At 43.3% G+C, this 144,179-nt stretch overlaps 5 protein-coding genes and 2 pseudogenes across 10 annotated transcripts; 5 read left to right on the top strand and 2 right to left on the bottom strand.

Moving 5' to 3' along the window:
• Positions 1-1,692: 1,692 nt before the first annotated feature.
• LOC307091420 (high affinity immunoglobulin gamma Fc receptor I-like) lies at positions 1,693-5,848 on the top strand. Its single transcript, XM_079758389.1, has 6 exons — positions 1,693-1,810; positions 2,099-2,143; positions 2,466-2,702; positions 3,058-3,327; positions 4,774-4,916; positions 5,099-5,848. The coding sequence occupies exons 1-5, from the start codon at positions 1,804-1,806 to the stop codon at positions 4,866-4,868; spliced, it is 654 nt and encodes a 217-aa protein (XP_079614515.1). The 5' UTR covers positions 1,693-1,803; the 3' UTR covers positions 4,869-4,916; positions 5,099-5,848.
• A 21,133-nt stretch (positions 5,849-26,981) lies between these two features.
• Positions 26,982-37,717, bottom strand: LOC307091027 (butyrophilin subfamily 1 member A1-like). 3 transcript variants are annotated; one of them, XM_079757858.1, is made up of 6 exons: positions 37,646-37,717; positions 36,482-36,607; positions 35,962-36,285; positions 34,701-34,985; positions 30,318-30,420; positions 26,982-30,227 (listed from the first exon to the last, which is right to left on the bottom strand). In XM_079757858.1, the coding sequence occupies exons 2-6, from the start codon at positions 36,519-36,521 to the stop codon at positions 30,209-30,211; spliced, it is 771 nt and encodes a 256-aa protein (XP_079613984.1). In that variant the 5' UTR covers positions 36,522-36,607; positions 37,646-37,717; the 3' UTR covers positions 26,982-30,208. The 3 variants fall into 3 exon arrangements, with proteins under 3 accessions (XP_079613984.1, XP_079613985.1, XP_079613986.1); XM_079757859.1 differs by having other exon boundaries at positions 36,482-36,641; positions 37,646-37,711; XM_079757860.1 differs by having other exon boundaries at positions 36,482-36,589; positions 37,646-37,682.
• An 18,489-nt stretch (positions 37,718-56,206) lies between these two features.
• Positions 56,207-60,310, top strand: LOC307091028 (high affinity immunoglobulin gamma Fc receptor I-like). Of its 2 annotated transcripts, XR_013812703.1 has the most exons (7): positions 56,207-56,263; positions 56,583-56,627; positions 56,853-57,092; positions 57,290-57,553; positions 58,890-59,031; positions 59,211-59,279; positions 59,526-60,310. XR_013812703.1 is itself a non-coding variant. In XM_079757861.1 (6 exons), exons 1-6 carry the CDS (start codon positions 56,257-56,259, stop codon positions 59,215-59,217), a joined length of 705 nt encoding a protein of 234 aa, XP_079613987.1. In that variant the 5' UTR covers positions 56,207-56,256; the 3' UTR covers positions 59,218-60,310. The 2 variants fall into 2 exon arrangements, 1 of the variants encoding a protein (XP_079613987.1); XM_079757861.1 differs by having other exon boundaries at positions 59,211-60,310.
• Positions 59,562-68,228, top strand: LOC307091327 (L-amino-acid oxidase-like; annotated as a pseudogene). Its single transcript has 7 exons — positions 59,562-59,625; positions 64,190-64,437; positions 64,661-64,773; positions 64,903-65,104; positions 65,201-65,269; positions 65,461-65,597; positions 67,303-68,228. The product of its transcript is annotated as an L-amino-acid oxidase-like (transcript).
• A 3,611-nt stretch (positions 68,229-71,839) lies between these two features.
• Positions 71,840-93,058, bottom strand: LOC307091024 (60 kDa lysophospholipase-like). Its single transcript, XM_079757856.1, is given in 18 exon segments — positions 71,840-71,985; positions 72,333-72,430; positions 73,016-73,102; positions 73,601-73,618; positions 73,620-73,675; positions 73,679-73,762; positions 74,598-74,693; positions 75,646-75,706; positions 78,552-78,610; positions 78,842-78,955; positions 79,144-79,329; positions 81,984-82,093; positions 82,213-82,339; positions 82,924-83,007; positions 84,338-84,463; positions 84,763-84,874; positions 86,087-86,216; positions 92,820-93,058. Coding segments are annotated over 18 exon segments (1,758 nt in total). The 5' UTR covers positions 92,989-93,058; the 3' UTR covers positions 71,840-71,944.
• On the top strand, positions 91,943-110,387 carry LOC307091025 (L-amino-acid oxidase-like; annotated as a pseudogene). The gene is made up of 8 exons (XR_013812836.1): positions 91,943-91,956; positions 105,395-105,439; positions 106,752-106,981; positions 107,203-107,315; positions 107,447-107,648; positions 107,841-107,909; positions 108,143-108,279; positions 109,197-110,387. The product of XR_013812836.1 is annotated as an L-amino-acid oxidase-like (transcript).
• A 13,292-nt stretch (positions 110,388-123,679) lies between these two features.
• On the top strand, positions 123,680-143,473 carry LOC307091026 (L-amino-acid oxidase-like). The gene is given in 9 exon segments (XM_079757857.1): positions 123,680-123,704; positions 133,961-134,005; positions 136,454-136,683; positions 138,405-138,517; positions 138,787-138,982; positions 139,139-139,207; positions 139,514-139,650; positions 142,073-142,856; positions 142,858-143,473. Coding segments are annotated over 8 exon segments (1,617 nt in total). The 5' UTR covers positions 123,680-123,704; positions 133,961-133,986; the 3' UTR covers positions 142,927-143,473.
• Positions 143,474-144,179: the final 706 nt, after the last annotated feature.

The following is a 144,179-nucleotide window of genomic DNA, read 5'->3' as shown; positions in this document are numbered from 1 at the left end:
GGGGACGCGTCCCCGGCGTAATCGACGCCTATGTGCAAGTATTACAATCAGGTTAACGCCAACCCTTTAACCCCACACAATGTCTCTGCCGTAAAGGTCCTAGGAGGGCGCCAAAGGTCCAACTTGCGCGATTGTCCAAACCTCCCAGGATCCCTTGTGGCACACTGAACAGGGCGACCACGCCCACGGTCGCTACAATATATATACATAAAATAAATATTTGATTATAGTCTGATGGGATAAAAGAGTGTCTGAATCAGAGTGTGCTCCAGCAGCTAACCATGTCAAGTTTTGCACCATCCAGCCCTCACGTACACAGACCTCTCACCACAAGCTCAACACACACACAGTCTCACACCCACACACACCAACTGCTGTCTGCACTGTTGTTTTTAATTCCAAAAAAATAGATGCTGCGTTGTCAACCGTCCATGTTAGTGTCACTGAAAGCAGAACAACCAATGGCCGAGAAAACGTATTTATTGCACCGCCATCTCTACTCAGTCACCTGATGCAGAATTACTTAAATCCATCCAAAAATTATCATCTAAAAGATCTATCATCCAAATAAGACATAATTCTGTTTATCCCATGTATCCAGCAACAGTTACATCATGTGGGAGAGAGGCAAGATATATCATGTCATTAATTATTTTGAGTAAAGGAGGATGTGGTAAAGAGAGAATCTACTGAGAAAAAATAATGATGAAGAGTGAGTCTTTCCTCTCTTATCAGCTCTATAGTATAAACTCCAACTCTGGCATCTGGATAAATGAGTCCTGCAGGGCTGATCACCATAGTCCAGCCAAAACATGGACCTGAAGTCCATCAATACATTAGATACCATGACATTTATTCAGAACCCAATCAATACATTCTAAATCAATCAATACATTTAGAAGTCAGTAAATAGATTCTAAATCAATACATTTAGAAATCACTCAATGCAAATATAAAAAAGAATATTAAACACATAAAACACACAGAAATGTACGGAACCCATAAAGGGACATGGGCAAAATTGTTAGCGTTTCTCTTGAGCACGAGAAATTATCTGGTGCGTACGAGAAAGTATCTGGTGCGCACGAGAAAGTATCTCGTGGGCACGAGAAAATATCGAACGCATATCATTGGCAGTGTGTGTGTGTGTGTGCGTGTGTGTGAGTCTTTCTGTCTGTGTGTGTGTGTGTGTGTGTGTGTGTGGGTGTGTGTGTGTGTGTGTGCCAGTGACACCTCCAGTGATATGCGTACGATACTTTCTCGTGCTCACGAGATACTTTCTCGTGGGCACGACATATTTTCTCGTGCGCACAAGATACTTTCTCGTGCTCACCAGATACTTTCTCGTGCTCACGAGATACTTTCTCGTGCGCACCAGATGCTTTCTCGTGCTCACGAGAAACGTTAAAAAGATTTTTTTACCCCATGTCCCTTTACGGGTTCCGTAGAAATGCAATACATGTATAGAAAAATATACCCTTTACATGCACAAGTTGATCCAGGGTATGTCTTTCACATGAAATAATCTATATTGAAAAGTTGACATGTTGCACATTTATATTGAAATACATATACTTTTTTACTGATAAAAAATTGCACAAAGTTGGATTGATAACATGTTACAAACAATTTGATTAACATCACAACTACAGAACTACTTGTGGGCGAACAGGCAGGAGGAACTGAACACCAGACAACACACATCCTTCTGTCACTGCATGTGTGAGAGCTCACAAGAATCAGTCTGTCTGAGAACCAGTCGGTGTTATGAATCTATCGCTCAGTAGCATGTTATGAAGTCCAATGTTCTGTAAGTAGGATGTTATTAATCTATCCGTGCAATATTTAAAAATTCAATTTAATCTACAGTATCTCAACATTTCTATACTTAATATACATATATATATATATATATATATATATATATATATATATATATATATATATATATATATATACATTCTCTTTGGGTCACTTAATAGTAATGTATTTTTTATTTTATTTTTGATATATATCTTAACTATTTTACACATTCCTACTAATCATCAAGCAGGGCTGGATGATGTGATCATGAATTAACATTCATGGTGCTTTTCAGGGCTGACTTTAATCCTGGTCCTGCTGCACCTCACCCGGGGAAACAGTGAGTTTATACCATCTTACATGTATTGAATGACTGACTTCTAATTGTATTGATTGATTCTAAGGTTTATTTTGTTTTATAAATGTATTGATTAATCTATAATGTTTTCATTGACTTGTGTCTGCATGAATTTATTGTATTTAATATGTATCGATAGATTGATTTAGAAATGAATTGAAGGTTTTGATTGACTGATTTGTAAATGGATTGATTAATTTCTAATGTATTGATTGAGTTCTAAATGTATTGACTGAATACTTATGCATTGGTTGACCTATTTCTAAATGTATTGACTGAATTCTAATCTATTGGTTGACTACAGGTCCATGTTTCGGCCGGTCTCTGGGGATCAGCCCATGCAGAACTCAGTTCTTCAGGTTGGAGAGTTTGAAGTTATACTGCGGAGCTGATGAGCGTATAATGACTACCTCTACATCAGCTTGCTCTAAGAAGGGCCATGAATGTAATATTCCACTGGCAGGAGAACGACACACTGGCGCTTACTGGTGTGACTCTAACTCTGGAGAACGAGGGGAAGCGGTCAACATCACAGTGACTGGTATGTGCGTCTCTTTGTCACCAGTTGGTTCTCTCACTACATTATTCACAAATTATAAGGAAGTTTATCTGGCATGTGTTTAGTATAGAGCAAGTTTTATATATGAGCATATTTGTTGCAATGGATAACAACACATTCATTCTATTCAAATGACACATCTGTTTTTATGATTAAAGTTGGTCTTCATTTTCACACACACACACACACACACACACACACACACACACACACACACACACACACACACACACACACACACACACACAAACATACATGTCAATGATCCCTATGGACAAAGTCACCCCCTTTTTCACCTGGCATTTATTGTTCATCAACCTGTGTTGTGTTTCTACAGGAGGGTCTGTGATCCTAGAGAGTCCTGTCCACCCTGTACAAGAAGGAAGTCCTGTTACACTTCGCTGCCTGTCCTGCAAGAACTGCATTAAGGAGCTGGTTGTTGTGATCCCAATAAATCAGTCCTGTACCTTCTCCAGAGATGGGCAGCTCATTGGGGACGGTTTGACGGGAGGGATGAGTTTTGCTGCTGTCAACAGATCTCATGAAGGCCTCTACAAGTGTACCTTCTCTGGTGTTGAGTCTCCAGGGAGCTGGCTGGCTGTCAGAGGTGAGCTATCTGTTTGGTCTCCACATGGCAAAGTTCTACAGTCACATTAAAGGGGGACTGTCATGACGTCTGGGGCTAGCTAGCCTATATGCCATTGGTTATTATTTATCATGTAGCCTAATAACGGCTTAGTATTAGTTTAATATTAGCTTGCTTCAAATCAGTAGCCTGCTGTTGCAATATTAGACTACCATACACTGTATTTATCCTTTACCTTAACAACAAAGGCCTTATCATTTGAAAGTGTAGCCTATTGTTTGCTCTTGCTTTGGGTTGTCTCTGTTTCTTTTAGCAACGATAACGGAGGTAGTTAAGAATGGGGTTTCATCTTGTGAGTTTAAACGTTTGCGCTCAACTTTCTTAGAAAATAAGTTAGTCAGAACCTGACTTCCTTAATTTTGTCTTCTTTCCCTGTCTTTCTTCACCTTTCTCTTCTGAGAGCCAGACTTCAATTTATTTAAATTTGACTTTGACATATTGCCGCGTCTCCATCCAGATAATAAAATCGCACCGTAAGCAAGGTGAGATTCGCGGTGAAATCAGCGGTGTGGACTGAACCATTTCACACTTTTTGAAAGTGATGTTATCAGAGTAGTCACAGCAGTCTTTAATTTTAACAATAATACACCAATTTATTAAATTAATACTCCAAGCTTGCATTTAGATCTATATTCATCATGACATTTATTTTTGTTATTAAACAATTTGAACAACAATCAAAAAAGACTTAAAATTAGCGTCTGCTAAATGCCCTAAATGTAAAAAATGTAAATGTAAAATTAAAATAATAAAATAAAAATAAAATAAAAAATAAAAATCTAAACTTCGCATGGGCCCCCCTCTGCCTTGAGCCCCCCCAAGCCTGTCCCCCTTACACCCCCAGTCCGTCGGCCCTGCCGGCATCCATACGACTTTTGAATGGTTGAACCCCTGTTTGAACTGTCTCCTCTCTTTTTTTACACCTGGAATCTTTTTTAACTATGATTGATTGCTCCTCTACTTGGTACTATTTACTATTTATTCATCAGGCTTAGCAAAGATTTTTTATCATATGTCTAGTGTGGGCTGATGTTGTGTGTGTGTGTGTGTGTGTGTGTGTGTGTGTGTGTGTGTGTGTGTGTGGGGGGGGGGGTATATGAGTGTGTGTGTGTGTGTGTGTGTGTGTGTGTGTGTGTGTGTGTGTGTGTGTGTGGGGGGGGTGTATGAGTGTGTGTGTGTGTGTGTGTGTGTGTGTGGGGGGGGGTATATGAGTGTGTGTGTGTGTGTGTGTGTGTGTGTGTTTGTTTATTGTTTATTGTATGTACTGTTGGGTATGGACACACCCTGCTGCTCCTCCACATGTGAAGTATCTAATGGAAGAAAAAAGTTCTTTGAATTGAATTGAATGCTGAAAAGCACAGCAGGCTCGCTTGTCTTTCTTCTTATTATGTGGTCTCCTTTCCTCAGCAACCTCCTTCCCTCCCACCCCCGCCCCCGCCCCCCCCCCCCCACCCCTCATCATCTCCTCCCATTGGCCTCTGCTGGACCGCCCCTCCTCCTGATGGTTCTTCTGGGCGTGGGAGGATGCTGCTGGAGAAGAAGACGCAAAGGTAACCAATAAGTCTTCGTCCTCCACCTCCTCCTAATTCTCTCTAAATCAATTACACCTTCTCCTCCTCTACAACAACTCGGACTCATCCCCAGCAGAGTAACTTCTCCTCCTCCTCCTCCTCCTCCTCCTCCTCCTTCTTTCTAATATAACAAAAGAAAGATTTAATTCTTTATGTTTCAGAAGCTGAAGAAGCTGCCTTGGAGGATGTGATTTATGCGGATGTAGTGCAAAATAAAATGGAGAACAAAGGTCAGGAAACAAATACACACAAAGTGTAATTTTACAACAGGTTGTATTCCATTTCACCTTTCAGCACAATGTGTGAAAGGTGAAATGTTAATGTTGGGGATTTTGCATAATGCTTTTCATTTTACTTCAAAAAGGAAAGAATGCTACGTTCTACGTCATATTACAATTATTAGGAATAATGTTTTTTGTGTTTGTTTAATGAGAAGAAACGTTCTGATGAATGGTTTGTTTATTTGTAGCTTAACCACAAATATGTGTTGCTAGTTCCAACAGATCGTTGCAGTCTGTTGCAGACACAAAATGTGAACAACTGTGGCTTCCTAATAAGAATTTTAAAAGATGATGAGATCAGTCCGTCCACATGCTTGAACACATTCAAAATCACTTGTGTATTGTGTTTGATTCTTACCATATACAGCTTTTAGTTTGGATCTTAGTGTAAATCATGGGGTTGAAGATCCGCTTGAGTTCACTGTGGTACCTGTGGTGCCGTTTGCCATTTGCCTGTGGTAACTACTGCTGGACACATGAGATAAACATATAATGTTGTCATCAGAAATAGAGATAAGAGATGTATCTAGTTTAGTTTGATGTGTTTTAGTTAGTCATCAGTTGTCTGACTACTAGGCGGATGGTTGAACTGTAAAATAAAGAAGACATTTTGTCAGATGTGGGTTGTTCTGCTTTCTACGTCAGTGGTTCTCAACCTTTCTGGGGCTGCTGAGGCCGAACATGACCCCAACAAGGCACACCAACTTTAAGTTTTAGGAAATGATTATTAAGATGCACACAAACACATTATTACTAGGATATCCTATCAGCAATATTTGCAATATTTCACCCAAAGCAGATTATCAATAACAAGTAAAATTCTTAGACTCTCTTAGAAACTGCATATTGCAGGCAATTTAATATTTGTCAAAATATGCATTTGAGAGGCACAATGTGATCAGGGTGTGAAATGTTAATGGAGGTGATTCTGCGGAGTGCTTGACATTTCGAAAACTAGCAGGCCACAGCGGTCTGTGCTCAAACTTCCCCTATTGTCCTATCAATCATTTTTGCACATTGTGGTCATCAACTGTCGAGCGTTCTCTTGTCAGTGCGATTTATTCATTTTTACACAGAGCGAGATAGGTCAGACTGCGAGACTTCAAGCAGTTACGGACAAAGTCTGCGACCCCAGCCCATCAGATTACCAGATCCAACTCTCTACAGTCTCCTGGGGTAAAAACCTGTCAAATGAAGTTCAAACAGAGGCAAAGTATATATTCAAAAAGGATGGAATGCTACGTTCTACGTAATGTTAACGTTATTAGGAATAATGTTTTTTGTGTTTGTTTAATGAGAAGAAATGTTCTGATGAATGGTTTGTTTATTTGTAGCTTAACCGCAAATATGTGTTGCTAGTTCCAACAGATTGTTGCAGTCTGTGGCAGACACAAAATGTGAACAACTGTGGCTTCCTGATAAGAATTTTAAAAGATGATAAGATCAGTCCGTCCACATGCTTAATCACTTGTGTATTTTGCTTGATTCTTACCATATACAGCTTTTAGTTTGGACCTTTAGTGTACACATGGGGTTGAAGATCCGCTTGAGTTCACTATGGTACCTGTGGTGCCGTTTGCCATTTGCCTGTGGTAACTACTGCTGGGCACATGAGATAAACATATAATGTTGTCATCAGAAATAGAGATAAGAGATGTATGTAGTTTAGTTTGATGTGTTTTAGCTAGCCTTTAGTTAGTCTTTTAGTTACTTTTAGTTTTTTTTGCAGAGTACTTGACATTTTCAAAACTAGCAGATCATCAACTGTCGAATGTTCTCGTTTCAGGGCGATCCATTTATTTTTATAAAGTGTTAAATAGATCTGACCGCGAGACTACATGCAGTTCACATAAAAAAGTCAAGTAAGTAGAACTCATACAGGCTCATAGAAATGGCATACTGAACAAAAACAAAGCATGAACTTGCATTTTGTGGAATAATGAATTAATAATGAATCAAATTCAGAACATTTAGTCCAAATTATATTGTGAATGCTTTAAGTAAAACAATAAATAGGCTTAAAGTATACATTAGGTTTCACTAGCTCACCATGTGAAATATGGATTGCATTTCACAGTCCACCAGCGTACATTTTCTGACTGGATATGAGTCACTGCTCCATTTGAGAAACACATGTAGGGTGCCCTGTATAGCGTCTATCACAGACAGGTTGGTGGCCTACTTAGTGTCTAAAACGGAAGTCCAGACAGCATGTGGGGAGGTGTGGATGGTGAGAAAGCAATAGTCTGTATGTGGTTACCTGCCGGTGCGCCTGCTTCTACACGTACCGACAACAGCAACTAGGGTGTCTCATCAAGAACTCACCACGGTGTTCCAGTTGAGCTGTGGTGACTGCGTATCTGTAGGGAGTCCGTATTCAAACAGACACTGTATTGGGTAGCTAATGTACTTTAAATATCTGTAGATACCATGTTAGGTATCTAATGTACTCTCAGTATCAGCACAGACACTGTATTGGGTAACTGATGTACTATAAATACCAGTAGATAGTGTATTAGGTATCTAATGTAGTGTGAGTATCAGTAAAGATACTGTATTGGATATCTGTAATGGTTAAATAAATGATGTCATTAGTATGGTTAGGAAGGCTGAACCTACCTACTATCCGTTGTCATTATCTAACTGAAATGGTAACAGAGTCATATTTTGGAAAACTGAAACTGTGAACCGAAAACCCCATCCTCAACACTGCCTTCACCAGAAAAACCACAGAAAATGGTCCATTCAGTGCCACCGGGGACAGGGTAGAAGTATTCAATAGTACAGCCAGTGACAGCGTGGAAGTCATCAACAGTACCACCACGGACATGTTGGAAGTCTTCAATAGTACAGGCAGGGGAGTCTTCTTTAGACATTTCGTCTCTTCTTGTGATTTATTTGATCAGTCCCGCAGAAACAACAGTAATGTTATTCACTGTTCCCATACCTGAGCTCTACCTACCTCCACTTCCTATAACTACACCAACAAGTTGTTACATACCACTTGTCACATTTACATAGGCTTAGAATGCATTGACACATTGAAAAAGAAGAGTATACTTTTTCAACACTTCTTAGTGCCACTGTTATTACTACATCTTCCATTTGACTTCACCACTGAAAAGATCTTACCATTTTGGACATTGTGGAAGTCACAGAAATTGAAATGATGGCCATAGGCCGTAAACAAGTGCATAAATGCATATGTATGCGAAAACTTGGGGGCTAGGGGATTCTGTGGTAATATATACTTAAAATTTTTAATATATAAATATTATTTTTTAGTTTTGTCTTCTGATTGGTACACCCAAATTCCTACGGCTACAAAGTCAAGTTCTGCAACACATTTATTGCAGAAGGTGCTGCAAAAGTCAAGGTGTGATGTTCCGCTCTTTGTTAGGTGGGGGGAGCACACAGTGGTCTGTCCTCAAACTTGACCCCAACAAGACATTCCAGGCACACCAACTTTAAGTTGTAGGGCATCATTAATAAGATGCACACAAATACATTATTACTAGGATATCCTATCAGCAATATTTGCAATATTTCACCCATAGCCGATTATCTTGTATTATAATACAAGTCAAATTCACAGTTGTCACAGTTGTCTGTGCTCAAACTGTCCCTTTTTGTCTTATCTATCATTTTTACACATTGTGGCCATCAACTGTTGAATGTTCTCGTTTCAGGGCGTTCCATTTATTTTTATAAAGTGTTAAATAGGTCCGACCGCGAAACTACATGCAGCTCACATAAAAAAGTGAAGTAAGTAGAACTCATACAGGCTCATAGAAACGGCATACTGAACAAAAACAAAGCATCAACTTCCATTTTGTGGAATAATGAATTAATAATTAGGCAATTTTAAACATTAAGTCCAAATGATATTGTCAATACTTTAAGTAAAACAATAAATATACCTAAAGTATACATTAGATTTCACTAGCTCACCATGTTAAATATGAATTGCATTTCATGTTCCAACAGCCTACATTTTTTCACGGGTTAAGAGCCACTGTTCTTTTTGAGAAACACATTTAGGGAGGCCTGTATAGCGTCTATTACGGACAAGTCGGATGGCCTACTTAGTGTCTAAAACGGAACTAGAGACAGCTTTTGGGGAGAGGTATGTGGATGGTGAGAAAGCAGTGGTTTGTATGTGGTTACCTGCCTGTGCGCCTGCTTCTGCACGTACCGACAACAGCAACCAGGGTGTCTCATCAACAGCTTACCACAATGTTCCAGTTGAGCTGTGGTGACTTCTTAGTGTCTGTAGTGTGAATCTGTATTCGTACAGACACTGTATTGGGTAACTCATTTACTATAAATATCAGTTGATACAGTATTAGGTATCTAATGTACTGTCAGTATCAGTACAGATACCTCATTGGGTATCCGTAAGGTCTAAATCAATGATGTCATTAGTATGGTTAGGCTTAACCTACCAACTATCTGTTGTCATTTTCTAACTGTAATGGTAACAGAGTCATATTTTGGAAAACTGAAAGCTTTGAAAACGACATCCTCAACACTGCCTTCACCAGAGAAAACCTTGGAAAATGCTCCAGTCAGTGCCAGAAGATACAAGGTGTAAGTCTCCAATAGTACCACCAGGGACATGGTGGAAGTCTTCGTTAGCAGTCAGAACCAGACGGGACAAGGTAGAAGTCTTTTTTAGCCATTTCGTCTCTTTTTGAGATTTATCACATGAAGAAACAACAGTAACAGTTATTCAATGGCTCAGACCTGAGCTCCACTCCCTATAATTACACCAACAAGTTGTCACATAACACTTGTCACATATACATAGGCTTATAATGCCACTGTTATTACTACATCTTCCACTTGACATTCACCACTGAAAATATATCACCATTATGGACATTGTGGTAGGCACAGAAATTGAAATGATAAACAAGTGCATATATGCTTATATATACGACAACTGGGGGAGTTTTGTCTTCTAATTAGTACACCCAAATTCCTACGGCAGGTGTGCTGTTCCTCTCTTTTTAGTTATGCGGGGAGCACATGTTAAACGTTAATAAGTAAAAAAGATTCTACAAGCTCTCTTTTCTTTTTTATTCATGTCACATGTCAAATTGACCCACACATGAGTGTCAATATTTGATTAATTTATCTTCATGGTCTCTGAGTATGAATCTTGTTATAAGAGGAAGTGTGATTGGAATTCCGGACCACGTCAATCATTTCATGTCTAAACTGAGTAGAATAAAGAGTCATCCAAACTTATAACAATTATGGTCATATATTTAGGTAATAAAGGTACAATAACATACAACAATCACGCAACAAACAATAAAACAAAAATATAACAAACATCAAATCAAACATAAAAATCGGAGGCCTCAGATGGGAGTTCCCCCTGCGTCTCTCCAAGAGCTCCGTTGTGATAGAATTCCGTTGTACCTGAATAGTTTAACCAAAAACAAAACATACCCTAAAAGGGAGGAAGAGAGGAACTGCTATTTAAAAGCTTTTTTCTGTCGTCAAACAGTTGGAGTGAGGGCTCTCACATTGAAGGTAGGAACCAACGGCGTAGGAACCGGGGGGGACGGAGGGGACGTGTCCCCTCCAATATTGGAGACAGGCGCATCTGTCCAACCTAAAAATTATACCGGGGGGAGAAAAATATTTTATTTTATTTTGAAAGCGCAACACAGCGTCTTGTCACCGCTTCTTATTCTAAAAAACTGGATGATTGAGCGTGCAATTAAAGAATTGATTTGATATTTATCAGTTCATTACTGCCATTCAAAATGTGTTTTCCTTTACATTTACAAGTGTATCTTTTTAGTAGAATAAAATATATTTGTGAATTTTTTCAGTGTAGTTAATTTATGACATATTTCTGTTCAAACCATTAACGGATCTGTCAGGTTTCCGATATGTGTCCCCCCCAATGTTAAACTCATTCCTACGTCCCTGGTAGGAACCCTTGTCTTGTGCTTACACTGCTCAACGTGCCATGTAAAAAATAAAATATAGGCTATCAGTGTTCAAGTGGAGGCTGCACTCTTTCAGCTCAATTCAGGAAATTTGAAGTGAATCACTGTGTCTTAGCTCCACAGTATCTACCCCCGAGACAGAATCCATGGCCCTTTGGAAACCAAGTGAGAACACACTGGATCATTTGCTCCAACTCAAGAAAATAAAAATATTTCAATGAATGTATTCTACGAGAACGTTGGTCTGCTGTGTATAAGGCAGGGCGTATATTCTCGTGAGGTCATGCTGAAAAATTAAAATTTACATTTAGGTCATTTAGCAGACGCTTTTATCGAAAGCGACTTACAATCAGAACATTTGTCAGAGGAAAGCGAAACACTATATCGCTGTAGTGTATATATCACTGACCTAATTGGTCACATGTGATTTTTCAGGTAGGATGTGAACTAGGATAGCGCAGAGTCAGCAATGCCAATTTCGGCGAGAGTGGCGAAATAGGAGAGATAGTTCCAGTGTTTCAGTTCCAGTGTTTCAGAAGGGAATGAAAGAAGAGATTCCGGTCTTTAGTTCCGGATGTTGAGGGGGACAAGGAGCAGCTTGATTCTGGCAATCTTGAAGGATGGAATAAGAAAGGGCAGGTCCCACTATAACGAGGAGAAGACTGGTATTACTGGGCATCTCCTAGCATAATCAGTAGAAGACGGGTTGCAATGGGAAGCTATCAGTGTCAATAGTTTTATTCAACAATCATTTATGTATGATTGTAACGGGTTCGATGAATGAGAGCAGGCGGGGTTGTCGTTCTCTCCGCAGGAGATCGGTTTATTTTGCGATAACAAACTGAACAGAAATCTCAAAAGGTAACAAAAAGGTCCATTTAGCCGTCTCTCGGTGAATCTGGCTCAGCGTCACGCTCGCTCCGGACCTCCCTGGTCCGTTCGCTCCCGGGTCTCCTACTATAACAGAAAACAGGCACATAAGTACAGCCTCCCTGATTGACCTGAGTGCAGACACCTGCTCGTCACCAGGTTCAATCCCCCCCCCCGGCCAATCCCGTGCGCTCCCAACCTGTCCATACTCCCCCTGCAGGCCAGACGTCGCACGTCCCCCCACAATGATATTCATATGGAACATTCAAAAACATCTTAAGGCTCTGGCTTGATTGGTTGTGCTCAGGGTAATTCTGGCCAATGGAAAGTTTAAGTGTTTGAATGTGCAGCAGTAGTTGTGGTGTTGCTGGCCTGTGTGTCCTGGCCACGGGGAGCTACGGAGGACCTCCGCAGTTTCAAGGATCAGCTCAGTGGCTGTCTGGAGGACAAGGACTACCAGGAGCTTCTGGACATCAGTATCCATGGCCTCCCCCCTGCCCAGACCCCTCGGCACGTGGCGGTCGTGGGCGCCGGTATGGCCGGCCTGACCGCTGCCAAACTGCTGCAGGACGCGGGACACCAGGTAACCGGTCTCAGGGTTTTCTTCTCTTGTGCCACTGCAGCCTTTATCACTTCATACTGGCTACACGTTTCATTCACAAATTTGTTTTTGTGAATGACACGTCGCTAGCTAGAGACCTACAGACATCAGACAGGGGGCTGGTATGCTGAACTGGGAGCCATGAGGATTCAAAGCTTCCATCAGTAAGTTAGCCGGTCCTACTTGCCTCTCTCTCTCTCTCTCTCTCTCTCTCTCTCTCTCTCTCTCTCTCTCTCTCTCTCTCTCTCTCTCTCTCTCTCACTCTCTCTAGGATTGTGCTGTACTACGCCCATGTGCTTGGCGTGGCATTGAGTCAGTTTGTGATGTATGACCCCAACACCTTTTACCTGGTCAACGGGCAGCGTGTGAAGACCGACGCAGCGCAGCGAAACCCAGAGAACTATATACAATATGCACACTGAAGGCATGATGCCACCATAGGTTTGCAGAGAACTATATACAATATGCACACTGAAGGCATGATGCCACCATAGGTTTGCAGAGAACTATATACAATCTACACTTGAAAGGGGTGGGGTGGTGGTGTGGGGTTGTGAGGGCCGCTGTAACCCAGTGTCCATCCTCACGGGGGGGTGGGGGACAGAGAGAGTGAGAGACAGAGAGACAGAGAGAGTGTTAGAAATTAGACGTGTTCGCACTGTAACGACTGCCAACTAGGGCTGGGCGATATGACCAAAATATCATATCCCGATATGGGTCATTCATATCCCGATAACGATATATATCACGATATAGCACATTTTCTGTAAATTCAATGAAAAATAAATAGTTTACATAAAATGACCACATGTAAAGGCCTATTTCGTATTACATTTTGAATTATATACTCTATTTTTCTCCTTTTATTTAGAAACTTTGTGCAAATTATGCATGCAACAAAATATAAAATATGAATGTATAAATATAAAAAGGTAAATAGAAAACACTTTTTTGGTTGGTTTTCAAAAATATTAAAACGAACCATACCAATAGTCTTTAACAGTAGAACTTTGTATTGTAGCGGCAAACAAAAATGAATACAGGCCTAACATAAATATTGGTATATAAAATATGAAATGTAAACACTTTCAAGTTTAAACTATAGCAGCAAAATAAGGCTCACAATATAAATATATAGAATATAACAAGTAAACAAAACACTCTTATACTTATAGTTGACGTCATATAGGAATCAATGTCATGTGAATATAACGTGCCAAATTTAACTTTGGCCACATTATGTCTATCATGTTTCTGGTCAAGTGGAGTGTCTTGATGTTAATAAGGGCAGATGATCATTCGCACAGCAGACCTGGGTTCAAGTCCCACCAACAACAGTCTCTTCAAACTTATTGGATTTTTTCAACTGATGTCTCGTGAATTGTAAACTCAATTATGACCTCTCACCAATTCCTTGATGGTCTCTGTGGCGCAGGTGATAGAGCTGTTACCTATCTGTTCTGGAGACATGTGTTCGATTCCTGCCTTGACAGGTTTTGTGGGAATGAATGTATGGTGAACGGATGATTGCGAATAACTGTCTGTGTGAAGTGATTGCTGTGAATGACTTAATTCACATTAATCAATTTGGCCAGACGGTAATTCGGAATGAATGGGTGAGTGGGATTGACAGTATGGGAGAATGGGTGTCCTACAGACAGTCATTCGAAATGAATGTGTGAGAGTATGGATCCCTTCACTAGACAGATGTTCCCACCAACCACCGTGGAAGAAATAGAATACATTTCCCCAGAACAGATAGGAAACAGCTCCCCTGCCGAGGCACCTCTTAGGCAAAGGTTCTAAAGTTAAAAAGTCATCTCCCTATTTCTCTCCCAGAAGTTTCAAGGAGACTGTGATGGCTGGGACTTGAACCCATGTCACCAGATCTCGGTTGAGGTTTGGTCTGCATCGACTACCTCCGGTACACCACCGAGACACACAGAGGAAGGTGCTCGGAAGCTATTCTTATAGTTGACCTCATATAGGAATCAATGTCATGTGAATATAACGTGTCAAATATAACTTCGACCAGTATCCCACTTGCATGTCTTTGGTCAAGTGGGGTGTCTTGATGTTAATAAGGGCAGATGATCATAAGCACTGCAGACCTGAGTTCAAGTCCAACCAAAAACACTCTCTTCAAACCTATTGGATGTTTTGAACCGATGTCTCGTGATTTGTAAAGTCAATTATAACCTCTCACCAAATCGTTGCTGGTGGCGCATGTGATAGAGCTGTTACCTATCTGTTCTGGAGACATGTGTTAGATGTGTTAGTTTTGTGGGATGGTGAACGGATGATTGGGAATAACTGTCTGTGTGAAATGATTGTGGTGAATGACTTGTTATGTGCAGATCTGCTCCATGTTTTGCAGAGCTCCTCCTTCAGCCCCTCCTTCTCCTCGTTACCTGGCACCTAAAGCCTGGGAGGCTTCACTCACTCGGTGGCCAGCCAGGGCTAGCAGCAAGGTCCCCATTCACCAGTTTGATTAACCTTTGTTACAATAAACCCAGTTTTCTTAGATTCAATCCTTGTTTGTCTGCTTCATGTTACTTCCCTCGAGCCGGGTCGTAACATATTGGGGGCTCATCCGGGATAAATCTGGATGAGTTTTGCAGAGTTAATTTTTTTTCTATTTTTCCCCTAGACAGAGTAACCTGGTATGCTTTGGTGGTGTTTGGCAGTGTGGCTGTGAGCAGCTTCTATTCATGGTGAGCATGGTGAGTATTGAATCTGAGTGCTATGATTTTAAGTTGTGAGTGATCTCCCTGGTTAGTTAGGGAGTGTGCCGGCTGGGCAGAGCAATATATCCTTCCATCGGTGCACTATTTGTTATTTTGCCTTTTCTATTTTCGAGGTAATCCTGACAGTTAGGGTTAGTTTAAAGTTAGGCAGGTGCCAGGGGGCTTGCTTAGATGATCATTTGCACTCGGAGGCTTGCTCACTGTGCTCAGCAGTGATTGATTTGTAAAGTTATTTGAGTTAGTGATTGCTTATGGGGACAGTTGTGGTAACTTGTCCAGGGTCCTAACTTTGTTTTTGTACAGCTTCGGGATTTGTCAAGTGGTGGTGTGTAGCTTGACTTTGTCGGCTAGTTCTCCCGGAGGTTGATGTTGCCTTAGTCTTGATTACCAGCAGGGTCCATTTTGGTAGTCCATTTAGGAGTTGCTTTGTCAGCTCACTAAAGAACAGCTCCTTAGCCTTGCCAGTCATTATGACATTGAGATTGCCAGTGCTGATAAACGTCTTAAAGATAATTTAAGAGAAGCACCTAAGGCTAGCCTAGCAGAAGGAGGCGTCCTAAAGACGTCGGCTTTACCAGCATATCAGCATCAACTTGTTCTTCCTCAAATGCCAGATGCTGTGCTGGAGTTCAGGTTGACGGACATCTGGCCGGGAAGATGTCCGTCAACAGGAGCTGACTTTAACATTATTGCTCTCAGCCACTCCCTCTTTTCGCTGATTGGACGCACAAAATTTGGATGGAGAAAACCCACTAACATACCGCAGACCCAGACGTAGTACTGAAGGGAAATTAACAGAGATGGGACAAAGTCACTGTTTGGCAAGTCCCAAGCAAGTCCCAAGTCTTAGCAGTCAAGTCAGAGTCGAGTCCCAAGTCAAGACAGGGAAAGGCAAGGCAAGTCGAGTCCACGTCAAAGTCACACCAAAGTCGAGTCCAAGTCCAAGTCCCAAACTTTTTCAAGTCTTGAACAAGTCATGTATTTTTACTTAATAATGTCATTATTAGGCTATTGATCATAATTTCAACATATCACTCTAATGTACAGTCATTTCTTATCAACACAGTTATAATATGTTCATTGTTTGTCTTCAAATGTGTTATGATATGCGCATGCGCCGAAATCGTATCTTTTTAAAAGTAGCCCAATAGGGTGGGAAAACCACCCAATCTGGCAACACTGCTGAACGTCCTCACCTCCAGCGTCAACGTAAATCAATGAGACCAACTGAAACGAAGCCAATATGAAACTTTAACTGTGATTCTGAAGAAAGCATAAATGATATCAAAATTCAGTTTAGATATTATTGAAGATACGAGTGTGTAGATTTGTTATATCTTTTGAACGAAGGTAAATGGTTGAACAATGATTTAGTTACGATGTCTTAAGTGTCAGAGGCTGGCCAGATGGCTTCAATGGGACCAACTCAAAACGCAGCTGATATGAAACTAAAACTGTTATTCTGAATAAAGTATAAACAATATCGAAATTTCGTTCGTGGATATTATTGAAGTGTAGATGTGTCTTCGCTCGCTGTTTTTTTTTTTCATCTTCACGGAAGTGAATGCGTCTTGGGTGTATAGCCCTCTAGGCGGGAAATAGGTTAGATATCTAAAACTACAGATGTTTTTGACTCAAGACATGTCGAGTCATTACAAGTCAAAGAGGCAAAGTCCGAGTCAAGTCTCAAGTCAATAGCAGTCAAGTCTAAGTCGAGTCGCAAGTCATGCGTAATTTTGTCAAGTCGAGTCTGAAGTCATCAAAATCATGACTCGAGTCCAAGTCATGTGACTCGAGTCCACATCTCTGGAAATTAAAATTTAGCCGAAGTACTTTGGCGGGCGGAGCCAGGCTAGGAGATATTGGGAGTGTGTAAAAAAAAGAACGAAGCACCGAGAACCAGCCTGGCGTGGATTCTACTGTGTGACGAAATGGGGGGGAAATAGTGTTGCCCAATCTGGCAACACTGGTCTCCGCCGACCCCTCTAGGTCAACAACAACCTCCGCTTCCGCATCCAGCAGCCACAACAGGCGGAACCGCCTGTCCGCTGACTCAATCCCCTGAAGAACGGTATGAATAGAAAAGCAGGAGGGGGGTCTATTTTGAGTTTGCATCAGGGGCGATTCTAGGGTCAGAGCTTTAGAGGTGCTGAGCACTCAATGAGCCCCACTGCCACACCACCCACCCTTTTTTCACACAAAAACATAAAATATTTCTATTGAAAAATAACTTCATAATTTTAACATTGGTTCAACTAACTCAAAAGATTTTATGTTTTGGACATTATTTAACAATTTCAAAGACGAACAAATATAATTTTTAGAATAACATTTCTTACTCCCAAGTTTTAGGGGTGCTGAGCCCCTTTTTAGGGGTGCTTCAGCACCCCTAAAAATGGGCTAGCCTCGCCCCTGGTTTGCATGATTATATGATAATGGCTTTCTTTTATTCATCCCATATTGTATTCACCGGAGGAAGATACAAAGTGGAAGTGGTAGTCCACAAGCCGGTGTTCACGAGAGTTTCAACTGCTACTTTGCAAATAAAAGCTTGCAGGAAAATCTGCAGCCCCATCACAGGGGGATGATGTCAAAACTGGTTTATGGATTGGTTAGAAGAAAACGCTACATGGAAGCATGGATCGACTGTGTGTTCGTTTGTGGTTAGTGCATCCCGTGCGCATTGATTGATTGCTTAATGCGCAACAGGTGCGCAAGCCGGCCCATTGCCCCAGAGAGTCTGCTCGGTTGCGCACCACCAGATGCGGCACACGGCGGACTCAAAGTATCGAGACCTAATTGAATGAAGCTGAAGTTATTATTTTGCTTTTTAAAATCGAAAATTTCCTTTGTGTTTTTACCTGTTTGCGACAAAGGACTGAATCTGTGATTTAATAGGATATAGTTCAATTGAAGAAGATTGTCATGTAAGTTAATGTATGCCTAATGCCAGTGAGGTAACACAATGGTGATTGAGCCTATGGCCCACTGATGAAAGCCCTTCCATTTGAAGTTTTATGAATAACCAAGTGTCTTTGAGGTGCAGTGGTAAGACCTGCTGAATTACGTGCTTGGGACCCAGCTTCAAGTCCTGCTTATGACTGTTGTTTTTCAACCACATAGTCATGTGGAATGAAATGTCAAATATTCTTCTGGATATCTCCAGCGCTGTGGCGAGCTCCCGGTCATCAGCCCCATTGCGGATGAAGTACATTGTGATTGATCGATTGCTCTTGGTTGTGAGAGATCCTGGTTCATGTCCCCTGGACATTAGGCTATCTATATTATAAACTATAATTAATTACTATAACTATGATTAAACTATATGAAAAACTATAGATCTAGATCTATAGGATAGAATTGATATAATAGATTTTTTTTTGCGGGGGGGGGGGGGGTGGGGGGTGGATTCGTCAATCATCACTGCGTCACAAACAGGATGATAGAGGCTGAAACCTGTTGGCCCGTGTCAGTCAGGGTCAGGTAGTTTAGGTTTCTGGCTGCTTTACTTTTTTTTTTTGGTGGGTTAAACCTTGTATCAAGGTTTAACTGAGTGAACATCTGTACAAATGTCATGATGTGTTAGGTTTTGGGTCTTTTTCTCTTCTGTCTGGCTATTATTTTGGGTCTCCCGACTCCCATTTAATAAAACCCTCAAAATAAATCTGAGGAACACACAGACACTAAGGTAGTGACACTACCTTAGTGTCACTAGTAGGTCCAGTTTAGTGACACTAGTAGGTCCAGTTTAGTAGGATTTCATAGAACATAATCGGGAAAGATCCAAGATCCATCGTTACCTGTGCTAAAAATAGAAAATAGGAAAACTACCTCCTAAGAACAGCATAAGGGATAGGTGGCAAAATGAAGATATCAAAGTTAAAGGGAACGAAAGAAGGATACAAACACACACACACACACACACACACGCGCGTCCTGTGTGCACAGTGGTAATGTATTGTACCCGACAGAGACTGGTTGGGTGAGGCACACCCATTTCCCATCTCCTAACGCCATAGTCTCCATGTGTCCCAGAAAGAGGTGTTTTAAGACAATTAGACAATTGGAATCAGCGGCTGTGAAGAGCTTGCAGTGTAGTGTTGATCCATTTATCCATCTTTCTATCCACATATAGAAGATACGGATATACGGAGAGAGTCCGCACAACAGGGAGAGTGACACGGAGGGAGTAAGCACCAGACCGGGCGAACGGCGAAGCGACACGGAGGGATTCCGCACCACGCCGGCGATCTAGAGGCTCACGGAGACCCTAGCACGAGTATGCAGACTACTTATTCTGTCGAAATAAACGCCGACTGCGGCTTTAACCCCTGCTTTCCGTGTGATTGCCACAATATCCAACTTGAGAGTGTCAAGTGAAGGGATGGCAATGGAATATCTGATACGGGAGACTCCGGTGAGTCTCCCGTATGACATATCCGCAACACAAGATTGACGACAAAGTTCAACACGAACTTGAAAGCTCCACCGGACCGGTTCACATAAGACCCGGTCAGTTGCGAAGGAAGTGGCGAAGGAAATCACGCGACAAGCAGTGAGGAGCGAGTGAGGACTTCCTCAGGACTTTCCTCAAGCAGTGAGGACTTCCTCAGGACTTTCCACGGGCCTTCAAGGACGCCCATCGCGTTTTACCTGGACGTGTGAGTAGCCGACCGAGTTCTCTTGGCTCGGAGGAGCGAAGAGGACTATTCATCAACAAGCCTGCAACAGGGTTTTCTTTTGTAAAGGATTGTTTTATTTTGTTTCTTTTATATTACTTGTAGTCTGGGATCTGTGGGATCTGTGACTATCTATATTGTTCTCAAATAAGTGAACGTTTAAACTACTTACCCTTTTGTTGGTTGGCTTACTAAATACGTGTAGTGTGCAGGGGCGTAGGAATGAGTTTAACATTGGGGGGGAAACATATCGGAAACCTGACAGATCCGGTATAATTTTTAGGTGGGACAAATGCGCCTGTCTCCGATATTGGAGGGGACACGTCACGTTATATGTTTAGCATAATATAGGAAATCAAAACTAATAATTTAAAAATGGAGGCCCCGCTGTGTTTAGTTTGGGTTTCAAGATTACCAGTACCAGTTAATTAGTGAAATTAAAGCTGCAGTATAGGGCTGCACGATTCAGGGAAAAATGTGAATCACGATTTTTTTGCTTAGAATCGATATCACGATTTTCTGCCAAATAATAATTTTCTGAATTTGGGTTCACCCCGTCTTGGCCCGTAACAGTTATATGGTTAGCATAATATAAGAAATCAAAACTAATAATTTAAGATTGATTGCAGAACCTCTTTATTATAGGGGTAAAAGGGCTACATGTTGTTTTGTTTGTTCGAGCAGTTCGCCGGTGGTGCAGTGGTAAGACATAGTGATTCAAGTGCCTGATACCAGGGCGTCTATGGCGCAGTGGAGAGAGCTCTCGGTTAGGGTTCCCTGCATGTTATGGGTTATATAACATGCAACATAGTTAGTTTTTAATTGAGTTTAAAACGGAGGGGGAGCGTTAACTTCAACTAGACGAACTTCCTAGTAAACGTCCAAAAAAGTTGCAAGACCCTCTTAGTTGTAACACCCCCCCCTGCCCCCCGGAATGGGGGGAAGGAGGGGTTCTGCAGACACGTTGGGGGCCCTTTTGGGGGTACCCCCTTCTTGGTGGCCGTGTGAGCGGGGACTCGAACCTGAGTCTACAGAGTGTTAACCAACAGCCCTTAACCGCTGCACCACCAAGACGCCGACTAGGGTGTTCAAGGTGTTGTGACCAGGTGTTTAGCCTTCATCTCCTCTATTAACCAACACTTTCCAACATAGTTTTGTTACTATGTAAGTGGTATGATCTGCTTACTAAAGAGGGGTAGCATTAACTTCAAATAGTCAAACTTTTTTAGTAAACGTTCAAAAAAGTTGCAAGATCCTCTTAGTTGTAACATGTGAGCGGGGACTCGAACCTGAGTCTACAGAGTGTACATACCCTACTTCTACTTTAATGGATGACCTGTAGAATAGTAGCAGCTGTTATGGAAGCAGCAGATGTCTACACACACACACCTGTAGGGAGGCACCAGCAACACTGTTGAATCTGTTGTCATGGAAACCTCTTTTTCATCAGACATGTATATTGGAGCTTTTCTGTTTAATCCTTTCTGTTTATAGGTTACTAGTCAGAGAAGCAAGTTCCAGTCCCTATGATGTTGATCATCCCATGGCTTTTTTTTTTATGCCATTATGTGAATATAATCCCAAACATAAACTCTGCCCATGCCTGAGTGTTGGTGCTGAAGTGGCAAGATATAATATCAAACATTATTTTAGACTGTTTCAATATGTACATCTATGGCACATGGGAAAAAAACTCAGTTATCAGCATTGAGTTTGTTACACTGAGATTCTTCATTACGAAAATTGAAATGTTTTATAAACAAAATTACTTTCTTTGAATTTTAAATCCATCCTTGAACAATGTCATATAATGTTGCTCAGTGGGCAGTACAATCAGTTATGACCACCAGAGCACCTAGTTGAAGTCACTGCACATTATACTTCTTAAAGGAGTTTAAAACAGAGGGGGAGAGATAACTCTAACTAGACAAACTTTATTGATTACTTTCATTGTTTCATAATATTGTTCAAAAAAGTTGCATAACCCTCTTAGTTGTAACACCCCCCCCAGCCCCCTGGAACGGGGGGGTGGGGGGGTTCTGCAGACACATTGGGGGCCCTTTTGGGGGTACCCCCTTCTTGGTGGCCATGTGAGCGGGGACTCGAACCTGAGTCCACAGAGTGTTAACCAACAGCCCTTAACCGCTGCACCACCAAGAACGCCGACTAGGATGTGCTCGGAAGTTGTACTTGGCTTTGCAATTCACATGATGCAGAAGTAAGAGTTCATCAGTTGGACACCACTGAGACTAATCAATCAATGCCCTTCTTGGTGGCCGTGTGAGCGGGGACTCGAACCTGAGTCCACAGAGTGTTAACCAACAACCCTTAACCGCTGCACCACCAAGAACGCCGACTAAGATGTGCTCGGAAGTTGTACTTGGCTTTGCAATTCACATGATGCAGAAGTAAGAGTTCATCAGTTGGACACCACTGAGACTGATCAATCATCAATCAATCCCCTTCTTGGTGGCCGTGTGAGCGGCGACTCGAACCTGAGTCTACAGAGTGTTAACCAACACCGCTTAACCGCTGCACCACCAAGACACCGACCAGAACATAAAGGTACCACTTGAACCCTGGTTCTGGGCAGGGAACCTGAATAGTGTCAGAGCGGGGACTCGAACCTGCACCTGCAAGAGTATTAACCAACAGCCCTTACCGCCACACCACCAAGACACACATCATGATGTTTTGGAGGTTGTACTTGACTTTACAATTCACACACTAGAAATAAGAGGTATCCATTAAGGTACTTACTCCATCAGGGGACTTAAACCCTGGGTCTAAGCGGTGACCAGAACCTAGGCTCAGCAAGAAAGGATGAGCCAATTCTTAATCCCTGTGAGCTGGGACTCAAACCTGCGTCGACTGAGTTTTGATGATTTGGTTGATGGCGGTTAGACTTGACTTTAATAATCGATTATTTACTGATCAAAGTTGGTTTGATAACATGTTCCCAAACATTTGATTAACATTACACCTAGAGAACTACTTGTGGGCGCACAGAGGCAGGAGGAACTGAACGCTATTTTTACTTACGTTATTTTTACTGTAAGTAGGTGCTACCAAGGAACTGAGTTGAAAATGTTACACTCTTACCGCATATGATAAAAAATACACAGGTATCTGCCATGTTAAGTCATGTTTATTTCAAAGGTGTTACGATGACAAGTTTGGGGATAATTCATCTATACAAAGTATTTTCAATAAAAAACAAATTTACATATTAAAACAACATGCATGGCTACACCATCATAAGTCAATAGGAACAATTGTTTTTTCAGTGCACTGGCCTTTCAATTTCTTCAATTCAACCAGATGTATAATGAAATCTGCCCCTATAATGCAACAGATGTATCCTCTCGGTATAGAAAGACTCATACTCTGCCTATGCATTCGAAATTAAACATTTGAAAACAGGCCATGAAGAAACAAGAACAAGAAACAATGACTTAATAAGTACAAGACACATTGAAAAACGTCAGAATACATTAAACATATATATATATATATATATATATATATATATATATATATATATATATAGTTTAATGTATTCTGACGCTTCATGCGGTACCGAACGGCTACGAAGCTGGATCAAGAGGACGGAGGGGTACAGGTCAGCACCCTTATCTACGCCTTAGGTGGGGAAGCAGAGAACATATTCGGTTCTCTCCATTTTGATGAAGAAGATGACGGAGAGGATTTTGAGGTACTAATGGGCAAACTGGGCAAGCTTACTTTATACCGAAACGGAATGTCATCCACGAGAGGGCTTGCTTTTACCAACGTGTGCAGAGTGCAGGGGAGAAGGCGGAGATTTTCATCCGCCCACTTTATGAACTTTCTGAGCATTGCGAATTCGGAGATACTCGTGAAGAGCACATTAGGGACCGAATTGTGATGGGCATCAGGGACAAAGAACTCTCCCGAAAACTGCAGCTTATCTCAAATCTCACGTTAGAGATGATAGTTCAGGAGGCTCGTCAACAGGAGGAGGTGAAAACTCAGGTTAGCCAGCAAGGTGAGGCCACTGCATGCGCTGTAGAGGCGGTCGCGCGGGGCTTTAGCTAATTCAAAATGGACGAACGGAGATATTACGAAACGGACCAACAACACAGACGCAGCGAACGGGGTAAAACATGTAACAGATGTGGGAAAATGACGCACAAGATTCAAGAACATTGTCCTGCAATTAAGTCCACATGCAACAAGTGCAAGAAGATTGGGCACTGGGAAAGAATGTGCAAAAGTAAAATGGTAGTGAATGAAGTCAGCGAGCATGAAGAAAATGCACTTTCTAGGCTCAGTAAAATGCACATCCTCAAGCAGTGGCGGGCAATGGACAGTAAAGTTGAATATCTGCCACACGCCAGTTAGTTTTAAAATAGACACTGGAGCAGATGTGTGCATTATGAGTGAAGAGACTTTCAAAATCTCAGCCAAGTGACTGAACTACACCCAGCAAACGCCGTGCTGTGTAGTCGAGGCGGGCGATTAAACTGTATTGGCCAATTCACAGCGAACGTTTGGCAAAAGGACAAAAAGTACTCATTCAGAGTCTACGTAGTTGGAGGAGAGAGTGTGAGCAACCTGCTTAGCAGACTGGCGGCACAGACAATGGGGCTCGTGAAGACAATTTGTTAGGTCTGTGGCTCCGGAGGAGAGTTCGGCCTGCTAAAAACACAGCCGGTGCAAATAGCGCTCCAGGAGGATGCCCAACCCTATGATGTCCACACCGCCCGCAGAGTCCCCATTCTCCTCATGAAGTCTGTTAAGCTGGAGCTGGACAGAATGGAGACCAAAGGCGTCATAGAAAAGGTGACGGAGCCCACGGAGTGATGCGCTCCCATGGTGCCCGCTCCCAAGAAATCAGGACAGGTGCGTATCTGCGTTGACCTACGAAAATTAAACAAGGCCATTAAGAGAGAGAGGTTTGTTTTGCCGACAACAGATGAGATCACAGCTGAGCTGAGTGGGTCCACGGTGTTCTCCTCAGACGCAGCAGCAGGGTTCTGGCAGATACCGCTAGACAAGGATAGTCAGAGACTGACAACCTTTATCACACCATTTGCCAGGTACTGTTTCAAACGACTCCCAATTGGGATATCTAGCGCACCCGAAAATTTCTCCGCTATAAACGACCTGACTCCACCCACTACTGTCCACGAGCTGAAGAGAGTTCTCAGGATGGTGAATTATTTAGGTAAATACATTCCGAACCTAGCTGCTGTGGAGCAGCCCATGTACGAACTGCTGAAGTCCAAATCCGCTTGGACATGGGGCCCAGTACAGCAGTCAGCGTTCCAATGCATCAAAGAATTTCTTACAACCCCACCCACTCTGGCGTTTTATGTCAACAAAAACCCACTGCTGTCTCTGCAGATGCCAGCAGCTATGGAATCGGGGGCATGCTGATGCAACTGCACAGTGAGGGCTGGAAACCTGTATCCTATTGTGCACAGCGTCTGAGTGAGGCGGAAACCAGGGACGCTCAGATAGAAAAAGAGTGCCTGGCGAGCGTCTGGACCTGCGAACGATTTGGGAAATACTTACACGGCCTAGAGGGGTTCAGGCTGACCCCAGATCACAAACTGTTAGTCCCGCTAAGGAACTCGAAAGACCTGGATACTGTCCCCATCCGCTGAGACTCCTGATGCGGCTGATGATGACGTTGTCCAGGAGCCTAGTAGGAGATGCGATTTATATTTACAGATACTTTCTAGAGACCTGCAGAATGGAGTAATTGGAAGAAACGCTTCATGCGGTACCGAACGGCTACGAAGCTGGATCAAGAGGACGGAGGGGTATAGGTCAGCACCCTTATCTACGCCTTAGGCGGGGAAGCAGGGAACATATTTGGTTCTTTCCATTTTGATGAAGAAGATGACGGAGAGGATTTTGAGGTCTTTTATTATAAGTAACTAAATACTTTACATCAAGTTCAACGCTTATCGTTTGGGTGTAGTAGCCAATAGGCTGTCTCCCCGGGGCTCCAGTTCGCTTAGCCCAGAGCCATAGAGAGAGAATATATATTATTATATATTATTAATATATATTATATGTTATATCTATCACTCTGGCTCAGCCCTACTGTACTGGAATTTAAGCCAATGGTTACTGGTTAAGCACCGGTTCGCATAAGATACCATAACATTAATTTTGAAACCAATTAATACATTACAAATCAATCAATACATTTAGAATTCAGTAAATACATTATAAATCGATAAATTTAGAAATCACTCAATAAATTTAGAAATCAATTAATACAAATATTAAAAATAATAACACTTGAATACAGAAAGGCAATACATGGATAGGAAAACATACCCTTTAAATGCACAAGTTGATCCAGGGTAGTTAAATGATGAAATAATCAATATTGAAATGTTGACATGTTGCACATTTATATTGAAATGATATAAACATGCAGATAAATATTGCACACAGTTGGATTGATAACATGTTACCAAACATTTGATAGAGTTAAACATCGTTAACGTTATAGCCTTTAAGGCTAACGAAGTTTAACTGAGAGCATGCTAGTGAAGTAATCCTGTTTTATCTGTTGATATGAAAGGTCGTCCGTGTCTTAACAACTGCCAGCAGAGGGCGGCGTTGATCAGCAAACGACCCATCACATTCATTATATTTAGTTGCTTTGTAGAAAATCGTCTTCAGACTAAATTTGAACAGGGACAATGTACAGAAACATTAACCTTGTTTAGAGCAAGGAGAGATGCATTGTACCAGGTTTTAGCAAACTTTTATTTTCCACCTGTAGTAAATTGGTACAGCAAGACTCATAAAAAGGTGGGCATAAACAAGTTTTTTCTATTTTTTTATAATAATAATAAAAAACGCATCAGCCGAGAATCAATTAATTTTTTATTCATGGTAGAGTGAAATGCAGATAATTTAAGTACATGTGAGTACATGTGATGAAATGCATGAAGGGCTTTTTCAAAGCAAGAGTAGAAAGGTGCTGTTCAGTCAAAACATAGAAAATAGAAAGCTAGAAACGGCAAACAATATAGGGACATTAAAACTGCAAAGAAGTCGCACACACAAACACACACACAACAATGTGCTTACGAAACAAAATATTCCTTTGGTTAAACATAACCATGTATAGTAAACTGTTGTGTCAATATCGGTTAAACATAACCATGTAAGTAAACTGTTATGTTAGTATCCGTATATCGACCTGTTATGTTGAGTTGTTGGAGCAGAGAATACTAATGGTCTCCAGACATATAAAGAAAGAATGTATTACACACTGCATTCTTTTTTTTATATGTTGTATATTTACCTTGTTTTACTTTTTTATTTATTCATTCAACAGGTTCATTACCGCTTCTTAAAACGATCCACTTTTGGAGCCAGGAAGTTACACATACCACTGAGTGATATGTGTAACGTAACAGCCAATCAGCGTTCAACCGGCCAACCGTTCCCTGCAGTGCAGTCTGGGGTGAACCGCAGCAAATTTGCCTGACAAAACTTGCACAGCGACAGTTTATGATTTGTCGCATGACAAAACTTTGGTGACAACGCGAACGGGCGAAAAATGTGTCTTTTGGTGTGAACGCACCTTTATAGAGCAGGATTCTGCTGTTGAGTCGGATCTAGCCAGTGAGGTGGAGCAGGTACCATAGGGTAGGAACTTGCTGTCGTTTTTAGCCTGGATCTCAGAACAACCTATAGTCCAATCATCACTCACACTCAAGTCAGCTCCACCTCCGTCCCTTTGTGTGATACGTACACCCCAGGTAGCCTGACCTTGCAGTCGGGCGAGCTAACAGAGTAATGACGCCGGAAGTTGAATTAGCCTATTTCTTTCTGGAATATGTAGACCTTATGAAAGGCAATTTATCTGATTCTCTCTTCTATCTGATTAAGTGTGAAGATCCTGATTAGCGGGATATGTGTGATGTATCATATATATTGTTTAGTATAGGGTTAATAGTTAAGTAGGATATAGTAATTTATTCCAAAATAATACAAATGGAGCGAAATCAGAGTCATGCGTTTCAACTCGGGACCATTAATGTAAGGACATGCAAGTGTGAAAGTAAACTGGCGGACTGTGTAGCACACTGCAAGAGATTGGCACACGATATAACTTCAATGCAATAAGTCCGACTTGCTTTAAGGACAATGTCCTGAGAGGTTGGCACTTGGTGTACAATGGTATGAAGTTGCTGTGTTGCTGTCGTTCTGGCCCCACATGTCGTACGTACAATTAGACTTTGAGTACATTATTCAGGGCAGACTAACCATGGTGAGAGTAAAGGTGAATGGGGTGAAACTAGCAATATACAGCTGCTAAGGAATATGCCACCTCCACCAAGAAAACCTTCTACTGAACACTGAAAAAGATTAACATTTTCAAGTGACTTACATCAGGAAAATCATAAAAAAACACCAATACTGGATAGTTTTGTAGCTACCAACCAGGAATATCCCAATATTTCCCCTGTTTGAGAGAGGCTTAGGGCAGGGAGGATTTCCTCGAAATTTAGCCTACTGCTCCTTTTAGTATAACAGAGTCAAAATGGTAACGGAATTTTTGTGATGTCATTAATGTAAACAAACCCCCAGGGTAATGGCATCTAGCACTAGAATAACAGTTGAAGTATATAGTATTGTGTCAAAAAAAGTATAGCACAGAACACCACATCACAAGCCTGATACAAGCAACCTCATCTCCAAAAGGGAAATAACAGTCAAGCAGCCTGGTGGCATACTTACAAATACTTAAATACACATCTAACAAAAATGTAACTAAAACACAAATATGCATACGAATAATCACATCTAATAAAGTTATGCATCAATAAAAAACTCAAGCATATTGGCTTAAGAACACACTGGCTGATCGAAGTGAGTCTCGTGATTCTTTGCAATTCTTTGCGTCAATAATGGTAGTGACTTGCAGACTTCCACAGACCTGTAGAATTATCCTAGGGTGGCTAGTGAGGTGCTCAACCAATAACAATGTGCAGTTGGATCAAACTGTTTTGTAATTCACGTCACAAAAGATTGGAGCATGAGTTAGAGACAAATACTCAATGACATGCAAATGCAGACCGAAGCGTCATCAACACGCCCACTTAAGTGGTGTGAGAAATACAGACTTTCTACTCCTCATTGAAATATAAGGTCATTTACATTTCCTATGGATAAAATACTACCACAGGTGGAGATTTTAAGGATACCAAAGTCAGGATAAGTCGTTCACACATAGAATAGAGGGAGAATAGCAGGACTTACGTGCATGTGGGAAAGCATCTATAGATGGAAGAAGAAGCTAGTTATGGCACGTTTCCAGCGGTGGGTGCATTGCTGTTAGGTATGAATAGGTGCGGAACGGTTCGCGTTTCCAACCGCAAAAGTGTGCAGAGTCCAGACTTAGCCGCGATAAGCCGTACTTATCTTTCAGTGCTCATCCGTTGGGGCACCAAGCGGTCTAAAAGGGTGCCAAAAAGTTCGATCTACACACGCCTTCCGTTGATTGGTCGACAGAATCGTCACTTCCGTGCGACAGGGGGATAATAACAAACAAACACAGTAACCGCAAGGTATTTCTGGACAACAGCGAAAAGTTCGTTTATTGAAGAAAATGTTGTGCAAAGTTTGCTGTCCTTCTTGGACGTCCTACATTTTTGCTATTTGTTTATTGTGTCACGTTCTTTTTTTTCCTTGGATTTAGCAGGCTACACTGTGTCGGGCTTCTATGAAGTCGCGATGCATGTGTAGCTACCGCGGCTATCGCCATCCAGCTTAAACCCCACCCTACCATAACGTGTACTGTCGGCGTTGGAAACGCGAGCCGCAACTGGGCTGCGCCTAACCGCACCTACACTACCAGACTTGATCGTACTGGGCCTAAACGCACCCGCCGAAAACATGCCATTAGAGGCACATAGCGAGCAGTAGCAGCTAGTTAGAGGCACAAAGCGGGCAGTAGCAGCTAGCAAGGGACACATAGCAAGCAGTAGCAGCTAGCTAGAGGAACATAGTGGGTAGTGGCAGGTTGTGTGATTGTGTCTTAGGATCTCAAATCTTCATATTGGCCCGACACAACCCTCTTATCCATCTCGTTTTGGGAGTTTCTACGAACGTCTCTGTAGGCTGGACATAACAGTATGAGAGTTGGCACCTGGCTGGAAATCATTTAATAAATGACAGCATCTCATTATCATACAAATACTATGTACTCACCAAATCCCCAAATTCACCATAGTCACCAAAAGGAGCACACCTATAACAGCATACAATCCATCACTAGTTCGACCTGGCTGGACCAAACCTGGAAATAAGTTCTCTGCAGAGAAAGCACATTACATGTATACAGAATCTGTCTTTAACATCGCATCTGCCAATAACATTCCACGGCAGGCCTATGTGTAAATTTAGATGCATCCATGACGTCTTGAGTGGATTGTATCTACCGGCTGCTGCGCGGCTCAACATTGTATCTAGTAGATACAATGTTGCGCCGCGCAGCAGCCAGTACAAATGGGTTAAAGGAGAGCTTGACTCTGCAGACAGAATTTGACCTGATAACTACCCGCCATACAGGACAGCTCTTCCTCCAGTCTCGATCGAGCTTATACGAACATTCGGATAAGGCTGGCAGGTTTCTGGCTCAACAGGTTAGACAGTCCATGACCTCTAATCTGATTACAAACATCCTAAAAAACATGATGGTCAGATTTCTAATGATGAGCAGGAAATTAATGATGAATTTAAGAGGTTTTATTCATCTCTTTACACTTCTGAGGTGATATATGACCCTTCTAAACTTGAACTATTTTTTCAGAGCTTAAATCCACCTCAAGTTAGTGTATTATTAATGGAGCAATTGGAAAAACCTATGTCTCTAAGAAATGGCTCCATGAAATTAGAGCAGCCCTCTACAGTATGCAGTATGCAAAAGCTCCGGGCCCTGACGGATTTTACATTAGCATTTTTTAAGAAATTTGGAGATAAGTTATTACCAGTCTTATTGACAGTTTTTGAGGAGTCCTTTGTTGAAGGTCACCTTCCACCAACCCTTTGTCAGGCTTCTATTTCTGTTTTACTGAAAAAGAATAAGGATCCCCTGAATTGTGGGTCATTTTGTTGCCCAAATTTCTCTACCTTTTCCAAACTATACCAATCTTTATCAACAAGTCTTTCTTTTCGCACCTAGATAAGATTATCTGACTTCATTTGGAATAAGAAGCCACCCCGTATCCGTAGGGAACTTTTGCGGCCAAGATTAATAGGTGGTTTGGCCTTAACACATTTCCAATCTTACTATCGGGCAAGCAACCTTAGAGCTATGGCATATTGGCTTAAAAATTACATTGATAATGAGTCTCCTACTTGGGTTCAGATAGAGGCCACTGCCTGCTTGCCATCGTCCCTCCCTGCTTTATTGCATTCTGCAATGCCTATCACTCCAAACCACGTTTCAAGTGCACCCTTGGTACATCAGTCTTTACCTATATGGGCTCAAGTCCGAGGGCACTTTGGTTGGCAGGCTGGCTCGCTCTGGGCCCCAATTGCGTCTAATCATCGATTTGCCCCTTCATTTCATAATGAATTTTTCCTGGCTTGGCAAAAGAAGGGTATTATTTCATTTAAAGATTTATACATAACAGGTGTTTTTGCCTCATTCAAACAGCTCAAAACTAAATTTAATCTACCGAATGCAATTTTTTTTGTTATCTTCAGGTTAGGGACTGGGTACGTAACAATACAGGAACGTTCCCTACAATCCCCAAACCTCAACCTATGGATACTCTTTTCCCAGCAGACCCAGAGCTCAGGGGCACAATATCCGTTATCTATAAAAAACTTTATTCTGTGCAGTCAGCGTCTCTGGATGCATTGATAGCGGCGTGGCAGGCTGATCTGAATAAAAATATAAAAATTTACAGATGTTGAGTGGTCAAATGTTTTTTTAAGAATACATTCTTCATCGATATGTGCCAGACATGGCTTGATCCAGTTTAAAGTAGCACACAAACTCCGTCTCTCTAAAGCCAAACTCTCAAAAATGTATCCATCATGCAACAAATGTAAAAATTCACCTGCAACACTAGCTCATATGTTCTGGCTTTGCCAGTTAATTACTGGTCCCCTATCTTTGACTCAATATCCAAGATACTTAAGAGACCAATAACTCCGAACCCTCTTACAGCCGTTTTTGGTATTCAATGTGAGGGTGATCATCTTCTTAGAGCACAATTTCTGAAACTTGAAAAGATATGGTTTGCTTAAAGGGCTCAAAGGACAATTTTAGCAGGGTTTGGCAACCTTTCATTACATATCTGCTTGACCAGCTATAAGGATGTACAAAATGTTATTTCTCACTTTTATCTTGCTAAGGATCCAAATAACTCCAAACTGTACAAACACACTTTATTTTATTTCTTTATTTTATTTATGTATTTATTTTTATTTCTTATTTTACTTTTGTTGTATCATTATTATTATTATTATTATTATTATTATTATTATTATTATTATTATTATTATTATAATTTTTGATTTATGTTTGTCTGTTTGTCTTTGGGGGTTAAAAATAAAATATTACATTTGTATAATATGTTTTGCTATATTTTGAAAAATAAATAAACAAAGTGTTAAAAAAAAAGAAAAATGTCCGAAAAGGACCAAACGGGATCTTTTCAAGTGGCGAGCTGCTTGTGGAGGTCTATGAGGAATACAAGCATGTAATAACTCAAAAAGGGGACACCATAACCATTAACAAAAACAGGGAGGCCGCCTGGCAATCAAATCGCCGATCTTTTGAATGCATAAGTAGAATTAAGCGTAACATATTTAGATTGACAATAGTTTTGTAATCAGGGTGATAGTCTCGAGGTAACGTGTCGGACTTGCACCCGGTCGTTCAATCCCCACGCTATTAGTAATTTAGGAAGGATTACTGGAGAAATCAAACAACTTTTCATGCAATTGATTTCCATTTCTTTGAATATTCAAAATTGAATAATGGCTGACTATTTCCCATGCAACAGTGTCTTTGTCATTGTGACAAAGGCTTCACTATGGGTAACATTAATATTAACATTAACTTTACCATGGGTTTTTGCAAGTTATATTTGGATTCTAGGCAACGCCAAGAATTCTATGACATACTCGGGACACGAACTCGGGTTGCCCATAACACAGGGCAAATGCTAGACCACTCACCCAACTGCTGATTAATAATTTCAATAGAACACATAAATTGAATAAAAAAGTGTGAAAAAAAAAATCCACGATAACAATAGATAGAATCCATTTAATTATTTTATTTGTATCATTTAATCTTAAACCCTTAGTGAAAATATATGCTGTTTGTACTTCATATATGTCGATTTATGACAAAACCGTGAGGACTAGGCTTGGCGGAACCTTCTGATGGTACACTTGTTGCCGAGAGGTGGGACTTCTCCGAAACACCGATCAAGTAAGCCTGACAGTTAGCCTGCTACCGACCAGGTTAGTTTGGTCGAATAAGTTGCCATGGTTACTAAGCGGAGATTCCCGTAAGTCACGTTAGTTGAACGCAACTCTAGCTGAAAGTGGCAAGGCTAAGCGAAATAAGGGCGGCTTTGCCTTTAGCTTGGTTGATGGAATACCCCTCAGAATGTGGTTCCTCCAACGCCCTGTTTAGGCTCAGTTATGCTCCCATTTCGTGCATAAATAGATACGTACGTTATCAACGTTCTAACCGCCACTGCCTTCATACTTTCATGCGTCCTTTACGTTTTAATGGACGTTGAGCAAAGCATCCCCTAGAGGGCGTTGTTCAGATTCAAAAGTTACTCGATAAAGTAAAAAGTAAAGAAAAGTTTATGACCACAACAAACATGGCGATGATCTATTGAGAAGTAGGCAAAAACGCAGGCAGCATTGTAGACGGTGGTGGTCAGTGAGACCACTAAATACATCCTTGAATGTCTCTTCATCTTTGTGTATGCTATTCACGGCACTATTTTGTGTACAATGCCCGACACTGCCCCAATGATTCCCGGTGGTACTGCAACGCTTGGTCCGTTTCGGTACGTGTACACAAGCTTGCAGGATACGTGCAGAAATACGGGTGAAATGTATGCAGAGTACGGACAGAAGGCTCCGTCGGTATCTGTATGCGTATCTAACGTAGAGCATAAATGAGCCTTTAGAGGTTCATGGTAGAGGCTAAAGTTCCTCTTATGGCCTGTAGGTGGTTTAGAGTATTAAGCATGACGCAGAAAGCCCCGGCTTCATTTTAGTTTGACGGGAAGGAATGTGATTTCATTATTTGAATACAAAGCCAACAAATGTCTTCCTCGTATGTAAGGATCCGTTTTCCAAGGTCCTAGTTGACAATTATCTTTATTCAAATTGTTATAAAGGATTAAATGCGAATACGTTTTAGCCAGACTCTCAATGTTATAAACTGTGCTGCCAGAAATAGATGGTGTCTGTTGTTGACTGCTAACATCTTAGCTAAGTGCTGACGCTCCATATACACAAAGTCTTCACCGACATAGAACCCTTGCATTAACCAATGGGTGACGTCAAAGATTCTACGATCTCATCACAAGACATAACAGGACCTACCAGAAAGGCGTATCTCCATCTCCCTGGTCTGGTTGAAGAGTGCGTGGTGAACTCTACAGATGAGGTGTCTGTTCGGACTCTTCTTCTCCACCACCACGGTGCTGGAAATGTTGTACAGTCGGTCTTGTCCTTGGTTTGCAGGCATGGTTACGGCGGGCAGGAGGTGTCCATCAGCGTTCCTCCAGGAGAGCTTTGGTTGTGGGTACCAGCCTTTAGCCCGGCAGCCTAGAACCAGGCCGCTGCTGTTGCCATCCTCCAGGGTTATGACTGGGGAGGAGGCTGCACCTGGGGGTAAGGTTAGGGTTATGACTGGGAGGAGGAGGCTGCACCTGGGGGTAAGGTGAGGGTTATGACTGGGAGGAGGAGGCTGCACCTGGGGGTAAGGTGAGGGTTATGACTGGGAGGAGGAGGCTGCACCTCGCAGCTCGCATCAGATTCAAGATGATGGTACTGGCATACAAGGCAGTCGATGGAACTGCCCCTGCCTACCTCCAAGCATTAGTAAAGCCACACACCCCAGCTCGATCCCTCCGCTCAACTACCTCAGCTGGACGTCTGGTACCGCCATCGCTAAGAGCAAGCAAAGGTCGATCAGCGAAGTCGCAACTTTTCTCTGTTTTGGGACCTCAGTGGTGGAACGAGCTCCCTACCGATGTCAGGACCGCAGAGTCGCTCACCAGCTTCCGCAAAAGACTCAAAACTCACCTGTTCAGAGTTCACCTCGACTCTGCATAGAAACCAATGCACAGCCACCATTGAATGTTGTACGTCCTGGCACTTGTACATTGCACTTATTCAAGGTACTTAATTGTGTAGCATCTACAGTAGCTGCTATCTTTGCTTTACACGGGAAATGGTTTAGCCTAGCGATTGTAATACTTGCACTTGGTTCTATGAACGTCTTTACTGTACCGACAGCGATATATTGTTTCACTTCTTATGACAAATGTACTTATTGTAACAAATGCACTTATTGTAAGTCGCTTTGGATAAAAGCGTCTGCTAAATGCCCTAAATGTAAATGTAAATGTAAATGCTCCTGGGGGTAAGGTTAGGGATATGACTGGGGAGGAGGGTGGGGTTAGGGTTATGACTGGGAGAAGGCTGCACCTGGGGGTGGGGTTAGGGTTATGACTGGGAGGAGGAGGGTGCCCCTGAGGGTGGGGTTAGGGGGCGTAGTTCTACTATATTTGTAGTAGAATCTGTCTCACCCACTAGAAAAGGGCTGTCTCTTGTTCCAACCTACGGGTAGCAGTCTTACCTACAAGGAGATGGACGGAGTACATGTTTTCTCTGGACTTGAACAGGCAGGTGTAGTTCCCCTCATCGGCCAATCGGACGCCAAACAGTGTGAGGGAGATGATTCCTCTATCCAGATCTTCTTCCGACAGCATCGTCCTGCCTCTGTATGCCGGATTCTGCTGTTGATAAATTGTCCGACGGTTTTCATGCCGATGGACAATATCAGGAGTCAGGTCTGTCCTGAACCACTCCATTACATTCTCGCCGATGTCTGACGACGTCTTTGTATCGACCGACAGAGTGACGTCATCACCGACCAGTGCCCTCACGTAAAGAGCTTCCCCTAGACAGAGAGATGACCCGAGGTAGAGGAGAGGTTATGAGGTTGGGAAACACAGCACACTTCTCTATCATCCACCTTGCTACATGCGGAGCCAGGAGAGGATCTGCTACTGGACACTCTCCTCTGACCCTAGTAGTAACATTATGGCAACAGTATGACAACCAAAAAGAGTATTGGTAATCATTGGGTGTTTTACCTTCAGAAAAGCAGATCAACAGGAGAAAAAGGACTGCCATGAGAAGCCCTGAAGAGGTTCCTCTGACTTAATCAGGGGAACATGGACATCTGCCTAGCCCTTTGAGATCTTCGGATGAAAAGGGCACTATAAATAAAATATATTATTATTATTTATTTACCTGAAATAGAACAATAAATGTTATTAAAACATGAACATCCTTACCCAAACTGACAATTATACATGATTGACAAAGTTGCACGGTATTATTATTATTATTATTATTATTATTATTATATAAATAATAATAATTTATTAATTAATTCATTTATGAACAATAAAATCTTATCTATATCAATTCAATGCCATTGATTTAAAAATAACCTCAACACAATTGTTATTCCATGGTGACTACTGACTACTGCTATTTTTAGAACATGCCTGCTGCGGCGTGGGGGGAGATATAAATCGCTCATGCGATTTATTTAATACCCGGGTCATTATAACATTCATAACAGGTACACAACGACACAAACGAACACAAACGAATCAAACGCTGCATTTGATAATGCAGCGTTTGATTCGTATGTGTAAAATCTATATTATTAACAAACCATATGGCGGAGCTTAACGTATTCCCTGTTTCCTGAAGCGAAAGTAAAGTAGGAAGTTCCCCCAAGACAAAGGGAACTCTTCAGCGATCTCTTTAAATGCAGGCCTATGTGTGGATTTATTCTGTTTTCAACTGTTTTGTGTTGTATGTCACGGCCAGGGCAGCTTTTAGGGTGTTAAAACTGTATTCGCCGAGCTGTTAAAACAGGACTGAAGAGAGACAGGGAAGTGCGTTGATGCGCTCATATCTATTGACACAATAACTATTTGACAAACTAGCTAAACTTTCAAAGTGAGACACATTTACAGGTGTAGGCCTACAGTCAGCAGCCTGTGGTGTAGATGTTTGAGATTCTCAAACATCTACACCACAAATAGGCACGTGAGGCGTATTCTCAAATTGAGATACCAGAGCGTTGATTAGGTAATTTAACACGTGGCAATAGTGAAACAGATCTGATAGATTAAGTCCGGATTGATAATAGTTATGTAGGCTATTGTGTATATAACCTATTGTATATTACATATTGCTATTGTATATATATTGTTTGTCACAACGTAATACATATTTACCTTTATACGTCTTTGGAAATGTGGGTACGTGATGGGCACGTTCCAACGTGCAGGGTTATTCTTTCGTTTCACGGATGCAATTTCACATCCAAACTATTGGCGGCAGTAATGTGTCAATGCATGACACATGAAGGGGAGAAGAAGGGGACCTGCGGAGGTTCTGGCTTTATATTATTTTTGCTTGAAACTTTTACTGTTAATGGCTGAACGTTACCAGAGCCTGACATTCTCAGACGTTATGCTAGGCGGGAGAAGTAATCCATCCATCCATCCAATTTGAAGACAATTCTTGGCTAGTCACAAATCCTCGTGTTGGTTGTCATTAATATATGAAGAGTTTTTAGCTGCTGCTCTCACAAATTTTAGGTTTGTTAAGTAAATTGTGAGCTACTAAACTTGTAAGTCACTAAACTTTTTGTGGCTGGCTGGCTGGCTGGCTGGCCGGGTCATTCTATTTGGATGAATTTGTCAGGCGTTTCAGCATAACATTCAGAGAATTCTTATTTTTTGAGGCGACTGAGTGAGTGAAAGAAGAGAGAGAGAGAGAGAGAGAGAGAGAGAGAGAGAGAGAGAGTTGTAGGCCTACATGGTTGTTAAAATACCTATTTTTTGTTCTACATTTGCTGTGTGTGTGTGATGTATTGCATTTAATGAGTTGTATGCATTGTGTCCTTTATGCACAATATAAATAAATGACAAAATCCTTAAGAACTTACCTGGCTCATCATTTTTTATTAGCACGTTTGAAAAAGGTATGACTGTCAAAATGCATTTGCACCGTACTGAATAAATTATTTGTGCTTGGATGTACCCTGTACTTGGCCCCTGAATGGCCCCTGTATCAGAAAAATCCTAGAACCACCACTGATTATTGGGGATAGGCATCTTCTTTCTTTTGGATTAAAGTTGCTGCAAATATTAATAACAATTATTAACATTAATTATGTATACATATAAATAAGGTTTAGCTATGGGTACAGCAAATCATCACATAGATGGGAATATACAAATCCACAAATGCAGGTTGTCGTGTGTTGCTGTGAAAACCTGTGAAACTGTATCGTGAATTACGGGTCTGCTTTCAAGCCTTTGTCGATCTAATCTTGTGGATACAAACTTGAAGTTTTTGGGACTATTTTTCCGCAACAACAGAGAAAAAATTATAAAAATACATATATACACCATTCAGAATCCAGGTTTCCTATAACCAATCAGAATACAGGTACGTTTGCAATGTCCAATCAGCCATAGCTACGCAGAGAGAGCGATTCACGTCATCTCCGTTCGTTGCTGATTTTTATTTTATTTTAATTCAAAAACGTAATGCTATTACATGTCTTTATTATTTTGACAGTTCAGTTGATTTTGGATTGATGGCAAAAGGAGAGAGGAGTTGGAGGACCAAAAGGAGATAGAAAACACAAGATTACTCTAAAATAGATACCGTTTTGAAATAATATAATAGAGATCAATCATACTATGCCAAATGGGAAATCATACTAAAATTACTAAATACTATTATGCTACTTTATTATACAAGTAATCATAGTAAACATGTATTATATTGCTGTAGCCTATTATATAAGGAATCTGGTTAGTGTATATTAGTTAAGCTGCTGATGATCACAATTAATGAAGTTCATTAACTTATGTTGGGGGGAACAAAGAGCACTCCTCTTATCCCGAGGTTATTTCTTGCCAAGCTTATATAGGCGTGTAACCCTTTCTCTCGTCTTCTTCTCACTCTTTTTCAGCACAAGAGATAGACAGGGGGGATCCAAAGGATCCTAATTACAAATCTAATCAGAGGTTTTTGGCTATGAATGAAGCAAATCCTGAAATAAATAAATGAGGCAATACAAATATAAATGCATACATAAATTAATCAATATATTAAAATAAATAATATTCAAATAATTTATAATTTTAAAAAGGACGTATTGACTCAGTTATTTATGTTTGCGATTGTCGATGCCGGTAATTTGCGACACGACAGTCACTTCCCTCTAGAGCAGTGGTTCCCAAACTGTGGTACGCGTACCCCCAGGGGTACGCCACGTGACACAGGGGGTACGCGAAAAAATGCAAAAGAAAAAAAATAAAAAACATCGTTTGTAAAGAGCGTCATTACATGTTTAAACCGGCGGATTAATAAGCGCCTGTTCACTCACTGTCATGCATAGACATGTATAGGCTACCCTCTGGTGGTCAGTGAATTAATTGCACTGCCGAAACAAACACGTTGCCCGCCGCCCGGCTAACTGCCGTAAATGGATAAATGGCTAAAAAGGATAAATTGCCCTTCCAGAGGGACATCCACTGCTGCCACCAGTCAGCTAACAGTCGAAGGTGCACTTTCCAGCGACAACAACCCACATTATTCGTCACCTTCAACGTCGTCTACCTTTGACCCGGATGCTAGCGATGCACCTGTGGCTGGTCACGCTGAGAGCATAGCCACGGACAGTGGTGAGGAGTCCGATGCAGAGCCTCCTGATGCGGGAAAGCATGCAGCGACGGGCAAAGGAACAACCTCGTCAAAAAGGCGAAAATATGTTGAAAACTATATTGCTTTGGGGTTCACTAAGATTAATACTGGTGGATTTACTCGGCCACAGTGTGTTATATGTGCAAAAGTACTGTCTCACAACTCAATGAAACCGTCACTGTTGCGCAGACATTTAGAAACAAAACATGCTAATTTGAGAAATAAGCCACGGGAGTTTTTTGAGCGAGAATTGAGAGGACTTTCTACCAGTAAGACTTGCATACGGGAGACAGATACCGTTAATAGGAGCGGGCTACAAGCATCTTACATGGTGAGTTACAGAGTGGCTAAAACTGGCAAACCACACACTATTGTCGAGGACTTAATTGTCCCTGCTGCCATGGATATGGTCGGGACGATGCTGGGGGAAAAAGCCAAAAAAACTATACAGACCATGCCTTCATCCAATAACACTGTTTCTCGGAGAATCAGTGACATGGCCGAGGACGTGTTAAAACAACTACTACGTCGTGTACGAGCCAGTGAATTTTACGCGCTAAAGCTGGATGAGTCGACAGATGTAGCCGGCCTGGCACATGTCCTGGTATATGTGCGATACATTCATGAAGGGACAATTAAGGAGGACATGCTTTTCTGCAAATCTCTGGAAAAAAGGGCAACTGGAGAGGACATTTTAAAAATGCTGGACACCTTTGTGACATCAAACGGACTTATGTGGACACAATGTGTTGGTATCTGTACCGATGGCGCACGGGCCATGTCCGGGAGACACAGCGGAGTAGTAACGCGCGTGCAAGCGGTTGCTCCTGATGCCACTTGGATTCACTGCAGCATCCACCGAGAGGCTCTTGCTGTCAAGGGAATGTCTGCCAGTCTGAAAAATGTTTTGGACACAACAGTGAAAATGGTGAACTTTGTGAAGGCCAGGCCCCTGAACTCTCGCATTTTTTCTGCATTATGCAGTGAAATGGGCAGCGATCATGAGACGTTGCTACTTCATACAGAGGTGCGCTGGTTATCAAGAGGCAAAGTATTAACACGTTTCTTTGAACTCAAAGATGAACTTAAGATTTTCTTCAGTGATCACAACTTTCATTTGTCTGAGCATCTGCACGATGAAAAGTTTCTTACACGCCTGGGTTATCTGTCCGATATTTTTTCTCGTCTGAACGAACTTAATCTTGGATTACAAGGGGTTTCAGCAACCATATTCAACGTGCGAGATAAAATTGAAGCCATGATAAAAAAGTTGAACCTCTGGTTAAACTGCACGGAGAACAACAACACAGAGGTCTTTCCCACGTTGCATGAATTTTTATGTGCAAATGAACTCTGCCTGACAGACAGCATGAAACACGAGATAACCGCGCACCTCCGTGAGCTGGCTGCACAGCTGCGCAGGTATTTCCCCGAATCTGACAGCTCAGACAGTTGGATACGTCATCCGTTTACAGATGTGCCTGCTTTCTTATCAACATCTGAACAGGATAGTCTCATTGAGATCACAACAGATGGTTCCCTGAAAATGGAATTTAATCAGAAGCCACTGTCGGATTTCTGGATCGGACTGTGCACAGAATACCCCGTGCTGGCCAAACGCGCTGTTAAGACTTTGATGCCCTTTGCCACCACGTACATGTGTGAGAGTGGATTCTCAGCTCTGACAAGTATGAAAACAAAATACAGAGCAAGACTTTGTGTGGACAACAATTTAAGACTCAGACTTTCTCAAATTCAGCCAGATATTGCAGACCTATGCGCATCCTCTCATGCACACCCTTCTCATTAAAGCTGCGGTGAGTTTGTAATTTAGTTTCAAGCGGTTTATAATTGAATATGTTCTAGAAATGTAGAAATGTTTGGTAGATTACTTTTTTCAAAAGTGAACTGGTGTTGCACACTAAAAATGCTGGTAAGAATTGATCCATTTGGTGAAAAATAAAATAATATAGAAATGTATAGAAATATGTGTGTGTGTGTGTGTGTGTGTGTGTGTGTGTGTGTGTGTGTGTGTGTGTGTGTATGTGCGTGTGTGCGTGCGTGCGTGCGCGTGGTGATGGTGGTGGGGGGACTTACAGACAGGTTTTTTGTGTGTGCGGTAGTAGGGGGTACATGGCTGTAGGTCAGATGTCTAAAGGGGTACGTGGCTGTGAAAAGTTTGGGAACCACTGCTCTAGAGGATGTATTGCGTAACATCCATAACAACGCTGAAACCGGATGGAGGTATGAAGGGTAGTACCGGAGACAACATTTGGTACGGACGGCCCCCCCTGTGAAACTGTGGTGATGCTTAATAAAACGTGTGTGAAAGGCACTTTGAAAAAAGTGTGAGAAACACCAGTGCAGATTTAAAGATACTTTGCTTATGGAAAGAACATCCACTCCGACATGCTCCACACACGCTCCACACTCACTCAGCAAACACTCACGCATGCGCACGAGAGAGAGCGAGAGAGGGGGGAGAGAGAGAGAGAGAGAGAGAGACATTAATCTGTGACCTTCCCAAACAGTCCTATGGCTGACTGAAGTCAAGTTCAAAATGACCACCTGCCGCCAGCCAACAGAGGGTTGATTACAGCATTTGACAAAACTCCAGGGTTACAATCAATACTGTGCTCCCGTCTCGTCCTTCCCGTGATGCTCCGGACTGAAGTTCGCAGTTAGACTTATTTGAGAAGATAGTGGCTGCGATGTAGTCAATGTGATAAATTCTGAAGAGAGTGTGATCATTCTGAGACCAGCAATATTTCAATACGTTGCAAGGGTGTAGGAGGGTGTATTTCTTTAACTGATAAGAACTTAGCTTGCAGCCTGATGGGATAAAAGAGGCTGCAAGAGCTCCAGCAGCTAACCGTATCGCGTTCCGCACCATCCAGCCCCACAGACTTCTCACCACAAGCTCAACATACAAGCAGTCGCACACCCACACTCACCAACCACTGTCTGCACCCCAACATAGACGCTACATGGTTCACCGTCCATGTTAGGGTCACTGAAAGCAGAACAACCAATAGCCGAGAAACCTTCTTTATTACACAACCATCTCTCTACTCACCTGATACCGGATTATCTATATTGAAAAGTTGACATGTTGCACATTTATATTGCAATAATCGTTTTTTTACTGATAAAAATTGCACAAAGTTGGGTTGATAACATGTTACCAAACATTTGATTAACATCACAACAACCTACAGAAGTACGTATGGGTCCAATGTTCTGTAAGTAGGATGTCAATCTATCTGTGCAATATTTCATATTTCAATTTAATCTGCAGCATCTCAACTGAATATATATATAATACATCTGCAATGCATACGCTTGGGGTCACTTTATAATAATGTATTTTTAATATTATAATTGTTTTGACATTCTTTTTGATATACATCTGAACTATTTTACACATTCCTACTAATCATCAAGCAGGGCTGGATGATGTGATCATGAATTAACATTTATGGTGCTTTTCAGGGCTGACTTTAATCCTGGTCCTGCTCCACCTCACCCGGGGAAATGAGTTTATACCGTCTTAATTGTATTGGTTGACAGATTGCTAAATATATTGATTGACTGATTTCTGATGTATTGATTGATTCTAATGTATATTTTGTTTTATAAATGTATTAATTAATCTATAATGTTTTGATTGACTGGTGTCTACGTTAATTGATTGTATTTCTTATGTATTAAACTGATTTCTAAATGGATTGATTGATTTCTAAGGTTTTGATTGACTGATTTCAAAATGTATTGATTGATGTCTAATGTATTGATTGATTTCTAAATAAATTGATTGATTTCTTATGTATTGGTTGACTACAGGTCCATGTTTTGGCCGGTCTCTGGGGATCAGCCCATGCAGAACTCAATTCTTCAGGGGGGAGAGTTTGACGTTATACTGCGGAGCTGATGAGAGTATAAAGACGAACAACTCTAAATCAGCTGCTTGCTCTCAGAAGAGCCATGAATGTACCATTACAATGTTGGGAGGACAACACAACGGCACTTACTGGTGTGACTCTTACTCTGGAGAACGAGGTGAAGCCAAGCGGTCAACATCACAGTGACTGGTATACGTGTCTCTTTGTCATCAGTTGGTTCTTTCATTACATTTTTCACCAATTATAAGGAAGGTTATCTGGCATGTGTCTAGTGTCTAGTATAGGTCAATTGTTATATATGAGCATAGTTGTTACAATGGATAACAAGACATCAATGATTCCTATTCAAATTAAGGTTTTATGATTAAAGTTGGTCACACACACACACACACACACACACACACACACACACAAACATACACGTCAGGGATTCCTGTGGAAAAAGTGACCCTCTTTTCCACATGGGATTAAAATTGTTAATCGAACAGCATTGTGGTTCAAGGGTTTAATGCCCTTAGACCTGGGTTGACAGTTTGCTGTGTTTCTACAGAAGGGTCTGTGATCCTAGAGAGTCCTGTCCATCCCGTACCAGAAGAAACCTCTGTTACACTTTGCTGCCTGTCCCAGAAGTCCAGTATCCCGCTGGGTGTAAACCAGTCCTGTACCTTCTCTAGATATCATTGGGGTCGGTTTGACAGGAGAGATGAGTTTTGCTGCTGTCAACAGATCTCATGAAGGCCTCTACACGTGTACCTTCTCCGGTGTTGAGTCTCCAGGGAGCTGGCTGGCTGTCAGAGGTGAGCTCTCTGTTTGGTCTCCACATGGTGAAGTTCAACAGTCACATTAAAGGGAGACTATGGTGGAACTTCTTACATTTACATTTACATTTAGGGCATTTAGCAGACGCTTTTATCCAAAGCGACTTACAATAAGTGCATTTGTTACAATAAGTACATTTGTCATAAGAAGTGAAACAATATATCGCTGTCGGTACAGTAAAGATGTTCATAGAACCAAGTGCAAGTATTACAATCGCTAGGCTAACCCATTCCCCGTGTGAAGCAATGATAGCAGCTACTGTAGATGCTACACAATTAAGTACCTTGAATAAGTGCAATGTACAAGTGCCAGGACGTACAACATTCAATGGAGGCTGTGCATTGGTTTCTATGCAGAGTCGAGGTGAACTCTGAACAGGTGAGTTTTGAGTCTTTTGCGGAAGCTGGTGAGCGACTCTGCGATCCTGACATCGGTAGGGAGCTCGTTCCACCACTGAGGTCCCAAAACAGAGAAAAGTTGTGACTTCGCTGATCGACCTTTGCTTGCTCTTAGCGTAGCGGTACCAGACGTCCAGCTGAGGTAGTTGAGCGGAGGGATCGAGCTGGGGTGTGTGGCTTTACTAATGCTTGGAGGTAGGCAGGGGCAGTTCCATCGACTGCCTTGTATGCCAGTACCATTATCTTGAATCTGATGCGAGCTTTTACAGGGAGCCAGTGGAGGTCTCGGGAGAGGGGGGTTACATGTGAGAACTTTGGTAGGTTGAACACGAAATAATGAAAACAATGGTTCTGAAATTACCAATGTGGGTAAATCCATCAACTGTAGCGTGATATCAGCCCTGAACTTCTTTCTGTGGGTGTTGTGTTGATTCTTCGGTTGACTTAATAGCACAGCAGGCTTGCTTGCCCCCCCCCCCCCCGCCCCCCCCCCCCCCCCCCCACCCCTCCCATCCCCATCATCTCCTCCCATTGGTCTATGCTGGACGGACCCTCCTCTTATTGGTTCTTCTAGGGCAGTGGTTCCCAAACTGTGGTACGCGTACCCCCAGGGGTACGCCACGTGACACAGGGGGTACGCGAAAAAATGCAAAAGAAAAAAAATAAAAAACATCGTTTGTAAAGAGCGTCATTACATGTTTAAACCGGCGGATTAATAAGCGCCTGTTCACTCACTGTCATGCATAGACATGTATAGGCTACCCTCTGGTGGTCAGTGAATTAATTGCACTGCCGAAACAAACACGTTGCCCGCCGCCCGGCTAACTGCCGTAAATGGATAAATGGCTAAAAAGGATAAATTGCCCTTCCAGAGGGACATCCACTGCTGCCACCAGTCAGCTAACAGTCGAAGGTGCACTTTCCAGCGACAACAACCCACATTATTCGTCACCTTCAACGTCGTCTACCTTTGACCCGGATGCTAGCGATGCACCTGTGGCTGGTCACGCTGAGAGCATAGCCACGGACAGTGGTGAGGAGTCCGATGCAGAGCCTCCTGATGCGGGAAAGCATGCAGCGACGGGCAAAGGAACAACCTCGTCAAAAAGGCGAAAATATGTTGAAAACTATATTGCTTTGGGGTTCACTAAGATTAATACTGGTGGATTTACTCGGCCACAGTGTGTTATATGTGCAAAAGTACTGTCTCACAACTCAATGAAACCGTCACTGTTGCGCAGACATTTAGAAACAAAACATGCTAATTTGAGAAATAAGCCACGGGAGTTTTTTGAGCGAGAATTGAGAGGACTTTCTACCAGTAAGACTTGCATACGGGAGACAGATACCGTTAATAGGAGCGGGCTACAAGCATCTTACATGGTGAGTTACAGAGTGGCTAAAACTGGCAAACCACACACTATTGTCGAGGACTTAATTGTCCCTGCTGCCATGGATATGGTCGGGACGATGCTGGGGGAAAAAGCCAAAAAAACTATACAGACCATGCCTTCATCCAATAACACTGTTTCTCGGAGAATCAGTGACATGGCCGAGGACGTGTTAAAACAACTACTACGTCGTGTACGAGCCAGTGAATTTTACGCGCTAAAGCTGGATGAGTCGACAGATGTAGCCGGCCTGGCACATGTCCTGGTATATGTGCGATACATTCATGAAGGGACAATTAAGGAGGACATGCTTTTCTGCAAATCTCTGGAAAAAAGGGCAACTGGAGAGGACATTTTAAAAATGCTGGACACCTTTGTGACATCAAACGGACTTATGTGGACACAATGTGTTGGTATCTGTACCGATGGCGCACGGGCCATGTCCGGGAGACACAGCGGAGTAGTAACGCGCGTGCAAGCGGTTGCTCCTGATGCCACTTGGATTCACTGCAGCATCCACCGAGAGGCTCTTGCTGTCAAGGGAATGTCTGCCAGTCTGAAAAATGTTTTGGACACAACAGTGAAAATGGTGAACTTTGTGAAGGCCAGGCCCCTGAACTCTCGCATTTTTTCTGCATTATGCAGTGAAATGGGCAGCGATCATGAGACGTTGCTACTTCATACAGAGGTGCGCTGGTTATCAAGAGGCAAAGTATTAACACGTTTCTTTGAACTCAAAGATGAACTTAAGATTTTCTTCAGTGATCACAACTTTCATTTGTCTGAGCATCTGCACGATGAAAAGTTTCTTACACGCCTGGGTTATCTGTCCGATATTTTTTCTCGTCTGAACGAACTTAATCTTGGATTACAAGGGGTTTCAGCAACCATATTCAACGTGCGAGATAAAATTGAAGCCATGATAAAAAAGTTGAACCTCTGGTTAAACTGCACGGAGAACAACAACACAGAGGTCTTTCCCACGTTGCATGAATTTTTATGTGCAAATGAACTCTGCCTGACAGACAGCATGAAACACGAGATAACCGCGCACCTCCGTGAGCTGGCTGCACAGCTGCGCAGGTATTTCCCCGAATCTGACAGCTCAGACAGTTGGATACGTCATCCGTTTACAGATGTGCCTGCTTTCTTATCAACATCTGAACAGGATAGTCTCATTGAGATCACAACAGATGGTTCCCTGAAAATGGAATTTAATCAGAAGCCACTGTCGGATTTCTGGATCGGACTGTGCACAGAATACCCCGTGCTGGCCAAACGCGCTGTTAAGACTTTGATGCCCTTTGCCACCACGTACATGTGTGAGAGTGGATTCTCAGCTCTGACAAGTATGAAAACAAAATACAGAGCAAGACTTTGTGTGGACAACAATTTAAGACTCAGACTTTCTCAAATTCAGCCAGATATTGCAGACCTATGCGCATCCTCTCATGCACACCCTTCTCATTAAAGCTGCGGTGAGTTTGTAATTTAGTTTCAAGCGGTTTATAATTGAATATGTTCTAGAAATGTAGAAATGTTTGGTAGATTACTTTTTTCAAAAGTGAACTGGTGTTGCACACTAAAAATGCTGGTAAGAATTGATCCATTTGGTGAAAAATAAAATAATATAGAAATGTATAGAAATATGTGTGTGTGTGTGTGTGTGTGTGTGTGTGTGTGTGTGTGTGTGTGTGTGTGTGTATGTGCGTGTGTGCGTGCGTGCGTGCGCGTGGTGATGGTGGTGGGGGGACTTACAGACAGGTTTTTTGTGTGTGCGGTAGTAGGGGGTACATGGCTGTAGGTCAGATGTCTAAAGGGGTACGTGGCTGTGAAAAGTTTGGGAACCACTGTTCTAGGGGTATTTGGCGGATGTTGCTGGAAGATACACAAAGGTACAGAATAACTCTCACTTCTCCCTAACATAATTCTTCCTCCACCTCCACCCACTAGTCCCTACATGAATAACTCCTTCTCCTCCCTTACAATAACTCTTCCTTCTCCCTTACAAAGAATCTAACAATTGTTAGTGCTTGGCACTTGGTTTTATGAACATCCTTACTGTACTGACAGCGATATTTATTTAATTTCTCTTTCTTCTGACAAATATACTTATTGTAAGTCGCTTTGGATAGAAGCTTCTGCTGCCCTACATTTAAATGTAAATAACTTCCCCTCCTTCCCCTTCTTTCTAATAGAATGATAGACAGATTGAAATGTTTGTGTTTCAGAACCTGAAGAAGCTGCCTCAGAGAATGTGGCTAATATGGATGTAATATTAAACAGAACAGAACAGAAGAAAGATCAGGAAACAAATACAAACAAAACCTCACTTTAGAACATGTTGTAAGCTATGTGAACAGCACAATGTAATAAGGGTGTGAAATGTTAATGTAGGTGATTCTGCAGAGTCCTCAACATTTTCAAAACTAGCAGGCCACAGTGGTCTATGCTCAAACTTCCCCTATTGTCCTATCTATCAATATTACGCATTGTGGCCATCATCTGTCAAACGTTCTCATGTCAGTGCGATCAATTTATTCATACACAGCGTTCAATAGGTCAGACCGCGAGACTACATGCAGTTCAGGACAAAGTCTGTGACCTCAGCCCATCAGAACACAACTTCCATCTCTCTCCAGTCTCCCGAGGTTATATAAGAAAACAGTCAAATTAAGTTCAAACAGGGGCAATATATATGTTCAAAAAGGAGGGAATGATAAGTTCTTCGTAATATTACTTTTATCACAAATAATGTTTTTTGTGTTTGTTTAATGAGAAAACATGTTCTGCATGTTCTAAATTTTGGCAATTAATGGTTTTGTTTATTTGTAGCTTAACCACAGTTTGTGGGAGTCTTTTGCTGACGCATAATGTGAACAAATGTGGCTTCCTTATACTGATTTTAAAAGATGGAAAGATCTCGGCGTCCACATACTAGACTAAGTTCTACATTACACATGTCTTGTGTTTGAGTATGGTAATGTAGCCATTTGCTTGGGGTAACTACTGCTGGAGACATGAGATGAACATAAAATAGAGATAAGAGATGTATCTAGTTTAGTTTGATGTGTCTTAGTTAGTCTTCTATATCAGGTTACTAACGAATTGGTAGATGGTGGAACTGTGAAATAAAGACGACATTTCGTCAGATGTTGGTTGCTATCACCAATTCCAACAACCATTGTGAGTGCCCCACGAATAAAAATGGTTTAAAGCCACCACTGTTGTAACACCTGAAGTCATCTTGCATCTCTTTGTGAGTCCCTGTGTTGTGGAATAACACAAAAGGAACCTTGTCCCTTGGATAGGACTTCAGTGCTTCCAAGCTGTTACAAAGAGTGTCTTCATGATACAGACAGGGCCGGATAAGAAAATGAGCTTCAAGGGCTGCAGCCCCGGGTCTCGCCACCAGGGGGGCTCATGTTGAGTGAGCCAACGGAATGCGCGCATAACGTTAGAACACTTCAAAGTTAGCACAGAAATAATTTGCGAATACGTCCTGTCAAAGAAACCACGAGAGTGGGGTCCAAAAAAGAAAATTACAAGCACTAAAACAATGAGAGTGTCAGAATTACTATAGAAGACTCCAAAATTAACAAATGTATGGCGTGCTTCCACAAATCTGCCGGCTAGTCCCACTGCTGCTGTGTCAACTGCCACCACTAGCCAAACAACTGCAATTGCCATGTCTAGCCAGTCTGCCAGTGCCCTCACTTGCAGAACAAGCTCTGCTGATGCTGATCCAGAGCCAGAGCCAGGTTCTAATTCACAATCACAACTGTGCAGAGATGGCTCCCTTAATTGTAAAATAGTTTTTAAAAAGTTTAGGCTTATTCAAATGAGTTCCAAGCTGGAGATGTTGCACTTGCACTGTAGGCATATCTGACTACGTTTTTGTGAGTTAAAATGGCCATTCCCTGGCTATTTAGCTTTTGCTTTTAAATAAATTAAAATCTGTGTACATTTACATTATTGGTTTAATAGACATATAGGTGTATGTCATGGCACATGCATTCTGTCCTTGGTTGTAAACTGTGTAGTGTGCGTTCAGATTCATTGAGTGGTTCTATGGACTTCAAAGTGCTGATGTGTCAGTGCACGTGCCGAGGGTTTGTGTGCGTGTCATGTGCGTCGGAGCGATAAAGGGGCCTCCTCCTGATAAATAGCCCCAGGCCTCAACATTTCTTAGTCCGGCCCTGGATACAGAAGCAACACTGACAAAGTGCAGAGGCATGTGTCATCCGTTTTTAACGTTATCGCTTGATTGAAAGAATGTTGTCAGTGGTAATTAGTAATAACCACTGATAACAACATCCAATCGAGAGATAACATAAAATAAAGAATAACGTACCACTACAATACGATACGTTATCACTCGATTGAATGGACATTATCAGTGGTTATGGCAGGTAGAGTTACTGGCACTCTATCTGCCTGTCATGATCCTCCCCTGGTTTTCCCATTCACCTGCCTGCCACCCTGATCACTCCCAATTAACCCAACCACCTTCACCTGTGTTTCCCCTATATCAGTCCTTTCCTCCCAAACATTCCCTGCCAGATTGTCTCTTGTGTTTCACAGTGCTTTCCCGCGATTCGAATCCTGACCTACCACCTATCCTGCCTGCTCTCTGATCCTCGCCTGTCTGACTATCCTGCATGCTCCTGATCCCCACCTGTCTGACTATTCTGCCGGTTCCTGATCCCCGCCTGTCTGACTATCCTGCCTGCTCCTGACCCCCGCCTGTCTGACTATTCTGCCGGTTCCTGATCCCCGCCTGTCTGACTATCCTGCCTGCTCCTGACTCCCGCCTGTCTGACTATTCTGCCGGTTCCTGATCCCCGCCTGTCCTGCCTGCTATCCTGCCTGCTCCTGATCCCCGCCTGTCTGACTATCCTGCCTGCTCCTGATCCCCGCCTGTCTGACTATTCTGCCTGCCGATCCTGAATCCGAATAAACGATTGACACTGTTCCACGCTCTTCGCCAGTCTGTGCACTTGGGTTCAGCCAAATGCTCACGTTACAGAAACAATCTGGCCAACAATGGACCCAGCCCAGATGGACGACCGCATCTCCCGGATGGAGAGCGCGCTACAGCAGATGATGGACGTCACGGCTCAGGGACAGCAAGACCTGATGCGAATCCGCCAGGAATTGGTGAACGTCCAGACCGGCACCACCGCTTCACCTCCTGCCCCAGCGGCGACCGAGACTCCGGCTCCTCTACTCCGTGAGCCTAGTGTAGGAGTCCCCGAACGCTACGATGGTGATCCTACAACCTGCAACGCCTTCCTGTGCAATTGCACAATTCTCTTCTCCCTTCAGCCGCTCACTTTCGCCTCCGAAGAAGCCCGGGTGGCTTACGCCGTAAATCATCTCTCCGGACGGGCGCGTCTTTGGGGCACCGCTGAATGGCAGAGAGGTACCTCCGCCTGCCGCTCCTTCCACTCCTTTGCCGAAGAGCTCAGGAGAGTCTTCGGAACCGGTTCTCTGGGAGCCGAGGCCGGGCGGGAGTTGTTAGCCCTGTCCCAGGGACGTCGTTCCGTTTCGGACTACGCCATCGACTTCCGCACCAGGGCCCCCAGTTGTGATTGGAACCCGGCCGCTCTCCGTGATGTCTTCCTACAAGGACTGGCTGGGTACTTCAAGGATGAGCTGGTTGCCTACGACCCGCCATCATCACTGGAAGCTCTGATCGAGCTTGCTACCCGCCTCGACCTCCGAATCCAGGCTCGCAGGAGGGAGAGGTGTTCTGAGGTTCTGCCACGCAGCCCTGTTCGCCCATTGTTCCCGGCAACCTCTGCCTTCCTGCCGCAGACCCCAACCGCTTCCCTGAGAAGGGGGAATCCGGAGCCTATGCAGCTGGGTCGCACCCATCTTTCCCCGGAGGAGAAAGAGAGAAGACGGAGGCTGAACCTCTGCCTGTACTGTGGTCTGCCTGGACACATCGCCGATCATTGCCCGGTAAAAGCCAGAGCTCACCAGTAACCAGAGGCATACTGGTGAGCTCCATCTCTGACTCTGCCTCTTCCACAAGACCCACTCTCTCCGGTGAGCTCCTGTTGCCCTCCGGTTCCCATCCCATTACCGCACTTGTCGATTCAGGGGCAGACGAGAGCATCATGGATCGGTCCCTCGCTCTTCGGCTGGGACTCCATCCAGAGAGACTGCCAGTGCCGATCTCCGCCAGAGCCCTGGATGGACACGTGCTGGGGAGGGTAACTTCCCGGACAAGTCCTGTGTACATGCTCCTGCCTGGAGGCCACAGGGAGACCATTCAGTTCATGCTCCTGCCCACACCCAACCAGCCGGTCATCTTGGGTCACTCCTGGCTTCGCAGACACAACCCCAACATCGACTGGTCCACCTGCTCCATCCGAGAATGGGGAGTCACCTGTCAGCAATCATGTCTCAGGATCTCTTCACCGAATCCTGTTGCTCTCGCTCCTGCTCCAGCCTCGGACGTCTCCGGGGTCCCTGCCATTTACCATGACCTCAGAGAGGTCTTCAATAAGGCCAGGGCCACCTCCTTGCCCCCTCACCGTCCCTACAACTGTGCCATCGACCTACTTCCGGGCACTTCAGCCCCCAAGGGACGCTTGTACTCCCTCTCTATCCCTGAGCGAGGGGCCATGGTGGACTATGTCCAGAGTTCCCTAGCCACTGGGATCATCCGACCCTCCTCGTCACCGGCTGGGGCCGGGTTCTTCTTCGTGGGCAAGAAGGACATGTCCCTGAGACCCTGTATCGACTATTGAGGTCTGAACAACATCACAGTGAAGAACCGCTACCCCCTTCCACTACTCTCCTCCGCCTTTGAGCTGCTCCAGGAGGCAACGGTCTTCACCAAACTCGACCTGAGGAACGCCTACGACCTGGTCCGTATCAGAGAGGGAGACAAGTGGAAGACGGCCTTCAACACCCCAACGGGGCATTACGAGTACCTCGTGATGCCCTTCGGCTTGACCAATGCCCCGGCAGTCTTTCAAGCGCTAGTCAACGATCTGCTGCGGGACATGATTGACAAGTTTGTCTTTGTTTATCTGGATGATATCCTGATTTTCTCCCGCAATCTCGTGGAACACGTCACCCACGTCCGCTCAGTTCTCCGTCGCCTCCTTGACAACTCCTTGTTCGTCAAAGCGGAGAAGTGCGAGTTCTGTCACCTTCCTAGGGTATATTATTGCTAAGGACAGTCTGTGACATCCTGGGCTACCCCGGAGACACGCAAGCAGCTGCAGCGTTTCCTGGGGTTCGCCAACATTTATCGGCGTTTCATCCGAGGGTTCAGCTCCATCGCCTCCCCCCTCTCGGCCCTCACCTCACCCAAGGTTCCTTTCCGTTGGTCTGACGCTGCTCAAGAGTCCTTCGAAGCCCTCAAGACCCGCTTCACCACCTCCCCCATCCTCCAGATCCCCGACCCCGAACGTCAGTTGATTGTGGAGGTGGACGCATCTGGTGTGGGAGTAGGGGGGATCCTCTCCCAGCGTTCATCCTCCGACCAGAAGGTCCACCCGTGTGCCTTTTTCTCTCGTCGCCTAACCCCCCCGGAGAGAAATTATGATATGGAAACAGGGAGCTTCTGGCGGTGAAGCTGGCCCTGGAGGAGTGGCGGCACTGGCTAGAGGGAACCAGGATTCCGTTCCTGGTTTGGACTGACCACCGAAACCTGGAGTATATCCGAACCACCAAGAGACTAAACTCCAGACAGGCCCGCTGGTCATTGTTTTTCGACCGGTTTAACTTCACCCTGTCCGAGACTGCATGATTATTTACCACTGTTGTTAAAACAACTATCTTGCGATGAGTGGGTGAAGAACCAGGGTTTAATTATGGCAAAGATGATGACCGGAGATGGATGGCAGGTGTGCATATGTCGAACCGGGAGAGCCGGGGGGAAACGAAGGAGAAATGGGCCTTGCCCATTGCACCGACATTAAGACACCAAGAGGGGGAGACAAAGCATCAGCTGGGTACGGCCACGGCCGTAACACCCTCTAGTAGGCTACCTGATCCCCCCCCTCTACTACCACTGATCTCCCCCTCAACTACCACTGATCCTCCCCTCTACTACCACTGATCCTCCCCTACGGGGGGGGTTCGGACTATCGTTAGTCTGACCTTTGGCGCCCTCCTAGGTCCTTTGCGGCATCGACGCTATGAGGGGTCCACCTCGATGACGCTGGAGCTGGAGAAGACTTAACACGGGTCGTTGAGATGCTATGTTGATGGATTAGGTGCAGTGTGTTTCGTGTGTTATGTGTGTGTGTGGCCTAATAAAGGCAACTCTCGTAGTCGAGTGATGTAAGGGGCTCGAGAGTTGTAATACGCTGAACCTGTGCTCCGGTATTGTCCTTCCCGTGATGCTCCGGACTTAAGCTCGCAGCTAGACTTAAGTGAGAAGAAGATAGTGGCTGCGATGTAGGCCGTGTGATAATTCGGAAGAGAGTGTGATCATGTGATCATCAGATCAACAACATTTCAATACGTCGCAAGGGTGTGTGTGTGTGTGTGTGGGGGGGGGGGGGGGGTATTTCCTTAACTGATGTGAACTCAGCATATGCATTTAATCTCTCTCTCTTTATATATATATATACTGTTCAAATGAATAAATATTTGACTATAGTCTGATGGGATAAAAGAATGTCAGAATTACGGTGCATAAGAGCTCTTGCAGCTAACAATGTCAAGTATCGCACAATCCAGCCCCAGATACACAGAACTCTCACCACAAGCTCAACATATGTGTAGTCTCCCACCCACACACACCAACCGCTGTTTGCACTGTTGTCTGTAGTTCTACAAAGTTAGTGTCACTTAAAGCAGAGCAACCAATAGCCAAGTTTATTTCTGTGTTACACAACCATCTCTCTACTCAGTCACCTGATACAGAATTACTTAAATAAATATAATCCAAATAATTATCTGAACCATTTCCTCTTACATCATTCTGTAAATCCCATGTCTCGAGCAATAGTTACATCATGTGGGGGAGGGGCAAGGAATACAATGTCATGAATGATTTTAAGTAGAGGACGATGTGGCAAAGAGTGCCAAAGAGGTATAGAGATAGAGGAGTTAATTCCATTCATTCCATGACATGATATTCAAGTGACTGGGAACTCCATGTGGAGAGAATCTTCTGAGAACAAATAATTACGAAGAGTGAGTCTTGCCACTCTTATCAGCTCTACAGTATGAAGTCTAACTCTCGCGTCTAAAGAGTCCGGCCAAAAAATTGACCTGAAGTCAATAAATACATTAGATAACATAGCATAATTTAGAAACCAATTAATACATTAGAAATCAATAAATACATTAAAATTCAGTAAATACATTTAGCAATCAATTAAAAAATAAATAATCATATATATATATATATATATATAGATGATAAATATTGCACAAAGTTGGATTGATAACATGTTACCAAACATTTGATTCACATCACACCTACAGAACTACTTGTGGGCGCACAGGCAGGAGGAACTGAACGCCAGACAACACACATCCTTCTGTCACTGCATGTGTGAGAGCTCACAAGAATCAGTCTGTCTGAGAACCAGTCGGTGTTATGAATCTAGCACTCAGTAGCATGTTATGAAGTCCAATGTTCTGTAAGTAGGATGTTATTAATCTATCCGTGCAATATTTCAGAATAAAATTTAATCTGCAGTATCTCAAAATTTCTATACTGAATATGTATATATATATATATATATATATATATATATATATATATATATATATATATATATATATATATATATATAAATTAATACATGTGCATGACATACTCTTCGGGTCAGTAATGCATTTTTTAGATCTGTTTTATTTTATTTTTGATAAATATCTTAACTATTTTACACATTCCTACTAATCATCAAGTAGGGCTGGATGATGTCATCATGAATTAACATTCAAGGTGCTTTTCAGGGCTGACTTTAATCCTGGTCCTGCTGCACCTCACCCGGGGAAACAGTGAGTTTATACCGTCTTACATGTATTGACTGACTGATTTCTGATATATTGCTCGACAGATTTCTGATGTATTGATTTATTCAAATTCATTGACTTCGAGAATTATTTATTGATTCCTAATGTTTATTTTGTTTGATAAATGTATTGATTCGTCTATCATTTTTTGATTGATTTGTGTCTATATTAATTGTTTGTATTTCTGATGTATTGATCGGCTGACTACAGGTCCATGTTTCGGCCGGTCTCTGGGGATCAGCCCATGCAGGACTCAGTTCTTCAAACAGGAGAGTTTCACGTTATACTGCGGAGCTGATGAGTGTATAATGACTAACTCTAAATCAGTTAGTTGCTCTCAGAAGAGGCATGAATGTAATATTGGACTGGTGCGAGACTATCACAGCGGCACTTACTGGTGTGACTCTAACTCTGGAGAACGAGGGGAAGTGGTCAACATCACAGTGACTGGTATGTGTGTCTCTTTGTCACCAGTTGGCTCTCTCACTACATTATTCATCATTTATAACTGCACTATGGATCAATGATCCCTATGGAAAATGTGACCCAGTTTTACACCTGGCCTTAGCATTGTTCATCAACCTGCGTTGTGGTTCAATAGTTTAATGCCCTAAGACCTGGGCTGACAGTTTGCTGTGTTTCTACAGGAGGGTCTTTGATCCTAGAGAGTCCTGTCCACCCTGTACCAGAAGGAAGTCCTGTTACACTTCGCTGCCTGTCCCACAAGTCCAGTAACCAGCTGGGTGTGACCCCAATAAACCAGTCCTGTACCTTCTCCAGAGATGGGCGTCTCATTGGGCTCGGTTTGACAGGAGAGATGAGTTTTGCTGCTGTCAACAGATCTCATGAAGGCCTCTACACGTGTACCTTCTCTGATGATGAGTCTCCAGGGAGCTGGCTGGCTGTCAGAGGTGAGCTCTCTGTTTGGTCTCCACATGGTGAAGTTGTACAGTCACATCAAAGGGGGACTGTCATGACGTCTGGGGCTAGCTAGCCTATATGCCATTGGTTATTATTTATCATGTAGCCTAATAACAGCTTAGTATTAATTTAATATTAGCTTGCTTCAAATCAGTAGCCTGCTGTTGCAATATTAGACTACCATACACTGTATTTATCCTTTACCTTAACAACAAAGGCCTTATCATTTGAAAGTGTAGCCTATTGTTTGCTCTTGCTTTGGGTTGTCTCTGTTTGTTTTAGCAACGATAACGGAGGTAGTTAAGAATGGGGTTTCATCTTGTGTGTTTAAACGTTTGCGCTCAACTTTCTTAGAAAATAAGTTACTCAGAACCTGACTTCCTTCATTTTGTCTTCTTTCCCTGTCTTTCTTCACCTTTCTCTTCTGAGAGCCAGACTTCAATTTATTTAAATTTGACTTTGACATATTGCCGCGTCTCCATCCAGATAATAAAATCGCACCGTAAGCAAGGTGAGATTCGCGGTGAAATCAGCGGTGTGGACTGAACCATTTCACACTTTTTGAAAGGGATGTTATCAGAGTAGTCACAGCAGTCTTTAATTTTAACAATAATACACCAATTTATTAAATTAATACTCCAAGCTTGCATTTAGATCTATATTCATCATGACATTTATTTTTGTTATTAAACAATTTGAACAACAATCAAAAAAGACTTAAAATTAGCGTCTGCTAAATGCCCTAAATGTAAAAAATGTAAATGTAAAATTAAAATAATAAAATAAAAATAAAATAAAAAATAAAAATCTAAACTTCGCATGGGCCCCCCTCTGCCTTGAGCCCCCCCAAGCCTGTCCCCCTTACACCCCCAGTCCGTCGGCCCTGCCGGCATCCATACGACTTTTGAATGGTTGAACCCCTGTTTGAACTGTCTCCTCTCTTTTTTTACACCTGGAATCTTTTTTAACTATGATTTATTGCTCCTCTACTTGGTACTATTTACTATTTATTCATCAGGCTTAGCAAAGATTTTTTATCATATGTCTAGTGTGGGCTGATGTTGTGTGTGTGTGTGTGTGTGTGTGTGTGTGTGTGTGTGTGTGTGTGTGTGTGTGTGTGTGTGTGTGTGTGTGTGTGTGTGTGTGTGCGTTGCGTGTGTTTGTTTATTGTTTATTGTATGTACTGTTGGGTATGGACACACCCTGCTGCTCCTCCACATGTGAAGTATCTAATGGAAGAAAAAAGTTCTTTGAATTGAATTGAATGCTGAAAAGCACAGCAGGCTCGCTTGTCTTTCTTCTTATTATGTGGTCTCCTTTCCTCAGCAACCTCCTTCCCTCCCACCCCCGCCCCCGCCCCCCCCCCCCACCCCTCATCATCTCCTCCCATTGGCCTATGCTGGACCGCCCCTCCTCCTGATGGTTCTTCTGGGCGTGGGAGGATGCTGCTGGAGAAGAAGACGCAAAGGTAACCAATAAGTCTTCGTCCTCCACCTCCTGCTAATTCTCTCTAAATCAATTACACCTTCTCCTCCTCTACAACAACTAGGACTCATCCCCAGCAGAGTAACTTCTCCTCCTCCTCCTCCTCCTCCTCCTCCTTCTTTCTAATATAACAAAAGAAAGATTTAATTCTTTATGTTTCAGAAGCTGAAGAAGCTGCCTTGGAGGATGTGATTTTTGCGGATGTAGTGCAAAATAAAATGGAGAACAAAGGTCAGGAAACAAATACACACAAAGTGTAATTTTACAACATGTTGTATTCCATTTCACCTTTCAGCACAATGTGTGAAAGGTGAAATGTTAATGTTGGGGATTTTGCATAATGCTTTTCATTTTACTTGCAGGCCACAGTGGTCTGTGCTCAAACTTCCCCTATTGTCGTATCTATCGTTTTTGCACATTGTGGTCATCACCTGTCGAGCGTTCTCTTGTCAGTGCGATCAATTTATTTTTACACAGAGCGAGATAGGTCAGACTGCGAGACTACAAGCAGTTATGGACAAAGTCTGCGACCCCAGCCCATCAGATTACCAGATCCACCTCTCTACAGTCTCCTGGGGTAAAAACCTGTTAAATGAAGTTCAAACAGAGGCAAAGTACAGATTCAAAAAGGAAAGAATGCTACGTTATACGTCATATTACAATTATTAGGAATAATGTTTTTTGTGTTTGTTTAATGAGAAGAAACGTTCTGATGAATGGTTTGTTTATTTGTAGCTTAACCACAAATATGTGTTGCTAGTTCCAACAGATCGTTGCAGTCTGTTGCAGACACAAAATGTGAACAACTGTGGCTTCCTAATAAGAATTTTAAAAGATGATGAGATCAGTCCATCCACATGCTTGAACACATTCAAAATCACTTGTGTATTGTGTTTGATTCTTACCATATACAGCTTTTAGTTTGGACCTTTAGTGTACACATGGGGTTGAAGATCCACTTGAGTTCACTATGGTACCTGTGGTGCTGTTTGCCATTTGCCTGTGGTAACTACTGCTGGACACATGAGATAAACATATAATGTTGTCATCAGAAATAGAGATAAGAGATGTATGTAGTTTAGTTTGATGTGTTTTAGTTAGTCTTATCAGTTGTCTGACTACTAGGCGGATGGTTGAACTGTAAAATAAAGAAGACATTTTGTCAGATGTGGGTTCGTTCTGCTTTCTACATCAGTGGTTCTCAACCTTTCTGGGGCTGCTGAGGCCAAACATGACCCCAACAAGACATTCCAGGCACACCAACTTTATGTTTTATTAAGATGCACACAAACACATTATTACTAGGATATCCTATCAGCAATTTTTGCCACATTTCACCCAAAGCAGATTATCCAAAACAAGCAAAATTCATACAGGCACATAGATACTGCATAATGCAGGCAATTGTATATTTGTCAAAAATATGCAATTGAGATGGACAATGTGATGAGGTGGCATTTCACTGTCCACCAGCGTACATTTCTCACTGGTTAAGAGTCACTGCTCTATTTGAGAAACACATTTAAGGCGGTCTGTATAGCGTCTATTCAAGTCGGTGGTCTACTTAGTGTCTAAAACAGAACTTCAGAAAGCTTGTGGGATGGTGAGAAAGCGGCAGTTTGTATGTGGTTACCTGCCCGTGCTTCTGCACCGGAGGCACCAGCAACTAGAGTGTCTCAACAACTCAACACGATGTTCCAGTTGAGCTGTGGTGACTGCTTGGTATCTGTAATGAATCCGTATTCAAAAAGACACTGTATTGGGTAACTAATGTACTTTAAATATCAGTAGATACCATATTAGGGATATAATGTACTGTCAATATCAGTACAGACCCTGTATTGGGTAACTAATGTACTCTAAATACCAGTAGATAGTGTATTCGGTATCTAATGTACTGTCATTATCAGTAAAGATACTGTATTGGGTATCTGTAATGGTTAAATAAATTATGTCATTAGAATGGTAAGGAAGGCTTAACCTACCTACTATCTGTTGTCATTATCTAACTGTAATGGTAACAGAGTTATATTTTGAAAACTGAAACGGTGAACTGAAAACCGCATCCTCAACACTGCCTTCACCAGAGAAGACCTCAGAAAATGGTCCAGTCAGTGCGACCGGGGACAGGGTGGAAGTCTTCAACAGTACCACCAGGGACATGGTGGAAGTCTTCAATAGTACAGCCAGGGACATGGTGGAAGACTTCTTTAGACATTTTGCCTCTTCTTGTGTTTTGTTTGATCAGTCCCGCAGAAACAACAGTAATGTTATTCACTGTTCTCATACCTGAGCTGTACCTACCTCCACTTCCTATAACTACACCAACAAGTTGTAACATATCACTTGTCACATTTACAAAGGCTTATAATGCATTGACACATTGAAAAAGAAGAGTATACTTTTTCAACACTTCTTAGTGCCACTGTTATTACTACATCTTCCATTTGACTTCACCACTGAAAAGATATCACCATTATGGACATTGCGGTAGGCACAGAAATTAAAATGATGGCCATAGGCCGTAAACAAGTGCATATATGCATATATATATATATATATATATATATATATATATATATATATATATATATATACGACAACTTGGGGGCTGGGGGATTCTGGGGAAATATAATATAATTTAAAAAAAATGTGTTTTGTCTTCTGATTGGTTCACCCAAATTCCTACAGCTACAAATACAAGTTCTGCAACGTATTTATCACAGAAAAAGCTGCAAAAGTCAAGGTGTGATGTTCCTCTCTTTTTAGTTATGGGGGAGCACACTTGAAGTTACCGATTCGAAAAGGTTGTCGCCAAGTTGTGTTTCACTGAAAATGTAGTCAATTAAAAACAATTAATAGAAGTACATTAAGGATAACAATGTCTGTCATTGTCTATATGTGAATATGCATTTCTGAACATTTCTGAAAAGTAAAAACTATTCTACAATTTTTTTTTTTTTATTCATATCACATGTCAAATTGACCATATTTGACATGTGACATGAATAAATCTATATTATATAATATTTGATTAACTTATTTTCATGGTCTCTGAGTATGAATTTTGTTGTAAGAGGAAGTGTGATGGGAATTCCGGACCACGTCAATCATTTCCTGTCTAAACTGAGTAGAATAAAGAGTCAGCCAAACTTATAACAATTATGGTCATATATTTAGATAATAAAGGTAAAATAACATACAACAATCATACAACAAACAATAAAACAAAAATATAACAAGCAATAAAACCAACAATAATGATAATATAATAATAATCCGAGGCCTCAGATGTTCCCCCTGAGTCTATCCAAGAGGTCCACAAGCTCAAGTCCCCAGAGGGGAAAACACCCAGCGTCCCTCCAAAAGGCCTGCAAGCTGAAGTCTGATGCACTGACTAAAGCAAGGACTTCTTATACAGTGGCTGTCAGTAGGCTGAGAGCATCTCTGCCCTCCAATAAGACAAAGATATTGGTTGACCAGATGGTAACCTATCGATTGAACCTCCTCAGGATGTCATAAAGTGGACCGTGCCCTATCAGTTGGATCCCTGGCATCTCAAAATTCCCGAGGGGGTTGAGAAAACAGACACATACCAACAAATGGCACTCAGAGAAACAGAATGTGAAAATACAATTTCCCATTACAGAATTTTTCTTTTCTCCAAACACCGACACAGTTCATGTTCATGTATAAAAGAGGCGAACAGTAGAGCAGTAGGCAGCCGATGGGTAGGCAACGAGAGAGTATTACATTTGGACGAAACACTAACTGGGGGTTACTTAATTCCTTTCAAGAATGAGGAAGTTTCAACTTTCGATATTTGGTCTGATTCCTATGACTACCTCATAAGTATTATTATCTGCCAACCCTACTCTTGGAGACTGACGCATTCATCACCTGATTGAAAGGGAAGGAGTAATTCTGAAGAATGTAGTTGTGTCACACCTGATGTCAAAATCACTATTTACATTTTTTGTTTTATTTTAAATACCTTGCTGCTTAATAAGGAAGCCAATAACTATACATAAAAGGTCCTTCAACTGGTATCTCCCAGTAGAACCGTAGAAGTCTGTTGTTCCTGAATAGTTTAACCAAAAACAAAACCTACCCTAAGAGGGAGGAAGAGAAGAAAAGCTTTTTTCTGTCGTCAAACAGTTGGAGGGAGGTCTCTCACATTAAAGGTAGGAACCCTTGTCTTGTTCTTACACTGCTTAACGTGCCATGTAAAAAAATTAATCAGTGTTCAAGTGGAGGCTGCACTCTTTCAGCTCAATTCAGGAAATTTGAAGTGATTCACTGTATCTTAGCTCCACAGTATCTACCCCCGAGACAGAATCCATGGCCCTCTGGAAACCAAGTGAGTACACACTGGATCATTTGTTGGAACTCAAGAAAATAAAAATATGTAAATAAATGTATTCTACGAGAACGTTGGCCTGCTGTGTATTAGGCAGGGCGGATGTTCTTGTGATGCTGAAAAATTAAAATTTACATTTAGGGCATTTAGCAGACGCTTTTATCGAAAGCGACTTACAATCAGAAGATTTGTCAGAGGAAAGTGAAACACTATATCGCTGTAGTGTATATATCACTGACCTAATTGGTCACATGTGATTTTTCAGGTAGGATGTGAACTAGGATAGCACAGAGTCAGCAATGCCAATTTCGGCGAGAGTCGCCAAATAGGAGAGATAGGAGGACCGTTAGTTAGAGACGGCTCGTTCCAGTGTTTCAGAAAGGAATGAAAGAAGAGATTCCAGTCTGTAGTTGGTGGTGTCATGGGTCGGTCTCTTAAGGAGCAGCTTGGGAATCTTGAAGGACGATGGAATAAGAAATAAGAAACCATCATCTTATTGACAATTTGAAATGTGTTTGGTGAGGAGAATAGACAGGGGCATTCTAGGTAGCAGACCTTGGATGTACTGGGCAGGTCCCACTATAACGAAGCAAAGACTGGTATTACTGGGCATCTCCTAGCATAGCCAGTAGAAGAGGAGTTGCCATGGGAAGCTATCAGTGTCAATAGTTTGATTCAACAACATTTATGTATGATACTCATATGGAACATTCACAAACATCTTAAGGCTCTGGCTTGATTGGTTGTGCTCAGGGTAATTCTGGCCAATAGAAAGTCTAAGTGTTTGAATGTGCAGCAGTAGTTGTGGTGTTGCTGGCCTGTGTGTCCTGGCCACGGGGAGCTACGCAAGACCACCGGAGTTTCAAGGAGCAGCTCAGCGACTGTCTGGAGGACAAGGACTACCAGGAGCTTCTGGACATCAGTATCCATGGCCTCCCCCCTGCCCAGACCCCTCGGCACGTGGTGGTCGTGGGCGCCGGTATGGCCGGCCTGACCGCTGCCAAACTGCTGCAGGACGCGGGACACCAGGTAACCGGTCTCAGGGTTTTCTTCTCTTGTGCCACTGCAGCCTTTATCACTTCATACTGGCTTGACGTTTCATTCACAAATTTGTTTTTGTGAATGACACGTCGCTAGCTAGAATTATCATGAGACATAGTTAGCCAGAAGCACAAGGAGATAGAGCTAGCTAGAAGCACAATGAGCCGTAGCTGTTCGGTGTGTTTGTTTGTGTGCGTGTGTGTGTATGCAGGTGACGGTGCTGGAAGCTAGTGGGAGGGTGGGTGGGAGGGTGGAGACCTACAGACATCAGACAGGGGGTTGGTATGCTGAACTGGGAGCCATGAGGATTCCAAGCTTCCATCAGTAAGTCAGCCGGTCCTACTTGCCTCTCTCTCTATCTCTCTCTCTCTCTCTCTCTCTCTCTCTCTCTCTCTCTCTCTCTCTCTCTCTCTCTCTCTCTCTCATGCTGTCTCTCTCTCTCACTCTCTCTAGGATTGTGCTGTACTACGCCCATGTGCTTGGCGTGGCATTGAGTCAGTTTGTGATGTATGACCCCAACACCTTCTACCTGGTCAACGGGCAGCGTGTGAAGACCGACGCAGTGCGGAGAAACCCCGCCCTCCTCAAATACAACATCACCCATAAGGGGAAGGCCCTGTCGGCTGATCAGCTGCTGGATCGGGCCTTAAAAACGGTTAGTAGCCAAGGACCGCCCGCTCTTTAAAATTGCTATCAAAAACCAAGAGTTACTCTTGAATTATGTGGTCTGTGTCTGTGTGTGTGTGTGTAGGTAAAAGACGCAATGAGACATGAAGGATGTGAGGCAGCCTTTAAGAAATATGACCAGTACTCTGTCAAGGTAAATATATATTAAAAGAATTATATATATATTTCATTCGCAGTAGTTCCAGACCGTTCAGAGTGAAAATGAATTTTTGATTTATTGTTTAAGTAATTTATAAGGTAAAAAAAACATTATTTATCTCAAAAATCCAAATATTTTGCCTCATGGACCATTGAAAATGAAAGTTTTGTGTGTGTGTTATTCAGGGATATTTGGTTCAAGTGGCTAATCTAAGTTCTGGAGAGATAAGAATGATAGGAGACCTGCTGAATGAGAACAGCTGGATGTACACCGCCCTGACCGAGATGCTCTACGAACAAGCAAATCTCAACGACAACAATGAGTCAGTCTCCGCTCAATCAGTCACCACTTGGCATTCTACATTCACCAACACATATACAGTGGGGAAAAAAGTATTTAGTCAGCCTCCAACTGTGCAAGTTCTCCCACTTAAAAAGATGAGAGAGGCCTGTAATTTTCATCATAGGTATACCTCAGCTATGAGAGACAAAATGAAAAAAAAAAATCTAGAAAATCACGTCTGATTTTTAAAGAATTTATTTGCAAATTATGGTGGAAAATAAGTATTTGGTCAATAACCAAAGGTCATCTCAATACTTTGTTACATGCCCTTTGTTGGCAATGACAGAGGTCAAACGTTTTCTGTAAGTCTTTACAAGGTTTTCACACACTGCTGCTGGTATTTTGGCCCATTCCTCCATGCAGATCTCCTCTAGAGCAGTGATGTTTTTGGGCCACACGGACTTTCAACTCCCTCCAAAGATTTTCTATGGGGTTGAGATCTGGAGACTGGCTAGGCCACTCCAGGACTTTGAAATGCTTCTTACGAAGCCACTCCTTCGTTGCCCGGGCGGTGTGTTTGGGGTCATTGTCATGCTGAAAGACCCAGCCACGTTTCATCTTCAGTGCCCTTGCTGATGGAAGGAGGTTTTCACTCAAAATCTCACGATACATGGCCCCATTCATTCTTTCCGTCATACGGATCAGACGTCCTGGTCCCTTGGCAGAAAAACAGCCCCAAAGCATGATGTTTCCACCCCCATGCTTCACTGTAGGTATGGTGTTCTTTGGATACAACTCAGCATTCTTTCTCCTCCAAACACGACGAGTTGAGTTTTTACCAAAAAGTTATATTTTGGTTTCATCTGACCATATGACATTCTCCCAATCCTCTTCTGGATCATCCAAATGCTCTCTAGCAAACTTCAAACGGGCCCGGACATACACTGGCTTTAGCAGGGGGACACGTCTGGCACTGCAGGATTTGAGTCCCTGGCGGCGTAGTGTGTTAGTGATGGTAGCCTTTGTTACTTTGGTCCCAGTTCTCTGGAGGTCATTCACTAGGTCCCCCCGTGTGGTTCTGGGATTTTTGTTCACCGTTCTTGTGATCATTTTGACCCCACAGGGTGAGATCTTGCGTGGAGCCCCAGATCGAGGGAGATTATCAGTGGTCTTGTATGTATTCCATTTCCTAATAATTGCTCCAACAGTTGATTTCTTCACACCAAGCTGCTTACCTATTGCAGATTCAGACTTCCCAGCCTGGTGCAGGTCTACAATTGTGTTTCTGGTGTCCTTTGACAGCTCTTTGGTCTTGGTCATAGTGGAGTTTGGAGTGTGACTGTTTGAGGTTGTGGACAGGTGTCTTTTATACTGATAAGGAGTTCAAACAGGTGCCATTAATACAGGTAACAAGTGGAGGACAGAGGAGCCTCTTAAAGAAGAAGTTACAGGTCTGTGACAGCCAGAAATCTTGCTGGTTTGTAGGTGACCAAATACTTATTTTCCACCATAATTTGCAAATAAATTCTTAAAAAATCAGACAATGTGATTTTCTGGATTTTTTTTTTTCATTTTGTCTCTCATAGCTGAGGTTTACCAATGATGAAAATTACAGGCCTCTCTCGTCTTTTTAAGTGGGAGAACTTGCACAATTGGTGGCTGACTAAATACTTTTTTGCCCCACTGTATACACACAGACACACACACACATATATATATATTTATATAGATCTTTGTCTTTCCAGGTATTTTGAGGTGGTGGATGGCTCAGATCGTCTCCCTCAAGCCTTGCATAACGTCCTGGTTAACCCCGCCCAGCTAAACTCTCTGGTCAAACAAATCACCCACTCAGACACTGGCGTCGATGTATTTTACCTGATGGGTAAAGACTCAGATCCCACTGAGCTGTCTGCTGACGCAGTCCTGGTCACGACCACAGCCAAGGCGGCTCGCTTCATAGAATTTGTCCCCCCACTGACCCCAGGAAAGAGGCATGCGCTGAGCAGCGTTCACTATGACAGCTCCACCAAGATCATCCTCACCTTCAGCAGAAGGTTCTGGGAGGATGACTGCATCAAGGGGGGGAAGAGCATCACAGACCGCCCCTCTCGCTTCATCTACTACCCCAGTCACAAATTCCCCAAGAACCCTGACATCGGCGTGCTGCTGGCCTCCTACACCTGGTCCGATGACTCTCTGCTCTTCCAGGGCCTGGGGGATGAGGAGCTGAAGGAGGTGGCCCTGAAGGACCTGGAACTGATCCATGGGGAGCAGGTCTGGGACCTGTGCACGGGGGTGGTGGTGAAGAAGTGGAGCTCTGACCCCTACAGCCTGGGAGCCTACTCCATGTTCACTCCCTACCAGCATACTGATTACTCATCTGAGCTCTTTCAGGCAAAGGGCAGGGTTCACTTCGCTGGGGAACACACCGGCTTCACTCATGGCTGGATTGAAACAGCCATGAAGACGGCCATCAGAGCTGCCAAAAACATAAACACCCAGCTTCAAGACAGCTTCATGTCCACTGATAGAGAAGAGCTCTGACTCCAACACCAAGCTTCAAGACAGCTTCATGTCCAGCACTACAGAGCTCTTACTCCAACACCCACCTTCAAGTCCACCGCAAGAGAAGATCTCTAACCTCAAGTCCCCAGCATTAATTTGTTATTAATCATATATTGAAGCCTGAGAAGATAGTATCTTCATGCTTCCAGTAATAGCTTTTTATTTGAATGTCAGTGTTGAGAACATAATGCCAACTAAATTGGTATCACATAAAAACTCAACCTTTCAATAAAATTGACTGATAATTATTTAACAAATGTCAATTGTTATAGTCAAAATTGTGATAATTGTGATGAAAAGATTACTGAAACTTTTCCCCGGCCAATTCCTTTTTACATACCAACATATTACGTATGATTACACCAGCCAGCTTCAAGTCCATGTGGAACACAGTACCCTGAGTTCCCACTAGTCTCCATATTGAATAACAGTCTGCAGTAGTTTACCACGGCGGCATTGGCAGTAACGAGCCTGGGCGGCGCTGGCCCACTCACATTACCCACAAGACCACCAATCCAAATTTGATTTAAATTAAAATCCATTTTGTTACAAAAAAAAACAAGACTGAGATCAAAGATTGAAAATACTCCTTAGTTCTATGTGACAAAGGGGCAACCTTGTGTCACAGGAATCCGTGAAATGACCACGGGCGCTTAATTCAAAATCCGTGGTGGCCTAGCGGAATCACTGCAATTTCTGTGATGCGGCCACGGATTTTGCTCCAATGCAAGTTAATGACACTCATATTCCGTGGCACACACACAGATCCCCGTTTCAACGACCGTGTCGACCACGGGCACTTAAAGTGTAATTCTGGCCAAGATTTAACACAGGGTCTTTGTTTTGGCATTAAAATCCATCAAGTAAGCCCACCAGATACTTTTTTCATTGAAAATCGAGTATTGAGTTTCCTGGCGCAATGTTTGGCTTCAATGGTATTGGCCAGAGGGATAGATAACAGAGTGGCGACACTTCCATTGGACTCCGTTGTACGTTTTTTGCCGCCTACTTCCGGGGTATGCGGCCTCACATAGTTCATAACCTTTATGATTCATAACCTGACATGTATTTGCGTGTGCACAGCGTAATTATATATATTTTTATCTTGGTAGACACCGGTTGCCTGCTAGTTTTTTAGCTCGACTTCGCAAGCTGTGAAGACATCTCCAGGGATAAATTTATTAAATACCTACCTCTTTTGAATTGTCATCTCTCTATATTATATCAGAGGGCCTTTATGATGCATATACTGATCTTTATTTGTATGTGCACAGCGTAATTATATATATATATGATCTTGGTAAACCACCGATTTTCAGTCATTATCTGCTAGTTAATCAGCTCGATTTTGCCAGCTGTGAAGTTATCACTGCACCAGAAGTTACAGTTTTTCTCAATCGTTTAAACACGTTTTCTGAAACTATAGCTCAATTTCTCAAAACTCCAAACACAAACCTGAGAAGAGTTAATCATTATGTCAAAACTAGACAAATTCTTCTCAAAACTGATTCTTTCCACCAAACAGTAAACGCAGCTATCAAATGAATATCTCTTCGAGAGCATCAATAAAACACTGGTGGGGTCAATTCAAAACAATTCCATCAAAATACTATTTACATATGTTTTGGCTTTATGAGGCCATGTTACATATTCCAATGTATTAAATTGTTTGGAAATAGCTTTCTTTTTAAAAGTTGCAATTAGGTGGTACAGATAGTATAAAGACTGTTGCCATATTGTAATACAATACTGTGACTATATCATACAAATATTGCATTGACACAATCGTATCAGAATAGGATACAATGCATATTTGTCTATAGAATGAGCTCCAATGGGCAAAACTCACAATCCCTCACAAAAACTCACAAAAAGTTGATGCTGCAACATTGTTCTGACAATACACCAATGTTACCTATTTTGGTAAATTACAGTACAGTAATTGCAATGATAAGTAAAATGAAAAACACTACAGTAAGAAAATGCTTGTCTTTCGGCCGGGATGTAATGATGACATCAGTGTAAGTACAAGTACAAAAAGGTAACAAAGCAAATTTTTTTTTTTACTGTAATACAGTAAAATGTTCAGCTGAACTCACTGCATAAAAAGCTTTTCATAGGCCAACAAAAAATAAAACTAAGAATGTAACCGCAAGCGGTGATTAACGGGGTCCGAGCAACATTAAAAGTCAAGAACACACTAATGGAAGATATTCGCTTTCTTAAAAGAGTACAGATCTGAAAATTTGCACTGTTAATGGTATCCACCTAATGATAGCCGTATGGTAGTTATACAATAACAAAATGGTCAAATAGGCAAAATGGGACGTTTGGCTTTTCTATGAAATTGTGGGAAAGTAAACATTTTTAGAGCAAGAAGACCAGGGTGAAAAAGATGTTTCTGATTTTAGAGATTAATATGATGAAAGAATTTTGAGTCCAGGTCAATCTAGTAAGGAGAAATAAGGCTAGTTCATTACTTTTTTAAGTACCGCCACCTTTGGGTGCAGTACCACAATTTGGGTTTTTGGGTAGTGGGGGTTATTGGTATCCACCTAATAATAGTCGTATGTTTTTTAATACAAAAACAAAATGGTCATATAAGAAAAATGGGCTAACAGCTCCAACTTTATTGGCCAATATTTCTCAAATGGAACTAAATAAAACAAATTCTGTTCGATGATTTTTGTGGGGCTTGGTCTAAAGATTTTATGTGGCGATTTTGGTGAATTTTTGATTAATTTTGTAGCCTGTGAATCGTTTTATCATGTTTAGCTTTAATATGAAATTGTGGGAAAAGTAAACAGGATTTTATAAATTTATAAATGAGAAATAAGCTTAATTCATGATTTTTTACAATAGCGCCACCTTTTGGTGCATTACCCCAAATTTGGGTTTATGGGTAGTGGGGGTTATTGGTAACCATACCTGAAAATGTCAAGAGTTTTCGACTTAAGGTATAGGCTGCAGTATGACTTTTACAGAATTTGAGGGAAAAAATATTGTTACAGAAACAATAGGGGACCAAGCAGCTTTGCTGCTCGGACCCCTAAATGTAAATGAGGTGAAACAGATCTACATGTATGTATGTATCCCACCTCTTATCCTAATCAGGCCAATCTACAACACAGTAGATCTCACCGAGTCCTCCTTAATGCTCTGACACATGATTGAAGTGTTTTGCCAGTTGAGTTTGAACGAATATGTTTGAGCATATCAGGGCCTTGCATAGGCAGTTCAACCATTTAACACATTAAGGCCAAGTGAAAACTGCTCAAAAAAATCCAAATTCTTTGACATATAGCAACTTTCTTTTTTTCACAGTAACGCAAATAGTTAATTTCCCTGGTAACTGGTTACTCTTATTATAGAGTGATTCAGTTACTAACTCAGTTGCTTTTTGGAACAAGTAGTGAGTAACTATAACTAATTACTTTTTTAAAGTAACGTTCCCAACACTGCTCATAACAATGCTGTTTGCCAACGCTTGTATATAAGAAAAATTACAAAGCATCTTTGCAATCGGGGAACTACACCAAAGGTATAACATGGCTAAAGCTATTATGGTTCAGGTTTATGTCTCGTAACAGTTCTGTTACAGACGAATATGTGCTAACAGCAGTTCTCACGCCGGGTACTGCATTATATGGCCAGCCGGACACATCACATGATATAGGCTACACTCTTAGAAAATTCTGAGGCATTCGAATAGCGGTCTAGTGATATAAAAAAGGGGGAAAGAGTGGCGAGAAACAACAACAGAGAAGGTTGTAGCTAAACCAGAAATCAGGGCTCACCTGATCCTTGGCACTTAGGAAGCGATTAAGAAGCCCGACGGCCTCCAACTTGCCAGCCCCCGTGGCCTGGAAGGAGGAACACGTTACTGTCATGTTGAAACACTAGATGGTTTTCCACCACGCTTTTATCTAAAGAGACTTACATAGGTACATTTGTCAGAAGAAAGAGAAACAATACATCACTTGCTGTACAGTAAGGATGTTCATAGAACCAAGGGCCAAGCACTAACAATTGTTAGGTTAACCCATTCCCCGTATACAAAGAAGATAGCTATGATAAGACGCTACATGACGCTACGTACTACGCTACGTTTTGAAGTGCCAGGACATACAACATACAATAATTGCGAAAGAGGGGTGTTTTTAGGAGAGTAAGGGAGGAGAAGGAAACGTAAAAGGACTCCAGTACTAACCACTGAAAGGGCCGTCTGTCCGTCGTACCCGGGGTTGTTCAGATCGGCCCCGGCTAGGTGCAGTCTGCAGACCATCCAGGTCTCCGTGAGCCGCTAGGCTAAAAACACACAAGGTATCAGAGGTCAAAGTAGCCCTCGACGTACAGCCACAATTCCACTAAACAACCAGAATATTTAAACCGCTGCAGTCATATAACCAGCAAGTAAGCATCAGCAAAGGGAATGCATTTGTTTTATTTTTTTAAACGACGAAATGGAAGAAGTGCATGCACTTCATGATTGGCGACGTGGTAATCAATCGTAATGGACACGTGGCGGGCTCCGGATCAGATCTTCTACCAACACGTTTTACAGGACATGCTGGCGGGCTCCGGATCAGATCTTCTACCAACACGTTTTACAGGACATGCTGTAACGCAGCGGGATAGCATCCGGACCGTGAAGGAGCCGACGGGCCCAGCGACCCGAGCGTGGGGGCCATACGGAGGAGCCAGGCTCTACGTGCATGGGGGCCAGGGAGAGAGAGAGAGGCTGGAGATGAGGAGAGCCGCAGTCATGCTGCCTGGGAGCATTCCTGCTGCCGCTCGGTGTCAGACTGGGGAGGCTGGTCGTACCTGTGATAACCAGTGTGGGGGTGGTTGTCTCAACGCTTGTCCCCCATACCATCTCTGCGCGCATCTCACCTGCACAGCTCTGTGCCCGAGACGGCCAGCTCCTCTCGGGACAGGTGGGCTCCGGTCTTCCGCAGGAGCCTCACGATGTCTTTGCGTCTGCAGTAGACCACAGACGGGGGGAGGGGGGAATATAGGAGTTGTGCATCGGTAACAATTGGGCATGAATCAGTATTATTAGGAGGGGTTGCGACAGAACAAAGATGCACTTGTTGGGAGGTGTCCGTGTTGTTGAGGTGCAAACACAGGGGACAATATAGCGTCTACCATCATATGCTCTTTTTCTTTGACACTCTAAAGGCTGGCTCTCCCCTGAGGCTCAGTGACTTCAGCAGAAACACCCAACATGTCCAGATACTAAAGCACAAAACACAGGGACACACCAATTCAAACTGGCTTAGCTATAAATCAAACAAATTACCCCAATTGCTTTCTAATATTTTAACGTTTAAAGACCTCGGTTCCCCAATGACATTCAAAGAGGAACTCCTCCGGGCCTGTCCTCCGAGGAGTTAATGACGAAGAACATAAAAGAGGCGGTTGTTAAAAGCCAGTTAAGCCAGTTGAGTCCTTCACAAATGTTATTGCAGGGTTTACCTGAAGAGCACTGCGTTAGACGGGGGTGTCGCCGTAGCGATCCCGGCTGTGGTTGGTGGACCCCGGGTCCAGGAGTTACTGGACCACCTTCAGGTGGCCCTCACTCGCAGCGATGTGCAGCGGTGTGCGTCCGTCGTAGTCACCCAGACTCAGGTCACTCCCCTAGTCCACACAGCGGACAAACCACGACTGCTGTTAGTGTTTTGGTTAAATGATGAAGACCGGATGATGGTGTAGTTAAAACAGCTGACAGGGCGAGATATGTTTCTTAAGGAACGAAACAATGAAAACACGGTCGATCTTAGCCTCCAGGTCCCTCAAAGTAACAGAGGCAGTCAATGTTTGAGAGAGAGACTAAATGAAGTCAAACTTGTAGATCTGTATAACATGTCAAGCTGTTGCGTTCAACGTCTTGGCCTGGAATTATTTTTATAGTTGATGAATCTAACAGGATCTTTTTTAGATGAATAATTTTGACAATAAAATGTCAAAGCAAATTTCATCACAAGGGAACAGACTTCAAAGAGAGGGCTTAAAGGTGCTTGCTTTTTCTGACAAGCCAAAAAAAAAACATTTCAGTACGGTTAGTCAATTTGGAGGTAGATTTTGAAGGCCTTCCTCCAAAGTGACTCTCCTGAAACACATTACTCGCTCGCTAGCTTTAGCAATAGCTCTGCCTAGCCTTGTGGAAAGCTCTGGTCATGCGTGATGAGTGCATGGCCAGACTGTGTGCAGGTAGCAGGGTAGGTAACTTTTCCCAGTTTTTTTTTCCAGATCATTTGCTTTATTGATTACTGTTGGGATGTAAAGAGAACAAAAACAAATGCTTCTGAAATAAATTGCCTACACTAGCTTTAGGAATTAATTGTTTTATACTTATACCTGAAAATGACTATCAAAATAAAATGTAATGAATTTTCTCGCTTGATCGACTCGTCGTTGCAGCCCTACCTGGCATGCGACATTATCATTATGCGTTTATTTCAGTGTTGCTTGCCATTTCCCGGATGGATTCCAGGGCTTCCACGTCTCCGATCTTGGCGGCTGTGCAGGCCAGCGGGGGGTTCAGGGCGTCACGGATGGCTTCCAGCTCCTGGGGAACGGCATTCAAAATCAGTGAAGCTTTATCCGTCACTTTTGACAAAGCTATCAACGAATCCTATTCTCATCTTATCTCTGCAACACAGTGAAAACGAGTACTAGGATTACTGCCACAGTAGTATTCCCCCTTTTCAATATCGACTGTATTCATAAACTGCACAGGACAATGTTAGAATGGAGCAAGTTCAGGACCTTTGAATTCAAATCAATTAAGATTGAGAACCACCATCAAATGTGACTTTAGTCACGCCTTTCAGTGGCTGTTTATCCCAAATCTTTTCTTCAGATACAGGTCATCACGAGCAGGGCGAGGTGGGACACCAACTGCTATCAACCTTTCAGCCTTTGGTCAAGGACACTAGCAGCTGGGCACTGAGCACATTTGGTCCAGAAGTAAAGGCTTATGCTGCTTTCCCATAATTTAAAAACAACCCTGCTTACACTTTCCTCACGATTTGTTGAAATGTTGCTCTGCACTCAGAATCATCGCAGCCACGGCATGACATTCTCACTGTTCCCCAGACTCCAAAGTCTGTGAGCATGCCCAGTGGCATCTAAACACTTGTGGATTTTAGAGTATGCCGGCACTATTGGAGAAAACTATGAATCCAGGGCTTGTTTGGTTAGGCTTACTTGTGTTGGGCAAAACAAAAGATACATCTGTTGCTCGTTTGGAATAGAACAGCCGTCAATGGTTTGACAACGGCCAATATTCAGAACACAAAATCATGGCTGATGGCTCACATCTCGACATAGACACCATCTACAATTAGCCAAGCCCCCAAGTCCTTATAAAAGGTTACCTTCAAGTAGATTGTATGCAGTGTGCAGAATCCTTGCTGATGGAGAAAGAGGCTTGCGTCTCATTGAAAAACACTAAACTTTCCACATGCAGCATCTCATATAGGGCGTAAGACATTAAGAATCTTCCCGTTCAGACTGACCTCCTTGCAGCTGATGTTGAGCGACTTGGCGATGACCTGGATTAAGCGGCTGTCACTCACTCTTTGAAAAGCACAAATTAATTAATGACAGTGAATATGGATTCAGATCCAACAGATCGACATCACTCACAGTAATATAGGTTGTAACAAACGCCATTGAACAAAAAAAATATGCAGTTGGGGTATTTATTGATATCAAAAAAGCCTTTGATACAATCAATCATGACATTTTATTCAATAAACTAGAAAAGTATGGAATAAGGGGGATAGTATTTGATAGGGTTAAAAGCTATTTGAGTAAAAGGCAGCAGTTTGTGAAGTTGGGAAATTGTTCTTCATCATGTTTAGACATTGCTTGTGGCGTCCCGGGTTCAGTGTTGGTTCCCAAACTGTTCATCTTGTATATAAATGATATTTGTAATGTTTCCAATGCCTTGAGGTTGGTTTTGTTTGCTGATGACACTAATATCTTCTGTTCTGGGGAGAATTTAAAAACGACTAGAAGATATCATCACTAAAGAAATGAGCAAAATAAAAACATGGTTTGATAAAAACAAACTATCGTTAAACTTAATTAAAACAAAAATGATGTTATTTGGTAACTATTGAATGAACACACAAATACATATAAAGATGAATGGAGTTGAAATTGAAAGTTTCCGAAAATAAATTTCTTGAGGTTATAATAGACGATAGTCAGCTGGAACACACATTACACATGTACAATCAAAACTATCAAAAAATGTATGTAATAAATGTATTTCATTTATGTATTAAACAAAATAAAACAGGTTCTAGATCAAAAATCACTCTGTATTCGCCACTGTTCACCAGTCTTACCAGACCTTAGTTACTGTACGGAAGTCTGGGGCAACACTTCCTCATTACATTCACTAACTATTGTCCAAAAAAAAGCAATATGCATTATTCACAATGTACGATATCTGGATCACACTAACCCATTATTCATACGGTCAGAATTATTCAAATTTACAGATCTGGTGGAATTTCAAACCACACAGATAATGTTTAAGGCTAAAATGAACATATTACGTTTAAACATTCAAAAATGATTCAGTGATCGTGAGGGGGGTTATAATTTAAGGGGAAAATTCAATTTCAAAGTGCAGAGCGTCTGTACGACCAGGAAAATGTTTTGTATTTCCATCTGTGGTGTAAGGCTGTGGAACAGTTTGAGTGGGGAGATGAAGCAATGTCCAAACATTAAACAATTTAAAAATTAAATATAAAGAAATAAATTTCACAAGGTACAGGAATGAAGGTGTTTAATATAGTGTATATGTTTACATGTATATATGTATTTGTATATTTGTATATACATTGTGGTATTTATATAATATTGAATGTTTAACTAAATATTAATAAAAGATAACTAGACAATATTATTACATAAATACAAAAATATTATAAGAGGCATACGTAATTGGTAATGAATTTTATACTATTGAAAACTAACGTATATTAATGTATATTTTTGAATTTTATATCAGTAATTAGGAAGCTGATAACTCATTATGGATGAATAAGTTAGGGAGAAGGGTGAGATTAAATAAGTTTTCTTCTTCTCACCCCTTTTCAAACAGGTAAAGCAAGTGTTGGACGGTTCATTTTCATTTGTGGTTTTCATTGTGTGTAAATATTACTTTATTGTAACTGTCCACTTGTTTCATCATTAGGTGAGTGCTGCATGCAGCGCTCAACTATTGTTCTTCATAAGTTTTATTCTTTCTTTCTTTCTTTATTATTCGCTACAAATTTTGGGACCCATCTCCTTCCTCAATTTTTCACCTAGAGACTTCATACAAATTTTAAAATATTCAGAATAGCTTGGAATCGCTCGCTTCTTTCAGATTTTTAAAATATTTAATACTTTTTAAGATATTCTACTTTTAAAATATATATTTTTTTTAACATGGGAGTCAATGGGGGCCTCTGGTACTTCAACTGTTATAAGACGTAACTAAATCAAACTTCAACTGTTTATCTTCGTTCAAACCATTTAACAAATCTACACACTTGTATCTTCAATAATATCTAAACAGAATTTCGATTTCATTTAAACTTTCTTCAGAATCACAGTTTTAGTTTTAAACCGTCATATTCTACAGTTGGTCCCATTGAAGCCGTCTGCCAATTCTGCCACTTAAATTACTTAAGACATCGTAACTTGGTCAAATTTCAACCGCTTACCTTCGTTCAAACCATTTAACATATCTACACACTTGTATCTTCAATAATATCCAAACGTGATTTCGATATCATTTAAACTTTATTCAGAATCACAGTTTTAGTTTCATACTGGCATCGTTTTCAGTTGGTCTAATTGATTTACGTTGAAGCTGGAGCGTGATGACGTTCAGCACTGTTGCCAGATTGGGCGGTTTTTCCCACTCTATTGAACTACTTTTAATCATGCACCGGCTCGCTATTCTCTTAAAGACACACACACACACACACACACACACACACACAGACACACACACACACACACACACACACACTCAGTGCAGGGCAATACATTTGACGTTTCAGAATCTTCAGTTCAATTCATTTTACATTTCTGCATTTTTAGCAATGCTTTGCGCTTTTCATTCAGCGGTCACGTTATTTGTTTCCAACCATTTACTTTTTCTTAAATGGTGTACATGTTTACATTGTTTACTCCATTTAGACTTTTGAACTTTTGTTCAAATCCCTTCACTTGATTTAAGCCATTTAACGTTTCTTTATGACTTAATCTATTTGGCTTTATTAAAAAATATTTCACCGCTCACCGCATTTTCTGCAGGAAATGCATTCTCTAGTTTTATTTTATTGTTTATTATTGCTTTTTTTTATTTACTTGTTCAAAATAAAAACATTTTCAATTCAAAATTCAATTCAGGTTGAGCTTGGCTCCAGCCAGGTCTGCCCTCATCTCCCCTCGCAGGTTCTCGGCCATCATCTGGACCGTGTGAGGTACGTGCAGGAACCCAAAGATAAGCATGCAAACGTGGGGTCAGCAGTGGTCACAACCACATCGGCGGCATGTGGCTAAACTGACTAAGAATGATACAATAGTATGAACGTCCTTACTGTACCGACAGCGATATATAGTTTCTCCTTCTTCTAACAAATGTACATATTGTAGGTCGCTTTGGATAAAAGCATCTGCTAAATGCCCTGAAAGACTCACCTTCTTTTTGGTCTGGAGATCCAGCCCTTGTATGGCCAACACGTAAGACAGCTTGGAGAGGACCGCTTCAGTGGTCATGTCCCTGCCGGACAGCAGCCCCGCTTCATACAGGACCTGAGGAGAGGCAGGCGGGTGGCTACCATCCATGGGCTCATTTTCCTCATCTGCCATTTTAGGGACTTCTCCTCCAAACGATTCCTCTTATTACAGTTTTGATGACATTTCGACTACATTTAAAAACAATGTTAGGATTTAGTAAGTGCAGGGCCTTTCTCTAATGGCTAGCCCGCACTAGCTCCTACCTCGCCCGTGGCGTAGATCATGGACACGGTGCCCTTCAGACACTGGGTGGTGTTGATGATGATCACGCCGCGGTCGTTGGCCTCCTTCAGCACGGCCAGGAGGTCGTCGCGGTTGTCGGGGGCGTTCCCGCTGCCGTAGGTCTCCAGGACTACACCCTCGATGGGTGGCTGCAGAAACGACCTCACCTGCGCACACGGGGCAGACGGGTCAGACCACGCCATACATGGACGCCACCGAACCAGCCAGACATACGGGTTTCATTGTGAGCAAGCGAGGAGGAGTCGAGGCTACATGGGACTTTGTGTCGGTCACTGGGTCTCTGTCCCCTGCGAAAGCCCCTAAGAGCCCCAGACGTTATATGCCCCCCTCCGAAAACTTAACGACAAGTCAGGGTGATGGAGATGCACCGCCAGCTGCGCCTTTCCTGCTAGGTTTGTCGGTGCATTTATGATTAGTTTTCGCACCTGTTCCTTTCAGCTCCCCGTTAAAGAGATCACCAGATGTCACCGAATGAGTGCCTTTCTGCAGAGAAGGCTCGGAACCACAGACGCAGAATCCTAACTGCATCCCGACCTCAAGACCTGCTGCGTACCTACAACTCAACATACCTGCAACTCAACACGCAAGCATAATTTGGCCTTTTTTGCTAAACCTGAACCTCAACTCCCCGCCCCTCACCAGCATTATAGCTTAACTCCCCCATCCCCATCCCTGCACGTGAACCCAGCTCCTCTCCTAAAAGCACATCTGCTGTTGTCTTGTGCTGCTGCCATTCCCGTCATCGCTTGACTGGCACCCAGAGACTTCATTACCCGCCGGTAACCATGGCATCTGGAGGTGAAACCGCGAAACGCCAGGAAGAGGGGTTGGGGGAGGCGACCATCAACTTACAAAGACATGAGCTGAAAGAATGTGACTAGGCTCGTATCGTCACTCTGAACATAAAGTGGGACAGGTGCGCAGCACTAAAAAGCCCAGCAGGAAAGGCTGTTAGCTGATACTATAGGCGGATACACTTTGCCCCAAGCTTCTCCTACAGACTGAAGCGCTTCAAACCCAAAGCAAACAGCTGTGGTACAGAGAGCCGAGCATGAGTACGAAAACCATGTGACCAAAGGCAGGCAGGGAGAGAGAGGGAGGGAGACCGAGGGGGAGAGAAAAGGAGAGAGAGGGAGGGAGAAAAGGAGAGAGAGAGAGTGAAAAGGATGAAAAGGAGAGAGAGAGAGAGACACAGACAGACAGACAGACAGACAGACAGACAGACAGACAGACAGACAGACAGGGAGAGGCAGAGATAGAGAAGGTATTTTGATGGTCGACGGGGGTAACGGGAGAGGATGGTGACAGTAAAGCAACTCTCTTTTCATCTCGGGAGAAACTAAATATTATAATGCCCGGGCAAACTGGTGAGTAATTGGTCATGGCCCATAACCAGACTGCTGGGGACATCCGAACAGAGCCAGGAAGTACTAGCATAAGTGAAATCACAAAACACAAAAATAAATTGGAAAAATAAATTGAGGGAATTATTATAGCGTTAAACTGGGATCCAACAGGCCAGATTGTGCAAGCATCTTCTTGGATTGTCGTACGGTTCATCGAGTGCAGGTGACAAGCCACGCAGTAAGACGAACACTTGGTGTCTCCTGGTCCTTCAGGAGTGTGGTAGATAAAGACATTTGATTTAAATACCCATCTGCCTTCGCAGTAGCCGTCAGGTCCCTTTAGAGGCATCAACAGAAGACTTTACAACGGAGAAGGGCTCCTGTGGCGAGGCGAATTAGACTGAGTGGAAACCGAGGACGGTTGGCCTATATTTTTAGTGAAAACGCAACATGGGACTCGGGCCGTTTACTAAGATGGCTCAGGCCACTAATTACAGGGAAGGAAAAAAAATAATATTTCAAGAGCAAATATTTGTGTAAAACATGGATGCTATTCTCAGAATAGAATTCTGTAAGAAGTTGCAGAGGAAAGGACACTACCACTACTACCAATACCACTACCACTATTTTAGAAGCCTGTGCAGTACACATACACATACATAGTAGTTGACACATATGGATGTCAAAGAAGACAAAAGCAAAAGGTATTTTGACTAATTCCCACGTATTGAGATAATGGAATGGAGCCAACACTGCAGACAAGATCATGATTGAAAATGAATGAAGTTTGTTTTTGCAATTTACATTTCATAGAGCAATCTCGTTTATCAGACAACAAATATTCTCACCCACTAATGGGCTTGAAACTAATAGCAAAATATGAAAATTATTTGGATGATTTTGGATGTCACTAATGTTGCCAATGAAAACAAACCAGAGGCAGGTTATGAGTCATCTCTGATTCAATAGTTTTATTATGACCTTTCTGATCTCTCTGCATGTGAGAGAACGAATGACCTCAAAACTTAATGAGTCATTTCCAACTGATGACCAAGAACCATACTTTGACCCAACACCACCTGAGACAGCATGCACAACTACCTGTGACCACGAGGTGCACACTATGCATCACTCTCTCTCCAATCCTCCCCCTCTCCCTCCCTTGTGGACTCCCCGTCCCTCCCTGTATATATACACCTCCATCCCTTTCCCCCTCTTTCTCCCTCCCTTACCCTCTCTCCCTCACTCCCTCCCTTAACCCCTTTCCTTCCCTCCCTCCCACTCCCTCCCTCCCTCCTACCTGCTCCCACATCCTCCCTCTCTCTCTCCCTCCTTCTGCCTCGCTCCCTCCCTCTTTGTACATCAACCTCCCTCCCTCCTTCTCTCCCTCCCTCTCTCTCTCTCCCCTATTCGTAGCTATCTCCGCCGTCTCCCCTCCTCCCTGGCTGACTTACGGTTTCCGTGGTGATGCCAGGGAACAGCCTCAGCAGGCCCACGTTGCAGTTCAGCTCTGTGCTCACACAGAACTGGGTGGAGGTGGCTCTCCACACCCTGTCCCAGTCGACTGTGGGGGACAGAGCATTAACTAAACCGCCACGGTATCCACAACTGGAAATACAAATGATAAGGAAGCACCATGACCAGCCATTCATTCATCCATCCATCCATTTATTCATCCATTACCTGTTATATCCACGTCCATGATGGCCAGGGGGGGCAGGTTAGGGGAGGCGAAGGCATCGAAACTCCCAGCATCCACTTTGGTGACGCGGTTTCCCCTGTACAGTTTGTTGCAGAAGTACAGGCATACCTTTATAGAAAGAGACGTACAGGTGAGCAATGTATTTTGAAAGAGGAATATGGTTTTAATAGTACAATCTTTCTGATGAGGACAGCAGCCATGAACAAAACGTCTGTCGGGAAGGACGTTCGTTCAAGCTAAACTATTATAGTTTCATTCACTCGCTAGACAAGTGAATTAAGCTAAAATAGTGTCAAACATATCAACTGTTTAATCTTTCCTGTACAAATGGAGCATAATCAGTTAGTTTTAATTTTCTTCCTAGTATCTTGTTGTACTCCCTGACCGTCCTCTTCCTGTTTGAGATAATCACCTGCTGTTGTGAAACACACTAACGTCTACCCAACAATCTTGTTGAGCGAGAATATTAACAACGTTTTTGTTTCCTTTCCTCCACATAAACTGAAACAATTTGTCAATTACAACAATGACAATAAAAAGGCGGGAAAACAAGTACTTTCTGAAACCGTCAAGGAAAATTTGCAAATTGTTTTTTGTGCAAACAAATGTTAATAGAATAATCAACTGACACACAGTAGCTACATGTAGTATCTACATGCAGAAGCCAAAAGTAGCAGCCTCTTATTGCTCACCTCCGGAATGATAAACAGACCAGCGATCAGCAGCGCCCCCAGCAGGTTGTCAGTGCCATCACTCCTCAGTTCATAAATTGGCACCTGGAAGAAAGTTTATATTTTCAAATCAAATAATTACATTAGAAATGTGGTGCATCGGTGACTCACCCAAATGATGTGCAAACCAGTCGGGCGCCAGTATGCCTTGGTTACCCAGGTTTATATGTCTTATGCTACATGTCACACCCTCACTCTTTCAACACACTCTACTATCCTGTCGATGCAACTTGCAATGAGTATATTAGTCAGAAGAAGGAGAAACAATATATATAACAACAGTATAAATAAAGCTTGAGCTGCTGCCCCCGCGACACGACCCCGGATAAGCGGATAAAGATGAGGGTGAGGATAACGACAGTATATCCTTCCTGCCAGCACAGTAAGGATGTTCATAGAACTAATTGCCACCAAACAATTGTTAGGTTAACCCATTCCCTGTATACACCAACGATAGCTAGTATATGATGCTACATACAGACAGACAGACAGACAGACAGACAGACAGACAGACAGACAGACAGACAGACAGACAGACAGACAGACAGACTACTACTATACTACTATTCATTCCCAAAGGGAAATTTAAGTGCCACACTCATGAAATAATAAAAGAGCGGTATTGTGTAACCTTCTGGTGATCCCTAGAGGTGGGGTATCTATGCATAAAGTCTATATCAGGTTACTTTAGATTCTAGGTTCACATTTGATTGGTAAGGAGACCATTAGATTAATGAGACCTCCAACCCACACAACAAAAACGTGACCACGAAGGGACAGAATAAAAGTTATGTATTTATTTATTTGAAGTAATTAAAATAAACCAAAAATGTATCCCTAGTAGTCTTAGGCAAAAGAACCTAAAGAAAAAATTTAAGGAAAACCTGAGTACTCAGAATAAAAAAGTATCAAAATAAAATAATCCTCAATTTGGTTCCTTAATTTCGTTCCTATCACCGCCAGGATAATCCGTCCATTAACTTGGAAAGCACCTGTCCGGAGCTCTCCCCAGAAGACTCCTCCCGAACCACCAGAAAACCACGTTTTCTCTCTCTAACAAGTGTCTCTTATACAGTTTTTTTTATTAGGTATCTTATCTTTATCATTTAGGTATCTTATCTATATCATTTCCTTCATCAATACACTACTATCACAGTTGCGTGTGTGTCCCTTAACTTTCTCTGTGCTGCCATGTCATGGCATCGTAAACTACAGCACTTCTGAATTCCTGTAACTTTGGAACAACAGAGAATAACCTGGGTTACAATTGCATCAGCAGCCTCAACTGATCCATCACATCTTTACTGGGGCCCCATAGCATTATCCAGGGGCTGTTGTGGTGTCAGCCCAGACCTCGTCAGACCGCAGGCGTTACCTGGGAGCCAGTGAGGATGACGGTCTTGCTCAGGTGCTCACACATGAAGGACAGGGCGGAGGCCGTGTAGGCCATGGTGTCCGTGCCGTGGAGGATCACGAAGCCATCGTAGCACAGGTAGTTTTTCTACCGAGAAAATATAAGATGGTTTAAAATGGTGAGGTGACCAATCTATGGAAAACACATTTTTGATTAGTCAATGAGCAGACACGTCCAACACGCACTATCAATGCCTTCTTCTTAATTGTTTCACCTTATATTTAATTGATGAGCAGAAGGGTGTGAAACATCATGCTATATGATGCCTGCAGGTAGGTTTGTATCCACAACCTTTCTGGACTTAGTTCATTCAACTAACATTTCGTTACCCAAAAGGCATGATAATTAACGTGCTGCAGAAAAACTGATAATTGGGCATCACATACCTCAATGTCCTTCCCGATTCTCCCCCAGTCCTCGGTCGTCATGTTGGAAGAATCCAGTAAGGGGCTGTACTCTAGAATGGTGTACACTACCCGATTATAGTCCTTGTACGACCTGTGAAAAGACGTAGACTTTGCAATTATCAAATACATTATCCAGCTGATTAAAAGGGAGGGCGTTTAAAGTAAGAAGTGAATACAGCAGTTACAATGAAGGCAGATATTCAGCATAGCAATGAAAAAGTGGGGCGTAGCATTTCCCCCTCTTCTCAAAACATGGGACGAACGAGTGGCAACGTCTATGTAAATAACAGGCCAGGCCGGGCCGGGCCACAAAAGATGGCTGTTTGGATCATGCTGAACATGCCAACACATATCCAAAATGCAATGCAAAACACATGCATATTTACATTTTCAATTAGGGTTATCTCAACTCTATCTCAAAAGTGCCAAGAGAAGAGCAGAAAAAAGAAGTTAGCAGCTTTTAGATGGAGAGATACCCCAAGAGATGAGCAACATCCACAAACATGAAGCCTTTTCTTCAAAGCTTCTTCTTTAGCCCACAACCTGCCACCCTCTCTACTTGTATTGAAGTCACAGAGGGCTGATGTCACATGACCCCCCCCCCCCCCCCCACACACACACACACACACACTGACCAATACAGTAGCTTGTCAATGTGCCTCAGGAATATCAGCAAGGCCTTTTCTGAACTGCAAGCATGATCTTAAAACGTGCTCATGGCACAAGGATTTCAGGCGCCAGTCACGCTACAGCATAGTAAAGACACACACAATGCCTCTAGGACTACAATACCGTTGAAGCACTCTTCAGCATGGCTGCTTGGGTTCCTGTCTGGGCAACAGTTGAGAGTAGGAAGAAGGGATGTAGAGTGTTTTTGTTGCAGTAATGGTGGGAGGTGGTGGGGCTGTCGCTTTATTTTGTACCCCTGGTGATACTAAATATAAACCAAGAGATTAATACAAAAGTATGTAACCATGACTTGCCCTGTACATGATGCTGTGGCTTGTTAGAAGTTCAAATAGACCATCCATTCTGTAGCACGAGTCTGTCTCCATAGTGAAATCAACACATCTTCGACAACCTTAGCGCACACATCAGGTCAACAAATACTTAACTTTTAAATAGTAATTAGTCAGTGTAAAACTTACTAGTCACTTGATGGTGACTCCTAAATAGTCCAATAGGATTGTTAAATTCAATTTTATTTGTATAGCCCTTAATCACAGGTACAGTCTCAAAGGGCTTAACAGGCAATATATTTATGACATATTGAATGGGGTGTCTTGGTGAACGAAAGGCGTACGGGAGGACCAGTGTTTTGTCCGGGTCGTCGTAGTAGTCGTACAAGCCCATGTCCTTGGCATATTTCGCATCGTGGAAGGTGGTCATCTTTCGCAAGCTCTCCACAAAAGCGTTGGCCTCCGGTTCAAGGACTGGGGGTGAGACAAAAACAATCAGTCTTTGAGAGGCATGCGTTTTTGGCTGTGTTACAATCAAGCAGCCCAGAAACCTGGCTGACAGTGACCTCTGCTGGTAACAAGGAAAACTGCACTTGGTGCACATACTTAAGAATATAATATAACTTTTATTATTTTTTACTTTATTTACATGTTCGTGCAGTGTTGTTAATAACGCCGTTTGAAAGAACGGCGTTGGGCAACGCTGTTATTTTTTCAGTAACGGGGTAATCTAACTAATGACTATTTCCGTCGTTACAACGCCGTTACTGTTACTGTACGATAAATGCAGTGCGTTACTATGAATTGATTGAATAAACTGAGTAATCCGAATGCCCCCCTGGCTCCAAACACGAACTGCTAGTGAGGAGACCGGGTGGGTTAACAACGAGATAAGCAATTATGATTGGCTAAGGCAGAGTCATGTTTGATGGTAGCCAATCGGAGCCAGTATTTTTACACACAAGCCAGGACATGCGCGCCACACACACACGCAAACGCACACACCAAACAGATTGATGAAGCAGCAGAAATATCATTCATATCGTTTTCGGAAGGTTTTGCATCCACGTTCCACACTGAAATTATTTTGATAAACAGTTGTTGTCATGGTTACGTAACTCCGCCACGCCTCTGTTTAGATTACAGGCGCGTGATCAGCTGATATTTACAGTTGATCAGCTGGTTAATCATTTTCGACCCGGTCTTGTCCAGAAACGCCGCTCCAAGTACGGTTTGAACTGTTGTCTTTCAGGTTTTTTACCTCCGGCGTTGGAGCAACGAATATGTCTGAGCATATCAGGGCCTTGAATGGGCAGTTCAACCATTTAAAACATTAAGGCCAAGTGAAAACTGCTCAAAAAAATCCAAATTCTTTGACACATAGCAACTTTCTTTCTTTCACAGTAACGCAAATAGTTACTTTCCCTGGTAACTAGTTACTTTTATTATAGAGTAATTCAGTTACTAACGCAGTTACTTTTTGGAACAAGTAGTGAGTAACTATAACTAATTAATTTTTTAAAGTAACGTTCCCAACACTGTGTTCGTGTTACATTACATATTCACAGGTTGGGAAAGATCGTATGAAGCGAAATCTAAAACAGAACCTAAAACTGCAAGAGATTAAAACTAGTAAGTTTTAGTCTCAGTTTACACATTCAAGTAGGGCTCCTCCATTTATTATATCGTACCATTTGTAATCATAATGCTAAATACAGAGATTTCTCAAGCAGGAAATATGATAACATTTTCTTTGTCAATACAATGAATGCATGACTGCACTCATGGCATGCAAGCTTGTCTATCAAGCTTGCTTGATAGACAAGCCATATGGCTGACAAGCTTATTTCAAGCCTGAGCAGCCTGCATGCAGTTGTTAGATTGCACATAACATGTACTGTTAGCATGCATTTTTTGTCTTCTTTTAATCGGCTCTCTAGCATTCTCTCAGAATTCCCTTAATTAATGGCCTCGGTGCGCAAAGACAGGCGGGATTTCCGATGCTCCTTTTAAAGTAAAACCACTTTGAACGTTCAAACAACTACCCCATAGTTCAGTGTCCATCAGTCCCAACATTTAGAAACAGAATCAAAAAGTCTAAGCGTGAATTGGGTCGGTGGGGATTTTGGGAGAGACTGGAGAAGGGCCTTGGGCCCTATTTTAACGGTCTGGAACGCAAGTGAGAAGAGCAAAACGTAAGTAGCTTTTTGGGCGGATCTCTTGCGCTGTTGCTATTATACTGGCGGATAAATGAATCTTGCGCTCAACGCAAATGTAAAATGGGTTGGTCTGAATACCCGTAGATTTGTTTTGCAATAAACCAATGAGAGTGCCATCTCCCATCCCCTTTAGGAGCCATGAGCGCATTTGAACCTGACGAGTTGATATTTTGACAGCGCGTTTGCAGTCCGATGAGACAGATGCATGACCACAAGGCCAAATAATATGGCCTAATTCACAAATGGAATAGCGTTTTCAAAGCATAGAAAACTTAACACACATAATATGCAGTCCTGTGTCCACAACTGTGGGTCTATTTAATGATATATGCGACATTCCGGTGTAAAATGGATTTGGGATATGTTTTGTATGATAACGAGTTGAAACGTTCGTTTTGGAGCACAAAAAACGTATATAGACGCTTTCTTCAGTTGGCTATTTATAGCCGATTCTATCAAAACACTATAAACTTAGAACGATGGGGGCACTGGTTATGGTAAAAACTAAATCGCTATTTTAAACCACTTAAAAGGCTAAAAGTAGCCCGACACGCCTTTGGTAGTATAATAAGGGTCTTAACATATAAAACGAGGCATTGAGAACTTTGTAAGTGTACAGATTGTTTATTAAAAAATACATTTTATACACACAATACCATCAGTAGATCACCCGTCGACGCCATTTTGTTTTTAAGACTCGATAGGTAGATTGACGAACACAGAGATTGTGACATCCGTCAGCAACACGCAAGCTCTGTGTTCGCCAATCTACTTATCGAGTCTTAAAAACAAAATGGCGTAGACGGGTGATCTACTGACGGTATTGTGTATAAAATGTCATTTTTAATAAACAATCTGTACACTTACAAAGTTTTCAATGCCTCGTTTTATATGTTAACACCCTTATTATACTACCAAAGAAGTGTCGGGCTACTTTTAGCCTTTTAAGTGGTTTGAAATAGCGATTAAGTTTTTACCATAACAAATGCCCCAATCGTTCCAAGTTTATAGCGTTTTGATAGAATCGGCTAAAAACAGCCAACTGAAGAAAGCGTCTATATACAATTTTTGTGCTCCAAAACGAACGTTTCAACTCATTATCATACAAAACATATCCAAAATCCATTTTACACCGGAATTACCCTTTAACAAACATTGTTTCTTACCAGCAGGCGCGTTGTTAGACCTGGGCATTCGAGGCTATAGCCACGGATCTTTTGGGAACAGCCCTGGATCTCCGTGCCGTCACATAAAAAACGTAGGCCTACCAGTGGTAATGAGGAAAATAGCCCTGTAGAGTATACTTTTATGTGGTTGCATAACCAGCAACCACAGATAAAACATTGTAGCCAGTTAAAACCGCACAATTCTGACATGGGCAGATTTAAAATAATATGTTGCAAAATGTTGCAAATTTAACGTTGGTATACTTTCTTCTCTATGCATAGTGTATCACGTCGATATTGCTGGTTCGTGCTGCTAGCCTTTTAGTGAGATCTGAGAGTGTTTAGAAGGACAGTAATAAAATATCTTTGGTAAGATGGATATAAGAAGAGAGTCCTGTAGTTAATTCAACCCGGTCCACTTGACATCAGGTAGGTGCATCACAGTGTTTACCGTAAAACTTCAATTAAGTTTTACGGTGTTTCAATCACTGAACTTTCGAACAAAACTCTTGCTCAGCAAAGATGGGAAATACTATCAAATGTATTATTCAAACCAGTATATTACCGTACATGTATAAAAATTACCAGGCTATCGAACGCCTGCACGTAGCACACACACACACACACACACACACACACACACACAGGGTCGGAGCCAGACTTTGTGTACAAAAATTTTGAATTCCTAAGATGCGATTTCCTGCATTCTAGTCCATTTTAGGGTGACCTGCTGGACATTTGCAAATCCTAAATCTCTTTTGTAGAAGTGGTATGCCCACTGTGCTTATGGTGTGTTCATCAATCCTCGGACGCCAGACTTCCGAGTCGAAAGTCGAAGATCTCCCAGCTTTCTTCCGGCATTTCTCAGAGGCACGCTCCCTTTTTGTCTTCATCTTTCGAAAATCTGAGAGTAGACCGAGAGCAGTGATGACGCTCAACAAAATGTCTGCGCCTGTGAAGAGATTTATTTTCTTTGTGTTTGTACCATGTTGGTCATTTTAATGTTGATTTCAAACGCTCTTACACACTTGATTACATTGCTACTTTATTCCGGTCACAAATTTATACATTGCATGCATGACCTTGCTGTGCGGGCAATACAATGTAAAGTTGTGTTGTTGTTGATGTTGATGTTTTCGGGCTGGTTTGCTAAAGAAGCTAATATAGCTAAGACGAACGTGGTTGGCTAGAAATTGGCTAGAACAACTAGCCAATTTCAATGCACAATCACAAAGACGAACAGGAACGCTATAAATGCTCCGAGACCAGAAACGTGCAACTCGGAAGGCTGGCGTCCGAGGTTTCAAGAACACACCATTAGCCAACAATAGGCCCATGATTCTGTAGTGAAGTATTATCCATGCTGTTGCATGTCCTCTCCACTAGATGGCAGTGAAACATGGTGTCAGGGTTGTCATAACTTCAAAAGCATTAAAAAGATCCGGGGCTTTAGTCACCGTCCCCCCCCCCCCGCTCCCCGCCTGGTGTGGTCTTCCTGCTGGCGCACAAACACAGGAAGCCCCTCTCGGACCGCCACCCTACACACCCCTAGAACACACACACACACACACACACACACACACACACACACACTATCCGCTAGTGCACTTCACACACGCTATCCGCTAGTGCACTTAGCCCAGGAATCTTTTGGTCAGTTGCGTAACTGCTTTATCATTTGCGCCGGAACACGCCTCTGCTGCGGGGGAAAATCAGCTTTGTGCCGGGTGCAAACTAGCAACGATACATGCGTCGATGTAGAAAGCTGGGTGTAAGATATATCTTAAGGGGCCCTATAGGGCCCCTTATGTCTTGGGCAAAAGATCCACAGCGAATGCAGATAAGCAACTATCACCAATGACGAATGTCACTGTAGGACACTAAAGCGCATGTAACTGAGAAATCAATTATCGCATTATCACACAATTAAAGTACAAAGATAATATAAATTAAATTTATATTAATAACATGTCAGAATGCCACCGCCACTCCAACAATGGAAACAGAAATTGTCGGAGTGTTGGGACGTTTGAAAATAATGGAAGTGCCGCCACTTCAACAATTAGACGTCAATGTCGGAGTGGGGGTATGTCGGAATAGAAGGCGGTCCCCGTGCCGTTCAGACACCAGAATGAACGCGTTCACAGTAACGTTCATCAGGCAGTAATACAGTACGTTCAGTTCATGTTCGCCCAAACACTGCATTTCTAAAGTTCTTGTATGTATAGACTAAACTCAGATTCTAAGAAAACAAGTGCAGGTTGGTCTCAGCTTTTCAGGTCTGTTTAAAAGAAAACACTTACTCGACCTTCTGATCTAACACTGTAAAAGTTCAAATGCAAAACTTTTGACTTTGATTAACTTGGCATAGATTCATCTTACAACAGGCGTATTCTGCGATTATTGTGGTTTGTAGAAAAGCGATTCACAAAATCCCCAAAATCCAGGGCTTTTGCTCATATTGACTCTACACTTAAAACTCCTAGATTGCTGAGTCAAACATCATAAGGTAGGTCTTGACCAGTTTGAGTGTGGAAATGCTTCTTTCACAGTACACAGGTATGGCAATTGTCCCTTTGCATAACAGCTCATGGAATACCTCTTTGAATGGTTCAATGATCTTTGTGAGTTCCACAATATTAGAGGGCATCTGTTCACCAGAAGTGGACATAAGAGCCAGACATAAATGTGTAAAGTCTCTGCAAGAAAGAAATGAAAATATGACAAGGGTGGCCAATGGGGTGGCCGGGATTCAATCTAGGGTGGATCGGCCACCCCTGGCCACCCCCTAGCTCCGACACTGATTACTGGACGAACGACTCCAGTGGGGTGAGGCTGACTTTTATAATTCTATAGGTATACATTGCAGGAATCGTCAGATTGATTCACTCATCAAGGGCATTGTTCAAATTAATGAATTTATGTGCCACAATTTCCCCCAGCTAAATAAAGATAAACCTGAAAATATTTGTTGCTGCCAAAGATCAAAGTGAAAGTAACTGCTAAAACCATGTTCCTAAATCTTGGTGTAGTTATGGACTCAGAGCTAAAATGTAATAGCAACATTAGGATTAGTTGTTTTTTTTATTGCCATTAATGCAGAACATAATAGGAATTTGTCTCAACGTTCCAGTGTGTGTGTTTAACAAATATTGTTTATGGTTTAGGAGCAATACATCTCTCATCTGCTTGCGTGTTATGAGCCAACTTCAGCCCTTTTATTTCATTTCTGTGTCGATCAAGAACACTCTTTTTTTCTACGGTCAACACGATGTTGATTTGGAACCTTCACACACATAGTTGACTAGCGCTGGCCGAGTTTGTGCTCCCCAATTACGCACCAGATCCCTGCCTTCAGCGAAATGATTGAACAGCGTGCCTGTGTGCATGTCATCGGGAGTGTGATGCTTCAACCAAAACAGCAGTATATGTAGGTGTATCTGTCTGAATTGCTCACTAACGCACGTAGTAGACTCAGCGTAATCCCCATCCTAAATTTCTCCCACCATATGCGCTGTCATCAGCACAAATGATCTGTCCCTAAAAGTTAAAATCCACAGTCCCCCTTGGCTTTTTTTTACAACTCGACCACTGTCTACATCCTAAATGTCCAAGTAGATATTCCATCAGATGATTCCCTAGAAAAGTGATACTTTATCCCGGCTCATCTGAGAACATGGATAGATAGTTACCGTCGTCATGACTCTTCATTCCGATGGTTCCTCCGGTGTTGATAACCAGTACCCGAACCTCTCCCCTAAGGCCATGCGGCGTGCCGTTTCCCATCGCGTTGGGGAGGCTGTCCAGAGACTCCGCGAGGCTGGGTTTGGGATTAGACAAAGCTCGAGCGGGTGAAGTCATGTTTTCAGAGATCGAGGGAGGATTCGACGTAGACGTCTTATATTCCGCCGTGATTTAAACCCCTCTTGGCTCTGGCCTTAGCTTTATATCCAACTACAACAGTGGAGTCTTAAAGGGGTACTTACCAAATAACGGATGACCTATGGGTGATAGGGTATGAAGGTATTATTGTAGCAAAAGTCTTAAGCACCTGTAACTGCAGATCTTGAATGCGTACACTAAAGTCAGAGTCAATTTGATGTCGTAAATATGTATTTTGCATGTGTACCCTGAAGTCACAAATGTGTAACAGTACATTTGAAGTCGTAAATATTTTTTTATCATTGTAAACACAAAATAGGGTCTACGAGTTCACAAGTCTGTGTTACAGGTGCACAAATCCTTTTGCTACAATCATTGCAGCGCAGTTGGTTCAAAACACATTCGCACACTCGTGTTTCATAATCTGAGAACATGCCCAAAATGTGTGCATTCGTAAACCCAAATGTGAACTAATGCATCTGAAGTTGCACATCTGTGAAAAGTTTCCTCACAAATAAAATGATATAGAACGCTATGTTGAGTCCGCGCCACCAGTTGTTATTAGCAGCGTAATTAGTCGCGCGGTGCTGCGTGCGTGTGTGCATGTGCGTGTGTGTGTGCGTGTGTGAGTGTGGGTGTGTGTGTGTGTGTGTTGCGCTGGAGCAACGGGAACAGAGAGAGCGCGTGGGAGCCTATACGTCAGAGAGAACTAAAGTAGCTCTCAGGTTCAAAAAGTTTGGTGACCCCTGCTGTAGACATTACGGTAAGAGCCTAACTGCGTTCACACCAAAAGCTGTAAAAGATACAGCTCATATCGCTCTTGCGATTTTGCTTTTCCATTTAAAAGGAGCCGCGCTTTTTGCCTACCACACGCTCGTAGTTGAGGCAAGTGCTGCTGCTGATGCCGAGCAACAAAAACACGAGAGTCATAAGTTTGGTCAATAGAAAAAGAATAATTGGCATTATAGTGGCTAAAACTCCCTTCTTGTGCATTTGTAAATTGCTCTAAACATATTCAGTCGATTAACCACTCTTTGACAGAAAGAACGAGATCTATGCGTGTTTACTGTTGAAACGACGGTAGAAAAAACAGTGCGTTCGCTCAGTCTTCACTGAATGCCATAAAAAGATACAAAACAGTTTAACTCTCCCTCAATGCTACGGCATAACTGCGCCCTCTATAGCAACCAATGTCCTATGCATCTCTAATAAGTATAAGCAATGAAAACAAGTACACTAAACAGTTATTAAACTAAAAAGCAAAACTATGCAAAACAATTAGTTAATCAATATAATAAACAATCACAAAATATTAATCTAAATATATAATATCTAATTCCTAATAATATCTAAGTCTAAATTACAATATGGCAAAATGGCACTAACATTTCCGGCCCCTAATTGCTCATCATGGGGATGACAATTACCTATCTAAAACTAAAGACTAATTTTGCATATTCTAATTCCTTCTGTCCTCTTTCATAGGTCTAAAACAACATAAACAACCTTGACCAATCTAGGTGAGGCCCACAAGATGGGCAACTATGGAAAATAATAAAGTTCTAAAAAATAATGTCCTTTATTGTCCATGAGATTCTTCCATCTCGAGCAGGAGACACAACTTATCTATGGGTCTCTCTAAGGTGCTGGTCTTTGTTTTGATAAGGACCCGACGGACAAACCCTTTGGCATCGGGGATTGTCTTCTCCACTTTTCCCATTAACCAGGACCCTCTTGGAGCCCTCTCGTCCACGATTAGTACGATGTCTCCCTCTTTCACATTTCTCCTCTTCTCCAGCCACTTCTGCCTTTCTTGCAGTAGGGGCAAGTATTCTCTGGACCAGCGCTTCCAGAAGATGTCAGAGATATACTGCACCTGCCTCCATCTTCGTTTTGAATATAGATCCTCCTTCTGAAACACACCTGGAGGGAGTGCTGGTTTTCCCTTTAGCAGGAGAAGATGATTCGGCGTCAGTGGCTAGAGGTCGTCCACATCATCAGATGACTTGGTAAGGGGTCTGCTGTTGATCACTGCTTCTACTTCACACATCACAGTTTGCAGACATTCATCATCCAGTGACTGGAGCTTCAGAAGGTTGGTAAGTATCTTCCGGACTGTTCTTATCTGTCGCTCCCAGATACCACCGTGATGCGACCCGGCAGGCGGGTTGAAGATCCAAGTGACTCCTCTTTGCAGTAGAGCCTCAGAGATCTGGGACTGGTTCCGTTCTTTCATCACCCGGCGGATCTCATGTTCTGTAGCTACCAGGTTCGTTCCATTATCGGATCTCATAACCTCCACTTGTCCTCTTCTGGCTATGAAACGTCTCACTGTGTTTATACACGAGTCGGTGTCAAGAGAGTGCGAGATTTCTATGTGGACTACTCTGACTGTAAGGCAAGTAAACAAGACTCCATAACGCTTGACTTGCACGCGTCCTCGCTTTGCTTCAAAGGGGCCGAAATAGTCTACACCGACGTTAGTGAACGGTGGTTGGTCAGGAAGTAGACGATCAGGTGGTAGATTCGCCATATTCTGTTCACTCACAGCAGCTTGACACTTCCGGCATTTCACACACTTTGAAAGCACACTTCTCACCGCTGCATTTCCTTTGCATATCCAGACCCTTTGTCTCAGCTGAGCAAGGGTATGGTTTCTCCCTCCATGTCCGATTTCCTCATGAGCGTTCCTGATGATCAGGGTAGTGATGTGGTGATCCTTGGCCAGGATAGCTGGATGCTTTGTGTGTTCTGGCAAGGCTGCCCGGTGCAATCTTCCACCAACCCGGAGAACCCCATCTTGGAGGAAGGAATCCAGTTTCATGATAGAACTACTTCTCTTGATCTTTTCACCTTTCTGCAGAGCGCGAAGCTCCTCACGGAAGGTGTGACTTTGGCTGAACTGAATGATCACAGTTTCTGCTCTTCTGATGTTCTTGACAGTCAAACGGGTTCCTTTCAGGATGGATCTCCATTTCTGCATGTGGTTCTCAACTGTCTTGATTTTCACAACTTGACTTTCTGAAGACTGGGCTTGCGACTCGAACGTCTTCCTTGTTACGCACAGACTTTGAAGCAGCTCCTTCAGCCTCAACATCCAGGCGACCGCCTTCTTCAGACTGTGCCAGTCGGAGTAGTGATGAGTCAGCTTGAAGAGAGGGTCTGTGCTTGAGTCGACAGTCTTGATGATGTTCACACTGGTCGTACGCTTCACATCAGCATCGTCTTCACTTATCTCTCTTGAGAACTCTGATAGGACAGGCCAGTGAGACTCACACTTGGCTAGGAAGTCAGGACCTTCAATCCAGTTCTGACACTTTATGAATTGCTCTGCAGTCAATCCTCTTGATGCGTGATCAGCTGGGTTGGAAGTCGTGTTGACATACTTCCATTGTGCTGGCCTTGTGTTCTCTCTGATTGTCGACACTCTGTTCGCAACAAATGTTTTAAAACGAGCGCCGTCGCTGTCGATGTATCGAAGGATGATGGTGCTATTTGTCCATAGCACAGACTCTTTGAGGTCCATCCGAAGCTCTCGCTTCATGATCTAATCCATTTTCACCGCAATGGTAGCCGCGGTGAGCTCGAGGCGTGGGACTGTGACTGGTTTAAGCGGCGTCACTCTGGCTTTTCCTAGAAGAAACGAGCAATGAACTCGACCGTGGCTGTTCTCGATGCGGAGGTAAGTGACGACGCCGTAGCCCTTCTCGCCAGCGTCTGAGAAATGATGCAGTTGTGCTGACGTTACTCGACCAAATCCCTCTGGCTTGATGCACCTCCTGACAGAAAAGCTAGCGAACTGGCTCAGATCAGACAGCCAGGCGAACCATCTGTTTGCCACATCTTCTGGAATCTCTTCTTCCCAGGTAAGTTTCATTCGACAGAGACTCTGGACGATGGTCTTTGCGAGAAGAATGAACGGAGACAGGAATCCAAGGGGGTCGTATACTGAGCTTACGACAGAGAGGATACCTCGTCTGGTGATGGGCATGCTATTCACGTGAATACGGAACTTGAAATAATCTGATTCTATGCACCAGTCCACTCCAAGGGCCCTTTCCATGGGTAGTTCATCCCTGTCCAGGTCTAGATTTTTGATCTCCTTTGCTCTCTCTTGTTCAGGAAGTGATGACAGCACTTTGCGGCTGTTACTTGACCACTTGGTCAAGCGGAATCCTCCACTCTCACACAGTGCAATGAGGTCCTTGGTTAAGGTAATAGCTTTCTTCTTGTCGGACGTTGAGACCAGGCAGTCATCGACGTAGAAGTGCTCTAGGACTGTAGTTACTGCTTCAGGTGATGACCTGCCTTTTCCATCCTCTGCAGTCCGTCTTAAAGCGTAGTTGGCGCAGCTTGGGCTCGACTTGGCCCCAAACAAGTGGACCACCATCTTGTACTCGCGCAGAGGCTGACTCAGATCTCCCTGTGGCCACCAGAGGAATCGTAGAAGATCGGTGTCCTCATCAGGGACTCTTGCTTGATGGTACATCGCTTCAATGTCGGAGATGAGTGCGATGTGTTTGTGTCGAAACCTCGTCAGGACTCCTACCAGACCATTAGTGAGGTCCGGACCCTGTAACAGTTCCTCGTTCAGTGACTTCCCTTGAAATGAAGCAGCACAATCGAAAACAACCCGCAGCTTTCCCTTTTGTGGATGGGTCACGCCGTGATGGGGAATGTACCATACTCTGCCGTCGTTGCAGTTGCGCTCGTCTTCAGGAACTTCCACTGCGTAGCCTTTGTTCAGCAGGTCTGACATGAAGGTCTTGTAGTCATCTTTGAAACTAGAGTTCTTGGCGAGTTTCCTTTTCAGGTTTGACGCCCGTTGCTCGGCAACACATTTGATGTTTGGCATCACCACATTTTTGTTCCTGAGAGGCATCCCAATGCTGTAGTGCCCGTTGACTTTCTTGGTTGTCTCAGTCACAGACTTCATGAACTGAAGTCCTCTCGTGACATTTCTGACTTCTCTTCGCAGGCTTGCTCCGGAAAGTTGTAATTGTATTGCTGCAGCAGCATGCTGTCCATGCCGCTGACTGAGAGTCTGTTGACTGAAGCCCTTTGACTGAGGCTTGACTTGTGGTGATCGTCACCTTTCTTGAGAGGGCCATTTACTACCATACCGAGGGTCGTCTTTACCGCATAAGGCCCGTCGTCTTGGCTGTGGATTATCTTCCACTGCTCCATTGCAGAGTGAGCGTGCACTCCGATCAGTATCTCAACATCTGCGTCGATCTGTGGTAGCCGTACTTCTTTCCGTAGATATGGCCATCTTTCCAAGTCCTTCTCAACAGGAACATTGTCTTTTGTTACAGGTATGTCTGTGTGGGTGTAGACGTCTGGCAGGCTTATGTACTTGTTCTCTGTCAGACTGCACACTTCTAGATCTGAGAGCACGTAGCAGGACACGGGCTTCTCTTGGCCCATAGTACGGAGTAGCACTTGAGTCTTCTTACCATGGACACCAAGCCGTCTCATCAACCTTTCAGAGCAAAACGTAGCGGAACTTCCTGAGTCCATGAACGCGTACGTCTCTATTGTCGTGTTGCTCCTCTTGGATTTGATGCGCACGGGCACGATAGACAGGATACAGTCATTGCCTCCGGCCCCGGTGACTGCCGTGACTTCACTCTTGGCTGACGCATCTTCTTGTGGAGTTGAGTGTCCGCTGGTGGAGCCTTGACCTTTCTCAGGCCTGGCGTTCTCTTGGTCGGTGTTCTCGTCCCTTTTGCTGTGAAGCAGGCTTGGGTGGTTCTTGCTGCAGATTTCACATGTGGCTCTCTTTTTACAGTCTTTTACCAGTTGCCCTTGGGTCAGACACCCGAAACAAAGTCCTTTTCCTTTAAGGAACTCGATTCTCTCTTTGTTTGGCAGACTTCTTATTTTGTAACATGTGCTCAGGTTGTGTCTTTTGTTGCAGTACAGGCATGGCTCTTGAAACGCGTTGCTTGTCTGCTTGTTCTTTCCAAGTTCTGAGGCAACCCCTTCATCTGGCCTAACACTTGTGGCACAGCCAGTAGTTCTTCTCGGTCCGCCTCCTTTGGCAAATCTAGTGTTTGACTTGAGTAGGGCTGCACGGTTAACTTCCTCTTTTCTACGCAGAGACGATGCATGAGATGACGCTTTGGATACATTTGAGTGTCTGCTGCGTACACTTTGTGCTGTGAATGACCTACATTCTTCTAGTACTGCGGATGCACTGTCGTCTGGATCCACATCTTCGGTGGCGGACTCACCTTGCTGTGTCTTCGTGCCATCCTTTGGAGTCACCTGTTCAGTAGCAGCCTGTTCGTTAGCGACCATAGCGTGTCGTCTTGCTTCTATTATCCACTGCTCCAGTTTGGTCAAAAAGTTCTCAAACAATGTAAGATTTGGCTCACTCCAATACTGCTGGTCAGCTTCCCTTTCATCGTCTGATAACAGCATACTAACTCCATAGTTCACTTCAGTAAAATCATTCAGGAATTTTGAGTAATCAATAAGATGTTCCTTTTCTACTAGAAGTGCATTGGAATCATTTTTCATGAGGTTTTCTATTTCCTCTTTTTTGGATACAAGGCGTGCTAATACACGTTTCCTGAGTTTCATTTTGTCATCAAGTTTCTTTTCTAGGGCCTTTGTGGTCAACTTGATCTTTCTTTTAATGTCTAGCTCGACATTGCCTTCCATTTTGGTTTCATCCAAATCCGACATTTCAATTGGCTGTTATTTTAGCTAAGTCTCTTGTTATAGCAAACTCTTGCAAACTTCTGAAATCCAGATCAACAGTCCTTTAATCTCAAAACATGTAGATGTCTTCAAAAGAAAGATTCCAGGGCTGTCTTTATTTACAGAGTCAAACTCGAGCTTCTTATGGGCTAATATGACTATAACTAGCAATAGCAGTTTTCTCAAAAATGTCCTTTGTGACTACTGGCTATACACACATCTTGGCTATGTTGATTACAATGACAGAATTATTAGAATTAATTAATAGAATTATTTCGTCATGGACATCAAATATGCAGCTATAGCTTATCCAGTAATTGTACTTGATGTACTGCGTGGTCCCCACAGCTAGCTACTTCATTAGCTGGCTGGCTAGCTTAATCCGGTCTCGTCCAGCGCGGCACATCTTCCCTCGGCTTCCAACGATGTTCTCTCGCCCTCGGCGAACTGTTTTTTCTACTTATTGTAGTGGCTAAAACTCCCTTCTTGTGCATTTGTAAATTGCTCTAAACATATTCAGTCGATTAACCACTCTTTGACAGAATGAACGAGGTCTACGCGTGTTTACTGTTAAAACGACGGTAGAAAAAACTGTGCGTTCGCTCTGTCTTTACTGAATGCCATAAAAAGATACAAAACAGTTTTACTCTCCCTCAATGCTACGGCATAACAGCGCCCTCTATAGCAACCAATGTCCTATGCATCTCTAATAAGTATAAGCAATGAAAACAAGTACACTAAACAGTTACTAAACTAAAAAGCAAAACTATGCAAAACAATTAGTTAATCAATATAATAAACAATCACTAAATATTAATCTAAACATATAATATCTAAATCCTAATAATATCTAAGTCTAAATTACAATATGGCAAAATGGCACTAACAGGCATAAATACATGAAACGCTGAATAACTAATTAATGGAGCGATTGCTTGTATGCTTGATTATAGCTTAGTTGATCACTATCGTGTGTGTGTGTGTGTGTGTGTGTGTGTGTGTGTGTGTGTGTGTGTGTGTGTGTGTAGTATTGTGTATTATGGAAAAGGTCTGCTCAAGGGGAGCATTTGTGCGAGGCAGACAGACGGCAAACTGACAAATCAGAAATAGATTTTTGTGCAGTATCTCCCTGCTTCTGAAATGCGGGCACATCTCCACCCACCGCTCGTCCGCTGGTTCCCATCAGCATTCAACTGTGCGACCATCCCTGTTCGTAATGCCGATTGCGTATGCCCTCATACATTGTTGAAATCATATACTGGATGCTTTATTCTTTTTATGTGTTTTTTAGTTAATGATCGGGCTATAATAAGACCACGTTAGCTATGCAATCGCGGACAAAGGGGATAGTGGTTGGTTGAAACCGGGACATTTGAGCTCGGGACACGCAACTCAAAATCTCACGCACCATGATGAAGGAACAAAATGTGTGGTAGGAACTAGGATCAAAAGTTATCGCATATGTTTACTGGGACCCACGCCGGCGAGAGACATCTACCTTCCAATTGGCTGGTGGTCATTTACAGCCGAAACGCTACTAGCTCATTTGCATAGAGTTGAGCTGTTTTCAACTCTCAATTACAGCTTTACAGCTTTAAAGCTATCGCTCACATGTTTTATCGCTCCTATCGCTTTATCGCTCATGTCTAATAGAAAGTGAATGGGCGTTTATCGCTCAAAACGCATTACAGCTTTTGGTGTGAACGCACAGTAAGGGCCCTATCTTGCATCCAGCACAATTGACTTTCTACACTGACTTATGTGTCGTTGTTAGTTTGCAACTGGAGCAGAGCGTTACTTTCCCTCCACCGCCACGCGTCGGTAAATTAGGGAATGATCTTGCGCCCCAGGGGAGGTTCGGCGAAAGGAGGAGGCGTGTCCTGGGGCAAACGTTCCCTGGTGCTATTTGGCAGTTTCAGAAAATAATTCCGCCAAAAACCAGGAAATACCTGGTTTAAAGTTAATTTAAGGGCGCATGCATAATGTTGCTTGTGCACCTTACGCATACACTTCGCTTGTCTCATCTAGCTAGCCACACATTCTTTGTAAATTATTTTGGAAAGAACAGCTGATACAGCGGTAATAAGTTGTACTTTTAAATCAGTGCATCTGCAAACACCGTACAGCAAATACATATTTTCTTAACACAGACATCGTGTACAAGCCCATAACTTTTAGGACGGATGAGTATTTGATCGTGAGAAAAAATTGTTTTGCCACGAGTGAGTGTTAAAAAGAATGAATGAATGTGGTCGCGCGTATGTGTAGGCCTATGTGTAAAACAATTAATGAATGCGGGCGCGCGTGTGTGCATCCATCTGTTTAAACACACACAAACTAAACACGTAACGCATAATACAGTCCATGGCAATGTATATTAACGGGGGGACACATGCATTTTAGGAACACAAGTCGATAACGATAATGCATACAATACTGGTAAGAAACGATGTTTGTTCATGTATTGCGTATATCACATATGTCAATATCAAGGCCCGCGGGCCAGACATGGCCCTCAGCGACTTTTAATCAGGCCCGCCAATAAATTCTGACAATCAATCTAATGTGGCCCGTGCGCTGGTGTTTACATTTACGTCCATGACAATACAACATTGAAACACAGGAGGCGCTGCAGCGCTCCGCTGCCATGCTCCACTCCCGCGCTCCAATCTCACACTCTCACGCAGAGACAATACAAACAACGTAAATGCTATCTGCCTTTCCAAAGGTAGCTAGCTAGCATAAACAATGGCCCTAAAAAGAAAAGTGGACAATGAATATCGACAATTTCAAGAAAGATGGGAAACAGAATATTTATTTTGTGAATTCAAAAAAAAGCCAATGTGTCTCGTATGTCAAGAGTCATTGGCAGTTTTCAAAGATTATAAACTTCGGAGGCATTTCGAAATGAAGCATGAGCATTATGGAAACATGGACATGGAACAGCGGCTGCAAAAAGTCAAAGAATTAAACAGTCAGTCTGAGGGAGCTGTGAAGGCAAGCTTTATAATAGCGGAGGAAATAGCAAGAGCATGCAAGCCGTTCACAGAGGTTGAGTTTATTAAAAATTGCATTGAAAAGGTATGCAATGTTGTATGCCCCGACAAGAAGCAGGCATTTGCAGATATCAGCCTCTCCTGAAATACCGTGGCTAGTCGGGTGGATGAGCTGGCCTCCGACCTACGGATCCAGCTAAAAACTAAAGCCAAGCAATTTGTTTCGTATTCGTTGGCTGCAGATGAGAGTACAGACAGGACGGACACTGCCCAGCTTTCCATATTCATCCGGGGGTTGGATGCTCAGTTTTCCGTCACTGAGGAACTTTTGGATTTAAAATCGATTTACGGGACAACTACTGGACAGGAAATTTTCACACAAGTGGAAAGGTGCGTCAACCAATCAGAATTGCAGTGGAATAAACATGTTGGGCTGACAACGGATGGTGCACCTGCGATGTGCGGGGAGGTTCGTGGTTTTGGTTGGTTTGGTTCGAGAGAAGATGGGGCACACGGGAGGAAACTTGACAGCCTACCACTGCATCATCCACCAGGAAGCCCTCTGTGGAAAGGTGTTGGGCATGGGACATGTAATGACAGTTGTAACCAAAACGGTGAACTTTATTCGTTCACGGGGCTTGAATCACCGGCATTTCAGGGCACTTTTAGAGGAGGAAAACTCTGTACGAGGATGTGCCATACCACACGGAGGTGCGCTGGTTAAGTCGGGGGAAAGTGTTGCGAAGATTTTATGATAACCGCGTTGAGATCGCTCGTTTCATGGAAAGCAAACAAAAGGTCATCCCCGCGCTTGAGGATGGAAAGTGGCTGAGCGACTTGACGTTTATGTGTGGCGTAACGGAGCACCTCAATGCCCTGAATGTAAAACTCCAGGGTCGAAAGCAGCTGATCACTGAAATGCGAGACTCAGTAAAGGCGTTTCAAATGAAACTGCGTCTATGGGAGGGCCAGATGCGCCAAAGCAACTTGGCTCACTTTCCAGTCAGTCAGTGACACAGTCACCATCCCATTCCCGACCAAAGTGTATGCTGACAAACTGAACACACTCAAAGCGGAATTCAGCAGGAGATTTGCTGATTTTGAATCACAGAAATTCAACCTTGATCTGTTCGCAAATCCATGTGCAATTGATGTTGACATTGCACCTGAGCACTTGCAGTTGGAACTCATTGAATTGCAATGTAACGGTGGTCCGAAGACCCAGTAACAAAGATATTTTTTGTTTTGCTAAAGACAAAAGTACTGTGATGCAAATGTGTTTTCTTTAATTGAGAAGTTATTTTATGCAAAAAATAGTTCAGCATTTGATAAATACTATTTTGCTTTTTTAATCAGTTTTGCTGGTAAAGAAGATCTTTTTTGTTGTTTTGTTAAAGACAAAAGTACTGTGATGCAAATCTGGTTTGTTTAATTGTGCAGTTATCACTACAAAAACATTGTTCAGCACTTGATAAATACTATTTTGCTTTATTAATCAGTTATGCTGATAAGAATTACCCACACACATGGAAAAACTGTCTGGCCCCTGATTTTATTCACAGCCCTCCACATGGCCTTCAGTAAGTTTGAATTTGACACCCCTGGCGTATATCATTAAATAGAACCACGGTTACCGCATATCATATGTGTGTTAAGTTTTCTTTGCTGAAATTTATTTGAGGACTCAGTATTTCTGAAGTTGTGGAAGAAATACTATTCCATGTGTGAATTAGGGCATGTTATTTGGCCATAAACTTCATGTGGTCATGCATCGGTCTCATCGGAGACTGCAAACGCGCTGTCAGAATATCAACTTGATTAGTAGCAGCTGAAGTATTAGTAGCAGCTGAAGTATTAGTAGCAGTAGCTGAAGTAGTATAAGCTGTAGACTGGGCATTCGAAGAGACTCAACTAGGCTACACTTTGAGTGTTTCATTTGGATGAAACACTCACTCAATTGCTTTTCAAGAATGAGGAAGCCTCAACTTTCGATGTGTGTGGTTTCTGATGACTCTCGTAATTATTTTTATTTGCCAACTCTTGGAGACAGCCGGCCTTAATCACCTGAATGAAATGGGAAGAGAAATTCTGCAGACTGTGAACTGTCTCACCGGGTCACACGTCAAAATTACTATTGAGATTTAGTAATTTACTAAAAATACCTTGACTTTAGTCATGATGCTTAATGAACGCAGATGAGGTCCATCTACTGGCAGGTCCCGGTATAACCAGTAGAAGACTGGTTGAACTGGCAGATCTCAGTGCAGCCAGTAGAAGACTGTGGTTGTACTTGGCACCTTATACCACCTTGTCTATATGAACATTGAAATTGTTGAAAAGACACTGCCTGTCTGATCCTTTCGAAATAATTGCAAAATGTGGGACAATGTAAGGCAGTTATGATGAATTGGCACACCTCTATTCTTCTAAGCATTTCCCTTCCTTTTAATCACATGATGAACATTTCCTGCTAGGAACTGCTAGCTTTGCTTCATTGTTAAACAATCAAAGTTAAAACTTTACATTGAAGGTAGGAGCCGATGACCTGACTTGACACTGCTCTACCTCCACTCGGCTGGTTACTGATATTAATAATCAATAAGCATTAAGATATTGGGTTGTTTTAGTGCTAAAATGTGAGGTTCGGACTTAAAGTGATTCAAAAACTCTTGTCCCCACAGAATCCATCTCAGAGACGACGGCACCCATGGCCCTCTGGAAACCAGGTGAGTGCACTCTGGAAGAATATTTTGGAACTCAAGAAACGACAAATATGACCTTAAGGAGACTATTTTAACCGTCTGAAACGCAAGTGAGAAGCGCAAAACGGAAGTAGCTTTGTGGGCAGGGCTCTGCCGCTGTTGCTATTATACCGGCGGATAAATGACTCTTGTGCCCGACGCAATTCTAAAAAGGGTTGCCCTTAAGTAGCCTAATTACCCGTAGGTGTGGTTTGGGCGTAACGTGCAATAAACCAATGAGAGTTGGCTACCATCTCCCATCCCCTTTAAGAGCCATGAGCGTATTTGAACCGGAAGAGTTGATATTTTGACAGCGCGTTTACAGTCTCCGATGAGACAGATGAATGACCACATGAATTTCAAACTTCAAATGGCTCAGTTTATGGCCAAATAATATGCCTTAATTCACACAAGGAATAGCGTTTTCTTCTACAAATTCCGAAATACTGAGTCGCCATGTAAATTGCGGCAAAGAAAACTTAACACACACATGATATGCGGTCCTGTGGCCATAACTGTGGGTCTATTTAGTGATATGCGGCAATACATTAGCACACATCGTTTCTTACCAGTAAGGGAGAGCCAGGTCGATTGAAACAAGAAAGATTCAAAGATGACGTTACGTATACAAATAATTTCATCATGTGATCAACAACGCACATGTGTATTCTCTTAGTTCCAAGTGTAATTTAATACATATGTTGGATGATCGCGCTGTTTTTTAACTTTGAACGTAAGTTGACATTTGTTTCAAATGCCCCGCCTAGTCGAGACGTTTGAAACACATAAAACTCACCTTTCTTCTTTCATACCAGTTGGACGACTACATTTTCATTTAATTACTTATTGCCCTGTCCTAAGACATGTTTAGGGATACACAGTTGAACATCCTGTTATTTATTTCAAACAAAATGGTGACGTGCGGGACTTGTGTTTCAATCGTCCCGACAGCGACTACTGGCACTTAAACCAACTTCATAACTCTAACATTGCACACTTTAGGACATGTTTGGTCAGTCTTGCGTGCGTAGTGACGAAATTTGACGTGAAAGACTTGCGTGGTTTTTGAGGAAATTGCTGTGTTTCAATCGTCTCGTGTTTCAATCGACCCGGCTCTCCCCTGTTCAATACATTATCGTTATCGACTTGTGGTCTAAATTGCATGTGTCCCCCCGTTAATGTACATTGCCATGGACTGTAATATGCGTAACGTGTTTAGTTTGCGTGTGTTTAAACAGATCCTTCATGAATGATTTGTACATCTAACACTTACACCTCAAGGCGTTTAAATGTGCAGTAGTTGTGGTGTTGCTGGCCTGTGTGTCCTGGCCACGGGGAGCTACGGAGGACCTCCGCAGTTTCAAGGATCAGCTCAGTGGCTGTCTGGAGGACAAGGACTACCAGGAGCTTCTGGACATCAGTATTTTTGGCCTCCCCCCTGCCCAGACCCCTCGGCACGTGGTGGTCGTGGGCGCCGGTATGGCCGGCCTGACCGCTGCCAAACTGCTGCAGGACGCGGGACACCAGGTAACCGGTCTCAGGGTTTTCTTCTCTTGTGCCACTGCAACCTTTATCACTTCATACTGGCTTGACGTTTCATTCACAAATTTGTTTTTGTGAATGACACGTCGCTAGCTAGAATTATCATGAGACAGTTAGCCAGAGGCACAAGGAGATATTGCTAGCTAGAAGCACAATGAGCCGTAGCTGTTCGGTGTGTGTGTTTGTGTGCGTGTGTGTGTATGCAGGTGACGGTGCTGGAAGTTAATGGGAGGGTGGGTGGGAGGGTGGAGACCTACAGACATCAGACAGGGGGCTGGTATGCTGAACTGGGAGCCATGAGGATTCCAAGCTCCCACCAGTAAGTCAGCCGGTCCTACTTGCCTCTCTCTCTCTCTCTCTCTCTCTCTCTCTCTCTCTCTCTCTCTCTCTCTCTCTCTCTCTCTCTCTCTCTCTCTCTCTCATGCTGTCTCTCTCTCTCACTCTCTCTAGGATTGTGCTGTACTACGCCCATGTGCTTGGCGTGGCATTGAGTCAGTTTGTGATGTATGACCCCAACACCTTCTACCTGGTCAACGGGCAGCGTGTGAAGTCCGACGCAGCGTGGAAAAACCCCGCCCTCCTCAAATACAACATCACCCGTAAGGGGAAGGCCCTGTCGGCTGATCAGCTGCTGGATCAGGCCTTGGAGACGGTCTGTAGCCATGGACCGCCTGCTCCGAAAAATGGCTGCCAAAACCATACAGATACAATTAAAAACAGAATGATGTGGTAACAAAATATGTGTGTGTTTTTGGTGTGTTACTGTGTGTGTGTGTGTGTGTGTGTGTGTGTGTGTGTGTGTGTGTGGGGGGGGGGGGGGGGGGGGGGGGGGGGGGGGGTTTAGGTGAAAGACGCAGTGAAAGATAAAGGATGTGCGGCTGCCCTTAAGAAATTTGACCAGTATTCTGTCAAGGTAAATATATATTATGAATATATTAATATATATATATATGTTTTTGCATTCACAGCTTATTCCTGTCCGTTCAGAGTGGGTGTTGTACTTGTCTCCCATAATGGCCCGTTATTAGGCAGAAAATGAATAAATCATTCAGTTTAAGTCATTTAAAAAGCATGTGTGTGTGTGTGTGTGTGTGTGTGTGTGTGTGTGTGTGTGTGTGTGTGTGTGTGTGCTTACGTGTTTTTCAGGGTTATTTGGTACAAGTGGCTAACCTGAGTCCTGAGGAGATGAGGATGATAGGAGACCTGCTGAATGAGAACAGCCTGATGTACACCGCCCTGACCGAGATGCTCTACGATCAATCAGATATCAGCGACCAAACTGAGTCAGTCAAACTGTCCTCACTCATTCACCCCCAAACCCTATACATTCACTCAATCACCAATAAACTGTCTGCATTTACTTATTCAACACTAAACAATCTGCACTCACTCAATCATCTCTAAAAAGTTAGCATTCCGTGTGCCGCGTGTTTACACTGACCGAGGTAATATATCGTCTTGATTTCGCACCCCAATGTCCCATCTCGAACCCTACACATATCGGGGGTTCCATTTTCATGTAAATGCGATTAGACGGCATTGCGGTGCCAGGGGCGGGACTAGGGTAGAGGTGTTGATGACGTAGCAACATGAGTAGTTCTAACTGGAGAGACGTTGAAATCCGCGAGCTGCTGACCAGCATGGGAGAGAAGGTGATGCAGTTGCATTTAACGAAGACGGTGAAAGACGGCGCGATCTATGAGAAAAAGTTGTCAGCAAAATAAAGAATACGTTGGCGTTTTTGCACTTGTCAATAGTTAATCGTGTTTGTAGCCTGCACTCAGATGTAGTCGACTCATTCTTGCATGCGAGGGACTTTATTAAAAATTATTCGAAAGAGGTCTCCGTGCCTACTTGTAGTCCCGCCTACTCCAATGAACCAAAAAAGCTGGCTCCTCGATGAAGGCGGAATATACCCCCTTGCCTGTCTTAGACAGGCAAGACAGAGAAATTGTTACGTCTGCCAAGCAGCGACCATACCTGCTTTGCTGTGTAAAAATGTCTAATGTAACACAATTAACGCAGATTTCTTTACTTCCTGTGGCAGAGAATTTATGTGAAGACGTGTGCCGCAAAACCAGAGTTTTACTCAGATTTGTTTTTTGATTAATCACAGCCAATTGGGTAATTAATTAGTTGCCTTTGTTTATTGATTGCGAACACTAATATATATATATATATATATCTATTGTCCTTCCAGGTATTTTGAGGTGGTGGATGGCTCAGATCGTCTCCCTCAAGCCTTGCATAAAGCCCTGGCTAACCCTGCCCAGCTAAACTCTCTGGTCAAACAAATCACCCACTCAGACACTGGCGTCGATGTATTTTACCTGAGGGGTAAAGACTCAGATCCCACTGAGCTGTCTGCTGACGCAGTCCTGGTCACGACCACAGCCAAGGCGGCTCGCTTCATAGAATTTGACCCCCCACTGACCCCAGGAAAGAGGCATGCATTGAGCAGTATTCACTACGACAGCTCCACCAAGATCATCCTCACCTTCAGCAGAAGGTTCTGGGAGGAAGATGGCATCAAGGGGGGGAAGAGCATCACAGACCGCCCCTCTCGCTTCATCTACTACCCCAGCCACAAATTCCCCAAGAACCCTGACATCGGCGTGCTGCTGGCCTCCTACACCTGGTCCGATGACTCTCTACTCTTCCAGGGCCTGGGGGATGAGGAGCTGAAGGAGGTGGCCCTGAAGGACCTGGAGCTAATCCATGGGAAGCAGGTCTGGGACCTGTGCACGGGGGTGGTGGTGAAGAAGTGGAGCTCTGACCCCTACAGCCTGGGAGCCTTCGCCATGTTCACTCCCTACCAGCATACTGAAATCGCCTCTGAGCTCTTCCAGGCCCAGGGAAGGGTTCACTTCGCTGGGGAACACACCGGCTTCAGTCACGCCTGGATTGAAACAGCCATGAAGACGGCCATCAGAGCTGCCAAGAACATCAACGACCAGCTTCAAGACAGCTTCATGTCCACTGATAGAGAAGAGCTCTGACTCCAACACCACGCTTCAAGACAGCTTCATGTCTACCGCTAGAAGAGATCTCTAACTCTAACACCCCAGCATTATTTTGTTATAAATCACATATATTGAAGCCTGAGAAGATAGTACCTTCATGCTAGCAGTACTAGCTCTTTATTTGCATGTGTAAGCCTTTAGAACAAATCTAAAACTAAATTGGTGTCTGCTATGAATTCTAAAGGTAATGATAATCGACCAATCTGAGACTGCAGCCTACATGCATGCAATATCCTAGCTATGCACCTATTACGTCACCTTTCCACGTACTGTTATTTAACATAATAAGACACAGCCCATCTGGCAATGTAAACATTGCACATTTCAATGAAACATACAGACGATTATTAAACAAATTCCGTCAATGTACGCAGACTAAGGCGTAACTACATCTGGATAGTGATTTACCTTGTGTGACCGTTGATACTAGAGCAGCACATTATCCTTCTTAATCCTTTTTTCTTCCCTTTCAATCATGGGTTGAAGCCTTCTGGGGTTGAGGTCAGGGTTTTGGGAAGGCCATTCTGAAAGCTTGATTTCAGCTTGAGCCATTCTGAAAGCACTAGGATGTGTGATGTAATGGTCCTGCCAAAGTTTCCCATCAACCTGTGGCACATCACAGTTCTAAGTTCCTGTCCAAACCTCCCATTATTCTGTTACTCATCACATGCCATGACGTACATAACCTTTAAGAGTGTCCACTTTGGACCTCAATTGGATAAACCTGTTACCAATAACAATGCACCACCTCAATGACTTCTAACAAGATGTAGTTATATGCACCATAATGTAATAATATATTGGGCAGCTACCAGTCTAACCACCAGAAAGCTATGGATTTACTGGGCAGCTCCCAGTAAAACCAGTAGAATAATGAGGTTGTACTTGTGACCTTCTACATTACCTGGTCCGTTTTTACCATTAACACTGGTTGAAGACATGCCTGACCATGATAGCCCTTTCTGATTCAGGCAGCCGGCAGCCGTTGAATATCCCCACATGTTTGTTTTCAGAATCCTATTGAAATTCTCAGATGTAGAGAAATGTTTAATATCGTGTGGCACAAACAGACGCTGAAAGGTCTTGTTGTAAAATTATTTTCCAGCGTCAGTCTGAAGTTTCTCGGGGGTACGTACTTCTTTGAGAATATCTCCGAAAGCTTTACTGACGTCGATAGCACTCTTGGATGGTAAAGAGCGCACCCATGCATATTTTGAAAACACGTCGATACACGTACACACACCGTCGTTTTCAGGGGAGAATTCGGGCATGTCCACTAAATCGGCCTGGAACTGTCTATCTATTCCTTCCACCCACTCTCAACAATGTCGAGATACAACTTGCAAACAGTTTTATTTTACTGGACCATCTTACAAGATACAATTCGAGCCACCATGAGACACTCTTTTTCATCCTTATTTAACTTTAAGACATCGGATACAAATGCACACACACACATGACATGACCGACGGTAAAACACCCACCATCAGAGAAACGGTTTATTAAAACGGTCAACATTAAATCTGTAGGCCTATGATAAGAAAATTTTATGACCAACTCATTCCAATCCTTATACACACGTCTGATATAAGTATTATGATTGATAAAAGCATCATTTTCTACCATACTATACATCAAAACAGCAAGCCTATTTGATACCGAATCACTAAACACATCATAAGCAAAATAAATCAAATTACCCATTATAAATTACGGTATGTTACCTACAACGCACGACGCCACTCCAATGTACGACGCCACAACCGTGTTGCTTCAATTATCTTACTCTGGTGTTCAGGGGCCACATACTTTCTGCCTATCTCATCCAATTTATACATAGGTTTCGGACAGTAGATCACATAGCAGAGATTCAGCTACACCTTTGTTTTTTTCAGGGGCCACCGATAGACCCGTTGTGTTTTTTAAAATAGTTTCTAAAAATATCTGGAAGGGATATCTACCCAACACAACAGATATGTCATCGCAATGGGTTTCATAATGATACTGAGACGGTCCATACAGGCACGTATGGCACACACACACACACACACACACACACACACAATAATATATTAATTAGATATATATCCACCATTTTCTATAGCTAGTGGCCCGTTGCATCCGACCCAACCAGCACCACCTTGGTGCTCCTTCTTCATCAGCATCCGATAAAAATAGCTTTTTTTTCAACATCCTTAGTAGCGCACGTTCTCCTTGGGGTATCGGGGTACCACTCAGCGGGGGGACACGGGTACTTCTTGACCACTCTGTCAATCTCCTCAAAGACCGAGGGTATCGAGGGCCAATCACACCACTGGATAAAAAAGATAGGTTCAAAACAATCTGCAGATTTTACAGCACTGTCCCAGGGAGGGTGTCTGTCTGTGCAAAGCGGGGCCTCCGGTAACACCCTTAGATCAACGCATCGCTTGAAAAAAAATGAACTTGGTTGTTTTCTTTGTATGATAGATGTACCCCATGCGGTGTAACACATCTCCATAAGCCCATCTCCATTAGGTGACACAGGGTCTCTGTGTAGATACCCAGCGTTCAGCATCTAGCTCAGGGCATACCTTTTCACGGAAACATACCCAATCTTCTGTAGCCATACGCATCTCATCATCACAGTCTTTTGCTTTCAATAGGACATAACCATCGATGAATGAAATTACGTACTCAAAGCCGTTCTCTCCTCTATGCCTGAATGACACTTCGGTACACTGGTCTTTCACCCCTAAGACAGGTCTCCTTCTAATTGGAGCATTAAGCAGTGACACATTTCCATCAATAGAAGCAAGGTTTGACTGAGGTGTATGATAGCCGGACATACCCAAAGGAGGTTGATTTTCAATGTCCATGATAATAGTCACACTTTTGCTGGTCGTGTGGAGTATGTTCATATGAAACGCTGTCTGTGGCAGGGCTATGGTATGGCTGCAATGCCGTGAGGCCATACAAACACACACACACACACACACACACCACCTCATGACTATGGTCACCATTCACCCATATACGCTTGCCCCCCACATCCCCCACACACACACACACACACACACACACACACACACACACACACACACACACACACACACACACACACACACACACACACACACACACACACACACACACAGGAACCCTCCCCTCGGACCACCAACATAGAGGCCCCCACCCTTCGCAATCCCCCCACAGACCGGAAGCGGAAGGGGGGTTGTGGCCCCCACCCTCGCACCCTGACCAGAAGCTGAAGCCCTCAGGAATGTGCCTTTTTAGGGGGTATTATGTAAGGGATAATCACCGAGAGGCAGGGCAATTAACAGTTTGATATGCCCGGCTCGTGGACAGCTTACCGGCCAAAACGAAGTTGAGGGTGGTAACCTTCCACGAGCCGGGCATATCCAACTGTTTATTGCCCTGCCTTGAGGTGATTATCCCGTTTATTCTACTTCTTGCTTGCCAATATAAAACAATTCAAATACTTTAATAATTATGCTTTTTCTTATTCGCGTTGCATGCTTATTTAATGTACACTCTGTTTGAGTTCATCTCCCTCAAAAAGTAGTCCCCTTTAATTACGATCGATCAAACATGTTGACACTTCGAAGGGCATTATCCCGCTTACACCATGGTCAATTGCCAAAGAAAAGGAATTTAGATCATTCATTTATATTTTCATACGTTTCACAATCCAAATATAAAGTTTTTCACATGCCATCATTTAGTTTCCCTGGGAGATTTTGACTAAAACCTGGAACAATCATTACCCTCCCGTAAGGCTCTTATGCAACAGAAACGTTGTTCACTCCTCCAGTAAATAGGACGGACCTTAGCTACGACTTGGCAACGGTAGGTATTCTAGTCCGCTGAGCTATAATCCAGAGAGCTAACGTTATGGATTGTACATATTTATAATTCAAAATTCGTGCCAGCCTTTATATCACAGATACTCTAGGGTCTATAGCATATAACCGCGTTGTCTGATCAGTTTAATTCATTTTTTCACAATTTACCAGCCCTCGTTTTGAAGAATAATCACTGCGCCATTCATTTCAATGAGAACCGCGATGGTCTATACTTTCAACATAAATTGTACATATTTATAATTTGAAATTCGTCACAGCCTATATACACCACAGATACTCTAGGGCAGGGGTGTCAAATTCAAACTTACTGAGGGCCATGTGGAGGGCTGTGCATAAAATCAGGGGCCAGACAGTTTTTCCGTGTGGGTAATTCTTACCAGCAAAACTGAATAAAGCAAAATAGTATTTTTTCAAATGCTGAACAATTTTTGTATAAAATAACTTCTCAATTAAACAAAACACATTTGCATCACAGCACTTTTGTCTTTAACAAAAAAACAAAAAAGATCATTGTTACCAGCAAAACTGATTAATAGAGCAAAATAGTATTTATCAAATACTGAACATTTTTTTGTATTAAATAACATCTCAATTAAACAAAACAAATTTGCATCACAGTACTTTTGTCTTTAACAAAACAAAAACAAAAAGTTACGTCACACATAAACGCCAATAAAATAGGCCTTCAATTAACAGAATTATAAGGTTGTTCACAATTCGTTATTCAGTCTTAAGGGACGTTTTACTAACCTGACTCTTGCCAGATTCCCCTAGCTCCACTCATCCTTCTAATGTTTGTGTTGGTAGGGGAAATCCTAACACACCAGATAGCCAGGCTTGAGGACTGCCATTTGAGGGAATTGTTTTGAGTCTTTTCAAGTTGCTTCTTTAGCTCGCCATCTTCTCTGCTCCGGCAATAGGGCCTGACCTGTTTGGGCAAACAGGTAAGAAAATCACAAGTCTGCTGAACTTGGGAGCAGCAGGTTAATCAAGTTTTCCATTGTGGAGGTCTCACCGGTGTTAAGTTTTGAAACATTCCTCCTCAGCAGCAGCACATCAGATCCTCTGGGACTTGAAGTCTCAGGAAAGGTATGGTTTTGTGTCCAGGGTTGAAAACAGAAGTTCCTCCTTCAAAAGTTCTCCTTGAATGTTTTTTGAAATAACTGTCTTGTTGCCTTTTGACTGACTCCTTGATAAGGTGATTTAGTTCACCTGGGGAAATATGCCTGTTGGCTGCTGACTGCATTCAATTGGCTCAGGGGATTTGATTGACAGGTGATTTCGTCCAATTTCAGCAGTGTTACACACCAAAGCCCAGAACTGCAATGCACTAGGCCTATGCCGGTTTCATTTTGATGTGTTTTATTTTTTATTTAAAAAATTTCAGTAGGCTACCCACACCCAGTGGCTCTTCCTCAGGATACGAAGCAAGTCACATGTCTGGGAATATGCATCCCGGTCTAGAAGAGCCATACCAAATATCATCTAGAAAAATAACCCGTAATTTTTACGACAATTCCTATTAACATTGTTTTACTGTTTTTATCCGTAAATTTGACAACACCTATGGTTTTTTTCTGTTTAAGAAAAAACTGGCAAAAATCATTATTTTAACAGTTACATGTTGTAACTTTGACAAAATTGTATTGCTATATGTATTACTGTTTTTTTGCGTTTAAACTACAGTAATCTGTTAATTTTACAATGAAATATTATTATTTGAACATAATTTTACTTTAATATTAACAGTTTTGTTTGGTTTAGTATTTTTCAAAAAAATATTGTAACATAAACACGGCTTTATTGTTTGACTATTTACAGTTTTTTTATGTCATGATTTCACAGGTTTTTACTGTTTATTTCACAGACTTTTTTTACAGTGTCTTGCTGTGCGTGCAATACAATGTAAAGATGTGTTGATGTTTTCGGGCTGGTTTGCTAAAGAAGCTAATTTAGCTAACAATAAACGACTAGCCAATTTCATGGCGCAATCAAAAACACGAACAGGAACGCTATAAATGCTCCGAGACCGGAAACGTGCAACTCGGAAGGCTGGTGTCCGAGGATTCAAGAACACACCATTAGCCAACAATAGGCCCATGATTCTGTAGTGAAGTATTATCCATGCTGTTGCATGTCCTCTCCACTAGATGGCAGTGAAACATGGTGTCAGGGTTGTCATAACTTCAAAAGCATTAAAAAGATCCGGGGCTTTAGTCACCGTCCCCCCACCCCCGCTCCCCGCCTGGTGTGGTCTTCCTGCTCCACCCTACACACCCCTAGACAGTGTTGGGAAAGTTCACTTTCTACGTGAACTAGTTCAAAGTTCAGTTCATGAATTTTAAAATGAACTAGTTCAGTTAAACGTTCATAATTTAAAAATTTGAACTAAGTTCACAGTTCCAAAAAATGAACTAGTTCATAGTTCTTTTTTTCAATATGTTGCTCTGAGCTATTCGTTTTTTTCGGCATTTTGAACATTGAGCCCCCTTTGAGGTTTGTCTAGGATTAAATAGAGTGGTTGAATCAAGTATCGTAGCTTAATTCAGTTTCTATCGTGTTTTATTGCACATTTAGCGCATTTTGTAAATCCCATTGATTTCTGTTGGAAGACTCAATGCTCGTTGGCCGGAAACGGAAAGGGGGGGTGTTCACGTTTGGTTGTAGTCTTTTCTCTCGGTTCTAGCCCTACTGATGAGATGGAGAACCGAGCGACAAGACTACAACCAAACCTGAACAGCCCCCCTTTCCATTTCCGGCCAAAAAGCAATGATTCTAGGAGGTATTCTAGTCCGCTGAGCTATCAGCCAGAGAGCTAACGTTATGGATTGTACATATTTATAATTCGAAATTCGTCTCAGCCTTTATACCACAGATACTCTAGGGTCTATAGCATATAACCGTGTTATCTGATTACAGTTTAATTCATTTTCCACAATTTAACAGCTCTCGTTTTGAAGAATAATCACCGTGTGGAAATTGCATTAAATGAAGGATACAATTTCGCACGTTGAGCACACGGTTGTGTGACTCGTTTATTTAGTTTTTGAAAACAGGAATCAAAACGTGCTGCAAGAGAACATATGCCGCATCGGGCTCCGCGTCATGAGAAGCTCGTAATCCTTAAAGGGACAGCGATCCCTGAAACACAGAGACAGTAAAAGACATGCCTAACACAGTGTAAAGAACAACACATAACAAAATACTGTAGGTGAATTATGTAACACTCACTACACATGTCCCCCCAGAATTCACCATCAGGAGAAAACAAAAACAAAACAGTCATCGCGGGGGCGGGCGTATTAACCGGCCACAACGGCTGCGTCGTACAGGAGGTCGAGGAGTCACAACTGTGGCAGGCGTCCCGCCATGACACGGGTATGAGGCCTGGAGTGTGGGAGTCCCGGGAGGGAGGGGAGCAGGGGGCAGGGGCAGAGCTGGAGGTCGTCCGCGTCGTGGGGGCTGAGCCAATTCAATGGGCCTGGCCACGTCCAAGTGAGCTGGCTTGAGGCGGTCAATGGAGAGTCGCTCCGGCCTGCCGCCCATGTCCACCACAAAATGTTTGTCCCCCGTCTCCAAAACCCGGAAAGGGCCCTCGTAGGGGGGGCGAAACGGTCCCCTTTGGGCGTCGTGGCGAATGAAAACGTAGTCAGCCGTCCGAAGCCCAGCGGGGATGTGCGACTGAGGGAGGCCGTGACGGGAAGTGGGGACAGGTGCGAAAAGCCTTGCATTGTCCAGTAGCGTGGACCGCTGGAGAGTGGCAGACCAAGGAACGGTGGTGCCAGGGACGAAATCCCCTGGAACCCGCAGCGGCTGGCCATACACAAGCTCTGCTGAGGAGGACTGTAGGTCTTCCTTTGGTGCAGTCCTGATGCCAAGCAGTACCCACGGGAGCTTGTCGACCCAGTTGCTGTCTTTGAGGCTGGCACGAAGAGCAGCCTTCATCGACCTATGAAATCGCTCACAGAGTCCGTTAGCCTGTGGGTGATATGCGGTCGTGTGGTGGAGTTTCACTCCGAGGCTCTGTGCGACAGCGTTCCACAGCTCAGAAGTAAACTGCGCGCCCCGGTCAGAGGATATGTCGGAAGGAGTGCCGAAACGGGCAACCCAGGTGCTGATAAACGCCCGTGTCATTTCGACCGACGCTAGCGACGTCAGTGGCACAGCCTCAGGCCAACGGGTGGTCCTGTCAACCATGGTCAACAGGTAGGTGAAACCGTGAGAGGAGGGCAGAGGGCCGACCAGATCCACGTTCACATGGTCAAACCGTCTCTCCGGCACCGGGAACAACTCCAACGGGGCTTTAGTGTGGCGGTGCACTTTGGCCCGCTGGCACTCAAGACAGGTGTTAGCCCAGTCCCTAACGTCCTTCTTGAGGCCGTGCCAAACAAACTTAGCCGCAACCAATCTCTGTGACGCTTTCGAACCTGGGTGGGAAAGACCATGGATGGCATCAAAAACTTTTCGTCTCCATCCCGTGGGAATGATTGGGCGAGGACTGCCTGTGGAGACGTCACACAGGAGCGTGGTGCCGGCATCGCTAAAAACCACATCCTCTATTTTCAGCCCTGTTGTCGAGGTCCTCAGGAGTTGCACGTCTGGGTCTGTGGTCTGGTCCGCTGCAATGCGGTTGTAATCCAAACCAAGATGGACTGCTCCTACCACAGCCAGTGACAGGCAGTCCGCCACCTGGTTGTCCTTACCGGCAACGTGTTGTAAATCCGTGGTGAACTCGGAAATGTAGGACAGATGACGTTGCTGGCGGGCGGACCACGGCTCAGCCACCTTGGCCATGGCGAAAGTCAGCGGCTTGTGGTCGACAAAAGCGGTGAAGTGTCGACCCTCCAACAGGGAACGAAAGTGTCTGATGGCGAGGTAGAGACCAAGCAGCTCCCGGTCGAAAGTGCTGTACTTCTGCTCGTTGGGACGCAACTGACGGCTGAAGAAGGCAAGTGGCTGCCAGGCCCCGCCCACCCACTGCTCGTAGACGGCACCGACAGCGTAGTCCGAGGCATCCGAGGTGATGGCGATGGAGGCTGTGGGAGAAGGGTGTGCCAGCATGGTGGCGTTCGCCAGGGCTGCCTTAGTGGCAACAAAAGCCTTGTCCCTGCCCTCAGTCCACTCTACAGCGTGCTTGGGCTTACCTTGCAAGGCCTCATGCAAGGGTCGCATGAGCTGGGCGGCTCGAGGGATGAAACGGTGGTAAAAATTCACCATGCCGAGGAACTCCTGCAGGGACTTGACAGTGAGCGGGCGTGGGAACTGTGCGACCGCCTCCACCTTTGATGGGAGAGGGGCTGCACCGTCCTTAGTGACTCTATGTCCCAGGAAATCGATGGTGGAGAGACCAAACTGGCACTTGGCGGGGTTGACAATTAGCCCATGTTGGCTGAGCCGCTCAAAAAGCGTCCGGAGGTGCGCCAGGTGCTGGGATTTGGACGTGCTTGCCACTAGGATGTCATCCAAGTACACAAAAAGAAAAGGCAGCTCCCGCAAAACAGAGTCCATGAGGCGTTGAAAAGATTGAGCTGCGTTTTTAAGGCCAAACGGCATCCGCAGGAACTCAAACAGACCAAACGGCGTGATCACTGCTGTTTTGGGAACGTCCAGTGAGTGTACAGGCACCTGATGATATCCCCGGACAAGGTCCACCTTGGAAAAAATCACCATACCAGCCAGGTGGGCCGAGAAATCCTGAATATTCGGCACTGGGTACCGGTCAGGCGTCGTTGCCTCATTTAGCCGCTGGTAGTCGCCACACGGGCGCCAGCCGCCGCCGGGTTTGGGGACTATGTGGAGGGGTGAGGCCCACGGGCTGTCGGACCGGCGGACTATACCCAGGCGCTCCATGTTCGCAAACTCAGCCTTCGCAACGGCAAGCTTGATCGGGTCGAGGCGCCGAGCACGGGCGTAGACGGGTGGACCAGTAGTGGCGAGATGGTGCTCCACACCATGCTTCACGGCAGACGCAGAGAAAGTAGGCTGAGTGAGGGCTGGGAAACCGGCAAGTAGATGGTGGAAGTCATCTGAGGTGGAGAGCATGCTAGACAGTCGTATGGAGTCAGCCCCGCTGGGCGTGCACGCATAGGAACAAAACGTGACGGCGTCAATCAAACGGCGGTTCTTTACATCCACCAACAGTCCATGCGCACACAAAAAATCGGCGCCGAGGAGGGGAACGGAGACCTTTGCTGTAATAAAGTCCCAGCCAAACCGGTGGCCTCCGAAACACAACTCAATATACCTCGTTCCATAGGTACGGATGGGGCTACCATTAGCAGCTTCCATAGGGGGGCCGTGGCCATCGGTCACCATGTCCAAACGGGAAGCAGGAAGGACGCTCCTCTGTGCTCCCGTGTCGCACAGGAATCGCCGTCCGGAGATGCTGTCGCGGATGAAAAGCAGCCTGCCAGCACGGCCGACGCTCATGGCCACTACCGAGCGCCGGCCCTGATGTTTCCCAACCCGCCGTAACTGCATGGCGGACGGCATTTAAGAGCCTTCGGTCCAAACTTTGCATGGTAGAAACACATGCCTGAAGACTGCTGCGGGCCTGAAGACTGCTGGGGGTCAGAAGACAGCTGCCGACGAGAAGTGGTGGCAGCGATGAGCGTGAAGTCGTCCAATGTCACAGGAGCGATGTGCGCGGGAAAAATCGCGGCCACACAGTGCCCTTGACCCGCCAGGAAAAATTTATCAGCCTCCTCAGCCAGCCTCCGACAGTCAGTGATCATGGTGTTGGCCAAAGCAGCCCTCACTTGGGAAGGCAGCAGGAAAAGCTGAACAAAAAGAAAATCGGGTTCGTGCTCACCCATTAGTTCCAGCATACGGTCCATGAGCTCAGACGGTTTGCTGTCGCCGAGCCCTTGAAGTGAGAAAAGCCTGCTGGCTCTCTCAGCGTCCGACAGTTCAAATGTCTTTAACAGGTGGGCTTTGAGTGCCGCATACTTCTCCCTTGCCGGAGGATTTTTAAGGAGGCTCACCACTCTGGATGCTGTCGAATTTCCAAGAGCTGACACAACGTAGTAGTACCTCGTCGTATCCGCGGTGATCTCCCGCAACGCGAACTGCGCTTCGGTCTGGGCGAACCATGCCGACGCCGACGATTCCCAGAATTCGGGGAGCTTGAGAGTAACAGCGTTCGCGGTCATGGTCGTGTCGGTCGTGTCGTGTCCCTGGATACGTCCAGCAGACTAACGTCGGGGTCACCAGTGTGGAAATTGTCTTAAATGAAGGATACAATTTCGCACGTTGAGCACACGGTTGTGTGACTCGTTTATTTAGTTTTTGAAAACAGGAATCAAAACGTGCTGCAAGAGAACATATGCCGCATCGGGCTCCGCGTCATGAGAAGCTCGTAATCCTTAAAGGGACAGCGATCCCTGAAACACAGAGACAGTAAAAGACATGCCTAACACAGTGTAAAGAACAACACATAACAAAATACTGTAGGTGAATTATGTAACACTCACTACAACCGCGCCATTCGTTTCAATGGGAATCGCGCCGGTCTGTACTTTCAAAATAAAGTGTACATATTTATAATTTGAAATTCGTCCCAGCCTTCATACGACAGATACTATAGGGTCTATAGCATATAACCGCGTTTTCTGATCACAGTTTAATGTAACAGTAAGCTGGCAACACCGCAACTGCAAATTAACCTCTCAGGGATTACCATGGCAACCGGTCAAACAACATGGCGATCTGCGCGCGCATCCGCCGTGTTGATAAACAAATAACCCCCATATTGAACGAAGTTAAACCGAGTGAGCGTGCCGTTCACAGACACCAGAATGAACGAGTTCACAGTAACGTTCATCAGGCAGTAATACAGTACGTTCAGTTCACGTTCGCCCAAAATATGAACGAGTTCATGAACTATTGTTCAATGAACGCATTCAGGCACAACACTGCCCCTAGAACACACTGTGGCAACCCGTTTCCCCGATTGTCAGATACCCGGTAGGAATTACACAGAAAACAGGGGTTAAAGCCGCAGCCGGCGTTTATTTCCGCAGCATAAATAGTCTGTATACTCGTGCTAGGGTCTCCGTGAGCCTCTAGCTCGCCGGCGTGGTGCGGAATCCCTCCGTGTCACTTCCTCGTGGTGCGGACTCTCTCCGTGGCACTCCCTCGTGGTGCGGACTCTCTCCGTGGCACTTCCTCGTGGTGCGGACTCTCTCCGTGGCACTTCCTCGTGGTGCGGACTCTCTCCGTGGCACCTCCTCGTGGTGCGGACTCTCTCCGTGGCACTTCCTCGTGGTGCGGACTCTCTCCGTGGCACTTCCCCGTGGTGCGGACTCTCCGTGGCACTTCCTCGTTCGCCCGGTCTGGTGCGCCTTTTAAACCCGGCTTCTGGTCCTTTCCCTTCCTCCGGCCAGGTGTCCCTGATTGCGCTGATTGGGGGGAGAGACGTGGTGCTCTCTGTCGCCGGCTGGAGGTTGGCGACGGTAAACCAGGTCTACTGAGTGTCCTCGGACCCGCCCGGTCCGAGGTTCAGCGGCGGGATGCCACAACACACACACACACACACACACACACGCACACACACATACATACTATCCCCTAGGGCATTTCACACACGCTATCCACTAGTGCACTTAGCCCAGGAATCTTTTGGGCAGTTGCGCAACTGCTTTATCATTTGCGCCGGAACACGCCTCTGCTGCGGGGGAAAATCAGCTTTGCGCCGGGTGCAAACAAGCAACGATACATGCGTCGATGTAGAAAGGTGGGTGTAAGATAGGGCCCCTTATGTCTTGGGCAAAAGATCCACAGCGAATGCAGATCAGCAACTACCACCAATGACGAATGTCACTGTAGGACACTAAAGCGCATGAAACTGAGAAATCAATTACCGCATTATCACACAATTAAAGTACAAAGATAATATAAATATATTATAAAAAATATAAATTAAATTTATATTAATAACATGTCAGAATGCCACCGCCACTCCAACAATGGAAACAGAAATTGTCGGAGTGTTGGGACGTTTGAAAATAATGGAAGTGCCGCCACTTCAACAATTAGACGTCAATGTCGGAGTGGGGGTATGTCGGAATAGAAGGCGGTCCCCGTGCCGTTCAGACACCAGAATGAACGCGTTCACAGTAACGTTCATCAGGCAGTAATACAGTACGTTCAGTTCATGTTCGCCAAAACACTGCATTTCTAAAGTTCTTGTATGTATAGACTAAACTCAGATTCTAAGAAAACAAGTGCAGGTTGGTCTCAGCTTTTCAGGTCTGTTTAAAAAAAAACACTTACTCGACCTTCTGATCTAACACTGTAAAAGTTCAAATGCAAAACTTTTGACTTTGATTAACTTGGCATAGATTCATCTTACAACAGGCGTATTCTGCGATTATTGTGGTTTGTAGAAAAGTGATTCACAAAATCTCCAAAATCCAGGGCTTTTGCTTGTCTTGACTCTACAAAACTCCTAGATTGCTGAGTCAAACATCATCCATGGTAGATTTAAGGTAGGTCTTGACCAGTTTGAGAGTGGAAATGCTTCTTTCACAGTACACAGGTATGGCAATTGTCCCTTTGCATAACAGCTCATGGAATACCTCTTTGAATGGTTCAATGATCTTTGTGAGTTCCACAATATTAGAGGGCATCTGTTCACCAGAAGTGGACTTAAGAGCCAGACATAAATGTGTAAAGTCTCTGCAAGAAAAAAAAGAAAAAAAATGCAAATATGACAAGGGTGGCCAATGGGGTGGCCGGGATTCAGTCTAGGGTGGATCGGCCACCCCTGGCCACCCCCTAGCTCCGACACTGATTACTGGACGAACGACTACAGTGGGGTGAGGCTGACTTTTATAATTCTATAGGTATACATTGCAGGAATTGTCAGATTGATTCACTCATCAAGGGCATTGTTCAAATTAATGAATTTATGTGCCACAATTCCCCCCAGCTAAATAAAGATAAACCTGAAAATAATTGTTGCTGCCAAAGATCAAAGTGAAAGTAACTGCTAAAACCATGTTCCTAAATCTTGGTGTAGTTATGGACTCAGAGCTAAACTGTAATAGCAACATTAGGATTACGATTTTTTTTATTGCCATTAATGCAGAACATAGTAGGAATTTGTCTCAACGTTCCAGTGTGTGTGTTTAACAAATATTGTTTATGGTTTAGGAGCAATACATCTCTCATCTGCTTGCGTGTTATGAGCCAACTTCAGCCCTTTTATTTCATTTCTGTGTCGATCAAGAACACTCTTTTTTCTACGGTCAACACGATGTTGATTTGGAACCTTCACAGACACATAGTTGACTAGCGCTGGCCGAGTTTGTGCTCCCCAATTACGCACCAGATCCCCGCCTTCAGCGAAATGATTGAACAGCGTGCCTGTGTGCATGTCATCGGGAGTGTGATGCTTCAACCAAAACAGCAGTATATGTAGGTGTATCTGTCTGAATTGCTCACTAACGCACGTAGTAGACTCAGCGTAATCCCCATCCTAAATTTCTCCCACCATATGCGCTGTCATCAGCACAAATGATCTGTCCCTAAAAGTTAAAATCCACCGTCCCCCTTGGCTTTTTTTTTACAACTCGACCGCTGTCAACATCCTAAATGTCCAAGTAGATATTCCATCAGATGATTCCCTAAAAAAGTGAAACTTTATCCCGGCTCATCTGAGAAAACTGATAGATAGTTACCGTCGTCATGACTCTTCATTCCGATGGTTCCTCCGGTGTTGATAACCAGTACCCGAACCTCTCCCCTAAGGCCATGCGGCATGCCGTTTCCCATCGCGTTGGGGAGGCTGTCCAGAGACCCCGCGTGGCTGGGTTTGAGATTAGACAAAGCTCGAGCGGGTGAAGTCATGTTTTCGGAGATCATTGTAAACACAAAATAGGGTCTACGAGTTCACAAGTCTTTGTTACAGGTGCACAATTCCTTTTGCTACAATCAGGGGCGTAGGAATGAGATTAACATTGGGGGGGACACATATCGGAAACCTGACAGATCCGTTAATGGTTTGAACAGAAATATGTCATAAATTAACTACACTGAAAAAATTCACAAATAGATTTTATTCTACTAAAAAGATACATTTGTAAATGTAAAGGAAAACACATTTTGAATGGCAGTAATGAACTGATGAATATCAAATCAATTCTTCAATTGCACGCTCAATCATCCAATCATCCTTGGCTACAATCATTGCAGCGCAGTTGGTGCAAAACACATTCGCACACCCGTGTTTCATAATCTGAGAACATGCCCAAAATGTGTGCATTCGTAAACCCAAATGTGAGCTAATGCATCAGAAGTTGCACATCTGTGAAAAGTTTCCTCACAAATAAAATGATATAGAACGCTATGTTGAGTCCGCGCCACCAGTTGTTATTAGCGGCGGAATTAGTCGCGCGGTGCTGCATGCGTGTGTGTGTGTGCGTGTGCGTGTGTGTGTGTGCGTGTGTGTGTGCGAGTGTGGGTGTGTGTGTGTGTGTTGCGCTGGAGCAACGGGAGCAGAGAGAGCGCGTGGGAGCCTATACGTCAGAGATAACTAAAGTAGCTCTCAGGTTCAAAAAGGTTGGTGACCCCTGCTGTAGACATTAAGGTAAGAGCCTAACTGCGTTCACACCAAAAGCTGTTAAAGATACAGCTCATATCGCAGAGACAGCGCGTGGGAGCCTATACGTCAGAGAGAACTAAACCCACGGGGAGGTCTAGCAGCTCTAGCGCTAGAACGCGCTGTTTACGTCACGCACGTGGAGATGCGTCCGTTGATCGCCCCGTAAAGCGCGCAGTGATATTTTGTCTACGCATTAAAAGTTGTCGGAAGCGGTTGAAAGCCGTGTGTCAGTGTGTGCACCCAGGGCCGTAGCACCAAATTCGGGGCCCTGTATACAAGAGGTACTCATGGGCCCCCCCCCTGAATTCCCCCTACCAGCCCCCTGCGCAGAATTGTTGAGGGTGGGGGGGGGGGGGTGGATGGACAATTGTTGCCGAGGGGGGTGGAAGAACAATTGTTGTGGGGGGGGGGGCTGGTGGAAGAACAATTGTTGACAGGGGGGAGGGGGGGGACAAAATTTTAGTATTGGCAAAACCGGTGGTAATTTTTTATTTTGAAGCGGCAGTTGGATTCGAGCAGTTGTATCGATGGACTTGTGCTCGCTCATTAAAATGCTCATTGAACATAGTGAACAATATAATTTCATTTGTGAGGAAATATTTCAAAGATTTGCAACTTCTGATGCATTAGTTCACATTTGGGTTTACGAATGTACACATTTTGGGCATGTTCTCAGATTATGAAACACGGGTGTGTGAATGTGTTTTGCACAAACTGCGCTGCAATGATTGTAGCAAAAGGATTTGTGCACCTGTAACACAGATTTGTGAACTCATTGACCCTATTTTGTGTTAACAATGATAGAAAAAATATTTGCGACTTCAAATTTACCTGACTTTAGTGTACGCATTAAAAATCTGCAGTTACAGGTGCTTAAGACTTTTGCTACAATAATACCTTCATAGTAGGGTGACCAGATGTCCCGCTTTGTGCGGGACAGTCCCGCATTTCCATAAGTTTGTACACGTCCCGCAAATTGAGACGTGCCCCGCGTTGTTTTTGAAATGTGTGTTTTATAATCTGGCATTTATCAAATAGCTGTGTGCGGAGACAGCAGTGAGGGCTGTCATCAGGGAGCGGGCAAGCTGTTTGATCATATCAATGAAACTGGTATGCGGACGCAGGTTAAGGGCACGCCCACCAACAAGAAACAATGCCAGTCCAAGGCGATCGCCTAGGGCGTAATTTCACGTAGAACTGGACTGCCCACATTGTCCCGCACAAACTTAGTCTTCGTCCCACATCTGGTGAATTGGGATCTGGTCACCCTAATGGGTGGTGAAGTCAAGTCAAGCAGGAAGGCCAGCCTTGTGTACAAGCCCATAACTTGTAGGACTGATGAGTATTTAATGTAGCTGTACAGCTTTAAAGCTATCGCTCACGCGTTTTATCGCTCCTATCGCTTTGTCGCTCATGTCTAATAGAAAGTGAATGGGCGTTTATCGCTCAAAACGCTTTACAGCTTTTGGTGTGAACGCACAGTAAGGGCCCTATCTTGCATCCAGCACAATTTACTTTCTACACTGACTTATGTGTCGTTGTTAGTTTGCAACTGGCGCAGAGCGTTCTTTTCCCTCCACCGCCACGCGTCGGTAAATTAGGGAATGATCTTGCGCCCCATGGGAGGTTCTGCGAAAGGAGGAGGCGTGTCGTGGAGCAAACGTTCCCTGGTGCTATTTTACAGTTTCAGAAAACAATTCCGCCAAAAACCAGGAAATACCTGGTTTAAAGTTATTTTAAGGGCGCATGCATAATGTTGCTTGTGCACCTCACGCATACACTTCGCTTCTCTCATCTACCTAGCCACACATTCTTGGTAAATTATTTGGGAAAGAACAGCTGATACAGCAGTAATAAGTTGTACTTTTTAAATCAGTGCATGTGCAAAACACCGTACAGCAAACACATATTTTCTTGACCCAGACATCGTGTACAAGCCCATAACTTGTAGGATTGATGAGTATTTAATCGTGAAAAAACATTGTTTTACCGCAAGTGAGTTTTAAAAAGAATGAATGAATGTGGGCGCGTGTGTGTGTAGGCCTATGTGTAAAACAATTAATGATGTATATTAACGGGGGGACACATGCATATTAGGAACACAAGTCGATAACGATAATGCATACAATACTGGTAAGAAACGATGTTTGTTCATGTATTGCGTATATCATTAAATAGAACCACAGTTACCGCATATCATATGTGTGTTAAGTTTTCTTTGCTGAAATTTATTGGAGGATTCAGTATTTCTGAAGTTGTGGAAGAAATACTATTCCATGTGTGAATTAGGGCATATTATTTGGCCATAAACTGAGCCATTTGAAGTTTGAATTTCATGTGGTCATGCATCGGTCTCATCGGAGACTGCAAACGCACTCTCAAAATATCGACGTAGTTTCAGTAGCAGCTGAAGTATTAGTAGCAGCTGAAGTATTAGTAGTAGCTGAAGTATTAGTAGTAGTAGCTGAAGTATTAGTAGTAGCTGAAGTAGTATAAGCTGTAGACTGGGCTTTCGAAGAGACTCAGCTAGGCTACATTTTGAGTGTAACATTTGGATGAAACACCCTCTCAATTCCTTTTCAAGAATGGGGAAGCCTCAACTTTCAATATGTGTGGTTTCTGATGACTCGGAATTATTTTTATTTGCCAACTCTTGGAGATAGCCGGCCTTAATCACATGAATGAAAGTGAAAGAGACATTCTGCACAAACTTAGTCTTTGTCCCACATCTGGTGAATTGGGATCTGGTCACCCTAATGGGTGGTGAAGTCAAGTCAAGCAGGAAGGCCAGCCTCCACATTCGGTGCGTAACCATTACCTGTGACCAGGGGTCCCCCACACAGTGCCACAGGGCACCAGGGCGCCCGCAAGGACAATATGAGGCGCCCGCACGCCTGTTCTAAAAATACCACAACTCATTCTTGAACGACTCTTTCTCACCTTTTTTAAGTGTCTTCACATGGATGAGTATCATTAATCATTAAAGGGGAAAATTATACCACTGGGTGTGATTAGCCTCGAAACGGCTTGTAAAGCTAATCACACTCACACCTGTTGGTATATTATGTCCCCTTTAATAATAATATATAACTATATTTAACTAAATAACAAATTTGTTATTTCAAAAGAGTTTATCAAACTGGGTGCTTCGTATGACTCAGTACCCATGAAGTAGCTCTCAGGTTCAAAAAGGTTGGTGACCCCTGCTGTAGACCTTAAGGTAAGAGCCTAACTGTGCGTTCACACCAAAAGCTGTAAAAGATACAGCTCATATCGCTCTTGCGATTTTGCTTTTCCATTTAAAGGAGTCGCGCTTTTTGCCTACCACACGCTCGTAGTTGAGGCAAGTGCTGCTGCTGCTGATGCCGAGCCACAAAAACACAAGATAGTCATACGTTAGGTCAATAGAAAAAGAATAATAGGCATAAATACATGAAACGCTGAATAACTAATTAATGGAGTGATTGCTTGTATGCTAGATTATAGCTTAGTTGATCGCTATCGTGTGTGTGTGTGTGTGTGTGTGTGTGTGTGTGTGTGTGTGTGTGTGTGTGTGTGTGTGTGTAGTATTGTGTATTATGGAAAAGGTCTGCTCAAGGGGAGCATTTGTGCAAGGCAGACAAACGGCAAACTGACAAATCAGAAATAGATTTTTGTGCAGTATCTCCCTGCTTCTGAAATGCGCGCACATCTCCACCAACCGCTCGTCCGCTGGTTTCCTTCAGCATTCCACTGTGCGACCATCCCTGTTCGTAATGCCGATTGCGTATGCCCTCATACATTGTTGAAATCATATGCTGGATGCTTTATTCTTTCTATGTGTTTTTTAGTTAATGATCGGGCTATAATAAGACCACGTTAGCTATGCAATCGCGGACAAAGGGGACAGTGGTTGGTTGAAACCGGGACATTTGAGCTCGGGACACGCAACTCAAAATCTCACGCACCATGATGAAGGAACAAAATGTGTGGTGGGAACTAGGATCAAAAGTTATCGCATATGTTTACTGGGACCCACGCCGGCGAGAGACATCTACATTCCAATTGGCTGGTGGTCATTTACAGCCGAAACGCTACTAGCTCATTTGCATAGAGTTGAGCTGTTTTCAATTCTCAATAACAGCTTTACAGCTTTAAAGCTATCGCTCACGCGTTTTATCGCTCCTATCGCTTTGTCGCTCATGTCTAATAGAAAGTGAATGGGCGTTTATCGCTCAAAACGCTTTACAGCTTTTGGTGTGAACGCACAGTAAGGGCCCTATCTTGCATCCAGCACAATTGACTTTCTACACTGACTTATGTGTCGTTGTTAGTTTGCAACTGGCGCAGAGCGTTCTTTTCCCTCCACCGCCACGCGTCGGTAAATTAGGGAATGATCTTGCGCCCCATGGGAGGTTCGGCGAAAGGAGGAGGCGTGTCGTGGAGCAAACGTTCCCTGGTGCTATTTTACAGTTTCAGAAAACAATTCCGCCAAAAACCAGGAAATACCTGGTTTAAAGTTATTTTAAGGGCGCATGCATAATGTTGCTTGTGCACCTCACGCATACACTTCGCTTCTCTCATCTACCTAGCCACACATTCTTGGTAAATTATTTGGGAAAGAACAGCTGATACAGCAGTAATAAGTTGTACTTTTTAAATCAGTGCATGTGCAAAACACCGTACAGCAAACACATATTTTCTTGACCCAGACATCGTGTACAAGCCCATAACTTGTAGGATTGATGAGTATTTAATCGTGAAAAAACATTGTTTTACCGCAAGTGAGTTTTAAAAAGAATGAATGAATGTGGGCGCGTGTGTGTGTAGGCCTATGTGTAAAACAATTAATGATGTATATTAACGCGGGGACACATGCATATTAGGAACACAAGTCGATAACGATAATGCATACAATACTGGTAAGAAACGATGTTTGTTCATGTATTGCGTATATCATTAAATAGAACCACAGTTACCGCATATCATATGTGTGTTAAGTTTTCTTTGCTGAAATTTATTGGAGGATTCAGTATTTCTGAAGTTGTGGAAGAAATACTATTCCATGTGTGAATTAGGGCATATTATTTGGCCATAAACTGAGCCATTTGAAGTTTGAATTTCATGTGGTCATGCATCGGTCTCATCGGAGACTGCAAACGCACTCTCAAAATATCGACGTAGTATCAGTAGCAGCTGAAGTATTAGTAGCAGCTGAAGTATTAGTAGTAGCTGAAGTATTAGTAGTAGTAGCTGAAGTATTAGTAGTAGCTGAAGTAGTATAAGCTGTAGACTGGGCTTTCGAAGAGACTCAGCTAGGCTACATTTTGAGTGTAACATTTGGATGAAACACCCTCTCAATTCCTTTTCAAGAATGGGGAAGCCTCAACTTTCAATATGTGTGGTTTCTGATGACTCGGAATTATTTTTATTTGCCAACTCTTGGAGATAGCCGGCCTTAATCACATGAATGAAAGTGAAAGAGACATTCTGCACAAACTTAGTCTTTGTCCCACATCTGGTGAATTGGGATCTGGTCACCCTAATGGGTGGTGAAGTCAAGTCAAGCAGGAAGGCCAGCCTCCACATTCGGTGCGTAACCATTACCTGTGACCAGGGGTCCCCCACACAGTGCCACAGGGCACCAGGGCGCCCGCAAGGACAATATGAGGCGCCCGCACGCCTGTTCTAAAAATACCACAACTCATTCTTGAACGACTCTTTCTCACCTTTTTTAAGTGTCTTCACATGGATGAGTATCATTAATCATTAAAGGGGAAAATTATACCACTGGGTGTGATTAGCCTCGAAACGGCTTGTAAAGCTAATCACACTCACACCTGTTGGTATATTATGTCCCCTTTAATAATAATATATAACTATATTTAACTAAATAACAAATTTGTTATTTCAAAAGAGTTTATCAAACTGGGTGCTTCGTATGACTCAGTACCCATGAAGTAGCTCTCAGGTTCAAAAAGGTTGGTGACCCCTGCTGTAGACCTTAAGGTAAGAGCCTAACTGTGCGTTCACACCAAAAGCTGTAAAAGATACAGCTCATATCGCTCTTGCGATTTTGCTTTTCCATTTAAAGGAGTCGCGCTTTTTGCCTACCACACGCTCGTAGTTGAGGCAAGTGCTGCTGCTGCTGATGCCGAGCCACAAAAACACAAGATAGTCATACGTTAGGTCAATAGAAAAAGAATAATAGGCATAAATACATGAAACGCTGAATAACTAATTAATGGAGTGATTGCTTGTATGCTAGATTATAGCTTAGTTGATCGCTATCGTGTGTGTGTGTGTGTGTGTGTGTGTGTGTGTGTGTGTGTGTGTGTGTGTGTGTGTGTGTGTGTGTGTGTGTGTAGTATTGTGTATTATGGAAAAGGTCTGCTCAAGGGGAGCATTTGTGCAAGGCAGACAAACGGCAAACTGACAAATCAGAAATAGATTTTTGTGCAGTATCTCCCTGCTTCTGAAATGCGCGCACATCTCCACCAACCGCTCGTCCGCTGGTTTCCTTCAGCATTCCACTGTGCGACCATCCCTGTTCGTAATGCCGATTGCGTATGCCCTCATACATTGTTGAAATCATATGCTGGATGCTTTATTCTTTCTATGTGTTTTTTAGTTAATGATCGGGCTATAATAAGACCACGTTAGCTATGCAATCGCGGACAAAGGGGACAGTGGTTGGTTGAAACCGGGACATTTGAGCTCGGGACACGCAACTCAAAATCTCACGCACCATGATGAAGGAACAAAATGTGTGGTGGGAACTAGGATCAAAAGTTATCGCATATGTTTACTGGGACCCACGCCGGCGAGAGACATCTACATTCCAATTGGCTGGTGGTCATTTACAGCCGAAACGCTACTAGCTCATTTGCATAGAGTTGAGCTGTTTTCAATTCTCAATAACAGCTTTACAGCTTTAAAGCTATCGCTCACGCGTTTTATCGCTCCTATCGCTTTGTCGCTCATGTCTAATAGAAAGTGAATGGGCGTTTATCGCTCAAAACGCTTTACAGCTTTTGGTGTGAACGCACAGTAAGGGCCCTATCTTGCATCCATCACAATTGACTTTCTACACTGACTTATGTGTCGTTGTTAGTTTGCAACTGGCGCAGAGCGTTCTTTTCCCTCCACCGCCACGCGTCGGTAAATTAGGGAATGATCTTGCGCCCCATGGGAGGTTCGGCGAAAGGAGGAGGCGTGTCGTGGAGCAAACGTTCCCTGGTGCTATTTTACAGTTTCAGAAAACAATTCCGCCAAAAACCAGGAAATACCTGGTTTAAAGTTATTTTAAGGGCGCATGCATAATGTTGCTTGTGCACCTCACGCATACACTTCGCTTCTCTCATCTACCTATCCACACATTCTTGGTAAATTATTTGGGAAAGAACAGCTGATACAGCGGTAATAAGTTGTACTTTTTAAATCAGTGCATCTGCAAAACACCGTACAGCAAACACATATTTTCTTGACCCAGACATCGTGTACAAGCCCATAACTTGTAGGATTGATGAGTATTTAATCGTGAAAAAACATTGTTTAACCGCAAGTGAGTTTTAAAAAGAATGAATGAATGTGGGCGCGCGTGTGTGTAGGCCTATGTGTAAAACAATTAATGAATGCGGGCGCGCGTGTGTGCGTCCATCTGTTTAAATACACACAAACTAAACACGTAACACATAATACAGTCCATGGCAATGTATATTAACGGGGGGACACATGCATTTTAGGAACACAAGTCGATAACGATAATGCATACAATACTGGTAAGAAACGATGCTTGTTCATGTATTGCGTATATCATTAAATACAACCACAGTTACCGCATATCATATGTGTGTTAAGTTTTCTTTGCTGAAATTTATTGGAGGATTCAGTATTTCTGAAGTTGTGGAAGAAATGCTATTCCATGTGTGAATTAGGGCATATTATTTGTGCATTTACATTTTGAGTGTTACATTTGGATGAAACACTCACTCAATTCCTTTTCAAGAATGAGGAAGCCTCAACTTTCGATATTCGATACTCTCGGAATTATTTTTATTTGCCAACTCTTGGAGACAGCATGAATGAAATGGGAAGAGAAATTCTGCAGACTGTGAACTGTCTCACCGGGTCACATGTCAAAATTACTATTGAGATTTAGTAATTTACTAAAAATACCTTGACTTTAGTCATGATGCTTATTGAATGCAGATGAGGTCCATCTACTGGCAGGTCCCGGTATAACCAGTAGAAGACTGTGGTTGTACTTGGCACCTTTACCAGGAACTGCTAGCTTTGCTTCATTGTTAAACAATCAAAGTTAAAACTTTACATTGAAGGTAGGAGCCGATGACCTGATTTGACACTGCTCTACCTCCACTCGGCTGGTTACTGATATTAATAATCAATAAGCATTAAGATATTGGGCTGTTTTAGTGCTAAAATGTGAGGTTCGGACTTAAAGTGATTCAAAAACTCTTGTCCCCACAGAATCCATCTCAGAGACGACGGCATCCATGGCCCTCTGGAAACCAGGTGAGTACACTCTGGAAGAATATTTTGGAACTCAAGAAAAGACAAATATGACCTTAAGGACACTATTTTAACCGTCTGAAACGCAAGTGAGAAGCGCAAAACGGAAGTAGCTTTGTGGGCGGGGCTCTGCCGCTGTTGCTATTATACCGGCGGATAAATGACTTTTGTGCCCGACGCAATTCTAAAAAGGGTTGCCCTTAAGTAGCCTAATTACCCGTAGGTGTGGTTTGGGCGTAACATGCAATAAACCAATGAGAGTTGGCTACCATCTCCCATCCCCTTTAAGAGCCATGAGCGTATTTGAACCTGAAGAGTTGATATTTTGACAGCGCGTTTACAGTCTCCGATGAGACAGATGAATGACCACATGAATTTCAAACTTCAAATGGCTCAGTTTATGGCCAAATAATATGCCTTAATTCACACAAGGAATAGCGTTTTCTTCTACAACTTCCGAAATACTGAGTCGCCATGTAAATTGCGGCAAAGAAAACTTAACACACACATGATATGCGGTCCTGTGGCCATAACTGTGGGTCTATTTAATGATATGCGGAAATACATTAACACACATCGTTTCTCACCAGTAGGGGAGAGCCGGGTCGATTGAAACAAGAAAGATTCAAAGATGACGTTACGTATACAAATAATTTCATCATGTGATCAACAACGCACATGTGTTTTTGTCACGACTTAGAGCGGGAATCAATTGCAGATCGAAGGATTTATTCACAAACAGCCCAGCAGGCAAATCAGATTCCAGGTACAGGCAGGGTTCGTAAACAGGCAGGCAGGCAGACAGGTACAGACGGTACAGGTACGGGCAAGAGATCCAAAACCGATAGGCAGAAGACTTAGCCCAAAACAGGCAGGGTTCAAAACCGGGAAGAACAGTAAACTATAACTTCTCTTTAAAGAGCTTCACGCTAGTCTCACTCACGTGGCAGTCAGGTAGCAAACAGTACATACCGTGACGATCTGACAAAGTGAACAGAAAGGGCAGTGTTTAAATACTCCACCAATCAATACCAAATGAGCGACAGGTGAACAGAGAAAATGGAGGGAAACAAATAAAGGCAGAAAGTTGCCCAAATAAGGACATGGGTGTTACTCCGGGCACATGACCAACACATGGCTACAAACATGAACAAAGTCCAGAATTATCACACTCCCACAGGTAGGGAGAGACAGGGGCGTAGGAATGAGTTTAACATTGGGGGGGACACATATCGGAAACCTGACAGATCCGTTAATGGTTTGAACAGAAATATGTCATAAATTACCTACACTGAAAAAATTCACAAATATATTTTATTCTACTAAAAAAATACATTTGTAAATGTAAAGGAAAACACATTTTGAATGGCAGTAATGAACTGATAAATATCAAATCAATTCTTTAATTGCACGCTCAATCATCCAGTTTTTTAGAATAAGAAGCGGTGACAAGACGCTGTGTTGCGCTTTCAAAATAATAATTTTTAGATGTAATTTTTAGGTGGGACAGATGCGCCTGTCTCCAATGTTGGAGGGGACACGTCCCCTCCGTCCCCCCCGGTTCCTACGCCCTTGGGGGGAGACAAAAAACAACAGTCCATACGAGAATCCTGACAGTATTCTCTTAGTTCCAAGTGTAATTTAATACATATGTTGGATGATCGCGCTGTTTATTAACTTTGAACGTAAATTGACATTTGTTTCAAATGCCCCGCCTAGTCGGGACGTTTGAAACACATGTGCGGGACAAATGAAACAGCATATTTTAAACAGAAACTATTGACCTTACTCTTGTTTTTATGTAACATACCGGACAACATACTAGTGTACTCGTCATTGCTAAAATTTCACATGATCTCTCATAATATAAATAGGTCGAAAAATATGTTTGTCCTGTGCGTAATTGTCAAGATGCACATTATGATTAAAACTCACCTTTCTTCTTTCATACCAGTTGGACGACTACATTTTCATTTAAATTACTTATTTCCCTGTCCTAAGACATGTTTAGGGATACACAGTTGAACATCCTGTTATTTATTTCAAACAAAATGGTGACGTGTGAGACGTTTGAAACAAGTGTTTCAATCGTCCCGACAGCGACTACTGGCACTTAAACCAACTTCATAACTCTGATATTGCACACTTTAGGACATGTTTGGTCAGTCTTGCATGCTGGACGTAGTGACGACATTTGACGTGAAAGACTTGCGTGGTTTTTGAGGAAATCGCTGTGTTTCAATCGTCCCGTGTTTCAATCGAACCGGCTCTCCCCTATTGAATAAATTATCGTTATCGACTTGTGGTCTAAATTGCATGTGTCCCCCCGTTAATGTACATTGCCATGGACTGTAATATGCGTAACGTGTTTAGTTTGCGTGTGTTTAAACAGATCCTTCATGAATGATTTGTACATGTAACACTTACACCTCAAGGCGTTTGAATGTGCAGTAGTTGTGGTGTTGCTGGCCTGTGTGTCCTGGCCACGGGGAGCTACGGAGGACCTCCGCAGTTTCAAGGATCAGCTCAGTGACTGTCTGGAGGACAAGGACTACCAGGAGCTTCTGGACATCAGTATCCATGGCCTTCCCCCTGCCAAGACCCCTCGGCACGTGGTGGTCGTGGGCGCCGGTATGGCCGGCCTGACCGCTGCCAAACTGCTGCAGGACGCGGGACACCAGGTAACCGGTCTCAGGTAACCATATTGGGTCCTAACATCGGCTGCTGAACTGCTGTTGAACATGGTGGTTATGACAGAATTCGATAGGCCAGGGCTGTTTGCTTAACACATTCAGACCGGATCACGCATCTGTGCGTGTTTACCTTTAAGACCGGATTGCGCATCAATGCGTGTTTACCAATGTTGCTCCGCGCAGTCGGTACAAATGGGTTAACCCATTTGTACCGGCTGCGCGGAGCAACATTGTATCTACTAGATACAATGTTGCGCCGCACAGCAGCCGGTACAAATGGGTTAATGATACAACTCACAGTGAGGGGAGACATAATCTATTATTTAGCATGCTTTATTTGGCATGGCTTGGGTGCAGGAAGATTATGGGTTAAAAGTACATACACTCAATGAATTAGAATATTTTTGAAAAGTTAATTAATTTCAATAATTCAATAATTCAAGTGAAACTCATATATATGATATAGATTCATTACACTCCTCAATGTGAACTATTTCAAGCCTTTATTTGTATTAATCTAGACAATGGCTTCAAGCTCATGAAATACAGAAATTCAGTATCTCGGAAGATTTTGAAAAATATTTTTAACACGGAAATGTCGGCCTTCTGAAAGTACGTTCTTGTATTTGCACCCAGTACGTGGTTGGGCATCCTTTTGCATGAATTACTGCATCAATGCGTGGGGTAGATCAGCCTGTGGCCCTGCTGAGGTGTTATGGAAGGCAAGGGTGCTTTGATAGTGGCCTTCAGCTCGTCTGCATTTCTGGGTCTCATGTCTCTCATCTTCCTCTTGACAATACCCCATGGAATTTCTGTGGGGTTAAGATCAGGCGAGTTTGCTGGACAATCAAGCATGATAATCCTATGGTCGTTAAACCAGGTATTGGTACTTTTGGCAGTGTGGGTAGGTGCCAAGTCCTGCTGGAAAAATTAAATCAGCATCTCCATAAAGCTTGTCAGCAGAAGGAAGCATGAAGTGCTCCAAAATATCCTGGTAGACGGCTACATTGACTTGATTAAACACAGTGGACCAACACCACAAGGCGACATGGCTCCCCAAATCATCACTGACTCCCCAAATCACCACTGAAAACTTCACATATGGAAACTTGGAATTTGTGTTATTTTTCTCCTTAGCTGAGGTAGGGAAGACGTTTCTGATGTTGTCTCTGGTTTAGGAGTGGCTTGACATGAGGAATGCGACAGTTGTAGTAGCCGTTGTCATTGATACGTCTGGGTGTTCATTTCCCTTTGGGTGTAATGAGTCTACATAATATATAAGTTTCATAATTTTTTTGAACTATTTAAAATTAATTAACCTTTTAACAATATTCAAATTTATTGAGATGCACCTGTACATACAGTGGTAAGAATATGTTTATGCACCCATACTAAAGTTAACTAAATAGAGGAATAATTAATAATCTTTTGGAATTCGATCTTAATGTCTTAATTAAACAAATGAGGAAAAATCCAACCTTTAAGGCCACCAATTTTCTTAGTGAATGAACGAATCTGCCTGCCTTTATGGGAATTTAGCATAGGGGATCCTAAACTTATGCACCCTGTATTTTAATGAAGAACATTTATTTATTTACAATACATTATTCGTACATTTGTGTGTGTGTGTGTGTGTGTGTGTGTGTGTGTGTGTGTGTGTGTGTGTGTGTGTGTGTGTGTGTGTGTGTGTGTGTGTGTGTGTGTTGTAGGTGACGTTGCTGGAGGCTAGTGGGAGGGTGGGGGGGAGGGTGGAGACCTACAGACACCCGACAGAGCACTGGTATTCTGAACTGGGATCCATGAGGATCCCCAGCTCCCACCAGTAAGTTAAGCAGTCCTACCCCAGACCCTCCTGCTTTTTGTCTCTCTCTCTCTGCCTGTGTCTCATTCTCTGTGTCTCTCTCTCTCTCTTTCTCTCTGTGTCTCTGTGTCTCTCGCTCTCTCTCTCCCTCCCTCCCTCCCTCCCTCTCTCTCTCTCTCTCTCACTCTCCCTCTCTCTCTCTCTCCCTCCCTCTCTCTCTCTCTCTCACTCTCCCTCTCCCTCCCTCCCTCTCTCCCTCTCTCTCTCTCTCTCTCTCTCTCTCTCTCCAGTATAGTGCTGTACTACGCTAAGATGCTGGGTGTGGAGCTGCGTCCGTTTGTGATGTATGACCCCAACACCTTCTACCTGGTCAACGGGCAGCGTGTGAAGACCGGGGCAGCAGACAAAAACCCTGCCCTCCTCAAATACAACCTCAAGGGGAACGCCCTGTCGGCTGATCAGCTGCTGGATCAGGCCTTGGAGACGGTCTGTAGCCATGGACCGCCTGCTCCTAAAAATGGCTGCCAAAACCATACAGATACATTAGAAACAGAATGATGTGGTAACAAAATATGTGTGTGTTTTTGGTGTGTTACTGTGTGTGTGTGTGTGTGTGTGTGTGGGGGGGGGGGGGGGGTGCAGGTGAAAGACACAGTGAGACATGAAGGATGTGAGGCTGCCCTTAAGAAATATGACCAGTATTCTGTCAAGGTAAATATATAAAAAATATATGAATATATATCTATATATCTATATATATATATATATATATACATATGTTTGTATATTGCATTCACAGCTTTAGTTCCTGTCCGTTCAGAGTGGGTGTTGAACTTGTCTCCCATTATGGCCCGTTATTAGTCAGAAAATGAATAAATCATTCAGTTTAAGTCATTTAAAAAGCATAAATACCAAACATTTCTGTCAGAAATTTAAATATTTTGATTCATTGATCATTGAAAATGAAAGTTAATGTGTGTGTGTGTGTGTGTGTGTGTGCGCTTACGTGTTTTTCAGGGTTATTTGGTACAAGTGGCTAACCTGAGTCCGGAGGAGATAAGGATGATAGGAGACCTGCTGAATGAGAACAGCCTGATGTACACCGCCCTGACCGAGATGCTCTACGATCAATCAGATATCAACGACCAAACTGAGTCAGTCAGACTGTCCTCACTCATTCACCCCCACAACCTAACACTTAAGAAACTAATTCATTTTGACAGCACTAATATATACAGTGGGGCAAAAAAGCATTTAGTCAGCCACCAATTGTGTAAGTTCTCCCACTTAAAAAGATGAGAGGCCTGTAATTTTCATCATAGGTATACCTCAGCTATGAGAGACAAAATGAACAAAAAAAAAAATCTAGAAAATCACATTGTCTGATTTTTAAAGAATTTATTTGCAAATTATGGTGGAAAATAAGTATTTGGTCAATAACAAAAGGTCATCTCAATACTTTGTTACATGCCCTTTGTTGGCAATGACAGAGGTCAAACGTTTTCTGTAAGTCTATACAAGGTTTTCACACACTGCTACTGGTATTTTGGCCCATTCCTCCATGCAGATCTCCTCTAGAGCAGTGATGTTTTTGGGCCTTCGCTGGGCAACACAGACTTTCAACTCCCTCCAAAGATTTTCTATGGGCTTGAGATCTGGAGACTGGCTAGGCCACTCCAGGACCTTGAAATGCTTCTTACGAAGCCACTCCTTCGTTGCCCGGGCGGTGTGTTTGGGGTCATTGTCATGCTGAAAGACCCAGCCACGTTTCATCTTCAGTGCACTTGCTGATAGAAGGAGGTTTTCACTCAAAATCTCACGATACATGGCCCCATTCATTCTTTCCGTCACACGGATCAGACGTCCTGGTCCCTTGGCAGAAAAACAGCCCCAAAGCATGATGTTTCCACCCCCATGCTTCACTGTAGGTATGGTGTTCTTTGGATGCAACTCAGCATTCTTTCTCCTCCAAACAGGACGAGTTGAGTTTTTACCAAAAAGTTCTATTTTGGTTTCATCTGACCATATGACATTCTCCCAATCCTGTTCTGGATCATCCAAATGCTCTCTAGCAAACTTCAATTGGCCCGGACATGCACTTGCTTTAGTAGGGGGACACGTCTGGCACTGCAGGATTTGAGTCCCTGGCGGCGTAGTGTGTTAGTGATGGTAGCCTTTGTTACTTTGGTCCCAGCTCTCTGGAGGTCATTCACTAGGTCCCCCCGTGTGGTTCTGGGATTTTTGTTCACCGTTCTTTTGATCATTTTGACCCCACAGGGTGAGATCTTGCGTGGAGCCCCAGATCGAGGGAGATTATCAGTGGTCTTGTATGTATTCCATTTCTTAATAATTGCTCCCACAGTTGATTTCTTCACACCAAGCTGCTTACCTTTTGCAGATTCAGACTTCCCAGCCTGGTGCAGGTCTACAATTGTGTTTCTGGTGTCCTTTGACAGCTCTTTGGTCTTGGCCATAGTGGAGTTTGGAGTGTGACTGTTTGAGGTTGTGGACAGGTGTCTTTTATACTGATAAGGAGTTCAAACAGGTGCCATTAATACAGGTAACGAGCGGAGGACAGAGGAGCCTCTTAAAGAAGAAGTTACAGGTCTGTGACAGCCAGAAATCTTGCTGGTTTGTAGGTGACCAAATACTTATTTTCCACCATAATTTGCAAATAAATTCTTAAAAAATCAGACAATGTGATTTTCTGGATTTTGTTTTTTCATTTTGTCTCTCATAGCTGAGGTTTACCTATGATGAAAATTACAGGCCTCGCTCGTCTTTTTAAGTGGGAGAACTTGCACAATTGGTGGCTGACTAAATACTTTTTTGCCCCACTGTATCTGTGTCATTTTCATGTAAATGCGATTAGACGGCATCGCGGTTTCAGAGGCGGGATTTGGGTAGAGGTGTTGATGACATAGCAACAAGAGTAGTTCTAACTGGAGAGACGGTGAAATCCGCGAGCTGCTGACCAGCATGGGAGAGAAGGTGATGCAGTTACCTTTAAGGAAGACGGTGAAAGACGGTGCGATCTACGAGAAAGTAGCAGAGGAACTTGCATTACGAGGCTTTCCCCTGGATAAAAAATCAAGTGGTCAGCAAAATAAAGAATATGTTTGCGTTTTTGCACTTGTCAATAGTTAATCGCGTTTGTAGCCTACACCCAGAGGTAATCTACTCATTCTTGCATACGAGTGGCTTGATTAAAAATTATTCGAAAGAGGTCTCCGTGCCCAATAGTAGTCCCGCCTACTCCAATGAATCAAAAAAGCCGGCTCCTTGATGAATGCGGGATATACCCCCTCGGTTTTACACAGGTAAGACAGAGAAATTTTGACATCTGCCAAGCAGCGACTGTACCTGCTTGGCAGTGTAAAAATGCCTAATGTAACACAATTCCCGCAGAATTGTTTACTTCCTGTGGCGACTAACCTATTTGAAGACGTGTGCAGAAAACCAGAGTTTTAGGCAGATTTAGTTTTGATTAATCACAGCAAATTGGGTGATTATTTAGTTAAAAAAATTGTATTGATTGCGAGCTCTAACATATATATTTATCCATTGTCCTTTCAGGTATTTCGAGGTGGTGGATGGCTCAGATCGTCTCCCTCAAGCCTTGAATAACGTCCTGGTTAACCCCGCCCAGCTAAACTCTCCGGTCAAACAAATCACCCACTCAGACACTGGCGTCGATGTATTTTACCTGAAGGGTAAAGACTCAGTTCAGACCAAGCTGTCTGCTGACGCAGTCCTGGTCACGACCACTGCCAAGGCAGCTTGCTTCATAGAATTTGACCCCCCGCTGACCCCAGGAAAGAAGCATGCGCTGAGCAGCGTTCACTATGACAGCTCCACCAAGATCATCCTCACCTTCAGCAGAAGGTTCTGGGAGGAAGATGGCATCAAGGGGGGGAAGAGCATCACAGACCGCCCCTCTCGCTTCATCTACTACCCCAGCCACAGCTTTCCCCAGAACCCTGACATCGGCGTGCTGCTGGCCTCCTACACCTGGTCTGACGAAGCTCTACTCTTCCAGGGCCTGGGGGATGAGGAGCTGAAGGAGGTGGCCCTGAAGGACCTGGAGCTAATCCATGGGAAGCAGGTCTGGGACCTGTGCACGGGGGTGGTGGTGAAGAAGTGGAGCTCTGACCCCTACAGCCTGGGAGCCTTCGCCATGTTCACTCCCTACCAGCATACTGAAATCGCCTCTGAGCTCTTCCAGGCCCAGGGAAGGGTTCACTTCGCTGGGGAACACACCGGCTTCAGTCACGCCTGGATTGAAACAGCCATGAAGACGGCCATCAGAGCTGCCAAGAACATCAACGACCAGCTTCAAGACAGCTTCATGTCCACTGATAGAGAAGAGCTCTGACTCCAACACCACGCTTCAAGACAGCTTCATGTCTACCGCTAGAAGAGATCTCTAACTCTAACACCCCAGCATTATTTTGTTATAAATCACATATATTGAAGCCTGAGAAGATAGTACCTTCATGCTAGCAGTACTAGCTCTTTATTTGCATGTGTAAGCCTTTAGAACAAATCTAAAACTAAATTGGTGTCTGCTATGAATTCTAAAGGTAATGATAATCGACCAATCTGAGACTGCAGCCTACATGCATGCAATATCCTAGCTATGCACCTATTACGTCACCTTTCCAAGTACTGTTACTTAACATAATAAGACACAGCCCATCTGGCAATGTAAACATTGCACTTTTCAATGAAACATACAGATGATTATTGAACAAATGTTGTCCTTTGTGATTATCAAAATCAACAAACTTTAACCAAAATTACCAAAACTGCCCAAATATTGGCTTGTATAAGTATCTCATTGAATGCGCTGTCCAAATCACGAGTACTCGTTTTGTGTTTGCACTTTTTTTTTTTTCGTTGCACAAAGAAATTCTGAGTCAGTTTCCGCCAATGTACGAAGACTAAGGTCCTTTCAAGCCTCCTTTAATAAAAAATAAATGAACAAAATGGATGTTTAATAAATAACTACATCTGGATATTGATTTACCTTGTGTGACCCTGTGTGACCGTTGATACTAGAGCGGCACATTATCCTTCTTAATCCTTCTTCCCTTTCAATCACGAGTTGAAGCCGTCTGGGGTTGAGGTCAGGGTTTTGGGAAGGCCATTCTGAAAGCTTGATTTCCACTTGAGCCATTCTGAAAGAGCTAGGATGTGTAATGTAATGGTCCAGCCAAAGTTTCCTATCAACCTGTGGCACATCACAGGTCTATTTTCCTGTCCAAACCTCCCATCATTCTGTTACTCATCACATGCCATGACATACATGGCCTTGAAGAGTGTCCACTTTGGACCTCAATTGGACACACCTGTTACCAATAACAATGGACCACCTCAATGACTTCTAACCAGATGTAGATATATGCATAATATGCATAATATAATAATATATTGGGCAGCTACCAGTCTAACCACCAGAAAGCTGTGGATTTACTGGGCAGCTCCCAGTAAAACCAGTAGAATAATGAGGTTATACTTGGGACCTTCTACATTACCTGGTCCATTTTTACCATTAACACTGGTTGAAAGACATGCCTGGCCATGATTGCCCTTTCTGATTCATATCTAGCACAACATAGACTACCATTGTAATGTTCAGACCTTAACTATATGTTTAAATTCGTTCTCCCCCATGTCCAAT

The sequence above is a fragment of the Pollachius pollachius genome (assembly GCF_949987615.1).
Source record: "Pollachius pollachius genome assembly, chromosome: 20".
NCBI classification, from domain to species: Eukaryota; Metazoa; Chordata; class Actinopteri; order Gadiformes; family Gadidae; genus Pollachius; species Pollachius pollachius.
The sequence above is the reverse complement of the archived record's forward strand: the minus strand, read 5'-3'. Positions and strand labels throughout refer to the sequence as shown.

What these genes read in the sequence shown, in the direction of transcription:
- LOC307091420 (XM_079758389.1), top strand. An exon ending in GGTCAACATCACAGTGACTG is followed by an intron (nt 2,703 to 3,057) that starts GTATGTGCGTCT and finishes GTGTTTCTACAG; the next exon opens with GAGGGTCTGTGATCCTAGAG. An exon ending in GAGCTGGCTGGCTGTCAGAG is followed by an intron (nt 3,328 to 4,773) that starts GTGAGCTATCTG and finishes TCCTTTCCTCAG; the next exon opens with CAACCTCCTTCCCTCCCACC.
- LOC307091027 (XM_079757858.1), bottom strand. Translation starts at nt 36,521, where the DNA reads ATGGCAGTCCTTTTTCTCCTGTTGATCTGCTTTTCTGAAG. An exon ending in GTTGATCTGCTTTTCTGAAG is followed by an intron (nt 36,286 to 36,481) that starts GTAAAACACCCA and finishes CTCTCTGTCTAG; the next exon opens with GGGAAGCTCTTTACGTGAGG. An exon ending in GATGGAGATACGCCTTTCTG is followed by an intron (nt 30,421 to 34,700) that starts GTAGGTCCTGTT and finishes CTTTCTCTGCAG; the next exon opens with AGAACTTATTTCCAGGTTTG.
- LOC307091028 (XM_079757861.1), top strand. An exon ending in GGTCAACATCACAGTGACTG is followed by an intron (nt 57,093 to 57,289) that starts GTATGTGTGTCT and finishes GTGTTTCTACAG; the next exon opens with GAGGGTCTTTGATCCTAGAG. An exon ending in GAGCTGGCTGGCTGTCAGAG is followed by an intron (nt 57,554 to 58,889) that starts GTGAGCTCTCTG and finishes TCCTTTCCTCAG; the next exon opens with CAACCTCCTTCCCTCCCACC.